This window comes from Haematobia irritans, chromosome 3 (genome assembly GCF_050003625.1).
Source record: "Haematobia irritans isolate KBUSLIRL chromosome 3, ASM5000362v1, whole genome shotgun sequence".
NCBI lineage: Eukaryota > Metazoa > Arthropoda > Insecta > Diptera > Muscidae > Haematobia > Haematobia irritans.
The window spans coordinates 16,692,787-16,814,682 of record NC_134399.1 but is presented as its reverse complement, the minus strand read 5'-3'; the positions used below and the strand labels follow the sequence as shown (position 1 = coordinate 16,814,682).

The 121,896-nt window shown below is 30.1% G+C and overlaps 7 protein-coding genes across 11 annotated transcripts in view; 3 read left to right on the top strand and 4 right to left on the bottom strand.

Annotated features, from left to right (window-relative positions):
• Positions 1-3,244: 3,244 nt before the first annotated feature.
• On the bottom strand, positions 3,245-10,805 carry LOC142232311 (uncharacterized). The gene is made up of 2 exons (XM_075303062.1): positions 9,919-10,805; positions 3,245-4,076 (listed from the first exon to the last, which is right to left on the bottom strand). Exons 1-2 carry the CDS (start codon positions 10,655-10,657, stop codon positions 3,391-3,393), a joined length of 1,425 nt encoding a protein of 474 aa, XP_075159177.1. The 5' UTR covers positions 10,658-10,805; the 3' UTR covers positions 3,245-3,390.
• A 1,678-nt stretch (positions 10,806-12,483) lies between these two features.
• On the top strand, positions 12,484-13,531 carry Rrp4 (exosome complex component Rrp4). The gene has a single exon (XM_075300513.1). The coding sequence runs from the start codon at positions 12,560-12,562 to the stop codon at positions 13,454-13,456; it is 897 nt and encodes a 298-aa protein (XP_075156628.1). The 5' UTR covers positions 12,484-12,559; the 3' UTR covers positions 13,457-13,531.
• A 3,105-nt stretch (positions 13,532-16,636) lies between these two features.
• Rph (Rabphilin) lies at positions 16,637-61,441 on the top strand. The gene is made up of 4 exons (XM_075302142.1): positions 16,637-17,175; positions 59,093-60,494; positions 60,557-60,771; positions 60,838-61,441. The coding sequence occupies exons 1-4, from the start codon at positions 17,093-17,095 to the stop codon at positions 61,139-61,141; spliced, it is 2,004 nt and encodes a 667-aa protein (XP_075158257.1). The 5' UTR covers positions 16,637-17,092; the 3' UTR covers positions 61,142-61,441.
• Positions 61,442-65,917: 4,476 nt separating this feature from the next.
• On the bottom strand, positions 65,918-91,878 carry Tango5 (Transport and Golgi organization 5). Of its 4 annotated transcripts, none has more exons than XM_075298764.1 (5): positions 91,718-91,878; positions 71,789-72,597; positions 71,434-71,715; positions 67,365-67,671; positions 65,918-67,288 (listed from the first exon to the last, which is right to left on the bottom strand). In XM_075298764.1, the coding sequence occupies exons 2-5, from the start codon at positions 72,166-72,168 to the stop codon at positions 66,794-66,796; spliced, it is 1,464 nt and encodes a 487-aa protein (XP_075154879.1). In that variant the 5' UTR covers positions 72,169-72,597; positions 91,718-91,878; the 3' UTR covers positions 65,918-66,793. The 4 variants fall into 4 exon arrangements, with proteins under 4 accessions (XP_075154879.1, XP_075154880.1, XP_075154881.1 ...); XM_075298765.1 differs by having other exon boundaries at positions 71,789-72,593; positions 91,718-91,867; XM_075298766.1 differs by lacking the exon at positions 91,718-91,878 and adding an exon at positions 91,565-91,682.
• Positions 91,879-92,929: 1,051 nt separating this feature from the next.
• LOC142229114 (histone deacetylase 8-like) lies at positions 92,930-95,677 on the top strand. 2 transcript variants are annotated; one of them, XM_075299653.1, is made up of 5 exons: positions 92,930-93,111; positions 94,048-94,540; positions 94,597-94,789; positions 95,095-95,474; positions 95,543-95,677. In XM_075299653.1, the coding sequence occupies exons 1-5, from the start codon at positions 93,034-93,036 to the stop codon at positions 95,575-95,577; spliced, it is 1,179 nt and encodes a 392-aa protein (XP_075155768.1). In that variant the 5' UTR covers positions 92,930-93,033; the 3' UTR covers positions 95,578-95,677. The 2 variants fall into 2 exon arrangements, with proteins under 2 accessions (XP_075155768.1, XP_075155767.1); XM_075299652.1 differs by lacking the exon at positions 92,930-93,111 and adding an exon at positions 93,360-93,782.
• Positions 95,600-97,368, bottom strand: LOC142229115 (host cell factor-like). Its single transcript, XM_075299654.1, has 3 exons — positions 97,229-97,368; positions 97,090-97,157; positions 95,600-97,031 (listed from the first exon to the last, which is right to left on the bottom strand). The coding sequence occupies exons 2-3, from the start codon at positions 97,154-97,156 to the stop codon at positions 95,935-95,937; spliced, it is 1,164 nt and encodes a 387-aa protein (XP_075155769.1). The 5' UTR covers position 97,157; positions 97,229-97,368; the 3' UTR covers positions 95,600-95,934.
• Positions 97,369-104,698: 7,330 nt separating this feature from the next.
• Positions 104,699-121,896, bottom strand: part of LOC142230234 (uncharacterized) — a 487,637-nt gene continuing 470,439 nt past the window's right edge. The window contains exons 9-10 of the mRNA XM_075300874.1: positions 108,815-109,651; positions 104,699-104,837 (exon numbers count right to left, since the gene is read on the bottom strand). Of these exons, the coding sequence (XP_075156989.1) occupies positions 108,879-109,651 (773 nt within the window). The 3' untranslated portion in view covers positions 104,699-104,837; positions 108,815-108,878. The remainder of the gene's footprint in view (positions 104,838-108,814; positions 109,652-121,896) is intronic.

The window sequence follows — 121,896 nt, the reverse complement described above, 5'->3', positions numbered from 1 at the left end:
AAAATACATTTCGACATAATTTTCTATTGAAATAAAATTTTGACAAAATTTTCCAACAAAATAAAATATTGATAAAATTTTCTATCGAAATAAAATTTTGAAAAAATTTTCTGTCGAAATAAAATGTTCACAAAATTTTCTCTAGGAAAAAAATTTTGACAAAATTTTCTATAGAAATAAAATTTAGAGAAAAATTTCTCTAGGATTAAATTTTGACAAAATTTTCTATAGAAAGAATATAAAAAAATAAATTTTGACATAATTTTCTATCGAAATAAAATTTTGACAAAATTTTGATAAAATTTTCTGTCGAAATAAAATTTTGAAAAAATTTTCTGTCGAAATAAATTTTCACAAAATTTTCTCTAGGAATAAAATTTTGACAAAATTTTCTCTAGGAATAAAATTTTGACAAAATTTTCTATAGAAATAAAATTTAGAGAAAATTTTCTGTCGAAATAAATTTTCACAAAATTTTCTATAGAAATAAAATTTAGAGAAAATTTTCTCTAGGAATAAAATTTTGACAAAATTTTCTATAGAAATAAAATTTTGACATTTTCTATAGAAAGAATATAGAAAAAATAAATGTTGACATAATTTTCTATCGAAATAAAATTTTGACAAAATTTTCCAACAAAATAAAATATTGATAAAATTTTCTATCGAAATAAAATTTTGAAAAAATTTTCTGTCGAAATAAAATTTTCACAAAATTTTCTCTAGGAATAAATTTTTAACAAAATTTTCTATAGAAATAAATTTTTTACAAAATTTTCTATAGAAATAAAATTTTGACAAAATTTTCTATAGAAATAGAATTTTGACAAAATTTTCTATAGAAATAAAATTTTGACAAAATTTTCTATAGAAATAAAATTTTGACAAAATTTTCTATGGAAATAAAATTTTGACAAAATTTTCTATAGAAATAAAATTTTGACAAAATTTTCTATAGAAACAAAATTTAGACATAATTTTCTATAGAAATAAAATTTTGACAAAATTTTCCAACGTAATAAAAAGAAAATTTTGAAAAAATTTTCTATCGAAATAAATTTTCACAAAATTTTCTCTATGAATAAAATGTTAACAAAATAAAATGTTGATAAAACTTTCTATCGAAATAAAATTTTGACAAAATTTTCTATAGGAATAAAATTTTGACAAAATTTTCTCTAGGAATAAAATTTTGACAAAATTTTCTCTAGGAATAAAATTGACAAAATTTTCTCTAGGAATAGAATTTTGCCAAAATTTTCTATAGAAACAAAATTTAGAGAACATTTTCTAAGAAAAAACTGCTAATTATGATTTTTTTATTTGGTAAAATTTTCTTCAAATTTTGGTAACTTTTTTTTTGGATTGTGTGGCCATGCATTTCTTATGGGTAGCGGAAATTTTGGCCTTTAAAATAAATGTGGTGGTTTGAGGTGGTAACACTTTTTGACAAATACCCTTTTCATTTGCAACGAATATTTACACCATTTTCCATATGGTAGACTTACGATGCGGTCATACTGGGATTTTTTTTACAGAAATCAAAAGAGAATTTCTCCCCGCAGTCGAATCAGCAAACATTTGAAGCTCCGATGGGATATTCAACATAACACCAGGACTATGTTCCACCAATTTTATTGGGATTTTTCGAAAATGTTCCTGGAACAAATGTTTGAAGCCTATTATGATCAAATATTTGTCTAGTCAGACCGTAAACAGAAAAAATTTTCACCAATTGAATTTTTAAAAAATATTGAAATAAAAATTTAATTGATTCAACAATTTTGTTTACTTAAAGCAAAAATCAATCACAAAAATTAATAGTATCAATTAATTTTTTAATTGGATCAATTAATGTTGTTGTTGTAACAGTTTTTAATGTAGTTTCATCCATTTTGTTCTATGCCTATGTAGTTCAATTAGTAGCCAGATCAAGGAACTGCGACAAGGATGGGGTATGCCCAGAGTGATCTGGTGGTGAGACGGGTAGGCTTAGCTGGGCAAGCGAAAAGGTGACTAGTGTCATGTGGCCCTTGATTACAGATGGGATACACGTCAGGTACGCTGCTATCATTCACTGATAAGTAGGAATTGAGGCGGCTGCACTTCCCTCATCTTAGTTTGTACAAAAAAGTTGGGTCTGCCTAGGGAGGTCTCTCTCGCCGGTGCTATGGGCGCTGGTCGGACTCCGAGAATAGGATTAACCTTGTAGCTTAGTTGTCTTCGGTGGCTGTTACTATCATTTGTGTGATTGAAGACATTTCAATTAAAAATTAATTGGATCAATTAATTTTGTCATTGAATTCAAAAATTATTTTTTTGTATGTACCCCTTACTTATATAAAAAACGAACACCACTATTATCATTAAAGTGTTATTAAGAATGAAAAATTTTTATTTTGAAAAAATATCGAGTTTAAAAATTCAACAATAATTTAAGGAACAAAAATATATATAAAAATAAATGTAGGCTGCCAATAAAATATATTAGTAGTTCATGTAACAATACACACATGGGTGATGTTTGAACGAATAAAATCTCAAACAGAGGACGGCTTGAAAAAAAATCCCTAATAAATGTTTCATGTTAAAGGCCATATCTTTGTTATAAATTGGGTGTAAAGTGTTTATTTTAGTACAGCGTATTTCCAACAAAAAGAAATTTATATAGTATGAATTTTGTATGTAAAAAGTGAGCAATAGTCAATGCTTCGAATAGCACGTGTTTAAGGGTTAACTAGAGGTCATAACAACAAAAAGTGTCTAAGGGTTTAGAGGGAATGGAGTCATTGGAGTTCTTCGAATATTAGAGAACAATTTTAAAAATAAGTTTATCACTTGGAAAACAAATTATGGGAATGGTAATTACTAACTAAATACTGGCGGAGGAGGATTCGAATCTTGGGGGGGTGTTTATTTGTATGTTTTGTGGTTTAGTAATACATTAAGAGAAACAGGTAGATTGATAACATTTAAAGCTTCATATTGAGGTATATTTAATTCTTTGTTTTTAATTTATGTCACTTTCTATTTTGCTATGAATTATTCAAGGTTACCAAGTACGCGATGAGACATTTAATGTCTGCTATGAATACTAATATGCGATAGTAGTTAGTGCAAATAGCAAAGAGTGAGAGAGTAAGTTCAAATAGTACTCATAAATGGTTTAATTTCAATTCTTTTGTCCAATCAAAAAAGAGTATGTACTTGAATTAATTTTTCTTTACATTAATAGAATATCAAGTTTGTTTTAACTACTTCCAATATATGGAATTTTGTATTTCCTTTTGGTCTACAACTAACTATATTTGTTCGAGATTCTTGAAATATCATTATTATATTATGAATTCGAATAAGGAAGTATTTATCGAAAATCGTTTAGATCTACTTCTAATATGTCATCAAATAGCTAACCATAAAACACAACATTATACCCATAAATCCTCCCTTTTGTGAGTCGCCCGCTGATCCAGCATCTTTAATACTTCCATCACCTACTAATGTCGATTGTTGTGATTGTTGCAATTGTTGTGAACCTTCGGGCATATTTTGTATAGGGGCCATTGGAGGAGATGAACCTGGAGCTGCATTTGGATTATTAGGATCCATGGCTGCTGGTGCTGCTGCTGGTGGCGCCGGAGCACATGCATATTGTACTACTTGTGTTACTTTTGTTGGATCATTTGGATCGGTAACATTAACGGGTACTTCCCAACAGACTTGTGGTGGAGGTTGTTGTGGATTTTGTTGTTGATCTGGCATTGTTCCTGGCATTGGTGTAGTAGTATTCATATCGCTTGGCATAGGGGCCAAAGGAGCCATTGGGGCCATTGGTGCTGCTGCATTATCATTGTTTGTTCCTGGAGCTGGAGTTGCTCCTCCAGCAGTAATAATTGTAGCGCCATTAGCATCGGTAGCATTTATTGGTTGTCCAGTATTGTTGATGATAATAACACGATCGCCTCCACCAGCAGCATTACCAGCAGCTGGAGCCTGTTCCACAACTCTGGTATGAGTGGGTGTCAGAGCATGACCCAAAATAGCACCGCCTAAACCACCTGCGAGAAGACCGGTACCTGGAAGTAACAGATTGCATTAATAGTCATTTAGTCACACAGGAAAAAAATGTAATAAAAATATTTACAATTAAACAGTTGATTGAAGTTAAAAACGTAAAACTTACAATAAAATTTTTAATCAAATTCCATTGAGAAAATTATTGAAAATTTTTATTTTTTAATTAAAATATTAATTATACCAAATAACATTAAATAAAAAATTAATTTGCAATTAAATATATAATTGAAAATTTTAATCGGTAGTTATTAGTTCCCTAATTCATTAGAAATTAAAAACTTTAAATTACAATGTATAAATTCTTGTAAAATTACAAGAAAGGAAAAGGCAAAATAATTATACATATATATGTTAAATAAATTTTATTGAGTTTTTCGACCAAAATCAATTACATTTCTAAATTTAATTGAAAGTGGCGAAGAGATCAATTAAAATTTTAATCAATATATTTTTTATTTCCAATTAATTCTGTGATTTATACTATCATTTATTGAAAAAAATTCAATTAAATAATTAATTGGATCAGTAAATTTCGAAATTGAATCAGAAACAAAAAATTTTCTGTATATATCTATTTTTGACAAAAAAAATGCTAAGTGATGACTTTTGAATCTTGATTAAAAGACTAAACTAATCTGTATAATATTCGTATTCTGAAGAGAAAATATGGAAACTAAAGATAATAAGTGAACATTCCACTCCGAGTTCATAAACTCGTTTCTTGGCCACTTTCAGATAAATCAACCCCATTTTCTTGATTGTAATGAAATATGAATAAACAGCAGATATTCATTATTCATTAACACTTATATCTTAATTATATTAATATCAATCTGAAATAAACAAAAACAGCTACTTGAAGCTTCGTACATGATGACAAGAAATCAAAAAAAAAAAACTTCTCCCAGATAATATGTCTCTATTTCATTGGCAATTATTGATATTATTCAAAATCTGAATGATTTGGAAAGCTTTTTCGAATCTTTAAAATACTTGCTTGAATATTTCACAACTTAAATCATCTTCGCTTGGATGTATTTCTGATAGATGAAAATCTCTCTCAAAAGTGGACAACTTTCATGAAACATTTGCTACATTACATATTTGCGAGCAACCGTGGTGCAATGGTTAGCATGCCCGCCTTGCATACACAAGGTCGTGGGTTCGATTCCTGCTTCGATCGAACACCAAAAAAGTTTTTCAGCGGTGGATTATCCCACCTCAGTAATGCTGGTGACATTTCTGAGGGTTTCAAAGCTTCTCTAAGTGGTTTCACTGTAATGTGGAACGCTGCTCGGACTCGGCTATAAAAAGGAGGTCCCTTGTCATTGAGCTTAACATAGAATCGGGGAGCACTCAGTGATAAGAGAGAAGTTCACCACTGTGGTATCACAATGAACTAAATAGTCTAAGTGAGCCTGAATTATTAATCTGCCACTGCCACCACCGAGTACTATTTTGAAGCCCTTGAGGCACGTTTTTCAGATGAATGAAAAAGTTGGAGCTTCCCTGCGAAACTTTTCAAAAACCGGTTATTTGGACACTTTACGAAGTACATAATCGGTTGCCACAATTGCCAAAAATTATCTAAAATATCACTTGGATTGTAAATGTGTCGAACTTTCAATGTATTAACTATTTTAGCAACGGGACTACATCTACAAAAACGGAGATTTAACACGAAAATTAAATAGAAAATTTTGTCAAAATTTTATTTCTGTAGAAAATTTTATTTCTATAGAAAATTTTATTTCTATAGAAAATTTTGTCAAAATTTTATTTCTATAGACAATTATGTCAAAATTTTCTTTCTATAGAAAATTTTGTCAAAATTTTATTTCTATAGAAAATTTTGTCAAAATTTTATTTCTATAGAAAATTTTGTCAAAATTTTATTTCTATAGAAAATTTTGTCAAAATTTTATTTCTATAGAAAATTTTGTCAAAATTTTATTTCTATAGAAAATTTTGTCAATAGTTTATTTCTATGGAAAATTTTGTCAAAATTTTATTTCTACAGAAAATTTTGTCAAAATTTTATTTCTATAGAAAATTATGTCAAAATTTCATTTATATAGAATTTTGTCAAAATTTTATTTCTATGAAAATTTTGTCAACATTTTATTTCTAAAGAAATTTTTGTCAAAATTTTATTTCTATAGAAAATGTTGTCAAATCTCTCTCAAAAGTGGACAACTTTCATGAAACATTTGCTACATTACATATTTGCGAGCAACCGTGGTGCAATGGTTAGCATGCCCGCCTTGCATACACAAGGTCGTGGGTTCGATTCCTGCTTCGATCGAACACCAAAAAAGTTTTTCAGCGGTGGATTACCCCACCTCAGCAATGCTGGTGACATTGTTGAGTGTTTCAAAGCTTCTCTAAGTGGTTTCACTGTAATGTGGAACGCCGCTCGGACTCGGCTATAAAAAGGAGGTCCCTTGTCATTGAGCTTAACATAGAATCGGGCAGCACTCAGTGATAAGAGAGAAATTCACCACTGTGGTATCACAATGAACTAAATAGTCTAAGTGAGCCTGAATTATTAATCTGCCACTTACCTATCCTAACCTAATAGAACTGGTCACGGGGAAAGCGGACCTAGTTGGGAAAAACGAGCCAATTTATTGAAGATATGAGCGGATTTTCACGATGATATCGAACTGACTGACAACTCCTGTAAGATAATTATCAGTCGAAAGTCTTGTCCACCACCGAGTACTATTTTGAAGCCCTTGAGACACGTTTTTCAGATGAATGAAAAATTTGCAGCTTCCCTGCGATGAGGTACCCGAAACTTTTCAAAAACCGGTTGCCACAATTGCCAGAAATTATCTACCAAAATTTGAAGAAAATTTTACCACGAATCTACCAATTTTAAAAAATCTTTTTTTCGAATGAATGAATAGTCTTTTGGGTGTAAAAATATCACTTGGATTGTAAATGTATCGAACTTTAAATGTACTTACGATTTTAGCAACGGGACTACATCTACAAAAAGGGAGATTTAACACGAAAATTAAATAGAAAATGTTGTCAAAATTGTATTTCTATAGAAAATTTTGACAAAATTTTGTTTCTATAGAAAATTTTGTCAAAATTTTATTTCTGTAGAAAACTTTGTCAAAATTTTACTTCTAAAGAAAATTTTGTCAAAATTTTAGTTCTATAGAGTTTTGTCAAAATTGTATTTCTATAGAAAATTTTGTCAAAATTTTATTTCTATAGAAAATTTTGTCAAAATTTTATCTCTATAGAAAATTTTGTCAAAATTTTATATCTATAGAAAACTTTGTCAAAATGTTATTTCTATAGAAAATTTTGTCAAAATTTCATTTCTATAGAAAATTTGTCAAAATTTTATTTCTATAGAAAATTTGTCAAAATTTCATTTGTATAGAAAATTTTGTCAAAATTTCATTTGTATAGAAAATTTTGTCAAAATTTTACTTGTATAGAAAATTTTGTCAAAATTGTATTTCTATAGAAATGTTTGTAAAAATTTTATTTCTTAGAAATTTTTGTCAAAATTTTATTTCTATAGAAAATTTTGTCAAAATTTTATTTCTATAGAAAATTTTGTCAAAATTTTATTTCTATGGAAAACTTTGTCAAAATTTTATTTCTATAGAAAATTTTGTCAAAATTTCACTTCTATACAAAATTTTGTCAAAATTTTATTTCTATAGAAAATTTTGTCAAAATTTTATTTCTATAGAAAATTTTGTCAATATTTTCTTTCTATAGAAAATTTTGTCAAAATTTTATTTCTATAGAAGATTTTGTCAACATTTTATTTCTATAGAAAATTTTGTCAAAATTTTATTTCTATAGAAAATTTTGTCAATATTTTATTTCTATAGAAAATTTTGTCAAAATTTTATTCCTATAGGAAATTTTGGCAAAATTTTAGTTCTATAGAAAATTTTATCAAAATTTTAGTACTATAGAAAATTTTGTCAAAATTTTATTTCTATAGAAAATTTTTGTAAAATTTTATTTCTATAGAAAATTTTGTCAAAATGTAATTTGTATAAAATTGTATAAAGTACAATTTTTGATAGAATTCTACCAATTGTGGAAACCTTGAGTACATATCGAACTACCCGTGTAAGTATTCTTTGTTCAATTTTTAGCTCCAGATATCTTAAATTGATCTACTTTTAAAGTTTGGAGTTTATAAGTGCATAAAGAAAAAATCACTTTTTTTCGAAATATTATAATTATCAATTCAGGAAATAGGTGTTACACAGTAACATTCTTACATTACCCAAATTGTATTTCGTGTTGAAGAAAGCTTTGGATTCGTGGGTGGTATTTTTCCCATCAACTGTCTCAAATGAACATGAATAATGGAGACGATTTTTTTTTAGAGGTTTGTCACTGTATGTATTTACAAATATCCAAGCCAAGACAAATTTATTTTAGTATTTTCGTAATTTTCCTCAACTGACCGTAGTAAAAACAAAAAACAAAATATGAATCATTCCACCTAATATTGATTCGTCCTACCAGAGGTCGTTGTAACTTATTTTAATGAGAATACATTTAAGAATACGTACTTTCTTTATGTTTATTTTTGTATAGTCACCATTTATATGTTAAGTGGATAATTGTCCTTATAATCTACGTTAGATGACCTGCTATATTTAAACTAAAAATCTAATAGAAGAAAGCGTTTTCTTTGGATAAACATTAGTGATATTTTTGTTTGGTCATCAATAACAAAACACTAAATGACAATCATTTATCGCTACAAATTTAGCGGAGTAAAGCACTGGAAGAGTGTAGGTGCTTATTTTTTATTATTGTTTTATTCGTGCATGCAAAGTATGCATGAATTAGTTTTGAAAAGCTTTGTTATTTCAATGAATAGAAAACTGTAATTGCGATCCGATAATTATTGTAAATCCCCTTTTTAAGCCACGTGCAAATGTATGGCCATTGTTGAAGAGCACAGGTAATAATTCAGGGACGTAGTCAGAATTAGATTTTTAGGGCAGAGGCAGTGTGTTTGGGAAGTCAACTCAAAGTTGTCCATGAAATATACACAGAATAGAAAATATTCTTGATTTCAATCACGAAATTCAATCCAATTAAATGCTCCGAGTACAAAATTACCAGCCCCTACTAAAAAATTAATTTATCCAATTAATAAATTAATTTCGGTTTTTGATTTTTGGTTTAATTAACAATTTAATTGTAGCTACTAAAATTTTAGTTGAATGTTAAAATGTTAATTAAAAATTTTTAGTGATATTTTTCTGTGTGTATAAGGAGATTGCAAACTGCTCGGGCATGAGGATTTACTTCCCTCGCTATGGCTACGTCCCTGTTCGTATATATTCAGTACTACAAAAAGGGAATAACATGGCCGTACATAATTGGCAAATATACAAACATTACTTAGAAAAAATATTCAGGGCATAGCTCAATTTTATGAAATTCCAACTATGAGACTAATGACACGGTCAGTGCTGAAAAAAATGATTTTGTTCCAACGTATAACCTATTTTTGCATTGAGTTATAGCAGATTTGATTCCAGTCGCTCATTAAAATAGTAAAATAGCATAACTCGTGCATAAAATACCTTTAACTCAACGTATCTTCCGTTTCATTTCAAATTATTTGGCTTATTATTATTTTTTTTCATCTAAATCAATTTCATCACTGTGGTAGTACCATCGTTAATGTTTAGATTATTTTTAATTTTATTTCCTCAGCATTTTTTTAGCTGGCCCATAATAGTCACGCGACTCGGGGAACTTTCACCTCAAATAAATTGAAATCCATAATAATTCTGTGAAAATAATACATTCGCTCCCAATTAAACTTACCGAATCCTAAACCAGATGATGATTGTTGTGGTGGTGATGATAATAGGACAGCTCCTGCAGGTAACGAACCTCCGGCTGGTATATAACTAGTTCCTGCAGGAACACTTCCAGGATAATAACCTCCAGGTTGACCATGATATCCACCCATTGGATAACCTCCTGACATAGGATATCCGCCAGACATGGCATAACCAGGTGGTGGACCATTTACTAAAGTGGAGCCTGCCGGCATTTGTTGTTGCGGATACGAAGCTTGTCCATAATGTGTTCCTGTAGCTTGATTATAGTTTGGAGGAGCAGCTCCATAGTTTGGAGGAGCAGCACCATAATTTGGTTTTTGATATGCTGGCGGTGGTTCATGCATATTAGTATGAGCTCCACCAGCTACATTACTCGACGAATAGGCTGGTGGTGGCCCAGCATGTTGTTGGTTTGTATTCCATCCAATAGGTGGGGCATTTCCAGAGGAAGGCGCACCATTAACGGGTGGGCGATTAGGTTGCGAATTATAATTAGGATAACTTAGTTTTGCTTGGTCAGCGTGAGAATTTCCACTGTTGGTATTATATGTCGGTTTTGTCACACTATGAGTATCTGGCTGTCTACGTGTTGTACCTCCGCCAGATGACGTTTTACGACCTGAACCTCCCAAGGTTCTTTTGCCTTCGCTCAAGGGTGAAAAAACAATGCACAATAATGCACAAACCACCAAAATGGTCACACAAATACGTGGTGCCATTTTTTTTTACTTCACGTTTGTTCGAGAAGTTTTACTATGTATTAACTACTATTTTTGTCTTCTTCACTTGATTATGGTTGAAACGACACTAAGAGGAACTTTTGTTTTCTCACTTCGAATGGACAAGCAAAGCCAAGTGTTTATGGCTTTGTAAATTTAATTTATTTATTAATAATTGAAGAAAACCTGTTTGTATTCACCCCCTTACTTCTACCCTCTTAAACAATCAAGGGTTAACAAGTTGTTTTTGCTTCCACTACTTTGAATTTCGTGTGTTTTCCTCGGACACAAACAATACAAATGACGCATATTGCAATTTGGCATTCACAAATGATTGAGGCCTGGCAATGAAAACAAAAAAGCTAAACAGCTGATTTAATGCCAGGTGGTTATCTCGTGACAAAATTACTGAGGTAGTGTAATTATTTCAGCTGATCGTAATGTTGGGCGCCCCAATAAACACAAGGGTGAATCCATCCATCAAAGGTGAAATTCTTTCACAAAATAACAACTCAACTTCGCTTATGCGCTTTACAGACTATCAGTTATTCCGGACGGAATGTCGGTGTTTGTAAAGAATCTTACAGTGTGTCGGATCGATACGACTTGTAGGCGATGACTAAATAATCGGTAAATGTGTTATCGATCCCATAAACATGCAGCAGTATCGATTATGCCTTCGGACTTAACGTGTAATGTGCACAATATATGGGATATGTTCGACACGAGCACTGTCGTCCGGAATAACTGATAGTCTGTAAAGCGCATTACCAATTGTTTGGAATTATCTCAGTATTGGGATTCTGTATTCAATTTTAACGATGAATCGCATCTTTAAGAAGGTATAACAAGAAAAATAACATCCAAGCTATTCGGTAAACGTTTTAAACTACATTTAAAATCGTTTAAAATCAGCTGTGGGGTTCTCTATGCAGATAACAATAAATACATCGTTAAGTAAACAACGAAGATTTTCTGGTGGTTTAGAATATCGCCCATATCTCTATTCCGGCTTTGTGTATTTCTTTTAAATTTGCAAACAAATTCCAATTTGCTAACTGTTTTTGTCATTACACCGTTTTTTTTAGCAGGGTTGCCAAACGCAACGCAGCTTAAAAAACAGTTAGGCAAACACGTTTTTTTGTAGACGACGTAAACGATGCGATTATCGTGAAGAAATACAGAATCCCACTACAGGGCTTAAATCTATTGGTCGGTCCAATCTTGGCCAGCGTGTAGACTTTTCGATTCTAAACAAAAAATGTTTATATTCGTTAAAATGGGTTATTAAAGAACAGTAATCGTGAAAAATGGCGATTTTAGCGGTTAAACTCGAACGGAATGTCGGTGTTTGTAAAGAATCTTACAGTTTGTCGAATCGATACGACTTGTTTGCGATGACTAAATAATCGGTAAATGTGTTATCGATCCCATAAACATGCAGCAGTATCGATGTTGCCTTCGGACTAAACTTATTATGTGCACAATATATGGGATATGTTCGACACGAGCACTGTCGTCCGGAATAACTGATAGTTTGTAAATAACTGTAGATTTGTTCCACAAAAATGCTAAATGTGATGAATATATTTTTTGTATCAGATTATAGAAGGCTTTGATTGTGATACATTTCAGATTTCTATATTCGTTGATTCAAAAAAGTAAACTTGCTTTTCGTAGCGAAAATTAAACATTGTACCCATAGTTTATCGATTTTTCATTTTAGCTGTTTTCTATACATTACCTGTTAATTTTCCTACGATTGGGCACGATACGCAATTTAAACAATGTGGCATCTCTATCGGCATAAAGATTCGATAGATGCTTAAAGGCGTCAATTTTTGTTTAACCGGCTTTTAAAACACGTGTATTTGTTTACATTTTTATTTTCTAATTTTTAAAATGACTACAAATGTTAACATTCGTCTGGCATTAGATCGCGTTAATATGGGTCTTTTGGCCCAAAATCAGGCTAATGCACCACGGCTATATACACCAGGAGAAGTTGTAACAGCACAACAGGGATTCATGAAAGGCCATGGAACTTATGTGGAGGGCGATGATATAAAAGCCTCTGTGGCTGGTGTTATGGAACAGGTCAATAAATTGGTCTCTATTAAACCTCTGAAAAGTCGCTATGTGGGTGAAATTGGTGATGTAGTGGTAGCCCGTATAACCGAGGTTCAACAAAAAAGATGGAAAGTCGACACAAATTCAAGATTGGATTCCATACTCTTACTTTCGTCGGTGAATTTGCCAGGTGGTGAGTTGAGAAGACGTCAAGCTGAAGATGAACAAGCTATGAGAAAGTATTTACAAGAAGGTGATCTTATATCAGCCGAAGTTCAAAATATTTATGATGAGGGCACCTTGTCCTTGTATACGCGATCACTAAAATATGGAAAGCTTTCACAAGGAGTATTGGTTAAAGTTTTTCCCTCTCTGGTGAAAAGACGTAAAACCCATTTTCATAATTTACCTTGTGGTGCCAGTATTATTTTGGGCAACAATGGTTTTATTTGGATATCGCCGTCAGCTGGAGCCAATGCAGAAGGTGGGGACGGAGGTTTCTCCCAAAATTTGTCCGAAGTGATACCACGTTCCGATCGGGAAGTTATAGCACGTCTAAGGAATTGTATCTTGGCCCTGGCTCATTGTAAAATGATGCTATACGATACTAGTATATCATATGCCTACGAAGAATCTATGAAATATGATGTCCATGAGCTACTGCAGCAAGAAGCTATATTTGATGTGGCATTTTTAACACAACACCGTTTGCGGTTGCAGGAGGAATAGGGAGATAGAGATGATCAGTTTTTATTATTAGATATTAAGTTTTTGTAAATAAATTATTTACATGAAATTAAAAAAGCGATTATGTAAAAAAGAATGAGAACAATTGGCGGCGCCATATGTACCTCAAAATTTTGCGTTGGAAAAAAAGCGCAGTTAATTTGAAAGTCTGGTATCATAGGCTCACAAAGGACATTTCCTTCTCGACAATTTCTCTTAGCATAAAGAGGTGCATGTCATTTATTATAGACAAGACGGCCCAAGTAATTATTGTAGCGATTATTTTCTGTCATAATTACCGGAGTACAAGGGGACTATGGGAAATGTTTACTTTAATGTTCATGCGGACCAATTTTGAGCACTTTGCAGTGAACAAATATTCTGCACAATGTTTGGGGTATTCATCTTTAGTGGTAGGGTTTATAGGTTCCCTATTAAATACTTAGCTAAGATAGTTCCGTTCAGATCACTCTTAGCCGTCGCCTGTCATATTTGCTAACACTTGGGGTTCTACAACACTGTGCTGGTAGGAAGATATGGCATTCTGAACCGCTTTTCATAAGGCCGCCTTAGTTATCTCACCTCAGCTGATTCCAATCAAGTAAACGCCGTCGCTCGAACCAGGTGGATGTAATGATCCAAAGGTATATCTACACACATTCCGCGGAATAATATCTTTCTAACATTCGAATTTTGCACTCATAATGCGGATGTTGTTTCAGCACCTTCAAAGTACAGCCGATGGTAATCAACAGCGCAATATTTGCTAATTTTGCTTTGTTCTGGCTGCTAATGCCTTCATGGTGTGTTTTTCTGCGCCTTACGTTTTTGACCTTCAATTCCGCTTGTGTATTAAAGTGGGAGCTTGAAATACTTGGGTGCCTTGATGTCAAGCGCCTGCTTCACCTCTTTAGTACAAAACATGAATATGTCGACTTCGGGGCGGAAAAGTGCAGATGATTCCCCAGTGCAAAGGGTATACGGCGATCTTCACCTCAAGGTCACAGATAATCAGGGAGGGAGTTTCCATTATATTTCCTAGAGGGAGACATATCTTTCCACATTGAAGGGTTTGGAATAGTCAAGTGTTTCGAAAAAGAAGCGTGTTTTGGTCTCATTCTATTCCATCCCTCTGCACTGTTGGTTCTTAATTTCAAAGGAGTAGTGGTGGTCTTCCTGATGGAGGAAACCATGCTGACGTTCAGCCAACGTTAGCTGTTCTGTGAAGTGGTAATGATAAATAGCTTCAAGAATATCCGCTACAGTGGACAGAAGAGCAATTGACGATATGACCATATATATAGTCTGATTGGGTTTCAATATTGGATCAACCTTTGATCAGTTGGATTACAATTTGGATACGATAAAGAGCAGGAAGAAATACACCTTGAGCCTTTACCCTTTCATTTGTGAAATTTCTGGTTTTCTAATGAGCTTTTCTAACTCATATTTTGTTCCCTATATCCAACTATAGATTTTTCTCTGGGTGTAGCTTATGGTGGTTATGTATGCAATACCTTCAACCCCACATGGAAACCATGCACTTTATGCTTTAACAGAATGCCCTATTTCACTATGAATTTATTCACATAGCTTTGGTATATGCTTCTAATAACTCGTCATAATTAATTTTGTGTTCCAACCCTTAAAGTATGCTTTACTATACGCTATCACAGAAATATGCAACAAAAATGTTTTTTTTGTTCTATACTAAGTTTTGCTACATGTTGAAACCCCCACCTTTTGCTGTTGTTCCATTTAACGGGATGAAGACCACAATGAACACATCATTAATATGCTAAGCCACAAAAGACAACAAATACCGAAACGTTTCAAAGAAATTTACTGGCCCTAAAATGCATTGGAGGAACGATAAAATGAACGAATATTGGATACAATTTTGGTAGAGGGATGGGAGGGGAGGCAATGAACAAGCATACGAAACAATGAGACCCTTAAGCAAACCAATCAAGCTGAGCTGAGAAAAAATATTGAGTAAGCAAAAAAAAAAAAAAAAAAAAAACAAACAAAAACTCCCTAGCCAAAAGCACCACCCCCATTAAATTCCTGACCAACGCATCCTACCCTCTGGAATGACAACAATTTAACATGCACGTGGAGAGAAGAATATAAGAAAAAAAAACCACAGTAGGAAAGCAGATGGGGAGAATATGAAAGAATAAACAAATGCGAAAACAAATAGAAAAGCAAACTCGAATGAATGTCTGGAATGTCACAATGTTTTTTAAGCGTTGGTCCAAGTGTGAGTATGTGGGGTAATACCGTGTTGCCATTTTGCTTAAAGGCATATTAAAATTTTCCAATTGATGCACTAAATCTTGAAGAGAACGTTAGGATCTAAAAAAGTGAATGTTCATACTTTGAAGAAAACGATATTTTTATTTCCAAAGTTTTGTCTTTATATTGGGCCAGTAATATCACTCCTTTCCTTATAGACGCCTACGAGAGTGATTTCTCGCTTCTATATCCTACATCCGTAAATCGGGAACGTTTGATGTTGCCCGAAGGTTCCAATGTTTAGAAATTAATGTTAAAATTTTTGAACTAGTCTAAGGGTTATTTTTTGAACTAGTCTAAGGGTTATTTTTCAGCTCCATATACACCATACTTTGCACTTCTGTATGTATGTATATTTGTAGCAATTCAAAAAGTTCAGTATTCGGTAGGTAAAGTAAGAATTGTAAGTGCCCAACAACATCTTACCAAGTTTTCTTATTTTTTCTGAATTTTACGCCATTTTTTATTAAATGCTAAATGGCAACTCTGTTATAGACCTAGGAAGAAAATACGTTTATCAACTTTGTGAAACAAAAACACAAACATAAAGGGAATAACGGCATATGGAGACATGCTGTTAGAGAATTGCCGTAGAGAGTAATAGAGAGAGCGAGAGAAAGTTTGTATTGCATGATTCATAGGGAGAATATGCAATGGTTATGATAAGAGGAAAATGCTGATGAAACTGTTAGTAGAATGCTACGAGAGAGCAAGCCGAGAGCCTCTAAAGAGGAGTTTTCCACCCATAAGTTGGGAGCTGTGGGGAAAATTGTGGAGACAAAAACTTTTTTTTTCTTTTGTGGCAGCCGGACTGTTAACTACCAAGCAACAGGCATAAATTTGTGATTTTCAGTCTGAAATCAACCATTAAACAGGGCGTAACAAAAAATGTAGATAGGCGGTGATATTGCAAATAACGCAAAATTATTTCTTGATTTAAAAGAAAGAGTTTGTCAAGCGAAAATTTTCAAATATAAATCAATTGGTGGAAAATTTAAGTGGTTTAATGAATCAAATCGAAACCAAGGCGTATTAGTCTAATGGTATAGCCTAAAAGTAGGCTTTACTTTACAAATGCAAAAATTATAATAGCAAAAATATGTTAATCTCAAATTGTGTTTAGAAAACAAAGTATACATATATAACCCTTGATAAAAATTAATTCGTTTACCATAAATCATAATATCAATATCATAATTATTGCAATAATAAATTTATATTAAACTTCAAATTATCTTCCACTGATAATTAAACGGTTTGTTTGTATTCGCGCGCGTGTGTTTGTGTGTGCGAGTGGAGTATATCTTTTTGCCTTTGTTAAGTGGCTACTGCATTTTGGCCATGGATTTTCGAAGCCTTAACAATGGCGGCAGTGGAAACAGATTTGTCTGTCCCAGCGATAGACAATTGGCATTGAGAGCAAAGTAAATATGAGTAAAAAAATATGAACAGTATCTTCATCTACGTATGTGTGGCCATACGAACACACTTTAGCTTACAATGTTTGCATATGCTACACTGACAATCAAAAGTGTACATTATTTTAGTTTGTTAATCTAAATATGGGAAAATATTTACATTTTATAATGGTTAATTAATTTGAAGCTATTTTTTGGTTTTTATTAAATGCGACATAAATTTTTTTAGCTAAAACATCCAAAATTTTCTACATATTCCAAAATTACAAAAATGTACCTTATCTGCCTAATGTTTTCCAAATTTCGACTGGGCTCTCTGAGCCAAAGGTGAAATTTTCGACTTTTTCTTAGGAAATTGATTTTTAACTTTTACAAAAAAAAAAAAAAGTTTTCGAAATTCATGAGTAAACTAATGACCCTCCAACTTTTGAAAGAACCCTTCCAATAAATTGACTTCTATCAACCAAACTATTAAGCAATTATCAGAATAAATTCGGGTAATTCACTCAACCCAAAGTGAACTATTCTAGAACCTTCCGAAAAAAGGTTTGATAGTCGGCTACTTATTATGGAATTATAGATATTCTCACAAAAAATAAAACATTTGGAAAACAGTTATCGCAAACGACCTTTTGTTATATTTTTTTAATTTCTTCGTAAACTTCAATGTTTTATCACCAAAAATAAACTTTTGTTACAAAATTTTTATTTATTTAAATTAAAAAATACATTTTATTAAAAAATCGATTACTTTTAAATTAACCCTTTCGAAACTTATTTTTTGTTTTTGATTTGAAAAATTGTTTGTTTTAATTTTATATAGACTTAAACTCGTTTTATGAATAATGGAAAATCGAATTAATCAGCTATGTAGATTGGTATCTGGTATTTTGTTTTCAATAACTTAATATTCATATCCAATAAACTCGTATGAAAATTATAATAATAATATGAAAGTCCATTTCCTTATGAAATATCTTCTTTGAGAGAAATTAAGCCCGAATTAATTGCAAGCAAGGTAACGATTGTCTCAATTTTTTCACTTGCTTTTAAATAAAAATGTTTAGCAACAGAAGAACATTTCTTCTTTTTTTTGTCAAAATTGTCGTTACTCACAAAAGATAACTCTTCTTTCACAATTTTCAATTATGTTTTCTCCAGTCCTACAACTCTGCCAACATTTTTTGAATTTGGGGGCGCTTCTGAGAATCCTCACTACGTCGAAAACAGTCGTATACGATATCCAAAACTCCTCGGAAAAGCGCCGTCACTATTGAGAAGTTGTACCACGCCAAGTTACTACAAAAAAGTATCGCATGAGTGCAATTATTAGGTGCCCTTCTGGATACATTTAGAAGGATGACAATAAGGGCCCCTTCAAACAATCAGAGAAAGTGCATTTTAAGATTGTTGTAAAAGAATCATTGTGGTCATGTGGTCAAGTAAAACACAATGTTTATTAATTTTATTATACATTTATAAATTCTCATAAATACCACATTTATACGACTATCACATCACATTTAACATATTTTTATGCATTAATAAAATATTGATGTTGAGTTACAAGTTGCAAGTTACATGATGTCTATCAGCTATTTCTTTTATTCCCAATGGAGGCAGCGTGTCTGCAAAAATATTTGAAAAACTATTACTTTATTCCATTTGGAAATTCAAAAATTGTTCACCAATATACCTTTCACAATTTTAAGCGAAATAACTATGTTTTCAGCACTTCATTATCGTTTTTATTTAAATAACTTATAAGAAGCTAGTTGTGTTTGGTGTTTCACAAAATATAAAATGGCTCTTGTAACAATAGTGATGGCAAAATACTTTCAGGCGAATAGTGATGGTAAAATACTATCACAGTTGGCGATTGTTGCAGTGTCACTTACGAGTCTGCGGTAGCGATGAGGATGAAATGGAACTTTGAAATGCTGGCAGGGAAAGGCCTTTGTGGCTGTGATGGCGACCTCATTCGATTGGTGTGTGCGATAAGTGCATTTACATCGTGAAATGGGAAGTTTTTGTTTGTCAAGGGAGATAGTTTTTAAATTCAACTTTAAAGAGAATGATTTATAAGAGAAGAGAATTTCATTTCAATAAAACCTTGTTTCGGAGAAAAGTATTTCTTCTTTGGGACCACCCTCATATGGTCCAATAAAAAGTTTTTCTGCATAGTTTCAAATCAATATCTTATTTTATTTGGACTGACATCGTCAAAACTACGTAGAATTTCAGAACAGTCAAGAATATGTAAATTGTATGGGGGTGTCTGGACAGTATATCGATAAAGTTGTTGAAAAATGTCACTAACTTGCACATCTCTAATACATTGCCCTCGAATATATAGTGTTAATGTTATATATAAAGGCCGGTATGCACCTCTAGCGAAAAATTTCATTCCCATAAGAAATGCATTGCTATTTATGCTAACGAAATTTTCGGTAGCGTTCAATTTCGTAAGCTGGTACGCACCTCTAATGAAAATAACAGGGTTGTCAAAAGCATATTATGGCAGCAAACATTTAATTTATTACAATCATTGTGTGCGTAAAAGTTTTAAAAGGTCTGTAAATAATAAACAATTTATTTGAGGAATGTTTGGAACATATATTAACAATTTTTAAAAGCGATTAGCTGGTTTAAAATTTGTGTACACAGCCCTGTTTTTTTGTTGTAGACTTAAATAAATTTTTGCTACCGAAAATTTCGCTAGATGTGCATACCGGCCTTAATGTTAACAAATATTGAGCAATGTGATATTACTCGATGACTGTGACAGTCCAAAGCAAAATATTGCAATAACATACCCTCACCTAGGATCAATTCTCGTATTCGTTCCTTGGAGCAACAGACGCAAAATTTGACTCTGCCAAACTGCTACAATGTATTGTTGTCAATTACTATATACAAACATAACATTCTACCGTTACATTACAATTCCTAATCAAATTCCTATACACATATTGAAATATTCACCCTTACCCACATAGGTCTGTTAATTCTGGCTATCCCCCCACAAAAAGTCAACAGAAATCCCACAATATCGTAACAAGCAATCATGTCACAATCACAAAAATATTTACATATTCATGAAGTGTAGCCGATGACGACTCTCTCGTATTTACTTATATGTAACATAAACATGTAAGTAAATACATGTGTAAGTAAGTATGTATATAGGAATGTCGATGAGAGTGCCTTTTGGAATATGCATATGTGTGTGTGGAAAATACTTGAACTTCAACTTCAATATTGAATGCAATTACAAGCGAATAACGAACGATGATAACAACCAACTGAAATAACCACAAATTATTATTAAGTTTATTTTCAAATGTTTGCTTTGGATAAGAACCGCACGCATATATGTACATACATACAAATGTCCTGCACTCACATAACTGTACACAACAAATAAACGGAAAGACCATGTTGTTTTCATTGTATGTTAAGGTGGTTCATGTTGTCTACATTTATAGTTTGAAGTTTTATGTGAGGGGTGTGTTGGTATCGTTCAACATTGCATGTTAAGTTGGTTTTATGAATGCGAATGAATTTTTTAATTTTAATTGTTAGCAATTGCAATGATACAAATGCCTATAGAAGGTGTGGAAAATCTCACTAACTTTTCTATGCCACCCACAGCCATATAAACCCAGCCCTGCTTAATATCTAATAAACACACATTTGCTTTTATGATTGTTACATTACGTTCTTCAATTGGATGTATGAATAAACAAACGAACACATGTGTTTGTTTTTGTTTTTTGCTATGATGATGTATGCATATATTTTTCGTTGTTTTCGCCAAAAACACACAACTGGATTATTACATTAACATTTCATTGGAATTTCTAATGGAATAATAATAACATTGGAAATTCACTAGACGCAATGTAAACACAAGTGGAGTGTTACAGTATTGCGAAGTTTAACGGTCATGGAGCAAAAAATTCATCCCAATGAAATTTTCTACAAAAATACATGAACCATATACATACTATATATGTATGTACATATTTTTTTATGCAATTTAATTTAATACATTGAAAAAAATTTTGTAATGAGGCCAAAGATTTTATGTCCTTAAAATACGAATGTGAATTTTGCTTTGAATAGAAGACGTATTTCTCTGATATAAAGTTTTTTTTCCTTGTCCAAAAGATGATACACTTTTCAAAGAAGTCATTTTGTCCTTATCCGACTTAAAAACTGGTATCTTAACATAAAAGAAAAATTTGGTTGCCTAAGGTGTGGCATGGCTTTAATAATTCTGACAAATTTTCTTCAAAATTAATGAAATTGTCTTTAAAATTGTTGACTTTTTGTATCTCTACTACAAAGCAAAAATGCGTTCAAAAATAGGATATGTTTTTCAATACTTTATTTAAAGACTATTTTACTTGAAACATAGCATGATTTCTACGTAAAATCGAGTCTGAATTTGAAAATTTAAGTAGTTAACACATTTTTAAAGCACATGAAGAAAAAGGCTGAAAAAATCATATATCATAGAATCAAGTATGCAAAACTAAAATATAAAAGAGAATTATGTCTTAAATATATCCTTACTTCAATTCTCCGCTTCTTTGGCTCGGAATCAATATCAAAAAAATTATTAGTGCAAAGACAAAATCTTTGGAACAGGGTATTTTTCAGGGTAAATATAACAGACAATTAGTACTGAATTTTGCTTTCTGGGCCTACTATAACAGGTTGGCTGATAAGTCCCCGGTCTAACAAAGAAAACCACTTTTTTGGTCAAAATTCGTGTTTTTATTCAACATAGTTCCCTTCAAGAGCGATATAACGATTATAACGACCTTCCAATTTTTTGATACCATTTTGGTAGTACTCCTTCGGTTTTGCCTCAAAATAGGCCTCAGTTTCGGCGATCACCTCTTCATTGCAGCCAAATTTTTTCCCTGCGAGCATCCTTTTGAGGTCTGGGAACAAGAAAAAGTCGCTGGTGGCCAGATCTGGAGAATACTGTGGGTGGGTAAGCAATTCGAAGCCCAATTCATGAATTTTTGCCATCGTTCTCAATGACTTGTGGCACGGTGCGTTGTCGTGGTGGAACAACACTTTTTTCTTCTTCATATGGGGCCGTTTTGCCGCGATTTCGACCTTCAAACGCTCCAATAACGCCATATAATAGTCACTGTTGATGGTTTTCCCCTTCTCAAGATAATCGATAAAAATTATTCCATACGCATCCCAAAAAACAGAGGCCATTACTTTGCCAGCGGACTTTTGAGTCTTTCCGTGCTTCGGAGATGGTTTACCGGTCGCTGTCCACTCAGCCGACTGTCGATTGGACTGAGGAGTGTAGTGATGGAGCCATGTTTCATCCATTGTCACATATCGACGGAAAAACTCGGGTGTATTACGAGTTAACAGCTGCAAACACCGCTCAGAATCATCAACACGTTGTTGTTTTTGGTCAAATGTGAGCTCGCGCGGCACCCATTTTGCACAGAGCTTCCGCATATCCAAATATTGATGAATGATATGACCAACACGTTCCTTTGATATCTTTAAGGCCTCTGCTATCTCGATCAACTTCATTTTACGGTCATTCAAAATCATTTTGTGGATTTTTTTGATGTTTTCGTCGGTAACCACCTCTTTCGGGCGTCCACTGCGTTTACCGTCCTTCGTGCTCATTTCACCACGCTTGAATTTTGCATACCAATCAATTATTGTTGATTTCCCTGGGGCAGAGTCCGGAAACTCATTATCAAGCCAAGTTTTTGCTTCCACCGTATTTTTCTCCTTCAGAAAACAGTATTTTATCAAAACACGAAATTCCTTTTTTCCCATTTATTTCACAATAACAAAAGTTGCTTCACAAAAGACGCTCTATCTCACAAACTAATTGACTTACAGACGTCAAATTTTGACACGAATCATTCGAAGGTTGGTACTATATAAAAATAATATGCATTTAATACTAGCGACGCCATCTATGTGTCAGACCGGGGATTTATCAGCCAATCTGTTATCATATGGGATCACAGGCTCGTCCTCTCATCCCTCTGATACTTTTTATTTTCTTTGTATCAATCCATTCTCTTGTCATGATCAGTTTGATAGACAGACCACCAAAAAAGGAGTGTGAGATAGCCTGAAACTTATTTTTGCTATAGGTTGTCGGATATTATGAATATTTTCATCATGGGTATAAAGCCAATACCGATGCTAACTTTAGTTTTCATTCCCTAAGTCCATATCGGTCTTTAATTAGTTATATCTTACATATAGACCGTTCCAATTCACCTGAAATTCGGTATGTGATATCACAGCTGATAACAATTGTTTGGAATTTCCGATGTATGAGATTGAATCTTAGACCCTTTGTGCGTAAAGGTGTGTTCGGTTTTCGAGCTGAAAACCACTTTATTTACGCTATTACTTTTCATGAAATAATCAAAATTATAAATGAAAACAAAACCTATTCCCATTATGTCTTGCCGAAATACCTATTCCCATAATGTCTTGTCGAAATTTAGTGGAACAAGAAAATGCGCATCAATTGAGTTAATTTATCTGCTTTATATTGTACTGTTTTAATAAAGTAAACGCGACAATTTCAACTCGAAAAGCGAACATAGTACTTACCTTAAGCCGTGGTATGCTCACCAGCCAACTCTCAATTTTGTTTCTTACCGAAAATATACGATTAACAATTCCAACCATTTTAAGTCAATTTACATTGCTCACTACATCTCACATGCTTAAGTTTTTAAAGAGCAATAGAAATACAGCAAATATATGGAGGGCAAGGCAAAGCAACAAATGGGGTCACTAATTAAGACAAGGATTCGCATTTGCACTTACCCATACCAACAACAATAAAACCATTACTCTACCATTCTCATCGCTCTTTAGCATAGCATACTCTCTTCCCACACTATGTCGAAGAATGTGGGAGAGATGTGGAGCGATATAGACGACGCCGTTATTGTCGTCAATTATAAGGATGCTGCGGATGCGGTCACTGACGCTGTTAAAGACTGTTGTTATTATTATTTTTGTCGCCGTTACCCATGGTGTAATGGCGAGTTATCGTTGTCTAATGTTAGTTGTTGTTGTTGTTGTTGTAACTGTTGATTTTAGCTTACTTAATGCCTGTTAAGTATATCCAAGTGCTGATTCGTTTTGTCTTTGTATGTGGCATGAGTATTCACATCTCTAAGAATAAGTGTATGTGTTCTAATATTTTTGCTATTTGTACATCCTTGAGTTTTGTTTTTCACATTCAATAACTTTAATTACATAGATGTTTTATTTCGTTTTTCTAGTTTTCGTATAAAAGGAAAGAAAAATACGAGTATTTCTTTGTTTATCTTCTTCTCCTTTTAAGACATAAACTGTTTATAAACGTAATTAACTTCGTTATCAATTAATGCGAATTTAATTAGCCACAATTTTGAATGGTAAACCACTGAGTAGGGGCGGGATAGGGCAGGGACGTTTTAAATAAAACTTAAATGAGAACAATAGGAAGGCAACATAATACTTTACATGTGGAAAATCTTTATTAACTATTTTAGGATAAATTGAAATCCCCAAAAAATATATATTTTTTTTTATTATTATAGCAAGTATCATTTAAAAACTAATAACAATAAATCCTGCTGTAGCTGACTTTATGATATCCGAAAATGAACCCTAATGTATTCTAAATATCTTAACTCAAAACAAGTATAAACGGCCGTAAGATCGGCCAGGCCGAATCTTATGTACCCTCCACCATGGATTGCGTAGAAACTTGTACGAAAGACTGTCATCCACAATCGAATTACTTGGGTTGTGGTATCTTAAATCGTTTTCTAAATTGTGAGTTAGTCCATACGTTGTATATACTAGACAAAAAATGTATGTGTAGGTAAGTCTACAATTACGAATCGATATGGACTTTTGCACTTACGAATCGATATGGACTTTTGCACGGCACGTAGGGAGCCAGAATTGAAATATGGGGGTCGCTTATATGGGGGCTATATAAAATTATTGATATGGACTAATTTTTGTGTGATTGGGGATCGATTTATCTGAGGGCTATATATAACTATGGACCTAGTTAGGCATGGTTGTTAACGGCCATATACTAGCACAATGTACAAAATTTAAACTGACTCGGATGAAATTTGCTCCTCCAAGAGGCTCCAAAACCAAATCTAGGGATCGGTTTATATGAGGGCTATATATGATTATGGACTGATATGGACCACTTTTGGCATGGTTGTTAAATATTATAACCACCACCACGTACAAAATTTCAACCAGATCGGATGAATTTTGCTTCTCCAAAAGGCACCGGAGGTCAAATCTGGGGATCGGTTTATATGGGTGCTATATATAATTATGGACTGATATGAACCAATTCCTGCATGGTTGTTAGATACCATATACTAACATCACGTACCATATTTCAACCGAAAAATCTGTGGATCGGTTTATATGGGGACTATATATAATTATGAACCGATTTCGCATGGCCATTTTTTGCATGGCCATTAGAGACCGTATACTTACACCATGTACCAAATTTCAGCCGGATCGGATGAAATTTGCTTCTCTTAGAGGCTCCGCAATCCAAATCGGGGATCGGTTTATATGGGGGCTATGTATAATTATAGACCTATGTGGACCAATTTTTACATAGTTGTTAGAGACCATGTACTAACACCATGTACCAAATTTCAGCCGGATCGGATGAAATTTGCTTGTCTTAGTGGCTCCGAAAGCCAAATCGGGGGATCGGTTTATATGGGGGCTATATATAATTATGGACCGATGCGGACCAATTTTTGCATAGTTGTTAGAGACCATATACTAACACCATGTACCAAATTTCAGCCGAATCGGATGAAATTTGCTTGTCTTAGTGGCTCCGAAAGCCAAATCGGGGGATCGGTTTATATGGGGGCTATATATAATTATGGACCGATGCGGACCAATTTTTGCATGGTTGTTAGAGACCTTATACTAACACCATGTACCAAATTTCAGCAGGATCGGATGAAATGTGCTCCTCTTAGAGGGCCTGCAAGCCAAATTTGGGGGTCCGTTTATATGGAGGCTATACGTAAAAGTGGACCGATATGGCCCATTTTCAATACCATCCGACCTACATCAATAACAACTACTTGTGCCAAGTTTCAAGTGGATAGCTTGTTTCGTTCGGAAGTTAGCGTGATTTCAACAGACGGACGGACGGACGGACATGCTCAGATCGACTCAGAATTTCACCACGACCCAGAATATATATACTTTATGGGGTCTTAGAGCAATATTACGATGTGTTACAAACGGAATGACAAAGTTAATATACCCCCATCCTATGGTGGAGGGTATAAAAAGAACAATTGTTTTGGAAATGTGAAAATCAATCAATCCATCTAGTCTGATTTCAACCAGAAGTCATGGCTCAATTTAATTAAAAAGAAAATTCAGAATCAAAGGTGGATATATTCTACATGGTTTCATTTGAATATGAAAAAGGTTTCATTTGATCTGAAAAAAAGTTGCATTTGAAATTTAAAAGCAATCATTGGAAGTATATATGTGGTGTAGGGTCCGGCATCAATTTATGGTTACATTTTCATTTAGGTTCATGTTGCTATTCCTGGCCACATAGTGATGTATGGTTTAAATACAATATTACCACAATTTCCTCAATTGTCTCTATTAAATATTGGCGGTTCTCATTTTTTGTGGATTTTTTTAGGCTGGGAAAGCTGTTTGTTTAGTCTGTGTGTGTTTCTTTGAATTTATTTATTTTTTTTCTGGCACCTGGGATACTACTTGCATAAATGTTAAGGGATTTGGTTTTTATTTGTTTTTCAATGTAAGAAACTCAGGGTTCATTTGCATATTATTCTCTCGCTAAATATACGCTGTTTATTTTTAGTAGGCTTTTATGGAAAATCTGAAAGTGTTGTGAGTTATCATTGCAGAATATTTGAATAAATATTATGTAAAACATTTCAATTCTTAGGAACTTCTAGGGAATATGCTTTATTTATACACCTAAGTAAACTGGTTAAAGCAAATATTTGCAATCTGTGATTTATGTAATCAGAAAGAAAATCTAAAATTATTTAACAACTCAAAAACTTTTGAGTTAAGGCCATCATGAATGATATTAACTCATATTTATTTATGATAATTGCTTAAATTTATGAATTTATGACCACTGTATTCTTAATGCTTAAGTTTTTATGATCTATACCATAAGATGTGGGTATAATATTTCAGAGGAGGATAACCATACTAACATCACGTACCAAATTTCAACCGGATCGGATGCAATTTGCTCCTCCAAGAGGCTCTGGAATTCAAATCTAGGAATCGGTTTAATGCAGGGCTATATATAATTGTGGCCCTATACGGAGCAATTTTGACAAAGGTTATTAAAGGGCATATAACATATTGATATCACCAAATTTCAACCGGATCGCATGAAATTTTCTCCTCCAAGAGGTTCCGGAATCAAATCTGGCGATCGGTTTATATAGGGATTATATATAATCATGGACCAGTGTGTACAAATTTTTGCAAAATTTCTCATCTAAGAGGTACCGAAATTTATGGCCAACTTGCAATACCATCCAACCTACATCAATAACAGCTACACCCTCAAAAAAAAAAATCGCTTCTGTAACATATGCCCCAAACACATTTTGCTTCAAGCATAGATATTTTCAGGATTGGTCCAAACAAAATATTGTTTGTATTGTTAAAACATATTATGTTTCACCTCAGGCATACACTGGTAGGAAAAAATTTTAATGAAATTTTCTTTGTGTATATATATATTTTTAAGTTGCCAATTGGTTAATTCCTTTATTTTACTTGCGGCATACTCTCTAGGTCCTCTTTTACTTGCGACATACTCTCTAGGTTCCTCACCAACTAAATTTGGAAAAATTTTCTATATAAATAAAATTTTGACAAAATTTTCTACAGAAATAACATTTTGAGAATATTTTCCATAGAAAAAAAATTTTAAAAAAATTTTCTATAGAAATAAAATTTGGACAAATATCTCTATAGAAATAAAATTTTGACAGAATCTTCTATAGAAATAAAATTTTGAGAAAATTTTCTATATAAATACAATTTTGAGAAAATTTTCTATGGGAATAAAATTTTGACAAAATTTTCTATAGAAATAAAATTTTGAGAAAATTTTCTATAGAAATAAAATTTTAACAAAATTTTCTATAGAAATAAAATTTTGAAAAATTTTTCTATAGAAATAAAATTTTGACAAAATTTTCTATAGAAATAAAATTTTGACAAATTTTTCTATAGAAATAAAATTTTGACAAAATTTTCTATAGAAATAAAATTTTTACAAAATTTTCTATAGAAATAATAATTACAAAATTTCCTATAGAAATACAATTTTGACAACATTTTCTATAGAAATAAAATTTTGTGTTTCGTTTTTTATTGTGTGTTGACTAAACTACAAGAGTAGCTTAACCAACAGAGGAAAAGAATGTTTGTCAAATTTATTTGGGTTATTTCGGCTATCATAAACCTTTTTTCGGAAGGTTCAAGAGTGGTTCACCATGGGTTTAGTGAACTGCCTGAATTTATTCTGATAATTGGTTGATAGTTTTGCTGCAAATAGAGGATGCTGATGAGGAATGTGGTAATTCCGAAACGTGCGTCCATCCAACCATCTTGCAGTCTATAGGGCTTTGCCCAAATAAATTTGACAAACATTCTTTTCCTCTGTTGGTTAAGCTACTCTTGTAGTTTAGTCAACACAATGGTTTTAAAGCTGAGATCAAAACAACAAATATGAAATAAAATGTTGACAAAATTTTTTATAGAAATACAATTTTGACAGAATCTTCTATAGAAATAAAATTTTGAGAAAATTTTCTATATAAATACAATTTTGAGAAAATTTTCTATAGGAATAAAATTTTGACAAAATTTTCTATAGAAATAAAATTTTGAGAAAATTTTCTATAGAAATACAATTTTGAGAAAATTTTCTATAGAAATAAAATTTTAACTAAATTTTCTGTAGAAATAAAATTTTGACAAAATTTTCTATAGAAATAAAATTTTGACAAAATTTTCTATAGAAATAATAATTACAAAATTTCCTATAGAAATACAATTTTGACAACATTTTCTATAGAAATAAAATTTTGTGTTTCGTTTTTTATTGTGTGTTGACTAAACTACAAGAGTAGCTTAACCAACAGAGGAAAAGAATGTTTGTCAACTTTATTTGGGTTATTTCGGCTATCATAAACCTTTTTTCGGAAGGTTCAAGAGTGGTTCACCATGGGTTTAGTGAACTGCCTGAATTTATTCTGATAATTGGTTGATAGTTTTGCTGCAAATAGAGGATGCTGATGAGGAATGTGGTAATTCCGAAACGTGCGTCCATCCAACCATCTTGCAGTCTATAGGGCTTTGTCCAAATAAATTTGACAAACATTCTTTTCCTCTGTTGGTTAAGCTACTCTTGTAGTTTAGTCAACACAATGGTTTTAAAGCTGAGATCAAAACAACAAATATGAAATAAAATGTTGACAAAATTTTTTATAGAAATACAATTTTGACAGAATCTTCTATAGAAATAAAATTTTGAGAAAATTTTCTATATAAATAAAATTTTGACAAAATTTTCTATGGAAATAAAATTTTGACAAAATTTTCTATAGAAATAAAATTTTGACAAAATTTTCTATAGAAATAAAATTTTGACAAAATTTTCTATAGAAATAAAATTTTGACAAAATTTTCTATAGAAATAAAATTTTGACAAAATTTTCTATATAAATTAAATTTTGAGAAAATTTTCTATGTAAATAAAATTTTGAGAAAATTTTCTATATAAATAAAATTTTGACAGAATTTTCTATAGATATAAAATTTCATTTCTAAAATTTTGACAAAATTTTCAATAGAAATACAATTTTTGACATAATTTCCTATAGAAATAAAATTTTGACAAAATTTTCTATAGAAATAAAATTTTGACCAAATTTTCTATAGAAATGAAATTTTGACGAAATTTTCTATAGAAATAAAATTTTGACAAAATTCTCTATAGAAATAAAATTTTGAGAAAATTGTTTATAGAAATCAAATTTTGACAGAATCTTCTATAGATATAAAATTTTGTGAAAAATTTCTGCGGAAATAAAATTTTGACAAAATTTTCAATAGAAATAAAAAAAAATTTCTATAGAAATAAATTGTTGTAAAAATTTTCTATAGAAATAAAAATTTGTGAAAATTTTGAATGGAAATAAAATTTTGACATAATTTTCTATAAAAATAAAATTTTGATAAATTAAATTGTAAGGCAACTTTAGGTTTTTATACCAATTAATTGATATGCTAGCTTTTTATACCGATCTCTATCTCCACCATAACTAATTTTGTAATGATTCAAGTTCATGGAGAAAAGTATATGCGATATGGTCGTAACATTGACCTTTTCCTGTTGATTTTGTTTAGATTTCAAAAACAAAATTAAAAATTATTGTGATACACATTTAATTTGGTTTTGTACAGCTGAATTTTGTGCATCACAAAACAAATTGAACAAATATATAAAAAGTAAAAAAAAGACTGAAAACAATTTCGTTTAAAAATATCCGCAGGGAAAATAATAAGGCTATGGATGTCTTCAATTTAATCATTTTACCCAAACATATTTAATATTTAAAGGTTTCTATAACAATTTATGAACAAAAGGAGAAAGGAAATTCGAAACGCTTAATCAAAACATATATATAGCCTGGCTAATGTTTCAATATTAACCCCCGCATATTTCTATTATCGTTTTTTGCCTTGAGCTAACCATACACAATGGTAGAGGATAGTATAACTTTGTGCATACATTTTGTAACTTTCCGAAGGAGATGAAATAAATTCATAATGTTTCATAAACTCATATATATCAAATTGTCAAAAATATTTTTCTAATTTAATTTATTCCTCTATATGTTTTTAAGTGTACAGGTTGATATTACAGTGACTTTAGCGCTATAGATTGTTTTTAGAAATTGAAATTCAATTAATGAAGCTCATAGGAATATAATAATTCCAATATTTAAGTTTGATAGTGAAATGGAACAAGAAGGGTAAAAAATATTTATGTTGTATTTTCCTACAAAAATTCATATGAATTTTAAATACTTGTAATATGCACAAGTCTACTGGCAATTAATATCAATCATACGCATCTGTTACTTTATTCTATTGTAGCAGCGAATTACTACTAAATAATCGTACACGCCTACAATTATAATTTATGGAAGCTATTATCAATTAATGGGAAATTTAATTAACTCTCCTAACTTCCTATAAAAACAAGCAGAACAGTTATCAATTTGTTATTATTTCAAAGAAATGCTGTACCATACCTAGCATCAACACAAAACCTTAACATATTATATTTTCGGAGAATTCAAGATACAGGGGATATTTAAAGGCAATTTCAATTTAGAAAATTAATAAATGTTTGTATTTGATTTGATATAATTGCCAAAGTCGCAAAATCGATTTTTTGTCAAAAAAGACGACATATTTTTGAATTTCGTATTTCATAAAATTTTGTACTTATTGTATTTTAGACTCACTTAAACTATTCAGTCCATTGTGATACCACATTGGTGAACTCAAAAAAACTCACTCACTCAAACAAAAGTTTACTTGGATCCACAGATTTTGACCTTCCTTTAAGGATTTTGGTATTGATTCCGAGCTAAAGATGCGGCTTCTTTAAAATAAAGACATTCTGTAGGGACCTCCCTGGCTTTAAATCTACGATCGATAAAATTGAAATTGGATACAGATCTCATTCATCGAATTTTTATTCTCTGTTTGCGATGTATTAATAAAGGTATTCATGTACAAACAAATTCGAGTTTCAAAATCCAAATTATGCCAAGTACTTCAAAGTAAAAACTGTTTTTGTAATGCTAAAAAAACTTTAAACCAAAGATGCAAATCCTTAAAATAAATCTTAGCCTATATTTGAAGCATTTTTATCTTAAATTTAAAAACTCAATATGTCAGTTGAGTTAAAGACGATTTCTTTTTTCTTTATTTTAAGGAACATTTGCCTTACTTCAAAGATCTACACAGGGATGCAAAATTTCAAGATTTGTGTCCTAAATTTAATGAAAAAAAAATTATGAAACAAGGATTATAAACTTTCTTTTAATTAAAATGTCATTATTTTAAAGAATTTTGTTCTTAGCATTGCGTAAATTTCGAGTCCTAAAATTTAAGTTGCATAATCTTCAATATTAGATCAATATTTTTTTCAGTGCAGGGACTTCCTTTTTATAGCCGAGTCCGAACGGCGTTTCACACGTAGAGAAGCTTTGAAACACTCAGAAATGTTACCAGCATTAAATCGTAGTAAATCTTTGGTCTCTGTGGTCATATGAGTATTAATGGGAGCTATATCTAAATCAGATTTCTATAGAAACTTTTGTCATTATTTCTATAGAAAATTGTGTCAAAATTATTTTCGCATAGAAAATTTTGTCAACACTTTATTCCCAGAAAAAATGTCAAAATTTTATTTCTATAGAAAATTTTGTCAAAATTGTATTCCTATAAAAAGTTTGTCAAATTTTGATTGCTATAGAAAATATTGTCAAAATTTTGATTTCTATAGAAAATATTGTAAAAATTGTATTCCTATAGAAAATTTTGTCAAAATTTTTTTCCTATAGAAAATTTTGTCAAATTTTTTCCTATAGATAATTTTCTCAAATGTTTATCCTACAGAAAAAATTTAATTCTATAGAAAATTTTCCCTAAATTTTATTTCTATAGAAATTTTTCTCAAAATTGTATTTCTGTAGAAAATGTTCTCAAAATTTTATTTCTATAGAAAAATTTCTCAAAATTTTATTTTTATAGAAAATCTTCTCAAAATGGTATTTCTAATTTTATTTCTATGAAAAATTTTCTCAAAATTTTCTCAAAATTTTTTCTCTAAATTTTTGTTTATAGAAAATTTTTTCTCTAAATTTTATTTCTATAGAAAATTTTCTCAAAATTGTATTCCTATAAAAAATTTTGTCAAAATTTTTTCCTATAGAAAATTTTGCCAAAATTTTATTTCTATGGAAAATTTTGTCAAAATTTTATTCCTATAGAAAATTGTGTCAAAATTGTATTCCTATAAAAAGTTTGTCAAATTTTGATTTCTATAGAAAATATTGTCAAAATTGTATTCCTATAGAAAATTTTGTCAAAATTTTATTCCTATAGAAAATTTTGTCAAATTTTTTTCTATAGAAAATGTTGTCAATTTTTTCCTATAGATAAAGTTGTCAAATTTTTATCCTACAGAAAAATTTTATTTCTATAGAAAATTTTCTCAAAATTGTATTTCTGTAGAAAATGTTCTCAAAATTTTATTTCTATAGAAAATTTTCTCAAAATTTTATTTTTATAGAAAATCTTCTCTAAATGGTATTTCTAATTTTATTTCTATGAAAAATTTTCTCAAAATTTTCTCAAAAATTTTTTCTCTAAATTTTTGTTTATAGAAAATTTTTTCTCTAAATTTTATTTCTATAGAAAATTTTCTCAAAATTGTATTCCTATAGAAAATTTTGTCAAATTTTTTTCTATAGAAAATGTTGTCAATTTTTTCCTATAGATAAAGTTGTCAAATTTTTATCCTACAGAAAAATTTTATTTCTATAGAAAATTTTCTCAAAATTGTATTTCTGTAGAAAATGTTCTCAAAATTTTATTTCTATAGAAAAATTTCTCAAAATTTTATTTTTATAGAAAATCTTCTCAAAATGGTATTTCTAATTTTATTTCTATGAAAAATTTTCTCAAAATTTTCTCAAAAATTTTTTCTCTAAATTTTTGTTTATAGAAAATTTTTTCTCTAAATTTTATTTCTATAGAAAATTTTCTCAAAATTGTATTCCTATAAAAAATTTTGTCAAAATTGTATTCCTATAAAAAATTTTGTCAAAATTTTTTCCTATAGAAAATTTTGCCAAAATTTTATTTCTATGGAAAATTTTGTCAAAATTTTATTCCTATAGAAAATTGTGTCAAAATTGTATTCCTATAAAAAGTTTGTCAAATTTTGATTTCTATAGAAAATATTGTCAAAATTGTATTCCTATAGAAAATTTTGTCAAAATTTTATTCCTATAGAAAATTTTGTCAAATTTTTTTCTATAGAAAATGTTGTCAATTTTTTCCTATAGATAAAGTTGTCAAATTTTTATCCTACAGAAAAATTTTATTTCTATAGAAAATTTTCTCAAAATTGTATTTCTGTAGAAAATGTTCTCAAAATTTTATTTCTATAGAAAATTTTCTCAAAATTTTATTTTTATAGAAAATCTTCTCAAAATGGTATTTCTAATTTTATTTCTATGAAAAATTTTCTCAAAAAAATTTTTTATAGAAAATTTTTTCTCTAAATTTTATTTCTATAGAAAATGTTCTCAAAATTGTATTCCTATAAAAAATTTTGTCAAAATTGTATTCCTATAAAAAATTTTGTCAAAATTGTATTCCTATAAACAATTTTGTCAAAATTGTATTCCTATAAAAAATTTTGTCAAAATTTTTTCCTATAGAAAATTTTGCCAAAATTTTATTCCTAGAAAAAATTTTGTCAAAATTGTATTCCTATAAAAATTTTGTCAAATTTTGATTTCTATAGAAAATATTGTCAAAATTTTATTCCTATAGAAAATTTTGTCAAATTTTTTCCTATAGATAATTTTGTCAAATCTTTATCCTACAGAAAAATTTTATTTCTATAGAAAATTTTCTCTAAATTTTATTTCTATAGAAAATTTTCTCAAAATTGTATTTCTGTAGAAAATGTTCTCAAAATTTAGTTCTATAGAAAATTTTCTCAAAATTTTATTTTTATAGAAAACCTTTTCAAAATGGTATTTCTAGAGAAAATTTTCTCAAAAAAACATATGCACTAACTTATAATACCCAAATTCACATGGTGCAATTAACTAATTTCCATGAACTAAACTAAAGTTAAACCGGCTATTTAAATTGTATACCTTTCTACAGGCATCATATCTCATAGCATGAGGACTTCTTATACCAACTTAAGATGATTTCGTAATAGGTACCTATTAAAGGCAAATTCAATGACTTTTTCTAGCAATCAGCTTGACGTTTAAAAGTGATTTTGTCCAGTCCGAGAGTACTGTCTAGAAATTACCCTGAGAGTCCTTTGGATTTAATTATGTATGACCTAGAGTAATTATCATTGATTTCAACATTCTCGTGAGCTGATAACGTTAACGCATCGCCAAGGTTCAATTGCAACATATACTATGAAATGGCTAACGTCGTCCCATGATGGATGTTATTAAACCTTGAAAATCGTTGATTTATAATGAAATTTGATATACAAAAACATAACAGAAACAGATATGGAAGGACAATAACAAGGATTTTTAAATTCATCTAAAGTGTATGTATGACTCCACTGGAATTTTCCAATGTCCTTTTAATAACTAGATTAAAAGAAAACAATGGCCAATATAAAATATGAATCAAGAGCTGGACTGTTTGCCTTGAATTGTCTGTCTATTGGGAGAAATTTTATGAAATGGAAGATTTTTGAATTATGGCCATCAAGTGTTTGGTTTCATATTGGAAAACAAAGATAAATTGTACAAAAACTCCCCAAAGCTATTTTGCAATTTGAAAACTGTCACAATAGATGGCATGATTGTTGGTGAAGGATTGCAGTAATAATCAGTGTTACCAATATTTTTTCTGGTTCTTGACGTTTTCGTCCCACGGCTGCCATTCGTGCCAAAAATAATCTAAAATAATCTAATTTTAAAGAAAATTTTACAACTAATTTACCAAATTTAAAAAATCTTATTTTGAAGTTTTAGATCAAATTTTTGTGGTTAGTATGATAAAAAAGTTTTTTTTTTCTTGGAATAATTGAAGGACCCCTCCATCAGCGACATTTTTCTGGGTATGAGAAAACACGGAAATTAAAATGTTTAATGATATTAAATTTATAGAAGATTTTGTCAAATTTTTATTTCTATAGCAAATGTTCTCAAAATGTTATTTCTATAGAAAATTTATCTCAAAATTGTATTTCTATAGAAAATTTTCTCAAAATTTTATTTCTACAGAAAATGTTGTCAAAATTTTATTTCTATAGAAAATTTTGTTAAAATTTTATTTCTATAGAAGATTTTCTCAAAATTTTATTTCTATAAAAATTTTTCTCATTTTGTTTCAATAGAAAAATTTCTTAAAATTTTATTTACATAGAAAATTTTGTCAAAATTTTATTTCTATAGAAAATTTTGACACAATTTTATTTCTATCGAAAATTTTGTCAAAATTTTATTTCTATCGAAAATTTTGTCAAAATTTTATTTCTATAGAAAATGTTGTCTTTATTTTATTTCAATAGAAAATTTTGTCAAAATTTTATTTCTATAGGAAATTTTGTCAAAATTTTATTTCTATAAGTAATATTGTCAAAATTTTATTTCTATAGGAGATTTTGTCACAATTTTATTTCTATCGAAAATTTTGTCAAAATTTTATTTCTATAGAAATTTCTGTCAAATAAAATTTTGACAAAATTTTTATTTCTATAGCAAATGTTCTCAAAATTTTATTTCTACAGAAAATTTTCTCAAAATTCTATTTCTATAGAAAAATTTCTCAAAATTTTATTTCTACAGAAAATGTTGTCAAAATTTTATTTCTATAGAAAATTTGGTTAAAATTTTATTTCTATAGAAAATTTTCTCAAAATTTTATTTCTATAAAAATTTTTTGTCAAAATTTTATTTCTAGAAAAAATTTTCTCATTTTGTTTCTATAGAAAAATTTCTTAAAATTTTATTTCCATAGAAAATTTTCTCAAAATTTTACTTATATAGAAAATTTTGTCAAAATTTTATTTCTATAGAAAATTTTGTCAAAATTTTATTTACATAGAAAATTTTGTCAAAATTTTATTACAATAGAAAATTTTCTCAAAATTTAATTTATATAGAAAACTTTGTCAACATTTTATTTATATAGAAAATTTTGTCAAAATTTTATTTCTATAGAAATTTTTCAAAATTTTATTTCTATAAAATTTTTTTTCAAAATTTTATTTCTACAAAAATTTTTGTCAAAATTTTATTTCTACAAACATTTTTGTCAACATTTTATATAGAAAAATTTCTTAAAATTTTATTTCCTCAGAAAATTTTACTTATATAGAAAATTTTGTCAAAATTTTATTTATATAGAAAATTTTGTCAAAATTTAATTTATATAGAAAACTTTGTCAACATTTAATTTATATAGAAAATTTTGTCAAAATTTTATTTCTATAGAAAATTGTGTCAAAAATTTATTTATATAGAAAATTGAAGTATCTCTTAGTTGGAGTGGAATGTTTTGCATAACATCAAGAATTCTACCAATCTACCAAACAGGAAAAAATCTATCAATTTTGGTAGAATTCTACTATGTCTTGCAAACGTGTTTCATCCCCAAAAATCCCCGAAGGTGATTAAATTTTTTTTTTGGAAAAAAATTAATAAATAGAATGTACTGTAGAAAATTAGTATTAATTAAAAAATTTAAAAAAATGTTAAATTTTTGTCATACAACTGGTATGTGAGCAACAATAAGTTCAAGATTTCGAAACACAGGAGAGTGCTGATCGTCTTCCATATGCTCAATAAATGAAAATGGGACTTGTAAATCAGTGATGGACACTGATGTGGGAGCAATATTTAGATATGAGTCCTCACAAATTTGATTTGAAGCGAAATTTCAAAAATATTCACTTAAACATTTAATTGATTCAACAATTTTTTTAATTAAAACAAAAATCAATCACAATAATTAATAGTATTAATTAAGTTTTTAATTGGATCAAATAATTTTTTAATTGACTATGATAAATGATACTATCATTTGGATCAATTAATTTAGTGATTGAATCCAAAAATTATTTTTTTGTATGTGGCAACACTGTTTGTGATAAGACTTTTTTATTTTTTCTATGTTTTTACCCTCCTTCTTTCTTGATTATAGTCCTCACATCTTCGCTTCTTCACTATTTCGGAATTTCTAATTTTTGTTTTTGATTCCTATCTCCCACATTCAATATCCATGAATGCTAACAACAAGAGAATATTGACGTAAACAAGTATTGACTTCTTTATCTGGTCAACATAAGCTTTATACCTCCTAGCCCGATTGTCGTCAAGTTCCAGATGCTCAATAATCTCTGCGGCTATAACATTTCCATACAGATTTGTTCTTTCTGTTCTCACTTCTTCTATTCTACATTTCCATTTCCGACCATTCCTACTTCTGTTTGATGGTAAACACGTGAGTCCAAAGACATATTCTCAACTGTAAAGTGTCATTAAATTGTCAGGAATATTCATTTGTGTTCATTGTGGTAGCTCTGGGCTGTCGTTTAATGTCCTTTCATAGCTTCCGTTGTCAGATGAGGGTAGAGGAGAGTGGTGGCATTGTAAGACCAGTGCGTCAGAAACTTTTTAATATAGTCATGAGACAGATAAAAAGGAGTATGACTCTTTAATAATAACTAGAATTTCAGATTTTTATAATAATCAACGTGATTCGTTATTGTTTCTTAGAAAGGTCAATAAAAATAAATTTGCATCTTATGCGATTTGGTAGATTGGTAGAATTCTTGATGCTTTCTTAGATTTTGCAAAGTATTCCTCTCAAACTAAGAGATACTTCACAAACTTTTATAGAAATAAACTTTTGACAAAATATTCTATAGAAATAAAATTTTTGACAAAATTTTCTACAGAAATAAAATTTTGACAAAATTTTCTATAGAAATAAAGGGCTTTTCTTAAATAAATTTGACAAATATTATTTTCCTCTGTTGGTTAAGCTACTCTTGTAGTTTAGTCAACTCAATGGTTTTTAAGCTGAGATCAAAACAACAAATATGAAATAAAATTTGAACAAAATTTTCTATAGATATAAAATTTTGACAAAATTTTCAAAAGAAATAAAATTTTGATAAAATTTTCAAAAGAAATAAAATTTTGATAAAATTTTCTATAAAATTAAAAGTTTGACAAAATCTTTTAACGAAATAAAATTTTGGCAAAATTTTTTATAGAAATAAAATTTCCAAAAAAAAAATCTTTTAACGAAATAAAATTTTGACAAAATTTGCATTATAAATAAAATGTTGACAACATATTTTATAGAAATAAAAGTTTGACAAAATTTTCTATAGAAATAAAATTTTGACAACATTTTCTATTGAAATAAAATAAAGTCAAAATTTTCTACAGAAATAAAATTTTTACAAAATTTTCTATATAAATAAAAATTTGACAAAATTTTCTATAGAAATAAAATTTTGACAAAATTTTCGATAGAAATAAAATTGTGACAAAATTTCCTATAGAAATAAAATTTTGACAATATTACTTATAGAAATAAAATTTTGACAAAATTTTCTATAGAAATAAAATTTTGACAAAATTTTCTATAAAAATAAAATCTTTACAAAAATTTCTATATAAATAAAAATTTGACAAAATTTTCTATAGAAATAAAAATTTGACAGAATTTTCTATAGAAATAAAATTTTGAAAAAATTTTCGATAGAAATAAAATTTTGACAAAATTTCCTATAGAAATAAAATTTTGACAAAATTTTCTATAGAAATAAAATTTTGACAAAATTTTCTATAGAAATAAAATTGTGACAAAATTTTCTATTGAAATAAACTAAAGACAAAATTTTCTATAGAAATAAAATGTTTACAAAACAAAAAAATAAAAATTTGATAGAATTTTCTATAGAAATAAAATTGTGACAAAATTTCATATAGATATAAAATTTTGACAAAATTACTTATAGAAATAAAATTTTGACAAAATTTTCTATAGAAAATTAAAAATAAAATTTTGAAAAAATTTTCGATAGAAATAAAATTGTGACAAAATTTCCTATAGAAATAAAATTTTGACAAAATTACTTATAGAAATAAAATTTTGACAATATTTTCGATAGAAATAAAATTGTGACAAAATTTCCTATAGAAATAAAATTTTGACAAAATTACTTATAGAAATAAAATTTTGACAAAATTTTCTATAGAAATAAAATTTTGACAAAATTTTCTATTGAAATAAAATTTTGACAAAATTTTCTATAGAAATAAAATTTTTACAAAATTTTATATAGAAATAAAAATTTGACAAAATTTTGTATAGAAATAAAAATTTGACAGAATTTTCTATAGAAATAAAATTTTGACAAAATTTTCTATAGAAATAAAACTGGGACAGGGAGCCACCGTGGTGCAATGGTTAGCATGCCCGCCTTGCATACACAAGGTCGTGGGTTCGATTCCTGCTTCGACCGAACACCAAAAAGTTTTTCAGCGGTGGATTATCCCACCTTAGTAATGCTGGTGACTTTTCTGAGGGTTTCAAAGCTTCTCTAAGTGGTTTCACTGCAATGTGGAACGCCTTTCGGACACGGCTATAAAAAGGAGGTCCCTTGTCTTTGAGCTTAACATGGAATCGGGCAGCACTCAGTGATAAGAGAGAAGTTCACCAATGTGGTATCACAATGGACAATGTGGTATCACAATGGACTGAATAGTCTAAGTGAGCCTGATACATCGGGCTGCCACCTAACCTAACCTAAAACTGGGACAAAATTTTCTATAAAAATAAGTGAGCTTGATACATCGGGCTGCCACCTAACCTAACCTAACCTAAAACTGGGACAAAATTTTCTATAGAAATAAAATTTTGAGAAAATTTTTTATAGTATTAAAATTTTGGCAAAATTTTCTATAAAAATAAAATTTTGACAACATTTTCTATAGAAATAAAATTTTAACAAAATTTTCTATATAAATAATAAAACTGGGACAAAATTTTCTATAGAAATAAATTTTTTACAAAATTTTCTATAGAAATAAAATTTTTACAAAATTTTCTGTAGAAATTAAATTTTGACAAATTTTCCTATAGAAATAAAATTTTGACAGAATTTTCTATAGAAATAAAATTTTGACAAAATTTTCTATAGAAATAAAATTTTGACAAAATTTTCTATATAAATAAAATTTTGACAAAATTTTCTATAGAAATAAAAGTTTGACAGAATTTTCTATAGAAATAAAATTTTGACAGAATTTTCTATAGAAATAAAATTTTGACAAAATTTTCGATAGAAATAAAATTGTGACAAAATTTCCTATAGAAATAAAATTTTGACAAAATTACTTATAGAAATAAAATTTTGACAAAATTTTCTATAGAAATACAATTTTGACAAAATTTTCTATTGAAATAAAATTTTGACAAAATTTTCTATAGAAATAAAGTTTTTACAAAATTTTCTATATAAATAAAAATTTGACAAAATTTTCTATAGAAATAAAATTTTGACAAAATTTCTTATAGAAATAAAATTTTGACAAATTTTTCTATAGAAATAAAACTGGGACAAAATTTTCTATAAAAATAAAATTTTGACAAAATTTTCTATAGAAATACATAGTTAGTGGGGGTTTCGCATCGCTTGGTTGCTCTCTCATTAATTACCTCTGCGGGTATGCCGTCAGAACCGGGTGCCTTATTCTCCTTGGGGCTTTTGGCGATTCTCCCATAATGACGCTACAACAGAATATTGCTTCTATCATCTATCTTTGCTACAATACAGAGAACCTAGAATTGTGTACATATGTCTTTTATATTCATGTAAATCGTGCAATGTGTTAATGGTTTATAAGTTAAGCGAATTTCAGGATTGTTTTTGTTTTTTCCTGTAATCATTGAAACTTGAATACTAGCTTCCACACCTACTGCTACACTTAGTACCATTTAACCATGGATAATAAAAAATACCAGACTTTTTGCCACTTCTGGGGTTAATGGCTTTGTGCTGTTGCTTTCCACTTGCATGTATAGCTTTCCTCAAACATGGTAGGATGTAATGTGGGGGAAGTTCTGGAGTAGTGTTTAACAAAGGCAAGCTTAGAATTTCTAAAAGATGATGCAGACAGTTGAGATGCCTGATAAGATACCCATTCCTATGCAAACTCATGCGCAAAGACATAAATACATATGGATTAGTTAATTGAGAAGTGGTACAACTCGGAAATACAAAATTTTTGAAAAAAAAAACTAAATTTGATCAATCAAATTTTTAAAAATTGAATTAAAATCAATTCAAAAACTTAATTGAATTAATTAATCTTTTAAATGAATATTTTTCAAATTTAATTAAGACGGCAAGACCTAACCTATCCATAATCTTTTCGTGTAACTTCAATCCCTTAATTTCATTTTTTGATTTCGGTTTGTTTTTGATCCCGAAATATAAAAGGCAACTCTCGTATAAATTTAAAATCGCTATTTTTATTTTTTCATTTTAAATAAATTTTTTGTTTTTGCTGAGATAGGCTACTTTTAAATTAAGTTAGTTAATATAAACACCTATCCTTCATAATATCCTTAGGCTTTTACTGGCTTCTCGTTGTGCTTGACATAAAAGTCAGTTACAGGGCATCAAGAAGAAAGAATGGCATTTTATCTTCATGTTCTCTTAAGTCTATGGTGTCTTGGTCTTGCAGTGAAATATAACATAGTTAGATTTTATAAGGCTGGACAGACATATGGTGTAAGGCCTAAGCAAAGAAAGTAGAATGGAAATGGCATATAAAGGAAATAAATTTCCATCCAGACAAGGAAATGAGCAAAGTTTTTCCTTAGTAGCAGGACTTCATTTGTAAATGCTCTCTGCAATGAAAAACTCACAGTATGAGTGAAGTCTGAAAGATGTTTCGCCAAACCTAATATTTCTGGTTGCAAAATGAGCAAAACTTTTCCACTCTTAAATAATGGAGAATCTGTGTAAAGATATTCTTTGCACACGAGGAATAGGAAGTTTGAAGTTATGCAAAACAAAAAAGGTAAAATGACAATTTCATTTGGAATTTCAATGTCTGCGGACGCCTAACGATCAACAGATGCTCAGGTTTTCATCTTCTTTCAACTGGGATTCTTTGCAGAACTTTTGATTGCTTGGCTTATTTAAATTTAAAATATTCTATGAAGTTGAAAACTTTACTTCAATGCAATTATGATGAATCTTATAGACAGAAGCTGTGCTAGTTCTATAGAAAGTTTTATCAAAATTTTATTTCTATAGAAAATGTTATCCAAAATTTTATTTCTATAGAAAATTTTGTCAAAATTTTATTTCTATAGACAATTTTATCAAAATTTTATTTCAATAGAAAATTTTGTCAAAATTTTATTTCAATAGAAAATTTTGTCAAAATTTTATTTCCATAGAAAATTTTTACAAAATTTTATTTCCATAGAAAATTTCTACAAAATTTTATTTCTATAGAAAATTTTTACAAAATTTTATTTCTATAGAAAATTTTGTCAAAATTTTATATCTATAGAAAATTATGTCAAAATTTTATTTCTATAGAAAATTTTGTCAACATTTTAGTTCTATAGAAAATTTTTTAAAAATTTTATTTCTATAGAAAATTTTATTTCTATAGCAAAGTTTTTCAAAATTGTATTTCTATAGAACATTTTGTCAAAATTTTATTTTTTATAGAAAATTTTGCAAACATTTTATTTCTATAGAAAGTTTTTTTCAAAATTTTTTTTCTATAGAAAATTTTTTCATAATATTATTTCAATAGAAAATTTTGTCAAAATTTTATTTCTATAGAAAATTTTATTTCTATAGAAAATTTTGTCAAAATTTTATTTTTATAGAAGATTTTATCAAATTTTGTAAAAATTTTATTTCTATAGATTATTTTTGGTGGGGAAAAAATATTATTTCTATAGAAAATTTTGTCCAAATTTTATTTTTTCTGGAAATTTTGTCAAAATTTTATTTCCTTAGCAAATTTGGTAAAAATTTTATTTCTATACAAAATTTTGTCAAAACTTTATTTCTATACAAAATTTTGTCAAAATTTTATTTCTATAGAACATTTGGTCAAAATTTTATTTCTATAGAAAATTTTGTCAACATGTTATTTCTAAAGAAGATTTTGTCAATATCTTATGTCTATAGAAAATTTTGTCAACATTTTATTTCTATAGAAAATTTTGTCAAAGATTTATTTCTATAAAAGATTTTGTCAAATTTTGTCAAAATTTTATTTCTATAGATTTTTTGGTGGGGAAAAAATATTATTTCTATAGAAAATTTTATTACTTTAGAAAATTTTGTCCAAATTTTATTTTTTTCTGGAAATTTTGTCAAAATTTTATCTCTTTAGCAAATTTGGCAAATATTTTATTTCTATAAAAAATTTTGTCAAAATTTTATTTCTATAGAAAATTTTTACAAAAGTTTATTTCTATAGAGAATTTTGTCAAAATTTTATTTCTAAAGAAGGTTTTGTCGATATTTTATGTCTATAGAAAATTTGGTTTAATTTTATTTCTATAGAAAATTTTGTAAAAGTTTTATTTACATAGAAGATTTTATCAAATTTTCTCAAAATTTTATTTCTATAGATTATTTTTGGTGGGGAAAAAATATTATTTCTATAGAAAATTTTATTACTTTAGAAAATTTTGTCAAAATTTTATTTTTTCTGGAAATTTTGTCAAAATTTTATTTCTATAGCAAATTTTGTCAAAATTCTATTTCTATAGAAAATTTTGACAAAAGTTTATTTCTATAAAAAATTTGGTTTACATTTTATTTCTGGTTTACATTTTATTGTCGACATTTTTTTTCCTCTGTTGGTTAAGCTACACTTGTAGTTTAGTCAATGCATGGTTTTAAGCTGAAATAAAAAAACAACAACAATGCTTAAAGAACAAAACCAACAATAACAAAACAAAAACGAATGACATTTTATTTCTATAGAAAAATTTGTCAAAATTTTATATCTATAGAAAATTTTGTAATAATTTTATTTCTACAGAAAATTTTGTCAACATTTAATTTCTATAAAAAATTTGAAAATTGAAAGAAAATTGCTTCCAAAATTTTATTTCTATAGAAAATTTTGACAAAATTTTATTTCTATAGAAAATTTTGTTAAAATTGTATTTCTATAGAAAATGTTGTCAAAATTTTAGTTCTATAAAAATGTTGTCAAAATTTTATTTCCATAGAAAAATTGTGATGTACCTCTCAATTGGAGAAGACTATTTTGCAAAATCAATTGAAGAGGACTATTTTGCAAAATCTTTGCAACTGTGGCAACCGCGGGCCGCGTTGGATGAATGGGTACTGGCGATACATAAAACGATGTGGACCTCTGCAAAGCTCGGAAGAGCGACGAAAATACAATGGATCGACCAAAATAAAAAAAAGACTGGGGAACTACTTAAGGAGAATAGGATGACCGTGAAAATAACATATTGGAAAATGAGCTTGGTCGTTGCCATTGAAGTTCCAAACAGTGCAAGTGTTCATCAATGCACAAAAAGATAGACTGGAAAGAGCTAATGAGATGCTTCGCTTGCAATGAGAAGCCATTCCAAATTGCTTTATATATTTTTTAATTTTATTTTTTTATTGGTTTATATGAGAGTTATACCAAAGAACCTCTGTTGATGTTTTCCATTTTCGAAGTTCACTTATCAGTTAACTTCATAATGGTCAATATTTTGTGGGTCGAATTCATGCAACCATAACGTAGCTAGGTGACGTATGAGTTATGGGCAAAATAATCATAACCATCATACGCCACATTGACCCTTGGAAATCAGATAAATTACATCCCTATAGAAGTAATAAATTACTTTGGATTAATCTTGCCAAACTGTTATTTCTCAATTTGCTATTTAATTAAATTTATTGATTGCCTAGTTTCAATTTCTCTCTTATTGCTCAAGGACTAAAAATCTTTCATTACTTTGGATATTGTATTAAAGACAATTAATTTGTTCATATGATCCTTACCTAAGGGTTTATGTAGAGGAAAAAAATCCATTAATGCTACCACCTACTTCAGAAAGAAGATAAACAAAAATCATTTTGTCTTTCAAAAAAGGACTTACCCCTCTCATACTCTAGCCCTGCTTCAATTTAGTTTGCTTTTCTTTTTACAACTTGGTCTAAGCTTTCAAAATGACATACATCAGTCATACAATTGCACAATGGGATTATATTAGAAACAAAAATCCAATAATATTAGAGATTCAACCAACTTCAGGTTCCTATAATTTCTAAACCACTTAGAGAATCCTTGGACTAAAATTCGAAAAAATGCAAAAGTTCACCTATGCACAAAAGAGCTGAGGGGTTGCTCCGCTTGCACGAAAGTGGCGAGTTACTGAATATGGGTTTCTCCGATAAGAAGATATTCCAAATTGAGCAGTTTGTGAAATAACAAAATGCCAAAGAGGTCAGATGAAAATGGACACCTTCGAGTGGACCAGAACTCAAGCGCTGCCGATAATAACAGTGTGTGCTGGAGTAACGACAAATAGTGGATTCACGCTCATATTCATCGACCGTGGGCTCAAACTAAATGCGGAATATGGTCGGATATGTCTTAAATACAGTATTGAAGACCAGGGTAGCCAAACATTTCTGCCTCAGACCATGGAAATTTCAAATTATGGGTGATCACAAATTAAGCTCCATTTCACGAGTTAATGTCCTTTTTGCTCTAGAACTCAGCAAAAGAAGTTTTTCATATACAAATTTTGATTTTTTTTAGGATTTGGATGGAATTTTCAATTTTTTTGTGGTGATCGCAAATTAAGCTCCCTTACGCTCTAGGACTCATTGTTTAGGAGACATTATCAAAAGAAGTTTTGCATATAAAAATTTCGAATTTTAAGTTTAGGAGACAAGAGCAAAAGTTTTTCATAAAAAAATTATTTTTTTAATTTGGCTACTTTTGTTATATTTTTTGATTGTGATCACGAATTAACGTCATTTTTGCTCTAGAACGCTTAGTGTAGGAGATCTGAGCAAAAGACATTTTTCATATAAAAATTTTGATTTTTTTTAGGATTTGGATGGAATTTTCAATTTTTTTGTGGTGATGGCGAATTAAGCTCCCTTACGCTCTAGGACTCATTGTTTAAAAGACATGATGAAAAGAAATTTTTCATATAAAAATTTCGAATTTTAACGTCATTTTCGCTCTAGGACGCTTAGTTTAGATGACATAAGTCTTTTTATAAAAAATTCAATTTTTTTTTTGGATTTGGGTCCATTTTTCCAATGTTTTGGGGTTGATCACGAATTAACTTTCTTTTCCCCATGGCGCTTAGTTTAGGAGATATGAACAAAAGAAGTCTTTCATAAACAAAATTTCGAATTTTTCGGATTTTGTAGGGGTGATCATGAATTAAGCTTCTTTTCGCTCTAGGACGCATAGTTTAGGAGATATGAGCAAAATAAGTTTTTCATATGAAAATTTCTAAGTTTTTCAGAATTTGGGTGGAATTTAGGATTTTCTAGAGATGATCACGAATTAAGCTCCATTTCGCTCTAGGACGCATAGTTTAGGAGATATGAGTAAAAGCTAAATCTCCGGATCTCAATCACGGTTACCGAAGTTGGTAGAATTTTTGACACAATTTCCCATAGAAATAAAATAGAAATAAATTTTTTGCAAAATTTTCTATAGAAATAAAATTTTGACAAAATTTTCTATAGAAATAAAATTTTGACAAAATTTTCTATAGAAATAAAATTTTGACAAAATTTTCTATAGAAATAAAATTTTGACAAATTTTCTATAGAAATAAAATTTTGACAAATTTTCTATAGAAATAAAATTTATTATTGTTGTTTTTTTGATCTCAGCTTAAAGCCATGCATTGACTAAACTACAAGTGTAGCTTAACCAACAGAGGAAAAGTATGCTTGTCAAATTTATTTGGGCAAAGCCCTATAGACTGCAAGATGGTTGGATGTACAGCTGTTTCGGAATTACCACATTCCTCATCAGCATCCTCTACTTGCAGCAAAACTATCAACCAATTATCAGAATAAATTCGGGTAATTCACTCAACCCAAAGTGAACTACACTTGAACCTCCCGAAAAAGGGTTTGATAGTCGGCTACTGCCTAAACATAAAATTTAGACACAAATATCTATAAATTCAATATCTTTAAAAATTTTAATTTTTTAAATTTCGGACATTATTGGTAAAGTTTTCTTCAAATTTTGGTAGATTATTTTTGGCACGAGTGGCAACCGTGATTTCCGTGTGCGGGGTTAAATGATTATGGACTGAAATGGACCACTCTTGGCATGGTTGTTAAATATCATATACTACCACCACGTACCAAATTTCAACCAGATCGGATGAATTTTGATTCTCCAAAAGTCGCCGGAGGTCAAATCTGGCGATCGGTAATTATGGACTGATAGGAACCAATTCCTGCATGGTTGTTGGATACCATATACTACCACCACGTACCATATTTCAACCAGATCGGATGAATTTTGCTTCTCCAAAAGGCGCCGGAGGTCAAATCTGGCGATCGGTTTATATGGGGCCTATATAATTATGGACCGATATCGACCAATTTTTGCATGGGTGTTTGAGGCCATATATTAATATCACGTACCAAATTTCAACCAAATGGGAAGAATTTTTCTCTTCCAAGGTGCTGCGGAGGTCAAATCCGGGGAACGGTTTATATGGGGCCTATATATAATTATGGACCGATATCGACCAATTTTTGCATGGATGTTTGAGGCCATATATTAATATCACGTACCAAATTTCAACTGAATCAGATGAATTTTGGTCTTCCAAGAGGCTCCGGAGGTTAAATCTGGTGATCGGTTTATATGGGGGCTATATATAATTATGGACCGATTTGGACCAATTTTTACATGGTCATTAGAGACCATATACTAACATCATGTACAAAATTTCAGCCTGATCGGATAAAATTTGTTTCTCTTAGTGGCTCTGCAAGCCAAATGGGGGGATCGGTTTATATGGGGGCAATATATAATTATGGACCGATATGGACAAATTTTTGCATGGTCATTAGAGACCATATACTAACATCATGTACCAAATTTCAGCCGGATCGGATGAAATTTGCTTCTCTTAGAGGATCCGCAAGCCAAATCGGGGGATCGGTTTATATGGGGGCTATATATAATTATGGACGGATGTGAACCAATTTTTGCATGGTTGTTAGAGACCATAAACTAACACCATGTACCTCTTAGAGGCCTCGCAAGCCAAATTTGGGCGTCCGTTTATATGGGGGCTATACGTAAAAGTGGACCGATGTGGCCCACTTGCAATACCATTCGACCTACATCAATAACAACTACTTGTGCCAAGTTTCAAGTCGATAGCTTGTTTCGTTCGGAAGTTAGAGTGATTTCAACAGACGGACGGACGGACATGCTCAGATCGACTCAGAATTTCACCACGACCCAGAATATATATACTTTATGGGGTCTTAGATCAATATTTCGATGTGTTACAAACGGAATGACAAAGTCCTATGGTGGAGGGTATAAAAACATATATAATTATAGTGCTTTACTTTGTGACATTACATATCAAGCACCCTCTATATTACAAACATAATATTTTCTTAGCTTAAAAGAAATCAGACTACAAAATGTCACTAAATCCCCTAAAATTTCTTCTCAAGAATGAGAACATATTTTTTCTCTAAAAAGCATAACCAATACCATTGTGCATCATTGTATTTTCGCCTACAGGTGATTATCTTGCATGTTTTTTTGTTTTTGCCATGGCATCTATGTGTATATGTTGAAATACTTCTATTATGCATACCAGAGATTTGAAAACCAGGATATATGCGAGATTTTTTTTTTCTCTCGGCAAGAGAATATTATTTTTTATGATGACTACTCAGCAATAATGGCCACGTTTTGCTATTTGTTGAAGGACCATTGAAGTGTTGGAAGTTTATGTTCATCAGCATAAGTTTTATGACTGACAGACGACAGTTTGGTTATATGCTTAGACAAACATACACGCACACACACACGCAAACATACTCCCACCCACTCACTCATGTATGCTCTCTGTTGCGTTTAAAGGTGAAAAGTTGTTATACTGCCTCTTGGTTTAAGGTCGGTCGTTGATAGCAAGCAACGAATGAATGAATAATGTAGGCTTAGGCATATGAGAGTGCGACGTGTGTGAATTTTTTTTTGGTATTATCGGTGAATGTACATACATACATTCAAACACATACACCTGTATATATATAAAGGTGTATCTAATGATGGCTTACAACTGTTGCTGTTGTTCATCATCATCATCATCTAACCTTTATTTTCCGTTATCATCAATTTAAATTTTCAAAACAAAGAAACTTTTGTGAAAACAAAACACAACAACATTGCTAAAGCGAATTAATTAAATTTGAACTTCACATAAAATGTTGGCAAAAAAAGACCGTGTGAATATCTATCGCACGCGTTGTGTTATTGATGGGAAAATTTGTTCTTGTGTCCGTCCTTCATCGGTAAATGTTTTTATTGTTGCAAATTCCCCCAGGTTAAAATGTAATTAACTTGATTGTTTTATTTCCTTAAATTCTTGGAATTTCAAATTAGCGGAGTCTTTTGGGGAAGGTTTAAATTCAGCCGTCTATTTAATACGCAGGATACCAGGAAGTATCTATGAGACAATAAAATATCGAATTTGCAAAACGCAAAATTATTAACTGTCATTAACTTCTGAACCATTCCATAATTTGCCAAGAAATTTGTTATCCATAGGAAGAGTATGTACAAATTTCGTGTGAAATATCTTTGTCGTTCGGATTACTATAGATTAAGGAAAAAAAGTCGAAAAGTCAAAGACGACTTTTTGTAGTTTTCAAATTCTATGTCAAAAGTCGACTTTTCCACAATCACAAACTTCGACTTTTTCAAAATTTTAAAAAATTCTACTATAGGGTGATACGGTCAAAATTTGGTCAAGGGAAAACGCGTGTAAATCGGTGAAATCGTTTATTTAAAAAATCAAATTAAATTTCTTTTTCAAGTTCAATTAGTATAAAATTCAGGAAAAATATTCAGTTAGGCTTTCGCTTTCCCAAATCCGAATTGCCGGGCCTCACGCTTGACATCTGTCATCAGATTTTGTACAACCACCTTGTCCACCTTCTTCGCCGCAGAAAGCCAGTTTGCCTTGCACTGCTGCTCGTCCTTAGCAGTTTTTTTGGTCTTCTTTAGGTTCCGCTTGACAATAGCCCAGTATTTATCAATTGGGCGGAGCTCTGGCGTGTTGGGAGGGTTCTTGTCCTTGGGAACCACCTGCACGTTGTTGGCGGCGTACCACTCCATGGCGTTTTTACCGTACACAGAAAAAAATTTCACGAAAGTTTTTCCAATTAAAATCTTAATTGAGTTTTTAAAAAATATTCAATTAAAAATTTAATTGATTCAAAAATTTTTTTAATTGAAATAAAAATCAATCACACAAATTAATAGTATCAATTAAATATTTAATTGGATCAATTAATTTTTTAATTGACTGTCAATTAATTTTTTAATTGATACTATCATTTCTGTGATTGAAGACATTTCAATTAACAAATTAATTGGATCAATTAATTTCGTGATTGAATCAGAAAAATTTTTTTTGTGTGTAATGGCAAGATGCCAAATCCGGCCAAAACAGTATGGAACAACCGTGTTTCTTCAGGAAAGGCAGCAGACGTTTATGCAAACACTCTTTCACGTAAATTTCTTGGTTGACAGTCCCGGAAGCTATGAAAATTCTGCTTTTCAAGCCGCAGGTACAGATGGCTTGCCAAACCAGATATTTCTTTGCGAACTTTGACAGTTTTATGTGCTTGAAAATATCTGCTACCTTTCCCCTTCCTTTTGCCGTATAAAACTCCTGTCCCGGAAGCTGCTTGTAGTCGGCTTTGACGTAGGTTTCGTCGTCTATTACCACGCAGTCAAACTTCGTCAGCATCGTCGTGTACAGCCTCCGGAATCGCGCTTTGGCCGTCGTATTTTGTTTATCATCGCGATTTGGAGTCACTACCTTCTTGTAAGTCGATAGTCCGGCTCGTTTTTTGGCTCGATGCACGGTTGTAGACGATACACCCAGCTTATTTGCGGCATCTCGGAGAGAAAGGTTAGGGTTTCGCTTGAAACTACAGGCAACTCTCTTTGTCGTCTCAGCGGCTTCCGGTTTTCGATTTCCCCCCGATCCAGACTTCCTGACTGTCGACAAACGTTCCCCAAACACTTTAATTACATTTGTAACGGTTGATTTAGCAACTTTTAGCGATTTTGCCAACTTTGCGTGCGAGTAGCTCGGATTTTCGCGATGCGCGAGAAAAATTTTGATACGCTGCTCTTCTTGCTTGGACGGCATTTTGACAACTGAAGAGTGAATTCCAAAATCAAAATAGGAGCAACATACTACACACACACACCTTCAAAATGAGGGGTGTTCAGGTTTTTTAAATGCAAAATTGAAAGAAATACGTCAAGTTTATATTGACAAAATTTTGACCGTATCACCCTTTATGCCCTTCAAACGGCCGACGAAGCCATGACACGCTGAACGAAAGTGGCTCTGTGGTATTTTGGCCTCTTCCCGGCGAAGCGCTGTCTTGAGATGATAGAAACTTTCGTATTTTTAGTGCCAATCTTACTCCCCAAAATGTCACAGGCAAAGAAGTCTACAGAATTGAGATTTTGCAGGCCATTTTGCGGTAAAAATCAAGCGACGAACCTCCTTTAAGCCATTCTTGGTTGACGCGTACTGAGTGCGATGATGCTGAGTCCTGTTGGAATGTTCATGATCTGAGCACGAAATGTTTATCTGCCAGGACTTCAATATCGTCTTTAGGATATTTTCTCGATAAAATGAAGCATTTAGTTTGACCCAATGGTCGATCTATACTAGCAGGGAGCGACCATCGTATCATTAAGATAGGCCAAATCATTGCGATCGGCGTCGCTTGAGTTCTGGTGGCAATTTGAAGTTGTAAATTTTCAGGTGACATCTTTGGCACGAAACCCCCTTTTTCTGTTCAAAAACTACTTAATTTGGAATAGCTTCTCATCAGAGAAAACCTTATTTGGTAACTAGCCACTTTAGTGAAAGCGAAGCAACTCCTTGGCCCTTTCCAGTCTAAAGATTTTTTAGTTCATCGTAGAGCTAAGTTCTCAAAATTGCAATAGGTCTCGCAATATGTTCAACTCACGAACTGGCCTTCACTTTTCGGATCATTTCTGTTGTTGTTACCCACTTTTTGAACGTGACACTAAGCAAAGCAACAACATGAGCAAAGGTATGAGAAACAAAAGATTTATTCACATTTAAATGCTGAAAGACTCTAACGATAGCCACTTGTGGTTTTCCTGCCGAATGTAAACCAACCACACTATCTATCTTGTATTCCATCACGTATAACTTTATTTCTGAATGCAATAGATCAAAATGATTTTGTAAGCTTTTAAACAATAAAATGAAGTATCACTGGAACAAATATGTCAGCTGTCAGACGACCGGTTCAGAAATGGTAGCAATCTTAAGTGTAGTTGTAATAATTATCAGCCACACTGTATGTTGGAAAATAAATCGTCATTTTTCAAAACTACTGCTTTTGAAAGCTAACCACTTATCGGACTACCATCCTTATCTGAACTATAATGGAACACATACAAAATATAGTTTTGGAGATTTCTCTCTCTCTCTCTCTTAATTTTTATAGAATAATTTATCTTCAAAATATTTTGAAAAGAACCTGCCAACTATGGACTTCGTAGTTGTGGGCTTTGGTCTTGCGAATTGTCTTTAAGATTCCATAATCGTCTATAATTTTTTGTTTTATAATAAAATCGAAAATGTTCCTTAAATACTATAGCCTAAAAAGTTAATTACTTGTTTGTGTTTAAAACATGCCAGAGCATACAATGATGTATCCTCGGATAATAGTACCCAATGTAACCATAAGACCAAAACATTGAGACTACGGCACTTTAGTGCCTTACTAAATTTATTTATCTTCAACTCACCCACAATGTGATATCTTCTTTATATTTTTGTTGTTGGACATACATCCGTTTTTGCCGAAAATTACAACCAATACATGTTGAGTAGGCCTTCCTCCTTAGGGCACAATTTAATTTGATACATATTTCCTCATCGTTGTTTGTTCTTTGTTTATCCATGACTTTCGAAGCTTTGGTGCAAGTTAGTGGTTAGTGGTTGTAGGCGCGCAATGTGGTTATTGGAAAACTTATGTTATTTAGTAAGCAATTTAGTTTTGCCAAAGGGAAAGAAGGGAGTATACTTACTTTTTGGATTGTTTGTTCTTTTATGCTGCTTAAAAGAAGAAGCTGTATCCGCCGATGGAGTTTTTTATACCCTCCAACATAGGTATACTAACTTTGTCATTCCGTTTGTAACATAGCGAAATTTTAATCTCAGACCCCAAAAGGGTGAGAAGTTAAAGAAGTTTTCTAAAGTTGTTTTACCGAAGAGTTCGGAGTTAGGGTATCTCCCAGGCAATGAAGACAAAGGCGTAGGTCATCTAGTTAATGAGGTAAATTCTAAGAATTACTAACCCTGTGTCCCAGCATTAAGGGTATAGAATCCTTCAGCTGAATCGTAGCTGGGTTTAATTCTGGGGAACGGTCAGAGTATATTTAGACCCAATTTGTGGGTCGATTTTCGGGCATTTCTAAAAAATGTTTAAAGTGGGTATAATATATTAGCCTCAAGGAGATTTCCCTCTTCAAAATGCCGGGGGGGGGGCATTATTTTCTAAAAACTAAATAACATTGTAGGGCATGGTTTTTGAAGATTTTAAAGCTTCACGGTGTAGATCTATTCTGAAAATTTCATGAGCGTGGCTGGTTTTAAGTCTGGTGGTTTAGTTATATTTGACCCAACTTTTTGGGTCGATTTTCGGGCATTTCTAAGAAGAGTTAAAAGGCAAAAGTGGATATCAGCCTCAAGTTAGGAGAATTCCCTCATCAAAACGCCAGAGACGTAGGTCATTCAGTTAATGAGATAAAGGGAGGGGAGCATTAATGTACTTTCTAACAACTAAAACACGTAGCTGAGGCATAGACGAAACGTAAACCCGTTTTCAAAGGCAAACGTGGGTATAGCATATTAGCCTCAAGCTAATATAGAAAATTTTGTCAAAATTTTATTTCTATAGAATTTTATTTCTATAGAAATTTTGTAATTTTTTTCTATAGAAAATTTTGTCAAAATTTTATTTCTATAGAAAATTTCGTCAACATTTTATTTCTATAGAAAATTTTGTCAAAATTTTATTTCTATAGAAAATTTTGTGAAAATTTTATTGACCCGTTTTCAAAGGCAAAAGTAGGTATAGCCTCAAGCTAATATGCTATAATATAATATAAAAAAATTTTGTCAAAATTTTATTTCTATAGAACAATTTTAAATTTTTTTTCTATAGAAAATTTTGTCAAAATTTTATTTCTATAGAAAATTATGTCAACATTTTATTTCTATAGAAAATTTTGTCAAAATTTTATTTCTATAGAAAATTTTGTGAAAATTTTATTGACCCGTTTTCAAAGGCAAAAGTAGGTATAGCCTCAAGCTAATATGCTATAATATAATATAAAAAAATTTTGTCAAAATTTTATTTCTATAGAAAAATTTTAAATTTTTTTTCTATAGAAAATTTTGTCAAAATTTTATTTCTATAGAAAATTATGTCAACATTTTATTTCTATAGAAAATTTTGTCAAAATTTTATTTCTATAGAAAATTTTGTGAAAATTTTATTGCTATAGAAAATTTTGTCAAAATTTTATTTCTATAGAAAATTTTGTCAAAATTTTATTTCTATAGAAAATTTTCTGAAAATATTATTTCTATAGAAAATTTTGTCAAAATATAGAAAATGTTGTCAAAATTTTATTTCTATAGAAAATTTTGTCAAAATTTTATTTTTATTGAAAATTTTGGTAAGATTTTATTTCTATAGAAAATTTTGTCAAAATTTTATTTCTATAGAAAATTTTGTCAAAATTTTATTTCTATAGAAAATTTTGTCAAAATTTTATTTCCATACAAAGTTTTGTCAAAATTGTATTTCTAAAGAAAACTATGTCAAAATTTTATTTCCATACAAAATTTTGTCAAAATTTTATTTCTATAGAAAATTTTGCCAAAATTCTATTGCTATAGAAAATTTTGTCAAAATTCTATAGCAATAGAAAATTTTGTCAAAATACTACTGCTATAGAAAATTTTGTCAAAATTTTATTTCTATAGAAAATTTTGACAAAATTTTATTTCTATAGAAATTTTCTCAAAATTTTATTTCTATATAAAATTTTGTCAAAATTTTATTTCTATAGAAAATTTTGTCAAAATTTTATTTGTATAGAAAATTTTCTGAAAATTTTATTCCTATAGAAAATTTTGTCAACATTCTATCTCTATAGAAAATTTTGTCAAAATTTTATTTCTATAGAAAATTTTATTTCTATAGAAAATTTTGTCAAAATTTTATTTCTATAGAAAATTTTCTGAAAATTTTATTTCTATAGAAAATTTTCTGAAAATTTTATTTCTATAGAAAATTTTGTAAACATCCTATCTCTATAGAAAATTTTGTTAAAATTTTATTTCTATAGAAAATTTTGTCAAAATTTTATCTCTATAGAAAATTTTGTCAAAATTTTATCTCTATAGAAAATTTTGTCAAAATTTTATTTCTATAGAAAATTTTGTTAAAATTTTATTTCTATAGAAAATTATGTCAAAATTTTATTTCTATAGAAAATTTTGTCATAATTTTGTTTCTATAGAAAATTTTACGTTAGGTTAGGTTAGGTGGCAGCCCGATGTATCAGGCTCACTTAGACTATTCAGTCCATTGTGATACCACATTGGTGAACTTCTCTCTTATCACTGAGTGCTGCCCGATTCCATGTTAAGCTCAATGACAAGGGACCTCCTTTTTATAGCCGAGTCCGAACGGCGTTCCACATTGCAGTGGAACCACTTAGAGAAGCTTTGAAACCCTCAGAAATGTCACCAGCATTACTGAGGTGGGATAATCCACAGCTGAAAAACTTTTTGGTGTTCGGTCGAAGCAGGAATCGAACCCACGACCGTGTGTATGCAAGGCGGGCATGCTAACCATTGCACCACGGTGGCTCCCATAGAAAATTTTGTCAACATTTTATTTCTATAGAAAATTTTGTCCAAATTTTATTTCTGTAGAAAATTTTGTCAAAATTTTATTTCTATAGAAGATTTTATCAAAATTTTATTTCTATTGAAAATTTTGTCAAAATTTTATTTCTATAGAAAATTTTCACAAAATTTTATTTCTATAGAAAATTTTCACAAAATTTTATTTCTATAGAAAATTTTCACAAAATTTTATTTCTATAGAAAATTTTGTCAAAATTTTATTTCTATAAGAAATTTTGTCAAAATTTTATTTCTATAGGAAATTTTCTCTAAATTTTATTTCTATAGAAAATTTTGTCAAAAATTTATTTCTATAGAAAATGTTCTCAAAATTTTATTTCTATAAAAAATTTTGTCAAAATTTTATTGCTATAGAAAATTTTGTCAAAATTTTATCTCTATACAAAATTTTCTGAAAATATTATTTCTATCGAAAATTTTCTGAAAATATTATTTTTATCGAAAATTTTGTCAAATTTTTATTTCTATTGAAAATTTTGTCAAAATTTTATTTCTATAGAAAATTTTGTCAAAAATTTATTTCTATAGAAAAATTTGTCAAAATTTTATTTCTATAGAAAATTTTCTCAAAATTTTATTTCTATAGAAAATTTTGTCAAAATTTTATTTTTATCTTAGTTGGACAGGACTAACTTGCAAAATCTACCAAAACATCAAGAATTCTACCAAAAAGTAAAAAATCTACCATTTTTGGTCGAATCCTACCAACTATGCCCACGGCCCTCTGCATGCAAGGCGGCCATGTTAACCATTGCACTACGGTGGCTCCCTAAATGGGGCAAAGTATTTTTTGTTAGAATTCCAACACCGATTTTCGCCTATTTACACTCTACAGTAACCAACATATGTAGCCCCAGCCGTGGAGAGTCCCCAAGAGAAAGTTCCATCATTGCTCGATACCGTAAAAGACACCTGAATTAATGAACGGTAAAAAACACTTGAAAGTAATGAACGAAAAGCGAATGCCAGATTTGATCGAAATCCAAGCCTTATTGGTGGAGCTGAACATATAGCGAAAACGGATGCATCACATATTGAAAATATGAGCTTGGACTAAAGCGATTAAAGTTCCAAAAGGCGCAAAAAGTGCCGATTGTTGTTCCCCGGTCATATTCATCGACCTTGTGGTTAAAATAAATGCCGAATATTATCGGGATGTTGGACTTTTGTATCTGGGTTTTTGGAGAGTAAGGTTGTCACTAAAAATATCGATCATCTCAAGACGACGCTTCGGCGGGAATAGGCCAAAACACCGCAGAGTCACTTTCGTGTGTCTAGGATTTTGATATTTTGAAGAGTAAGGTTGTCACTAAAAAATCGACCATCTCAAGACGACGCTTCGCCGGGAATGGACCAAAAAACCGCGGAGCCACTTTCGCGTGTGTCGGCTATTTCGGTCATTTTGAGAAATCCTTCCAAACGTGAAAACATTTAAATATTGGCAACATAGAGGACCATCTAGCCAAAAATTTTAATTTCGAAGGTTCAATAGAGATTATGGAGGAAATGCTAAAATTGTCGGAGGAAGGTTTAGCCAACCACAACCTCCTTGCTACACCAATATGTTATTCTGTAATCATTCTAGAGCAGACCCTAAAAGTTTTCCTTGCCTTTTCTCATTCCCCTGAAATTTAATCATCGTTTCCCTTCGCTTCTATCTTTTTAGATTACGAGCAGGCTGGAACAGTTCCCAAGTTCATGAACCTCTACGACCCGAAGAACAGGCTGCCATTATTTCGGTCATCCAACGCAATGAAGAAATTGAAACGGCTGAACGTCAGCGTGTGGGACGCTTAGTGGATCGCGTAGAGAAAATTAAATCGAGGGCTGTTGAAAAGGGACCCAATTGCTGTCGCTTGTGTGGTGATGCCTTCGGTATACTGCGAGCCCAACGAATTATCTGTGAAGATTGCAAGAAATCGGTTTGTCCCAAATGCAGTCTGGACATTAGTATACGCTATCATACAGTGGAGAAATCCAAAGAAATCTGGCTATGCCGTATCTGCTCGGAGACCAGAGAAATGTGGAAGAAATCTGGGGCATGGTTTTTCAAAGGTCTTCCGAAATATGAAATACCCAGCTCAACCACATCAACACCCACACGTAATACAGCCTCATCAATGGCCACTGAGGCTCTAATGGCTCAACGTAAGGCACTAAGTTGTCAGACTACCCCAACACGTAATGTACGTGTGAAAAAACTCACCATACGAGTAGCCGATTCCAGTAGCTCCGAAGAAGAGGAGGAAGGCCAGAAAGATGCCATCGATGGGGCCAGCAATGCTATGAATCAATTGGCCATAGGCTCGAAAGGTTCGAACACTATTAGTCCCACAGCCAGCAGCGATATCAGTCCCAGCAAATTACAACGTGAAGATAGTTTTCGTGTGCGCACATTTGGTTCCATACGCAGTTTTATAGATGGCTCTGGAGGAGAAAGAAGACTTTCCAATGCCTTCTTCTTCAACACTCAACGCTCACATTCCAAATCAGAGGGTACTGGACAACCCGACTATGATACCATATCGACAGCTTCCACAGTATTAACATCGGCTTCCAATTCGAATAATCGCAGAGAGAGTAATGTGAATTATAGCTCAAATCATCGACGCAGTTCAGTGTCTTCCTCGTGGTCCATAAGTGATAGTTCTTCAGGGACATCGGCCACGACGGCTTCAATGTCGGGTGGAATGGCAAATCAAGTGAATGCCCATTGCCGGGATCCTTTGCTGGGTTGGCTAGAGGTATCCATTTGTTACAGGGAAAACGATCATGCCTTGGATGCTTGTGTGGTAAGGGCAAGGGATTTGCCACCTATGGATCCGGCTGGTCTAACCGATCCCTATTGTAAGTTGAATATCATAACGGCTGAGGGATCGGCAAAATATCTACGTTGGCAAAAGACGAAATGTGTCCATAAGACCAGAAATCCCGAATTTAATGATACCCTGCAATTTGTCGGCGTGGAACCCGAAGAACTAGGCAATGCTTTGTTATATGTGGCCATATTTGATGAGGATAAATATGGTCATGATTTTTTGGGAGCCGCTAAAATTTGTCTATCAACGGTATGTACACGGAGGAATACTCCAAACCAAAACATTGCTTGATATGGTTACATCTATTGCAGGTTCATAATACCAATTTATACAGGATTTCGGTACCCTTAGGCCCTGAGGATCAATATAGTAATGCGGCCGAAATGTCCCAGGAATGGCCACATGGCAAAATGTTAATTTCATTATGCTACAATACCAAGAAACGAGCATTAACGGTAAATGTCAAGCAATGCATAGAGCTAATACCCATGGACAATAATGGATCCTCTGATCCATTTGTAAAAATGTAAGTTTTATGGAGAATATTTTGACCACAATCATCAATTGATTTTTGTTTTGTCTTCTTCCCTAGCCAAATGAAACCCGATTCCCATCGCAATAAGAAATATAAGACCAGTGTCAAATGGAGAACCCTTAATCCCATTTACAATGAAGAATTCAACTTTGAAGCTGGACCCCATGATCTTAACAAACAATCTTTGGTCTTAACTGTATGGGATAAGGATTTGGGTAAAAGTAATGATTTTCTTGGCAGTTTGGTAATCGGCCATAATAGCAAAGGTGAAAGATTGCAACAGTGGTTGGATTGTATACGTTTGCCTGATCACTATCATGAGAAATGGCATTGCTTGGCTGGAGACAATCCCTTGCATTAGATGGAGTTGGGTGGAGACAAGAAAGAAAATTTAACTAGAATGGAAATTCTCTGAAAGCAACAAGGAATCTTTTGTGGGATTTCATAGCATTTAGGATTTGGACATTCAAAACATATACACCCACAGAAAAATTATTAACATTCGGGCTCAAATCGATACCGAACGTTATTGCCAGTTAGCCAATCCAAATTCAATACCAATTCAATTTTTTTTAATTTCTATAGAATTTTTATTTTCAAAATTTTATTTCAATAGGAAATTTTGTCAAAATTTTATTTCTATAGAATATTTGCGTAAAATTTTATTTCTACCACAAAATTTTGGTAAAAAAATTTGTTTCTATAGAAAATGTTGTCAAAATTTTATTTCTATAGAAAATTTTGTCAAAATTTTATTTCTATAGAAAATTTTGTCAAAATTTTATTTCTATAGAAAATTTTGGCAAAATTTTATTTCTATAGAAAATTTTGTCAAAATTTTATTTCTATGGAAAATTTTACAAAAATTTTATTTCTATTTTATTTTCTATTTTATTTCATATCTATAGAAAATTTTGGCAAAATTTTATTTCTATAGAAAATTTTGTCAACAATTTTATTTTATAAAAAATTTTAAAATATTTTATTTCTATTGAAAATTTTCACAAAATTTTATTTATTTTATTAATTTATTGTCAAAATTTTGTTTCTATAGAAGATTTTATGAAAATTTCATATATAAAAAATTTTGTCAAAATTTTATTTCTATGGAAAATTTTATAAAATTTTTTTTTCTATAGAAAATTTTGTCAAAATTTTATTTCTATAGAAAATTTTGGCAAAATTTTATTTCTATGGAAAATTTTATTTCTATAGAAAATTTTGTCAAAAATTTTATTTCTATAAAAAATTTGAAAATATTTTATTTCTATAGAAAAATTTCACAAAATTTTAATTCCATAGAAAATATTGTCAAAAAATTTATTTCTATAGAAAATTTTGGCAAAATTTTATTTCTATAGAAAATTTTGTCAACAATTTTATTTCTATAGAAAATTTTGTCAAAATTTTATGTCTATAGAAAATTTTATCTCTATAGAAAATGTTGTCAAACTTTTATCTCTATAGAACATATTGTCAAAATTTCATATTTATAGAAAATTTTGGCAAAATTTCATATCTATAGAAAATTTTGTCAAAATTTTATTTCTATAGAAAATTTTGTCAAAATTTTATGTCTTTAGAAAATTTTGTCAAAATTTTTATCTATGGAAAATTTTATAAAAATTTTATTTCTATAGAAAATTTTGTCAAAATTTTGTTTCTATAGAAGATTTTATCAAAATTTCATATCTATAGAAAATTTTGGCAAAATTTCATATCTATAAAAAATTTTGTCAAAATTTTATTTCTATAGAACATTTTGTCAAAATTTTATGTCTATAGAAAATTTTCTCAAAATTTTATTTCTATAGAAAATGTTGTCAAAATTTTATACCTATAGAAAATTTTGTCAAAATTTTATTTCTATAGAACATTTTGTCAAAATCTTATTTCTATAGAAAACTTTGTCAAAATTTTATTTCCATAGAAAATTGTCAAATTTTCAAAATTTCATATCAATAGAACATTTTATCATAATTGTATTTCTATAGAAAACTTTGTCAAAATTTTATTTCTACAGAACATTTTGTCAAAATTGAATTTTTATAAAAAAAATTGTCTGAATTTTATTTCTATAGAAAATTTTCTCAAAATTTTATTTTTATAGAAAATGTTGTCAAAAATTTATTTCTATAGAAAATTTGCTCAACATTTTATTTTTATAGAAAATGTTGTCAAAAATTTATTTCTATAGAAAATTTGTCAAAATTTTATTTCTATAGAAAATTTTTGTGAAAATTTTATTTCTATAGAAAATTATGTAAACTTTTATTTCTATAGAAAATTATGTCAAATTTTATTTGTATAGAAAATTTTATCAAAATTTTATTTGTATAGAAAATTTTGTCAAAATTTTATCTCTATAGAAAATTTTGTCAAAATTTTATCTCTATAGAAAATTTCGTCAAAATTTTATCTCTATAGAAAATTTTTTCAAAATTATATTTCTATAGAAAAATTTCTCAAAATTATATTTCTATAGAAAAATTTCTCAAAATTATATTTCTATAGAAAATTTTCTCAAAATTTTATTTCTATAGAAAATTTTCTCAAATTTTTATTTCTATAGAAAATTTCCTCAAAGTTTTATAAAGAAAATTTTGTAAAAATGTTCTAAATCTGTACTTCTATAAAATTCGTTAGTGTTATCCTTAGTATTTATTGAATCCTAAAAGAGAGAATTTCCTATCTATTTATTTACTTCTAAGATATAGAGATATAAACTAAAAAAGCCAATTTTACTAAAGAATTAGCAATTTTGATCAGCAAGAAGGAGTATGTTTTCCATTTTTTTTACTTACATACATTCTTACATATACTATATACATGCATACATATTTAATATTTATTCATATATTTCTTGATACAACTTTTTAAGTGTCCTTAAAAGGCTTTAGTTAAAAAAAAAGAATAAGAAGAAGGCAAAAATCAGAACTAATCATATTGAACTATTTGAAAAATATAAAAAAAAACTTCCAAAGATACTAATAAAATTAAGATAATTTACAAAAACCACAACTGTAGCTTGGCGTTATTTTTGTCTTACCCTGGGATTTTAGCAAAACACTATTATATAATTTAGATTTTGCTCTTTGAAGCAAAAAAGGAAAGGAACTAAACTATGGAAAATGAAAGCAAGAACTAGATATAAGATCTGACAAAAAAAACAGTAGAGAGGACACTCGTGAGACTTAAAAGCTTAGATAAACTCGAAACAATGTATGCAGGCATACGGAACTTCTTGCCTAGCAGTGTAGAAAGACGGACTATATAGCGGCCGGTAAAATTACAGTATAATGGAATAAAAAGTAAAAACAATACATAAAAATATGCACCAGTCAGAAATTTTGTCAAATTTTTTACTTCTATAGAAAATTTTGTCCAAATTTTATTCTTATAGAATTTTTTTTTGTTGAAATTTTATTTCTATAGAAATGTTTGTCAAAATTGTATTTCTATAGGAACATTTACTCAAAATTTTATTTCTATAGTTTTTTTTTTTTTAAATATTGTTTCTATATAATTTTTTTTAAAAATATTATTTCTATAGAAAATTTTTTCCAAAATTTTATTTCTATAGAAAATTTCGTCAAAATTTTAATTCTATAGAAAATTTGGTCAAAATTTTAATTCTATAGAAAAATTTGTCAATATTTTATTTCTATAGAAAATTTCGTCAAAATTTTATTTCTATAGAAAATTTTGTCAAAATTTTATTTCTATAGAAAATGTTGTCAATATTTTATTTCTATACAAAATTTCGTCAAAATTTTATTTCTATAGAAAATTTTGTCAAAATTTTATTGATATAGAAAATATCTAAAAGCTTAGATAAACTCGAAGCAATGTAACATATGCAGGCATACTAGCATTGTAAAGGGTGATTTGTTAAGAGCTTGATAACTTTTTTTTAAAAAAAAAACGCATAAAATTTGCAAAATCTCATCGGTTCTTTATTTGAAACGTTAGATTGGTCCATGACATTTACTTTTTGAAGATAATTTCATTTAAATGTTGACCGCGGCTGCGTCTTAGGTGGTCCATTCGGAAAGTCCAATTTTGGGCAACTTTTTCGAACATTTCGGCCGGAATAGCCCGAATTTCTTCGGAAATGTTGTCTTCCAAAGCTGGAATAGTTGCTGGCTTATTTCTGTAGACTTTAGACTTGACGTAGCCCCACAAAAAATAGTCTAAAGGCGTCAAATCGCATGATCTTGATGGCCAACTTACCGGTCCATTTCTTGAGATGAATTGTTCTCCGAAGTTTTCCCTCAAAATGGCCATAGAATCGCGAGCTGTGTGGCATGTAGCGCCATCTTGTTGAAACCACATGTCAACCAAGTTCAGTTCTTCCATTTTTGGCAACAAAAAGTTTGTTAGCATCGAACGATAGCGATCGCCATTCACCGTAACGTTGCGTCCAACAGCATCTTTGAAAAAATACGGTCCAATGATTCCACCAGCGTACAAACCACACCAAACAGTGCATTTTTCGGGATGCATGGGCAGTTCTTGAACGGCTTCAGGTTGCTCTTCACTCCAAATGCGGCAATTTTGCTTATTTACGTAGCCATTCAACCAGAAATGAGCCTCATCGCTGAACAAAATTTGTCGATAAACACATTTCGAACCGAACACTGATTTTGGTAATAAAATTCAATGATTTGCAAGCGTTGCTCGTTAGTAAGTCTATTCATGATGAAATGTCAAAGCATACTGAGCATCTTTCTCTTTGACACCATGTCTGAAATCTCACGTGATCTGTCAAATACTAATGCATGAAAATCCTAACCTCAAAAGAATCACCCTTTAAAAAGACTGACTATATGGCGGCCGGTAAAATTATAGTATAATGGAATAAAAAGTAAAAACAATACATAAAAATATGCACCAGTCAGAAATTTTGTCAAATTTTTTACTTCTATAGAAAATTTTGTCCAAATTTTATTCTTATAGAATTTTTTTGTTGAAATTTTATTTTTATAGAAATTTTTTCAAAATTTTATTTCTAAAGAAAATTTTGTCAAAATTTTATTTCCGTAGAAAAATTTTGTTAAAATTTTATTTCTTATTCTACCATTTTTGGTAGAATTCTATGAATTGTGTATTAAACTATGAATTAAAATTAAACAAATTTAGTTTTGTGTTTTTTTTTTCATTTCGTTATTAATGATTTTATTTATTTCTTAATTCGTATTTTATCTTCTTTTTCATGTAGTATTTCAATTTTATTATTAATTTTTTGTGTAAACTTTGTCTTTTTCAATTTCTTCCTATTATAAATGATCGCCCCCATTTTCAGAAAACACCGATACAACAAAATTAACTAACAAATAGTTTTTAAACTATAAATGTTAGCGTGAAAATTTTCTCTTACTCGCCAGTGAAGGATTTAACTACCAATAGTACTAGGATTAAAGCTAACTTGGAGCAAAGATATTTGGAATATTTTTGTTTTTCACTTAAAGGTCTTTAAATGCCTATCGGCACAAACTGAAAATGGGGCTTATTTTCTTATATTTGCGTTATTGTTTTCACGATTCTTTTTTAATTTTCGTATTTATTTTTTAGATATATATATTACTTATTAATGTGTAAATATTAAGACTAGCCTTCTTTTATAAATTATTCCATTTTTTTTTCAACGCAATAAATCATCTACTACACTTAATTGGTTTTCCCGTTTTCATTCACTCAAATCAGTCTGATGTGACTCAATTCTCTTTCGTCCATTTGTTTGTTTTGTTTGTTTGTATATAGCCCATTATAAATTACATAGGAATAAATTTGCTAAAGGATATTAAATATTTTTTTACAAAAAATCTGCTGCAGTTTCTTCACTCTAACTGTAACGGTGTCATGAAAGAAAGAAATTAGTTTTCCGTTATGGACATAGAAGGGAAACGGAAATTATCATTAAACACTTACAGAGATATTACCGGTGGAAACAAACATTAAAAAAAAAACTCTCGTAAAATTAAATAAAAACAACAATAAAAAACCCTTGAAATTATTCCCTCAATGCGGCCTTTTTGGATTTCTTTGTAGTGCTATGTGTGGTTGTGGGGCTAGTGGTTGATGGTGTGCTGCTATTGCTGTTGGTTTTATGTTTGTGTAGACGTTTATGATAGCTTTGGGCCAAGGAATTTACAATGGAGAGCACAAAGTAACACACCATACAAATGACAAATGTTTCAAAGATTTTCGAAAGTAAATTGCCTGCTTCCGCGGGTGTGGCATTACGTTGACGATGTAGACGTTGTTTTTGGTTGTTAAGGAATCCCTTAAAGGGTTCTTGCAGTTTTTTACCAATCACAGGAATGGCCGATAAAGTGTCAACGGCTTTTTCAATGAGCGTCTCGTTAAAGGCAATAATAACAAAAACTTTCTGTATATGCATTTTAACAATGGCTTTACCAATTAAAGTGGCACCAAAGAAAGTCCAAAATGGCACTAGGAAATGACCGCATGTAATACCAGCCAAATCGAATAAAGGATTTGGTATCTGAAAGAAGAAAAAAATAGATTTCCATAAAAAAATTAATTTTCAAAACAAAAAAAGAAAAACAACTCAAACTTACGCTAGCACAAGCCAAAATGCCAAAGAAACCAATGCGTTCCACTACCCGTTCCATAAACAATTTTCCCCTATCCATTAGACTTAAATCTTTTTGATTGCGTTTGGCCTTCAGTGCTTCAAATTCAGCCAATTCTTCAGCATCGTCAGGATCATAGCCGGACAAACGAGCCGCTTTAGCCATAAAATATGGAGGTAATTCCCCTAGAGCTGTACCAGCTCCCCAAAGGAAAGCTTCAAGTCGTACTTTGGACATAATACTCCATATGTTTGGCACTTGTTTCTCATAGGGTTCATCGGGACAAATGATGCTGCAAGAGAAAGATGAAAATATGTAAGCACAAGAGTATAGACGTAGGGCATTAAAAAAACTAAGAAAGGACCACAGGACCATAGAAATCTGTTTTTAGCAACTCCTATACACACTTTTGGTAATATTGGCGGTTGAAGAGCAAAATTTTATCTGTATTAAAAATTTTACCAAAATTTTATCTTTTGTCCAAATTTTATTTCTATAGAAAATTTTATACAAATTTTACCTCTATAGAAAATTTTATCAAAATTGTATTTCTATAGAAAATTTTGTCAAAATTTTATTTCTATAGAAAATTTTATCAAAATTGTATTTCTATAGAAAATTTTATCTCTATAGAAAATTTTGTAAAAATGTTATCTCTATAGAACATTTTGTCAAAATTTTATCTCTATAGAAAATTTTGTCAAAATTTTATTCTATAGAAAATTTTGTCAAAATTTTATTTCTATAGAAAATTTTGTCAAAATTTTATTTCTATAGAAAATTTTATACAAATTGTACCTCTATAGAAAATGTTATCAAAATTGTATTTCTATAGAAAATTTTGTCAAAATTGTATTTCTATAGAAAATTTTGTAAAAATTTTATTTCTATAGAAAATTATATCAAAATTGTATTTCTATAGAAAATTTTGTCAAAATTTTATTTCTATAGAAAATTATATCAAAATTGTATTTCTATAGAAAATTTTATCAAAATTTTATCTCTATAGAAAATTTTGTCAAAATTTTATCTCTATAGAAAATTTTGTCAAAATTTTATTTATCTCAATAAAAAATTTTGCCAAAATTTATCTCTATAGAAAATTTTGTCAAAATTTTATTTCCATAGAAAAGTTTGTCAATGTTTTATCTTTATAGAAAAATTTGTACAAATTTTACTTCCATAGAAAATTGTGCCAAAATTTTGTTTCTATAGAAAATTTTGTCGAAAATTTTATTTCTAAAGAAAATGTTATCAAAATTTTATCTCCATAGAATATTTTGTCAAAATCTTATCTCTATAGAAAATGTTGTTAAAATTTTATCTCTATAGAAAATTTTTTTCAAAATTTTATTTCTATAGAAAATTTTGTCAAAATTTTATCTCTATAGAAAATTTTGTCAAAATTTTATCTCTATAGAAAATTGTGTCAAAATTTTATCTCTATAGAACATTTTGTCAAAATTTTATCTCTATAGAAAATTTTGTCAAAATTTTATCTCTATAGAAAATGTTGTCAAACTTTTATCTCTATAGAAAATTTTGTCAAAATTTTATCTCTATAGAAAATTTTGTCAAAATTTTATTTCTATAGAAAATGTTATCTAAATTTTATCTCTATAACAATTTTTGTCAAAATTTTATCTCTATAGAAAATTTTGTCAAAATTTTATCTTTAGAGAAAATTTTTTGTCGAAAATTTTATTTCTAAAGAAAATGTTATCAAAATTTTATCTCCATAGAATATTTTGTCAAAATCTTATCTCCATAGAAAATGTTGTTAAAATTTTATCTCTATAGAAAATTTTTTTCAAAATTTTATTTCTATAGAAAATTTTGTCAAAATTTTATCTCTATAGAAAATTTTGTCAAAATTTTATCTCTATAGAAAATTGTGTCAAAATTTTATCTCTATAGAACATTTTGTCAAAATTTTATCTCTATAGAAAATTTTGTCAAAATTTTATCTCTATAGAAAATGTTGTCAAACTTTTATCTCTATAGAAAATTTTGTCAAAATTTTATCTCTATAGAAAATTTTGTCAAAATTTTATTTCTATAGAAAATGTTATCTAAATTTTATCTCTATAACAATTTTTGTCAAAATTTTATCTCTATAGAAAATTTTGTCAAAATTTTATCTTTAGAGAAAATTTTGTCAAAATTTTATCTCTATGGAAAATTTTATCTAAATTTTATCTCTATAACAATTTTTGTCAAAATTTTATCTCTATAGATAATTTTGTCAAAATTTTATCTCTATAGAAAATTTTGTCAAAATTTTATCTCTATAGAAAATTTTGTCAAAATTTTATCTCTATAGAAAATTTTGTCATAATTTTATCTCTATAGAAAATTTTGTCAAAATTTTATCTCTATAGAACATTTTGTCAAAATTTTATCTCTATAGAAAATTTTGTCAAAATTTTATCTCTATAGAAAATGTTGTCAAACTTTTATCTCTATAGAAAATTTTGTCAAAATTTTATCTCTATAGAAAATTTTGTCAAAATTTTATTTCTATAGAAAATGTTATCTAAATTTTATCTCTATAACAATTTTTGTCAAAATTTTATCTCTATAGAAAATTTTGTCAAAATTTTATCTTTAGAGAAAATTTTGTCAAAATTTTATCTCTATGGAAAATTTTATCTAAATTTTATCTCTATAACAATTTTTGTCAAAATTTTATCTCTATAGAAAATGTTGTCAAAATTTTATCTCTATAGAAAATTTTGTCAAAATTTTATCTCTATAGAAAATTTTGTCAAAATTTTATCTCTATAGAAAATGTTGTCAAACTTTTATCTCTATAGAACATTTTGTCAAAATTTTATCTCTATAGAAAATTTTGTCAAAATTTTATCTCTATAGAAAATTTTGTCAAAATTTTGTCTCTATAGAAAAATTTGTCAAAATTTTATTTTAATTGAAAATTTTGTCAAAATTTTATTTCTATTGAAAATTTTGTCAAAATTTTATCTCTATAGAAAAGTTTTTCAAAATTTTATTTCCATAGAAAATTTTGTCAAAAATATTTGTCAAAATTTTATCTCTATAGCAAATGTTGTCAAACTTTTATCTCTATAGAAAATTTTGTCAAAATTTTATCTCTATAGAAAATTTTGTCAAAATTTTATTTCTATAGAAAATTTTATCTAAATTTTATCTCTATAACAATTTTTGTCAAAATTTTATCTCTATAGAAAATTTTGTCAAAATTTTATCTCTATAGAAAATTTTGTCAAAATTTTATCTCTATAGAAAATGTTGTCAAACTTTTATCTCTATAGAAAATTTTGTCAAAATTTTATCTCTATAGAAAATTTTGTCAAAATTTTATTTCTATTAAAAATTTTGTCAAAATTTTATCTCTATAGAAAAGTTTTTCAAAATTTTATTTCCATAGAAAATTTTGTCAAAATTTTATTTCTATAGAAGATTTTGTCAAAATTTTATCGCTATAGAAAATTTTGTCAAAATTTTATTTCTATAGCAAATTTTGTCAAAATTTATTTCTATAGAAAATTTTGTCAAAATTTTATTTCTATAGAAAATTTTGTCAAAATTTTATTTTTATAGAAAATTTTTTCAAAATTTTATCTCTATAGAAAATTTTGTTAAAATTTTATCTCTATAGAAAATGTTGTCAAAATTTTATCTCTATAGAAAATGTTGTCAAAATTTTATCTCTATAGAAAATTTTTTGTCAAATTTTTCTATATATAGAAAATTTTATCAAAAATGTATTTCAATAGAAAATTTTATTTCTATAGAAAAAAATTTCAAAATTTTATCTATATAGAAAATTTTGTCAAAATTTTATCTATATAGAAAATTTTGTCAAAATTTTATCGCTATAGAAAATTGTGTCAACATTTTATCGTGTATAATTGGGAGGGTTCAACTATGAAAACTATTTCTATTGTTCAACCTAACCTAACCCAATAGTCTAACCTAACTTAAGGTTGTTATTTAAGGCTCGCAAATTGGTTCAAAATTTGCATTACAAATCACAAATCAAATCTCAAACTTTTTTATTTAAATTACTTACTCATCTGGATATGGTGGCTTGGGGAAATTCAATGAATTGCATTCATATGCAGCCAAAGTCACACTGGCTATGTGTGGGCCCAAGTACAGCAAAAATGTATGTAGACCGGTGCCTAAACCCACCGAAGATAATATACCCAAACCAGTCCAATAGACCACAAACCATGTATTTTGCTTAAGAAACTCCACAACCACTTGATGGGGTCCTGGTAATTGATAACATATAGCTATAAAACTAGCTAATATTGCATATACACAAATCCATATTTTTCTTTGTAATAATCTAAAATAAAATTAGAAAAAAACATGAGTAAGTGAATGTTCATGGCTGTTGATTTAATATCATCGATACTTACTTTCTGCCTAAAGTCTTAACAAGTTCAATTATTTCTAAACTACAATATGACAATGTTTTTATTGGATGTCTCCATAATACTAAAGCTTCACGTTCGGCTTTGAGCTTCTCCTTTTGTTGTTTACTCAAGGGCTTTGTTTGTTTCATATTCAATGGTAGATTTCCGTTGTTAACTTTCTTGGTATGTTGGTGTTGAGGAGGTTGTTTCTCCAATGTCTTGGACTTTGTGGGCGATTCCTTTTTTGTGGACGAATTGGGGTAGGTAAGGGAGGAGTTGGAGGACGAGCTTTGATTTGAGGTCTTTTGCTTGTGAGAATTCTCTACATTTTTCCTTTGTCGCGCATTGTTTGTTTCTTTATCCTTCTTCGGATGCTGTGACATTTAAGTAGAATTACTAAAGTTGCCAGTTATTAGAGATTTACTTATTTATTGTTTTTTTTGTCCTTTGGCAAATACCCCAATGTTTTCCTGTCTGCTGCTGCTGTTGCTACTTTTTACAAAATTAAATAAATACTTTTTCTAATGCAGTTGTTGTGTATGGTTTTGGTTTGATGTCTTGGAATTGCTTTAGTTTCCTCTTTGTTTTTGATTTGGCGTTTATAAAAAATCTCTTATAATATGCTTATAATGTAGTATGGGGATGGTAGTAAAGCTACGGCTAATAGTACTGGGTAGTCCTACTAATTGTGGCTGTTGCCGTGGTTTCTTTTATTGGTGGTCGTAGTGGCGGTGTATTAGTTGTGGTTTTTATTCTACTGTTTTATTGGTATCAAGCTGAAATCTTGTTTCAGTTTACCTTTATGATCCTGTCTGGAAGGAAAAAGAAAACAACATGAGTGGTGGAAGAAAATTTTAAATCCCTAAAAGATAAGGAATTATTTATGAACAAAGGGATTCTTTTAAATCATTTATAAGCCGCAATGTAGTCAAGGTATAATATAAAGGAGTTTTTCTACACGTTAGTTGTTCACTTCGTAAACCCATTTAGTCCTGGCTTTGCTTACACCCGTCAAACCGTTTGTCCAACTATGAATGTTTTATCCAACTAATGAAATGTCGTTCAATTTCCTCTAGTATGATCATTTTAACCTCATTTATTAACCGATCTTCTTTAGACAAGTTGGAAAAATATTGCTCATATTGAGTAGGATTTAGAAATGGCTCTAATATATATGCAAAGTTACCGTAGATAATTTCTCGCTCTCAATAAACAAACAGCAATTATATACAGCAGTAAGTTCGGCCGGGCCGAATCTTAAATAACCCCCACACCATGAATCAAATATAAATATATATTCCTTTGAAAACTCTTCGTTGTAGCGGGTTGATAATATATAGAATTTCATGGGGGGTTTGATGACAGACCCTCACTGCAGTCGGCGACCCTCACTGCAGTCGGTCCTACATACCGGGGTCGACACAAGGAACTCCACCTTGTCCAAGGACTGCAACCCCCCCACGGGAATACAAGCACGTATGAAAATCCAAAGACAAATTTAAAGATTCTACCTATGAAGACTCGATCAGATTCTGGATTTATAACAAGCATTTTTATTTGAGTTTTAGAGAAATAACGAACATCTTCTCTAGGTCTACATGAAAATGATGAACTAACGCCATGATTTGAAATCAAAAATCTCTAGATTTTTTTCCCTCATTATTGAAATGCTTAGAAGAAATAAAATCTGGAAATTTTGCTTTCAGTTTCGTGCAATTTTCAAGATCAGTGCTCCTGCTATACCCTCCAGAAGTGGCATCGGTCTATATGGAGGCCTCACCAAATGGCCCGCTAAAAATTAAATCCGTTAAAATTTCAGGTAAATTTGATAACAACAACGGTTTATATAAGCCCAAGGAGTTAAATGGGGAAATCAGCCTATTCGATGCTATGCCAAAAACATGCACCGATGAAAAACCTACAGAACCAAGACCCAAAATTTTTTATCACAATGGACTGAATAGTCTAAGTGAGCCTGAATCTTAATCGGGCTGCCACTTTAACCTTTTAACCTAAGACCCAAAATCGGAGGGCGGATTTATAAGGGGGCTATATTAAAATCTCTACCGATACACAATATATTCGGGAAGCCTATTTATGGCCCTAAAAACCTCTAGATTTCAAATTTCCGGCAAATCGGATTGATAATACGGTTTCTAGAAGCCCATGAAGTAAAATTGGGAGATTGGTCTATGTGGGGGCTATAGCAAAACATGGATCGATAAACGCTATTTTCGGCAAATCTATCTGTAGTCATAAAATACCTTCTAGATTTCCAATCTCTAGCAAATCGGATCGAAAATACATTGTCTAGAAGCCCAAGAAGTAAAATCGGGAGAACGGTCTATATGAGGGCTATAGCAAAACATGGATCGATAGACCCTATTTTCGGTAAACCTATTTATGGCCCTAAAAAACCTCTAGATTTCATATTTCCGGCAAATCGGATTGATAATACGGTTTCTAGAAGCCCAAGAAGTAAAATCGGGAGATCGGTCTATATGGGGACTATAGCAAAACATAGACCGATACGCCCCATTTTCGCTACACCTATTTGTGATACTAAAATACCTCTAGGTTTCAAATTTCAAGTAAATCGGATTGATAATATGGTTTCTAGAAGGCCAAAGAAGTAAAACCGGGAGATCGGTCTATATGGAGGCTATACCAAAACATGGACCGCTAGGCTCCATTTTCTGCACAACTGTTTGTGGTTCTAGAATACCTCTAGATTTCAAATTTCCGGCAAATCGGATTGATAATACGGTTTCTAGAAGCCCAAGAAGTAAAATCGGGAGATCGGTCAATATGGGGGCTACACCAAAACATGGACCGCTAGGCTCCATTTTCTGTTCAACTATTTGTGGTTCTAGAATACCTCTAGATTTCAAATTTCCGGCAAATCGGATTGATAATACGGTTTCTAGATGCCCAAGAAGTAAAATCGGGATATTGGTCTATATGGGGGCTATACCAAAACATGGACCGCTAGGCTCCAATTACTGCACAACTATTTGTGGTCATAAAATACCTGTAGATTTTAAATTTCAGGCAAATCGGGTTGAAAATACGGTTTCTAGAAGCTCAAGAAGTAAAATCGGGAGATCGGTCTATATGGGGGCTATAGCAAAACATGGATCGATACGCCCTATTTTCGCTACACCTATTTGTAGTACTAAAATAACTCTAGATTTCATATTTCTAAAATAACTCTAGATTTCATATTTATTTGTGATACTAAAATACCTCTAGATTTAAAAATTCAAGTAAATCGGATTGATTACGGTTTCTAGAAGCCCAAGAAGTAAAACCGGGAGATCGGTCTATATGGAGGCTATACCAAAACATGGACCGCTAGGCTCCATTTTCTGCACAACTGTTTGTGGTTCTAGAATACCTCTAGATTTCAAATTTCCGGCAAATCGGATTGATAATACGGTTTCTAGAAGCCCAAGAAGTAAAATCGGGAGATCGGTCAATATGGGGGCTACACCAAAACATGGACCGCTAGGCTCCATTTTCTGTTCAACTATTTGTGGTTCTAGAATACCTCTAGATTTCAAATTTCCGGCAAATCGGATTGATAATACGGTTTCTAGATGCCCAAGAAGTAAAATCGGGATATTGGTCTATATGGGGGCTATACCAAAACATGGACCGCTAGGCTCCAATTACTGCACAACTATTTGTGGTCATAAAATACCTGTAGATTTCATATTTCTGGCAAATCGGATTGATTATAAGGTTTCTAGAAGCCCAAGAAGTAAAATCGGGAGATCGGTCTATATGGGGACTATAGATACACCTATTTGTGATACTAAAATACCTCTAGGTTTCAAATTTCAAGTAAATCGGATTGATAATATGGTTTCTAGAAGGCCAAGAAGTAAAATCGGGAGATCGGCCTATATGGGGGCTATACCAAAACATTGACCGCTAGGCACCATTTTCTGCACAACTATTTGTAGTTCTAGAATACATTTAGATTTCAACTATCAGGCAAATCGGATTGATAATACAGTTTTTAGAAGCCCAAAATCCCAAATCGGGGGTTCGGTTTATATGGAGCCTATATCAAAACCTGGACCAATATAGCTCATCTTCGACCTACCTGCCAAAAAAAAAAAACGAATCTGTGCCGAATTGCAGGACGATATCTCCATTATTGAAAGCTGTAACGTGATTACAACAGACGGACATGGTTATATCGTCTTAGAATTTATCCCTCATCAAGAATATATATACTTTATATAGTCGGAAATCGATAATTCGATGTGTTACAAACGGAATGACAAACTTATTATACCCCCATCACAATTCTATGTTGGTGGGTATAAAAAGTAGGAGGTATTAAATTCTTTTCCCTTCCCTTCTTGGACTAAAATAATTGTTTAAAATTATTTAATAACATGCCACCATTACCTGATATTCTACTTAACCATGTTTGACAAAAATCGTCTATAAAATATTTAATAAAGTTCATTGATAAAGGTCCATTTTAAACGGTAAAATCCCCCATGAAAGAATGTCTGACAATTTTGTCACTTCCCCACAACAAAAAGCAATCATCTAGCTATGACTTAATGTAAAATTGACAACAAACAACCAGTTTATGTCCAGAAAAGAGGAAACAAGAAACGACCCAAATAAGACAAAAACTTTACCCAATTTCATAAAAACCTGTTCTTTTTTATATTTAACCTTTTACAACCATTTCATATTTTGTTTTTAATTAAAAACTCAAACGTTACTTTTATGACCTTTAAATTGTTAGGGTAAAATCTTGGAAAACTTTAAATACCGTATTAGACATACACACACACTTTTACACAGATAATAAATGTATTTTTATTGGCAAATGGTTCATAAGGAGAAAAGCAGGTAAGATGACATTTAAAATAAAATTTTGACAAAATTTTCTATAGAAATAAAATTTTAACAAAATTTTCTATAGAAATAACATTTTAACAAAATTTTCTATAGAAATAAAATTTTAACAAAATTTTCTATACAAATAAAATTTTAACAAAATTTTCTATAGACAAAAAATTTTGACATAATTTTTTATAGAAATAAAATTTTGACAACATTTTCTATAGAAATAAAATTTTGACAAAAGCTTCTATAGAAATAAAGTTTTGACAAATTTTTCTATAGAAATAAAATTTTGACAAAATGTTCTAAAGAAATAAAGTTTTGACAAAATTTTCTATAGAAATAAAGTTTTGACAAAATTTTCTATAGAAATAAAATTTTGACAAAATTTTCTATAGAAATAAAATTTTGACAAAATTTTCTATAGAAATAAAATTTTGACAAAATTTTCTATAGAAATAAAATTTTGACAAAATTTTCTATAGAAATAAAATTTTGGCAAAATTTTCTATAGAAATAAAATTTTGACAAAATTCTCTATAGAAATGAAATTTTGACAAAATTCTCTATAGAAATAAATTTTTGACAAAATTTTCTATAGAAATAAAATTATCAATGTAAAACCTTTTTTCGGAGGGTTCAAGTGTGGTTTTTGTTGGGTTTAATAAACTGCCTGAATTTATTCTGATAATTGGTTGATAGTTTTGCTGCAAGTAGAGGATGCTGATGAGGAATGTGGTAATTCCGAAACGTGCGTCCATCCAACCATCTTGCAGTCTATAGGGCTTTGCCCAAATAAATTTGACAAACATTCTTTTCCTCTGTTGGTTAAGCTACTCTTGTAGTTTAGTCAATGTATGGTTTTAAGCTGAAATAAAAAAACGACAACAATGCTTAAAGAACAAAACCAACAATAACAAAACAAAACAAATGGAAAAAGAAGAGGAGGCACGCTCAAAATAAACCCAGCCATGTGAATTCAAATCGATGATTTGACAGTGGCATAGGAAAAGAGATATGTTTGTTTCGAATTTATTTGGCATAAGCCGGCTATCAATGTAAAACCTTTTTTCGGAGGGTTCAAGTGTGGTTTTTGTTGGGTTTAATAAACTGCCTGAATTTATTCTGATAATTGGTTGATAGTTTTGCTGCAAGTAGAGGATGCTGATGAGGAATGTGGTAATTCCGAAACGTGCGTCCATCCAACCATCTTGCAGTCTATAGGGCTTTGCCCAAATAAATTTGACAAACATTCTTTTCCTCTGTTGGTTAAGCTACTCTTGTAGTTTAGTCAATGTATGGTTTTAAGCTGAAATAAAAAAACGACAACAATGCTTAAAGAACAAAACCAACAATAACAAAACAAAACAAATGGAAAAAGAAGAGGAGGCACGCTCAAAATAAACCCAGCCATGTGAATTCAAATCGATGATTTGACAGTGGCATAGGAAAAGAGATATGTTTGTTTCGAATTTATTTGGCATAAGCCGGCTATCAATGTAAAACCTTTTTTCGGAGGGTTCAAGTGTGGTTTTTGTTGGGTTTAATAAACTGCCTGAATTTATTCTGATAATTGGTTGATAGTTTTGCTGCAAGTAGAGGATGCTGATGAGGAATGTGGTAATTCCGAAACGTGCGTCCATCCAACCATCTTGCAGTCTATAGGGCTTTGCCCAAATAAATTTGACAAACATTCTATTCCTCTGTTGGTTAAGCTACTCTTGTAGTTTAGTCAATGTATGGTTTTAAGCTGAAATAAAAAAACGACAACAATGCTTAAAGAACAAAACCAACAATAACAAAACAAAACAAATGGAAAAAGAAGAGGAGGCACGCTCAAAATAAACCCAGCCATGTGAATTCAAATCGATGATTTGACAGTGGCATAGGAAAAGAGATATGTTTGTTTCGAATTTATTTGGCATAAGCCGGCTATCAATGTAAAACCTTTTTTCGGAGGGTTCAAGTGTGGTTTTTGTTGGGTTTAATAAACTGCCTGAATTTATTCTGATAATTGGTTGATAGTTTTGCTGCAAGTAGAGGATGCTGATGAGGAATGTGGTAATTCCGAAACGTGCGTCCATCCAACCATCTTGCAGTCTATAGGGCTTTGCCCAAATAAATTTGACAAACATTCTTTTCCTCTGTTGGTTAAGCTACTCTTGTAGTTTAGTCAATGTATGGTTTTAAGCTGAAATAAAAAAACGACAACAATGCTTAAAGAACAAAACCAACAATAACAAAACAAAACAAATGGAAATAAAATTTTGACAAAATTTTCTATAGAAATAAAAAATGTTGATAAAATTTTTTATAGAAATAAAATTTTGACAAAATTTCCTATAGAAATAAAATTTTGACAAAATTTTCTATAGAAATAAAATTTTGACAAAATGAAATATCTTCAGCATCCTGCATGTAAGACAGACAAATTGAATTGCCAAAGCAAAGGCCATATCGGAAAAATATTTTGAAATTTTCTAAACAAAAATTACCAAACCTTTTGTCGTCATCGAAAAATGTTTTCAATTGATCATCATCATCATTTTGATATACATATTTACACAGGTCTATGTTTCACAATTCCACCTTAAAATTTATTATTAAATTTGTCTATCTCACAACTGCACAATAATATTGTAGCTACATTTGTGTACAATATAGATTTAATTAGCTCGTGTAAAGTTACATAAATAACGCAATTTTTGTTGTAAATTCTTTATTATCGCAAATAATTGTTTACATTATTTGATTTTGTTTTGCGTCTTTATAGTTTGTATTAGACAACAACGCATTAATTAGCTATGGGACCATAAACTGGTTATACGAACACTATCATATATCAATCGATGCATATTGATATCTAAAATTTGGACATTTTGGAACTGGAATACTGATGGTGAAACAAATGGATGGGTTTAGACCCCAACTGCCCTCTCTTAGAATTAATAACTTTTTTTTACAAAATTAAAATTAGTAGAGCCTACACACAAAAAAATTTCACGAAAATTTCACGAAATTAAAATTTTAATTGAGTTTTAAAAAATATTCAATTAAAAATTTAATTGATTCAACAAATTTTTTCATTGAAACAAAAATCAATCACAAAAATAATAGTATCAATTAATTTTTTAATTGGGTCAATGAACTTTTTAATTGACCTTCAATTAATTTTTTAATTGATACTATCATTTCTGTGATTGAAGACATTTCAATTAAAAATTAATTGTATCAACTAATTTCGTGATTGAATCAGAAATTTTTTTTTGTGTATATTAAAGGGTCATAATACTTGATAAGATTTACAGAGTGGCTGATATGTAATACAACAAAGTTTTTGCATTTTTTTCAATTTTATTCAAAAGCAAAAAATGTTGGAAATAAACTCAACAGCCAGGCTGAAAAAAAGTTTTCCCATAGAAAACCTTATTCAGCCAGGCTGAATAAAAGTTTTCCCATAGAAAACCTTACTCAGCCAGGCTGAATAAAAGTTTTCGTATAGAAAACCTTATTCAGCCGGGCTGAATAAAAGTTTTCCTATAGAAAACCATATTCAGCCGGGCTGAATAAAAGTTTTCCTATAGAAAACCATATTCAGCCGGGCTGAATAAAAGTTTTCCTATAGAAAACCATATTCAGCCGGGCTGAATAAAAGTTTTCCTATAGAAAACCTTATTCAGCCGGGCTGAATAAAAGTTTTCCTATAGAAAACCTTATTCAGCCGGGCTGAATAAAAGTTTTCCTATAGAAAACCTTATTCAGCCGGGCTTAATAAAAGTTTTCCTATAGAAAACCTTATTCAGCCGGACTGAATAAAAGTTTTCCTATAAAAAACCTTATTCAGCCGGGCTGAATAAAAGTTTTCCTATAGAAAACCTTATTCAGCCGGGCTGAATAAAAGTTTTCCTATAGAAAACCTTATTCAGCCGGGCTGAATAAAAGTTTTCCTATAGAAAACCTTATTCAGCCGGGCTGAATAAAAGTTTTCCTATAGAAAACCTTATTCATCCCGGCTGAATAAAAGTTTTCCTATAGAAAACCTTATTCAGCCAGGCTGAATAAAAGTTTTCCTATAGAAAACCTTATTCAGCCAGGCTGAATAAAAGTTTTCCTATAGAAACCCTTATTCAGCCAGGCTGAATAAAAGTTTTCCTATAGAAACCCTTATTCAGCCAGGCTGAATAAAAGTTTTCCTATAGAAACCCTTATTCAGCCAGGCTGAATAATAGTTTTCCTATAGAAAACCTTATTCAGCAAGGCTGAATAAAAGTTTTCCTATAGAAAAACTTACTCAGCCAGGCTAATACGTTTCTACGTTCATGGTTTTCTAATGTTATAATTATTTAACTGGAAAATTTTTAGAGATCAATATATAAGCAGAATTCAAAGTAAAGTTATGTGACCCCTTTAATAGCCCATTCACATTAGACTGAAAATCTACAAAAAGTGTGGATTTGAAATCCCTTGTTTTATAGGACTAATGACAGTTGAAATATAGATAAAATGGATTTTGGAAGTATAATGTGAATGAGCTATAACAATAATTGTTTAGACACGCATAGGAAATAAAGAAACTGTGACTTTTTTTAAACGAACCCAATACCCACCTTCCTTCCCCCAATAAAATTAGGTCTGATTTCTCTTTGTATAATCACATGAAAGTGAGCCAATTCATTTGAATTTGTAAGCCAAAAAAACCTACCTTCTTTATACTGTACTTTGCCTCTTATCACCTGTCGTTGGAAGCATTCAATTTGAGACTACATTCAATATAAATAAATACAAGAACATACCCTCAATGTCTATGGCAAATGGTTAATGACCCACATATGGAATTGGAATATATAGATAGATTTCAAAACCAAGCAAAATACAAACAAAGCACAATTTGTATCTACAAAAATTAAAGTAAAATATTTTAACGTCTTTCCATTACGTATTTTTCACATAGTTTCGTCTTTGGGACGTCAACATTACTGATAAGAAAGTATTGCTTAATACGTTGTTTGCTTAGCAAACGCATTCTAAGATTAAAAGAGTAATGCTACCTAATAATACAGCAAACGTCGTCTTTCGATGCAAAGTCCAATACAAAGAAAGAGGCACTAGTTTCTCATAGGGGGCAGGAAGTCTTTTCTTAAAAAACAATAAGTTTAAATAAATTGATTTTCTTGTATATAAATTCCGGCAAAATTGTATCTATATACCGGCAAAATTGTATCTATATATTACCCAATTTTGATATATGGCGGGAAATATTAAATATGGTTTCAGGGGATTTACCTTAAGCGGTTTGCCAACGTTTCATTTCTTTTTTTTATAAATAATTGAGTTTTATATAAATATCAAAAATTAAATATATATATTGGTCATATTGCATGAGAAAAATTAACATGCGATACAGATGAACCAATGACAAGAAACCACACACGTTTTAGGCCATTGTTGTTGTTTTGTTTTATTCGGTGTTTTTGTTTTTAAGTTGTTGTTGAATTTTCCCCCTTCTAGAGAGAACGTGAGGTGGCAGACATTGCCTAACTATACTTACTATACGTGTACGTGGTATTATCTAAAATGAAAATGTAGCTATAATTCAACACACAACAAAGCCCATGTCACGATGATGCCAAATGGTAAAAATTTTTAATGAAAATGGGAATACAATTTTACTGGTACTAAATTTACTGATAATAAAAATGGAAATCGTCTCAGAATAATTAAAATAAAAATAAAATTTTGACAAAATTTTCTATAACAATAAAATTTTTCTATAGAAATAAAATTTTGACAAATTTTCTATAGAAATAAAATTTTAATAAAACTTTCTATAGAAACAAAAATTTTGACACAATTTTCTATAGAAGTCAAATTTGGACAAAATTTGCTATAGAAATAAAATGTTGACAACATTTTCTATAGAAACAAAAATTTTGACATAGAAATAAAATATTGACATAGAAAAAAAATTTTGACAAAATTTTCTACAGAAATAAAATTTTGACAAGATTTTCTATAGAAATAAAGTTTGGCCAAAATTTTCCATAGAAATAAAATTTTGACAAAATTTTCTATAGAAACAAACATTTTGACATAGAAATAAAATATTGACATAGAAAAAAAATTTTGACAAAATTTTCTATAGAAGTAAAATTTTGACAAAATTTTCTATAGAAAAAAAATTTTGACACAATTTTCTATAGAAGTCAAATTTGGACAAAATTTGCTATAGAAATAAAATGTTGACAACATTTTCTATAGAAACAAAAATTTTGACATAGAAATAAAATATTGACATAGAAAAAAAATTTTGACAAAATTTTCTACAGAAATAAAATTTTGACAAGATTTTCTATAGAAATAAAGTTTGGCCAAAATTTTCCATAGAAATAAAATTTTGACAAAATTTTCTATAGAAACAAACATTTTGACGTAGAAATAAAATATTGACATAGAAAAAAAATTGTGACAAAATTTTCTATAGAAGTAAAATTTTGACAAAATTTTCTATAGAAAAAAAATTTTGACACAATTTTCTATAGAAGTCAAATTTGGACAAAATTTGCTATAGAAATAAAATGTTGACAACATTTTCTATAGAAACAAAAATTTTGACATAGAAATAAAATATTGACATAGAAAAAAAATTTTGACAAAATTTTCTACAGAAATAAAATTTTGACAAGATTTTCTATAGAAATAAAGTTTGGCCAAAATTTTCCATAGAAATAAAATTTTGACAAAATTTTCTATAGAAACAAACATTTTGACATAGAAATAAAATATTGACATAGAAAAAAAATTTTGACAAAATTTTCTATAGAAGTAAAATTTTGACAAAATTTTCTATAGAAAAAAAATTTTGACAAAAGTTTCTATAGAAAAAAAATTTTGACAAAATTTTCTATAGAAACAAAAATTTTGACAAAATTTTCTATAGAACAAAAATTTTGAAAAAATTTTCTATAGAAACAAAAATTTTGACAATATTTTCTATAGAAACAAAAATTTTGACAAAATTTTCTATAGAAACAAAAATTTGGCAAAATTTTCTATAGAAATAAAATTTTGACAAAATTTTCTGAAGAAATAAAATTTTGACAAAATTTCCTATAGAAATAAAATTTTGACCAAACTTTCTATTGAAATAAAATTTTGACATTTTCTATAGGAACAAAAATTTTGACATAGAAATAAAATATTGAGATAGAAAAAAAATTTTGACAAAATTTTCTATAAAAATAAAATGTTGACAAAATTTTCTATAGAAACAAAGATTTTGACAAAATTTTCAAAATTTTGTTATAAAATAATTTCAAGGTATTTAAAATTAGTTTTACAATATCTAACATAGCTTCTTTATTACAATACATGTATAATAGGCCTTTAGTGGCTTCCTTTGTATTGATGTTTAATAAATGAAATGAAATGAAATAAAATTTTGACAAAATTTTCAATAGAAATAACAATTTTGACAAAATTTTCTATAGAACAAAAATTTTGACAAAATTTTCTATAGAAACAAAGATTTTGACAAAATTTTCTATAGAAACAAAAATTTTGACAAAATTTTCTATAGAAACAAAAATTTGGCAAAATTTTCTGAAGAAATAAAATTTTGACAAAATTTCCTATAGAAATAAAATTTTGACCAAACTTTCTATTGAAATAAAATTTTGACAAAATTTGCTATAGAAATAAAATTTTGACATTTTCTATAGAAACAAAAATTTTGACATAGAAATAAAATATTGACATAGAAAAAAAATTTTGACAAAATTTTCTATAAAAATAAAATTTTGACAAAATTTTCTATAGAAACAAAGATTTTGACAAAATTTTCAATAGAAATAAAATTTTGACAAAATTATCTATAGAAATAACATTTTGACAACATTTTCTATAGAAACAAAAATTTTGACAAAATTTTCAATAGAAACAAAAATTTTGACAAAATTTTCTATAGAAACAAAAATTTAGCAAAATTTTCTATAGAAATAAAATTTTGACAACATTTTCTCTAGAAATAACAATATTTTCTTTAGAAATAAAATGTTGACATAATATTCTATAGAAATAAAATTTTCGATAGGAATAAAATTTTGACAAAATAAGATTTTTTGTTTGGTAATTTTGGATAAAATTTTCTCCAAATTTTGCTAGGTTAGGATAGGTGGCAGCCCGTTGTATCAGGCTCACTTAGACTATTCAGTCCATTGTGATGCCACAGTGGTGAACTTCTCTCTTATCACTGAGTGCTGCCCGATTCCATGTTAAGCTCAATGACAAAGGTCGTCCGAGTCTGAACGGCGTTCCACATTGCAGTGAAACCACTTAGAGAAGCTTTCTAACACTCAGAAATGTCACCAGCATTACTGAAGTGGGATAATCCACCGCTAAAAAACTTTTTGGTATTCGGTCGAAGCAGGAATCGAACCCATGACCTTGTGTATGCAAGGCGGGCATGCAAACCATTGCACCACGGTGGTTCCCAAAAATGTTGGTAGATTATTTTTGGCTCGAAAAATTGGAAAAGTTAATTTTTGCAAATTAAAATTTAAAAAATGCAAATCTTGATAATGTAATCAATTAATTTTTTAATTGATACTATCATTTCTGTGATTGAAGACATTTCAATTAAAAATTAATTGTATCAACTAATTTCGTGATTGAATCAGAAATTTTTTTTTTGTGTATATTAAAGGGTCATAATACTTGATAAGATTTACAGAGTGGCTGATATGTAATACAACAAAGTTTTTGCATTTTTTTCAATTTTATTCAAAAGCAAAAAATGTTGGAAATAAACTCAACAGCCAGGCTGAAAAAAAGTTTTCCCATAGAAAACCTTATTCAGCCAGGCTGAATAAAAGTTTTCCCATAGAAAACCTTACTCAGCCAGGCTGAATAAAAGTTTTCGTATAGAAAACCTTATTCAGCCGGGCTGAATAAAAGTTTTCCTATAGAAAACCATATTCAGCCGGGCTGAATAAAAGTTTTCCTATAGAAAACCATATTCAGCCGGGCTGAATAAAAGTTTTCCTATAGAAAACCATATTCAGCCGGGCTGAATAAAAGTTTTCCTATAGAAAACCTTATTCAGCCGGGCTGAATAAAAGTTTTCCTATAGAAAACCTTATTCAGCCGGGCTGAATAAAAGTTTTCCTATAGAAAACCTTATTCAGCCGGACTGAATAAAAGTTTTCCTATAAAAAACCTTATTCAGCCGGGCTGAATAAAAGTTTTCCTATAGAAAACCTTATTCAGCCGGGCTGAATAAAAGTTTTCCTATAGAAAACCTTATTCAGCCGGGCTGAATAAAAGTTTTCCTATAGAAAACCTTATTCATCCCGGCTGAATAAAAGTTTTCCTATAGAAAACCTTATTCAGCCAGGCTGAATAAAAGTTTTCCTATAGAAAACCTTATTCAGCCAGGCTGAATAAAAGTTTTCCTATAGAAACCCTTATTCAGCCAGGCTGAATAAAAGTTTTCCTATAGAAACCCTTATTCAGCCAGGCTGAATAAAAGTTTTCCTATAGAAACCCTTATTCAGCCAGGCTGAATAATAGTTTTCCTATAGAAAACCTTATTCAGCAAGGCTGAATAAAAGTTTTCCTATAGAAAAACTTACTCAGCCAGGCTAATACGTTTCTACGTTCATGGTTTTCTAATGTTATAATTATTTAACTGGAAAATTTTTAGAGATCAATATATAAGCAGAATTCAAAGTAAAGTTATGTGACCCCTTTAATAGCCCATTCACATTAGACTGAAAATCTACAAAAAGTGTGGATTTGAAATCCCTTGTTTTATAGGTCTAATGACAGTTGAAATATAGATAAAATGGATTTTGGAAGTATAATGTGAATGAGCTATAACAATATTTGTTTAGACACGCATAGGAAATAAAGAAACTGTGACTTTTTTTAATCGAACCCAATACCCACCTTCCTTCCTCCCAATAAAATTAGGTCTAATTTCTCTTTGTATAATCACATGAAAGTGAGCCAATTCATTTGAATTTGTAAGCCAAAAAAACCTACCTTCTTTATACTGTACTTTGCCTCTTATCACCTGTCGTTGGAAGCATTCAATTTGAGACTACATTCAATATAAATAAATACAAGAATATGCCCTCAATGTCTATGGCAAATGGTTAATGACCCACATATGGAATTGGAATATATAGATAGATTTCAAAACCAAGCAAAATACAAACAAAGCACAATTTGTATCTACAAAAATTAAAGTAAAATATTTTAACGTCTTTCCATTACGTATTTTTCACATAGTTTCGTCTTTGGGACGTCAACATTACTGATAAGAAAGTATTGCTTAATACGTTGTTTGCTTAGCAAACGCATTCTAAGATTAAAAGAGTAATGCTACCTAACAATACAGCAAACGTCGTCTTTCGATGCAAAGTCCAATACAAAGAAAGAGGCACTAGTTTCTCATAGGGGGCAGGAGGTCTTTTCTTAAAAAACAATAAGTTTAAATAAATTGATTTTCTTGTATATAAATTCCGGCAAAATTGTATCTATATACCGGCAAAATTGTATCTATATATTACCCAATTTTGATATATGGCGGGAAATATTAAATATGGTTGAGGTTAACACATTTCAGGGGATTTACCTTAAGCGGTTTGCCAACGTTTCATTTCTTTTTTTTTTATAAATAATTGAGTTTTATATAAATATCAAAAATTAAATATATATATTGGTCATATTGCATGAGAAAAATTAACATGCGATACAGATGAACCAATGACAAGAAACCACACACGTTTTAGGCCATTGTTGTTGTTTTGCTTTATTCAGTGTTTTTGTTTTTAAGTTGTTGTTGAATTTTCCCCCTTCTAGAGAGAACGTGAGGTGGCAGACATTGCCTAACTATACTTACTATAGGTGTACGTGGTATTATCTAAAATGAAAATGTAGCAATAATTCAACACACAACAAAGCCCATGTCACGATGATGCCAAATGGTACAAATTTTTAACGAAAATGGGAATACACTTTTACTGGTACTAAATCTACTGATAATAAAAATGGAAATACGTCTCAGAATAATTAAAATAAAATATTAAAATAAAAATAAAATTTTGACAAAATTTTCTATAGAAATAAAATTTTGACAAAATTTTCTATAACAATAAAATTTTTCTATAGAAATAAAATTTTGACAAATTTGCTATAGAAATAAAATTTTGACAAAATTTTCTATAGAAATAAAATCTTAATAAAACTTTCTATAGAAATAAAATTTTGACAACATTTCCTATAGAAATACAATTTTGACAAAATTTTCTATAAAAATAAAATTTTGACAAAATTTTCTACAGAAACAAAAATTTTGACAACATTTTCTATAGAAACAAGAATTTTGACACAATTTGCTATAGAAATAAAATTTTGACAACATTTTCTATAGAAACAAAAATTTTGACATAGAAATAAAATATTGACATAGAAAAAAAATTTTGACAACATTTTCTATAGAAGAAAATTTACGACAAAATTTTCTGTAGAAATAAAATTTTGACAAAATTTTCTATAGAAATAAAATTTTGACAAAATTTTCTATAGGAACAAAAATTTTGACAAAATTTTGACAAAATTTTGACAAAATTTTCTATAGAAACAAAAATTTTGACACAATTTGCTATAGAAACAAAAATTTGACAACATTTTCTATAGAAACAAAAATGTTGACATAGAAATAAAATATTGACATAGAAAAAAAATTTTGACGTTTTCTATAGATGAAAATTTACGACAAAATTTTCTGTAGAAATAAAATTTTGAAAAAATTTTCTATAGAAATAAAATTTTGACAAAATTTTCTATAGAAACAAAAATTTTGACAAAATTTTCTATAGAAACAAAAATTTTGACAAAATTTTCTATAGAAACAAAAATTTTGACAAAATTTTCTATAAAAACAAAAATTTGGCAAAATTTTCTATAGAATTAAATTTGGACAAAATTTTCTGAAGAATATAATTTTGACAAAATTTTCTATAGAAATAAAATTTGGACCAATCTTACTATTGAAATAAAATTTTGACAAAATTTGCTATAGAAATAAAATTTTGACAACATTTTCTATAGAAACAAAAATTTTGACATAGAAATAAAATATTGACATAGAAAAAAAATTTTGATAAAATTTTCTATAGAAATAAAATTTTGACAAAATTTTCTATAGAAACAAAAATTTTGAAAAAATTTTCTATAGAAACAACAATTTTGACAAAATTTTCTATAGAAACAAAAATTTGGCAAAATTTTCTATAGAAATAAAATTTTGACAAAATTTTCTATAGAAATAAAATTTTGACAAAATTTTCTATAGAAACAAAATTTTGACAACATTTTCTACAGAAACAAAAATTTTGACAACATTTTCTATACAAACAAAAATTTTGACATAGAAATATAATAAAATATTGACAAAATTTTCTATAGAAATAAAATTTTGACATTTTCTCTAGAAATAAAATTTTAACAAAATTTTCTCTAGAAATAAAATGTTGACAAAATTTTCTATAGATATAAAATTTTGATAAAATTTTTGATAGGAATAAAATTTTGACAAAATAAGATTTTCTGTTTGGTAATTTTTGGTAAAATTTTCTCCAAATTTTGCTACGTTAGTCAGCCCGTTGTATCAGGCTCACTTAGACTATTCAGTCCATTGTGATGCCACAGTTGTGAACTTCTCTCTTATCACTGAGTGCTGCCCGATTCCATGTTAAGCTAAATGACAAAGGTCGTCCGAGTCCGAACGGCGTTCCACATTGCATTGAAACCACTTAGAGAAGCTTTCAAACAATCAGAAATGTCACCAGCATTACTGAGGTGTCTCACTTAGACTATTCAGTCCATTGTGATACCACATTGGTGAACTTCTCTCTTATCACTGAGTGCGCCCCATTCCATGTTAAGCTCAATGACAAGGGACCTCCTTTTTATAGCCGAGTCCGAACGGCGTTCCACATTGCAGTGAAACCACTTAGAGAAGCTTTCAAGCACTTAGAAATGTCACCAGCATTACTGAGGTGGGATAATCCACCGCTAAAAAACTTTTTGGTGTTCGGTCGAAGCAGGAATCGAACTCACGACCTAGTGTATGCAAGGCGGGCATGCAAACCATTGCACCATGGTGGTTCCCAAAAATGTTGGTAGACTATTTTTGGCTCGAAAAATTGGAAAAGTTAATTTTTGTAAAATTCGAATTTTAAAAATTTGTCGCTTTGTAACAATCTTTAAAATCGACTAATCGACTGAAGTTGTTTGAAAATACAGCTAAATTCGCTAATCGATATTCTAATTGTCCTTATAAAGAAATTGGACTAATTGCAACTTTAATGAAAAAGTCGAAAAGTCAAATTTGAATTTAAATCGTTATTTAATCCAGCTGTTTTGTTAGAAAGATAAATTTTACAAAAGTCAAAAGTGAACGAAATATTTAAAAAGTTACAAGAAGATCGACTTATTCCAAATTTTGACTAAATGTCGACTTTTTTCAATTAAAAAAATGCAAATCTTGATAATGTAGAAGAGTCGTCTTTTTTATTCTCATTACAACCCATTCTATGTGGAACCCATTTTTATGATTTGACTACCTGTAGATTATTGCACTTTTCTTAATGGATAGGATTCGAATTTTGTATAATTTGAAAAAATGAAAATTAAAGTGCAATTTTTAAAATTTTTTTAAATTCCAAACGTCGGCCCTTTTGATTCTGATTACAACTCCTTGTTTATTTTAGGTGATACCACAGTGGCTAACTTTTATCAATGACGAATTCAAAACTCGAATTCGAATTAAGGCTTCTAAGTTTGGTTTTATTTTATAATTGCAATTTCTCAAAAATGTAGAAACTTAATCAACGACATCTAAAAATTTCTTAAAATCGTTAAAATTCCATCGATATCTATGAAATCCCCTTTCCTTCGAAAGGCTAAGTGAAAATTTTATTAATGAGCCCACATTGACTATGTCGCATGTGAAATAGAGACTAGGCCCTTTCCAAAGACTTTAGCACAGATTTTCAAATCGGGAATATATTCATAAGACTATCCACTATGCGAAAAATAAGGCTCTTTCATAAGACTGTCCACTATGCGAAAAATAAGGCTCTTTCGGAAAGTCTTCAGTTAATCTGTCCATAGTTTTTGTTAGAAAGAATCCTGTGAAACGGGGACCGCAGCCGTAGAATTCGAGACCGTTGTACGAATATTAATCGACTGGAGGTATATAGACAAGGTTCTTTCGAAAGGTCTTCAGCTTATCTTTCCAAGTGTTACAAAAAATCTGTTTACGCGGCACACTGCAGTATGGAATTATGGCATTAATACCTCCATTAGTAAGATCAACGATAGGATTCCCACATAGCAGCAATAAATATGGCAACTACAAAAAAAAATACGACAACCCAAGGGAAAAACTTCAACTTTGTCCCAAAAGCAGGGATGATGAATATGCTTCTTTATTTATTTAAATAGTTTTTGATTATATGTTTCTTTGGAATAAAATATACCGCAGCTATTTGCTTTGAGTAAATATTAGCAAAAACAAATAAAAACTTACGGCCTATTGGCAATGTGATATCTAAGAATATCCTTCACTAAATGAACTCACATTACATAGAGGGTGGTGTGTTGGGGTGTGTCGAAGGGGTGTTTTTTCCTTAAAGTTTTCTCACTCTCTATCACTCTTTTGTTCTTTAATTCTCTCAAATTTATTACATATATCCCCCTCTCGTAATAACAACAACAATGGTATCCAACAAAAAAAAAACTTGCAAAAAAACGAATCAGAATAAAAAATTGTGTTTTTGCTATTGCAGACCATTATATTTTCTCATGCTCGTGCGTTTTCTTTTTTTTAATTACCCATTAATAACAACAATTGCATACTTCCGCGTTTGTTGTTAGTTTATCTTTAAACGTTGTTTTTGTTTGTTTAGAACGACGACAAATGATTTGTCACTTCGTTTCAAGTTTTTTCTTTCTTTCATACACTTCACTTAACATCACGAGATTTACCTTATTTCAACTTATGATTGAGGCGAATATAAAATATGTATTAAAACTTTATTATAATTTAATTAACATTATCTATCCTCTTTCGAACCGCACGCGAATGGGTATTTTTTTAATTAATTAACCAACCTTTGGTGCGGGTGAAGAATAAACTGACGGAACGCTTTTGAATTATGTTGTTATGCAGCAGAAATTCAACTGAATGAAATGGAATTGAAACTATGAACTAATTTATAGCATTCGGCGCAGCGCTGAATTCAAAAGAAGGGCGAAATATTTTCCTATGGTTCGTTCTCACAGATTATAATGTGTAGAAGACAGAGAATCCGTATATGGCCTTCCGGCTTGGATTCGTGAAAAAAATGAATAAATAAATGAAGCCGGCCCATTTTTATCAGCGGCGGCTGAAACTCAATTTTTGCTACCGGCGACGATGGTTCGGCGTTGGTCATTAATCTACTAAAATATCATACCAAAAGTATACAAACCACTACCCCTGGAAGAATTTCGAAGTTCGATTTTATCCCCATCCCCTGTCAGCATTTCAAAGTTCCATTTCATCCTCATCGCTACCGCAGACTCGTAAGTGGCACTACAACAATCGCCAACTGTGATGGGGAAGCGTATCAAAAAGTATGAAATGTACATGAAAGTATTGTCACAAGAGCTATTTTATATTTTGTGAAACACCAAGCGCAACTAGCTTCTTATAATTTATTTAAATAAAATCGATAATGAAGTGCAGAAAACATAGTTATTTCGCTTAAAATTGTAAAAGGTATATTGGTGAACAATTTTTGACTTTCCAAATCCCTGCCAACATTTTTTGAATTTGGGGGCGCTTCTGAGAATCTCCACTACGTCGAAAACAGTCATATACGATATCCAAAACTCCTCGGAAAAGCGCCGTCACTATTGAGAAGTTGTACCACGCCAAGTTACTACAAAAAAGTAAAAAAATTGCTAGTTTTTCGCATTTTTTGGTTTTGTTTGGAGTTTCAACGCGAAAACCGAACGGAGTACCGGCCTTAAACCCCCATTTTTATGCGAACTTTACATTACAATTCCAAAATGCACTTTAATTAGATATCAACGAGGTTTCCAACTTCGAAACATGTGGATTTTGAGCGTAGTGTGAACGTAGTTTGGGCGAATGCGTACATATTTAGGTTAACTCTTACGAGTTTGATAAATGTGTGAATTTAAAGCATTTCCAATTTGTGTTTGAAATGAACTTGAGTTACACATTTTGTTTAAATTTACCTCTTGAAACGTCACTATAAAGCCCGCCGTTTATGAATAAATAAAAATAAAACATAATGGAGAGGAACATAAAATATGTTTACAGTGATTATTTATTGACACAAGCCGACAGAAATCCAGCTGTTAAAGGAAGAGTATGTGAATAGAATCTCGTTATCCCTTTGGACAAATTGTCGTCGATTTTCATGGATTTTAGAGATCCAGAGCTCCAAAGGTCTCCGGAAGCAGCGTAGAAATATGCTTATTGAAATTCAGTCCGAGATCCATCCACATTGGTTATATTTATAAAGCTTTACTATCTCAGCTATTTGACTGGAACTCTTCAGAAGACCCACATTCTGGCTACCCATAGTTTGAATTTATTTCTAGTATTGGAATTTTTCAAACATAATGGAGAGGAACATAAAATATGTTTACAGTGATTATTTATTGACACAAGCCGACAGAAATCCAGATATTAAAGGAAGAGTATGTGAATAGAATCTCGTTATCCCTTTGCACAAATGTCGTCGATTTTCATGGATTTTAGAGGACTAATCCAGAGTTCCAAAGGTCTCCGGAAGCAGCGTAGAAATATGCCTATTGAAATTCATCCGAGATCCATCCACATTGGTTATATTTACAAAGCTTTACTATCTCAGTTATTTGACTGGAACTCTTCAGTAGACCCTCATTCTGGCTACCCATAGTTTGAATTTATTTCTAGTATTGGAATTTTTCAAACATAATGGAGAGGAACATAAAATATGTTTACAGTGATTATTTATTGACACAAACCGACAGAAATCCAGCTGTTAAAGGAAGAGTATGTGAATAGAATCTCGTTATCCCTTTAGACAAATTGTCGTCGATTTTAATGGATTTTAGAGATCCAGAGCTCTAAAGGTCTCCGGAAGCAGCGTAGAAATATGCCTATTGAAATTCAATCCGAAATCCATCCTCATTGCTTATAATTATAAAGCTTTACTATCTCAGTTATTTGGCTGGAACTCTTCAGTAGACCTCATTCTGGCTATCCATAGTTTGCATTTATTTCTAATATCAAATCCTTCTCATTCTCATTCCTCTAGGCTTCCATGACCCACAATCTAATTCAATCTTACGGGCTGTTAACACAAATGGAAAGAATACGTCCCACCATAGCAAACACTGCAGATCTGAAAGCCTATCATTCTGAGGACTATGTCAAGCAGTTGAAAAACTATGAAGACTTTAGTAAGGCTTGTCCAAATAATATTGACGATTCGTTCAGAGATGTAGAGGAAAACGATTCTGAAGATTGTATTTTATCTGATTGTCATGGTTTATCCTATGATTGTCCACCATGGTCGGGTATTAAGGATTATATTTGCACCATTGCAGGGGCAACAATGACAGCATGCGAAACTTTATGTAAAAGTTTAAATAAATCCGATGTAATTATAAATTGGTGTGGTGGTTGGCATCATGCTCAAAAGACAAAAGCAGCGGGGTTTTGCTATGTCAATGATATTGTCTTGGGTATTTTAGTATTGACAACAAATTATCGCAGAATATTATATTTGGATTTGGATAATCATCATGGTGAGTTAAATTATTAAGTAGTAGATAATTTTATTAAATTTAACTTTTTAATTTAGGTGATGGTGTTGAGTCCGCATTTGCTTCTATCAAAAGAGTATTTTGTCTATCATTTCATCAATGGGAATGTGGCTATTATCCAGGCACGGGTCTCTCGCAAGATAAAGGATATGCCACTGGTATGGGATATACAGCGAATTTTCCTTATAAAAGAGGCATCACAGGAGAGAAATATATTAAATATTTCAAAAGGTAAAATATATAATTAATATTAGTTAGCAGGCATTTTGATATATTCCATCATCCATTGCTCAAAAAATTTCCGCCCAAGAGGCTCCTCCTAGAGGTTTTGGAAGTCAAATTTGTTATATTGCATTATGGACCGATATGGACCAATTTAAAAACACTACAATGTTATCTTTTCGACTTACATATATTATGTATAGAGGGTTTTATCTAAACCTAAATCCATTTATCTGATATTTTACAGTTTTCGGGATAGATAATTACTCTTTAACAAATCCTTCAATAAAAATTTATTTTAATTTTTTCCCCAGAATTTTTGCTGCTGTTTTCAAAAGCTATCAACCCAGTGTTTGTGTAATACAATGTGGAGCAGATGTTATAGTGGGAGATCCCTTAGGTGGTACCAACTTAGTGCCTCAAGATTTAATTGAATGCATTAAGTTTGTGTTAAATTATGAGATTCCTTGCCTATTTCTGGGCGGTGGAGGTTATAATATTCCAAATGCCAGTCGATATTGGTGTTTGTTAACAGCTGCAATATGTGGTCAAACTTTAGACGATGATATACCCTCAGATAATTTAAACTTTCTGAGATATGGACCAGATTATAGTTTAACTATAGAGAAAATGGCAACCCTAAGAGATGAAAATAGTGAAGAATATCTTGAGACACAGGCTTGTCTATTGGAAGGTAACCTATGTGACTCGCTTTTTTAGGAAAAATACCCACTAACATTATTTTTTTCCTTTCTATCCCAGATAACCTCAAGTTATACAAAATCCATCCCGTTTAAGAATTGAAAGAATTTTTGCAAATGTGTTTTGTTTGTTGTTTCTAGATTTTATTTTAGCTTAATTTTATTGTAAAATAATTAAATGTTAACATATTACATACATTGTGTTTTTGTTTTTTGCAATTTAATGATGATGTCAAATACAAATTTCAACTTTGTAGTGGAGACAATAGCCGGTCATGTTCAAAGGAAAGAAATGTGAATATTGAATCTGCTGTAGGAGAGTAATTTTCTCGGGGCTATAATCTGTTGTATTATTTATCTTAAGTGTATGAAAAATGTTTCGCTATACAAGATCTTGGAACATTTTGTGTCTAGGTCAAATAGAATTCTTATGTTTTCATCGTTCGCTTTCTTTTAACGCCCAGTGCCTGCCTTAAAACGTTTACTTGGCGAGGCTCCACCTAGCTCGGGTTTAACACGTGTTGGTGATAGCAGACTATTCGGACCTAATCCAGGATTTGCTGATGAATTTTGTACGGGGTCTTGCAGCCACCTAACTTGGGTTGCTGGACCATAACCTTTCTCATTACGTGCGGCTATACGAAATATTATCGCTGGCTTGTTGGAGCAATCAACATGAGCCGCCGATAATGAATTGTGCGAAACTGTACATTGATTTGCAGCTCCCACATAAACTCTTACAAATGCCAATTGGGCTGGAGCTCTTTGTCCGGCTTTGGCCTCTTTTTCCTTGCCCGGTTTTACAGCCAAATAAACTGAATATTCGACAATTTCATTAGAACTAACACAACTTGGTGGGGGTTCCCAGGTGAGATGAGCTCCTTCAGAGGATTTGGATATTTTAATTGCTGATGGGGCCCCGGGAAATCCTGGCAAGCAAGTTTTAAAACTGCTTATTTCACTCCAATCACTGGCTCCCACTGAATTTAAAGCTCTAATGCGAAAACGATAGGCAGTACCTGGTTCCAAATTTATACGCTCAAATTGCGAAAGATCGGGAATTTCATCAGAGTTCAAACTTAGACCAGCAGAAGTCCATACGGTATTGTCTATGTAACTGGTTACCGTAGTGGATAGATTTGGAAAAATGCCTACTGTATGCCATTTAGCATCTTCTTCGTCTATGGGGGGTGCTGGTGGTTGAGCTGGAGCAGGAGGTGCAGAGGTGGGTTTTAGTGGGGTCAAAGTTCCTTCAGTGGGGGTTTGTGGGTTCGCCGTTGATGTAGATGAATCTGAAGTTGCCTGAGAGGTTGGTAAGGAAGAACTAGGGACACTGGGGGCCGACTCTGCCCCCGCCAAATTGGCCAGTGTTGCAAGATTAGCGTCCAATTGGTCAGAATGGGTTTGTAGTGGCAAATGATTAGAAGAGGCGGTGTTGCTGGTAGCATCAGCCATTTGATGGTTATTCAACATTTCACTTCCTGCACTGCTTTGGTGTTGCAGGTTGTCTGAAGGATTATTTTCTGTAGCCATCATTTGATCGTTTGTAGCTAAAATAGTAAATAATGTATATATTCAAAATCACACTGTACTTAACAATCAATATACCTTGCTTGTTCTCATTGTTAGTATGTTCGTCGGTATCCATTGGTTCTCCATTTTTGGTCTCATCCATACTGCAATGTGAGAGATTATAGTAACTTTTTGTAGGTCACAATAAAACTTGAAAATTACTAAAGATAATTACTTTGTCAGAGTTTGCAGTTGGAAAATACCACACTAATATCTTAGTTTAATAAGAATTTTAATTCTGTCTTCAATAATTTTGTTTACAGCCACAAGCCACATAAATTTGTTGCAGAAATGAAACACTCTCAATGGAGCGCTACACAGGGTGACACAGAATAAGAAACAAAAAATTAGTAAACACCCTTTTTCTAACGTTATAAAATTACTGCGTGTTTGTAACGTAAAGCGAAACAAATTGATATTACGTTCCTACAAGGGATGAAATCACAATGTTTAGTACCAAAATTTCGTGTATCATAATGGCAAAAAATGATATTTTATTTATTTGCGAATTTAAAAGCGGTTTGTTGAGAGGTTGATGCTCAAACACTGAAAAACTGCTTATATTCAACACCCTTTGAGCAGGCTCCACGGGAATGTGAGTTTACACACACATACAGGTCAGTTTTACCTTTTATATATACTCACATAATTGTAACGATTTGAAATCGTGCTTATTGGGTTTGTGTGTTCGCACATTTGCAAGGTTTAAAATGAAATGACTTTATTGTTCACCAGAGTGGGAACTTCAATTTTCGAATTATAATTCTTTGTAGTTTAGATTATATTGCTTTTCGCCAAATCTGTAGCTTTGGCAAAATAAATATAACCATAGTAATAGGCGGTAGACGACAGATTTTTTTATGGCAATGAATGCAAATCAATTGATGGGTTTATTTTGCTCCTATATAGTTATTGGGGTTTCCAAACGTTCTACTTTTGTGGATAGAATCAATATTGAAATACAGAGTAAAAAATTTTGCAATTCATTTACTGGAACAGACCTGAAATTGGAAAATTTTACATTCATGGTTTCTAGCCGACCCAAGAAGTAAAATCGAGGGATCGGTCTATATGGAGCCTATACCAAAACATGGACCGATACATGTTTTGGTATAGGCTTTCAACACACGTATTTACGGTCCCAAAATACCTCTAGATTTCCAATTCCAGAAGCGCCCCCAATTCAAAAAATATTGGCAGGGTCACAGAACTCTATTTTGTCAGCAGTGCTCAAAATGCCCGCAATTTGCCTCTATGCGTGGCACTATTTTCACAACAGAATGCGAAACCTTTTCGCACTTTTGCCTGTTTTTGTAGAAAAGAACCTAAAAAGTGCATTTCCGGGCAAAATGCAAACAAGTGCACATTTTTTACAAGAAAAGAAAACACCATTAAAAACGGTACTAAGGTTCCCAATAAACACAAGCATTGGAGAAACGCTTATATTCAATACGATTTCAAACTTTTTTTTCAAAAAATTAGCTTAGAATTCAATTTGAAAAATTGTTGAGAAAATCGCGTTCTCAACAAAAAACAGACATTACCCTCAACAGTAGAATTCAACACGTTAGCAACAATTTCTCAGTATATTAGCAACAACTTTTCAAACTAAATTTCATTTTAATGTATCAAACCTATTGGAAAATTGTTGAAGGCAAGTAATTTGCAAGGCCATTTGAATTAATGTTCAGATTAATGTTGTGTTTGTTGGGTTATATTATTTTGCTTGTTCTACTGCTACTCCCTCTATTGATAATTTACGAAAACAGGGTTGTTTTTTAATGTTCTTGTCGAGTCTTCAAGTAAAGGGTGATTTGTTAAGAGCTTGATAACTTTTTTTTTTAAAAAAACGCATAAAATTTGCAAAATCTCATCGGTTCTTTATTTGAAACGTTAGATTGGTCCATGACATTTACTTTTTGAAGATAATTTCATTTAAATGTTGACCGCGGCTGCGTCTTAGGTGGTCCATTCGGAAAGTCCAATTTTGGGCAACTTTTTCGAGCATTTCGGCCGGAATAGCCCGAATTTCTTCGGAAATGTTGTCTTCCAAAGCTGGAATAGTTGCTGGCTTATTTCTGTAGACTTTAGACTTGACGTAGCCCCACAAAAAATAGTCTAAAGGCGTCAAATCGCATGATCTTGGTGGCCAACTTACCGGTCCATTTCTTGAGATGAATTGTTCTCCGAAGTTTTCCCTCAAAATGGCCATAGAATCGCGAGCTGTGTGGCATGTAGCGCCATCTTGTTGAAACCACATGTCAACCAAGTTCAGTTCTTCCATTTTTGGCAACAAAAAGTTTGTTAGCATCGAACGATAGCGATCGCCATTCACCGTAACGTTGCGTCCAACAGCATCTTTGAAAAAATACGGTCCAATGATTCCACCAGCGTACAAACCACACCAAACAGTGCATTTTTCGGGATGCATGGGCAGTTCTTGAACGGCTTCTGGTTGCTCTTCACTCCAAATGCGGCAATTTTGCTTATTTACGTAGCCATTCAACCAGAAATGAGCCTCATCGCTGAACAAAATTTGTCGATAAAAAAGCGGATTTTCTGCCACTGATTTTGGTAATAAAATTCAATGATTTGCAAGCGTTGCTCGTTAGTAAGTCTATTCATGATGAAATGTCAAAGCATACTGAGCATCTTTCTCTTTGACACCATGTCTGAAATCCCACGTGATCTGTCAAATACTAATGCATGAAAATCCTAACCTCAAAAGAATCACCCTTTAGTTTTGCAATGGAATGTATTTTATCATGATGTCGTTTATGTCGATGTCGACTAGATGGCGGTCACGGTCGTCAGTGTATTGGCACAATGAGTACGTAAATAAGCAGAATTGTTGATTTAGGAGCATGGTTGCCACAGTTGGTAGAATTCCACCAAGAATGGTAGATTTTTTACTGTTTGGTAGATTTTGTACAAATCTTCATGTGTTGGTAGGTTAGGTTAGGTGGCAGCCCGATGTATCAGACTCACTTAAACTATTCAGTCCATTGTGATACCACATTGGTGAACTTCTCTCTTATCACTGAGTGCTGCCCGATTCCATGTTAAGCTCAATGACAAGGGACCTCCTTTTTAAAGCCGAGTCCGAACGGCGTTCCACATTGCAGTGAAACCACTTAGAGAAGCTTTGAAACCCTCAGAAATGTCACCAGCATTACTGAGGTGGGATAATCCACCGCTGAAAAACTTTTTGGTGTTCGGTCGAAGCAGCAATCGAACCGACGACCTTGTGTATGCAAGGCGGGCATGCTAACCATTGCACCACGGTGTGTTGGTAGATTTTGCAATATATTCTATAGAAATAAAATGTTGACAAAATTTTCCATAGAAATTTGACAAAACTTTATCTAAAAACAAGTATATACAGCAATAAGTTCGTCCGGGCCGAATCGTAAATACCCACTACCATGAATCAAATATAATAGTATCCGCTGAAAACTATTAGTCATAGCGGGTTACTTGATAATATACAGGATTTTAGGGGGTTTAATCAGATATTCTCCAAAGCAGATCACTTCAACTAGTTCGCTTCCCGAAGAGAAAGTTAAAGATTCTACCTATGATGACTAGACCACATTCTGGATTTATAAGAACCATTTTGGTTGAGTTTTTGGGGAATCATAAACATCTTGTGTATGTGTGCAAAAATGATTGATTTGAAATTTAAAATCTGAAGATTTTTACCCCAATTATTAACATGATTACGAGAAGTAAAATTGGAAAATTTTACATTCATGGTTTCTAGCCGACCCAAGAAGTAAAATCGAGGGATCGGTCTATATGGAGCCTATACCAAAACATGGACCGATACATGTTTTGGTATAGGCTTTCAACACACGTATTTACGGCCCCAAAATACCTCTAGATTTCCAATTCCAGGCGATTCGGATAGAAAATACAGTTTCTAGAAGACCAAGAAGTAAAATCGGGAGATCGGTCTATATGGGGCTTTACCAAAAGATGGACCGATACGCCCTATTTTCGCCACACCTATTTACGGCCCTAAAATACCTTACCATTTCCAATTTCAGGCAAATCGGATAGGAAATATGGTTTCTACAAGTCCAAGGCCCCAAATCGGGAGGTCTGTTTATATGATGGCTATATCAAAACCTGGCCCGATATAGCCCATCTTCGAACTTGACCAGCCTGCAAACAAACGAATCTGTGCCAAATTGCAGGACGATAGCGCCATTACAGACAGACAGACGGACATGATTATATCGTCTTAGAATTTCTCCCTAATCAAGAATATTATACTTTATATAGTCGGAAATCGATATTTCGATGTGTTACAAATACTCATCAACATTCTATGGTGGTGGGTATAAAAAGTCACAGTTTGATACGGTTTATGGTCTGGTGATGATGATGCGAATCGCAACGTGACTGTGAATGGTGAGCTCTGCCGTGAGCAGAGAATGAAGCCGCCGAATCGCTCCGCTGATTTCAGTCGCCGTCGACCATTTTTTGCCATTCGTCGCCGCCGCCGAATATAGCTACTCATCTCGATTCAAATTTAACCGCCAATTAATCAAAAATATCGATTTAAATCAGAAAAATGTATTAATAATTGTAGTATTTTTGCCATAATGTTGAACCTTCCACCCACAATCAATCAATTTCAAACTGCTGTAACAGTTTTGCAAAAATGTAGTTCAGAAAATTACTAAACTAAATGTAAATTTGATTGTAAGATTGGCCAGTCGACAGTTTTGCAAAAATGTAGCTCAGAAAATTACTAAACTAAATGTAAATTTGATTGTAAGATTGGTTGTACAACTAATCTCATTACCATTCGAATAACTTCAAATTAATTTTATAATGGATGATTGTGCGCCGCCGAATGAACAAATTTATATTGGCTTGGCCGTCAAGCCGTCGCCGCCGGAAGCAAACATTTAGTGTCAGCCGCCGCCGTAACTTTTTACACCCACCGCCACAGAATGATGATGGGGGTATAATAAGTTTGTCATTCCGTTTATAACACATCGAAATATAAATTTCCGACTATAAAAAGAACTAGCGTAGCCCGGCTCACTTCGCTGCGCCTTGCGAAGCATATTTGTAGGAACATTTTACGTTAACTTAGTCAACCTGTTGGGAGCCACCGTGGTGCAATGGTTAGCATGCCCGCCTTGCATACACAAGGTTGTGGGTTCGATTCCTGTTCGACCGAACACCAAAAAGTTTTTCAGCGGTGGATTATCCCACCTTAGTAATGCTGGTGACATTTCTGAGGGTTTCAAAGCTTCTCTAAGTGGTTTCACTGCAATGTGGAACGCTGTTCGGACTCGGCTATAAAAAGGAGGTCCCTTGTCATTGAGCTTAACATGGAATCGGGCAGCACTCAGTGATAAGAGAGAAGTTCACCAATGTGGTATCACAATGGACTGAATAGTCTAAGTGAGCCTGATACATCGGGCTGCCAGGTAATCTAATCTAACCTAACCTAGTCAATCTGTTGAAGCCTGTTCAACCATCTTAACCTTGATTAAAATATCTATATAATGTATATGTATAACTAAAGAACTAGCTTAACCTAGCTCACTTCACTGCGCCTTCCGAAGCATATTTGTAGGAACATTTTGCGTTAACTTAGAACCATATACTTCGAGATGAAAAAAATCAAAAAATATTTGAACTTTTTTAAAGGGAAGGCCCTTATTCCCAACCAAATATTACAAAATCAGGTACCCCATATTAATTGCAAAACTTCCCCCACGTCCTCTGCAAACTTCAAGTAAATTGGAAATGTTTCATTGTTTCACTGTAAGTACTTAAGGAAAAAGAAGGTCTCTCTGTGGCCTTTTATTTTTCCCCGACCAAATATTAAAAAGTAAGGTACACCAAATAAATTTCATAAGCGCGCCCGGGTTCTCCGTAAATTTTCAGTAAGTCGGAGAATTTTAGTTTTTTTCACTGTAAAACAGTCGTACAAATGGGAAGTGCTCCTCCCTGAACAAATATCGAAAAATAAAGTAGCGAATCTATGCCTCTTCAACCTTCCTTAAAATTTTCAACAAAATCGGATAATTTTGGTCCAATTTTCAAAAAGTGAGAAAGAGGGAGGTTAAACCCAAAAAAAAAAATTTAAAATCAGGTACCCCATATGAATTTCATTACCCCACACCATGTTATCTGTAAATCTCAAGTAAATCAGAGAATTTTAGTTTTTTTTTCACTGTATGTACTTAAAAAAAAGTCGGGCAAAAGGGAGGTCCCCTCCCCGACCACATATCGAAAAATAAAATAGCGGATCTTTGTCTAGACATCACCTCTAACCTTCCTTAAAAATTTCACCCAAATTGGAGAACTTCGGTCCAATTTTAAAAAGTCGTATAAGGGGCAGGTCCCCACCCCTACCATATATCAAAAAATGAGGTACCCCATTTTCACCTCATGATCAACTTCTACGTTCTCATGTTGGTGGACCGAACTTAAGTCCGTATATACTTGTTTTTTTTTTTTTATATTTTTTTTATATTAAAATCACAAACTACATTTGTTTTCTGTATTCATTCTTTTATTTTATTCGCTTTTGATTCATTGAAAATGTTTCATTGGTAATTTAATTATTATTATTTTTTTTTTTTTTAATTCGTTTTTTTTGTTATTTTTAAATTAATAATAATTGGTTTTTGCCATTATTTTCTTTTATACATTTACACAATTTTCTTGTTGCTCACTATGAAAATTCTTAGATGGGAATATTTATAATTTATTTGGTTTTTGGAAATTTTTATTTTGTTTTTTTTTTTTTTTCTATAGAGTTTTTAACAACTTTTATTAGTTTTCTTAGATACTATTAAATATTTAATATTTTTAGTTAATGTTTGTTTTGTTCTCTTACAATGTTTTTTTTTATATTATTTTAGAAATAATTTGTTGTATGTTTTGCTATAGTAAAATTAAAAACTACCATGATTTTAGATTTATTTTTTTTTCAGTTAATTTACACAAACTTAACTTTTAGCTAAATTTTATGATGTAGTTGTTTCTTAACAAAATTAAAGTACAAAAAATTGGGTTTGTTGGTATTTTTCCTATTCTTATATTTATTTTATTTTACAATAAAAGTTTTTTGTTTTTTATTTCAAGATTATTTCTTAAGTTTTAATTTTGTTTTATTAATTAATACTATTTAAATATCAATATATGTTAGGTTGCAGTTATCAGTCATATTATTTTTTCACTATTTATTTCCAATATATATTATTTTTTTAATTAAATATTAAACTTATATTAACTTTTTAACACTAACTAAATGTATGAAAACTTTTAATTTTTTCTATTTTTTATATACACAGTTTTTATTATTAAACCTTTTTTTTAAGAAATTGTACATTTATTTTTTTGTTTGTTTTACTACATCTAAATACGATCTATTTGAGTTTCTTGGGCCTCTAATTCCGGTTCCTCGGCCAGTGTATAGACTCCCTTAAGGGCATGATTACCACCATTGGAATCCATCGATGATTGTGTAGTGGGTGTTAGAGTATCCATCAAAGGACTACCCATATTATTGAGCATAGAACATGAAGTGGGTGGTGAGGTGGCTGAACCACAAGGTGGACCTGTTGTTGCCATATTACCTAGGGTTAAATTTACACTTGATTTTAAGAGATTGGTTGATGTGGGGGCCGTTGCATTTGGATCCATTGTTAGTATAGGCACTAGCTCATGATTGACATAGTCCTTCAAATTGTGCATATTACTCAAATCCGTATCGCCATGAGAACCAAAAACCAAAGAGGTGGGAGTGCCTAGAAATAAATGAGCAAAGTTAGAAAAAGTTAAAAAAAAAAAACTAAAATAAATTTAAAATAAAAAACAAGTATATACGGCCGTAAGATTCGGCCTGGCCGAACTTACGGCCTCCACCATGGATTGGCTAGCATTACTTGGATTTTTACACAATTTACTATAGAAATAAAATTTTGACAAAATTTTCTATAGAAATAAAATTTTGACAAAATTTTCTATAGAAATAAAATTTTGACAAAATTTTCTGTAGAAATAAAATTTTGACAAAATTTTCCATAGAAATAAAATTTTGACAAAATTTTCTATAGACATAAAATTTGGACAAAATTTTCTATAGAAATAAAATTTTGACAAAATTTTCTATAGAAATAAAATTTTGACAGAATCTTCTATAGCAATAAAATTTTTACAAAATTTTCTATAGATATAAAATTTTTACAAAATTTTCTATAGAAATAAAATTTGGACAGCATTTTTTTATAGAAATAAAATTTTAACAAAATTTTCTATAGAAATAAAATGTGGACAAAATTTTCTATAGAAATAAAATTTTGACAAAATTTTATATAGAAATAAAATTTTTACAAAATTTTCTATAGAAATAACATTTGGACAAAATTTTCTATAGAAATAAATTTTGGACAAAATTTTCTATATATTTTGACAAAAAATTTCTATAGAAACTAAAATTTCAACAAAATTTTCTATAAAATAAAATTTTGACAGAATTTTCCATAGAAATAAAATTTTGACAACATTTTCTAAAGAAAAAAAATTTGTTTTTTTGTTTTTTGATCTCAGCTTAAAGCCATGCATTGACTAAACTACAAGTGTAGCTTAACCAACAGAGGAAAAGTATGCTTGTCAAATTTATTTGGGCAAAGCCCTATAGACTGCAAGATGGTTGGATGTACAGCTGTTTCGGAATTACCACATTCCTCATCAGCATCCTCTACTTGCAGCAAAACTATCAACCAATTATCAGAATAAATTCGGGTAATTCACTCAACCCAACGTGAACTACACTTGAACCTCCCGAAAAATGTGCTAATGTGGTAATTCCGAAACAGCTGTACATCCAACCATCTTGCAGTCTATAGGGCTTTGCCCAAATAAATTTGACAAGCATACTTTTCCTCTGTTGGTTAAGCTACACTTGTAGTTTAGTCAATGCATGGCTTTAAGCTGAGATCAAAAAAACAACAATAACGATTGAAGAGAAGCCAACAATAACAAACAAAACGAATGAAGATAGAGGAAGCACGCTCAAAAACAAACCCAGCCAAATACATACAAATCGATGATTTGAGTTTGGCAAAGGAAAAGAGATATGCTGGCAAATTTGTTTAGGCAGTAGCCGACTATCAAACCCTTTTTCGGGAGGTTCAAGTGTAGTTCACGTTGGGTTGAGTGAATTACCCGAATTTATTCTGATAATTGGTTGATAGTTTTGCTGCAAGTAGAGGATGCTGATGAGGAATGTGGTAATTCCGAAACAGCTGTACATCCAACCATCTTGCAGTCTATAGGGCTTTGCCCAAATAAATTTGACAAGCATACTTTTCCTCTGTTGGTTAAGCTACACTTGTAGTTTAGTCAATGCATGGCTTTAAGCTGAGATCAAAAAACAAAAAAAAAAACAACAATAACGATTGAAGAGAAGCCAACAATAACAAACAAAACGAAATAAAATTTTGATAAAATTTTCTTTAGAAATACAATTTTGACAAAAAATTTTTACAGAAATAAAATTTTGACAAAATTTTCTATAGAAATAAAATTTTTACAAAATTTTCTATAGAAATAACATTTGAGCAAAATTTTCTATAGAAATAACATTTGGACAAAATTTTGTATAGAAATAAAATTTTGACAAAATTTTCTGTAGAAATAAAATTTTGACAAAATTTTCTATAGAAATAAAATTTTGATAAAATTTTCTACAGAAATAAAATATTGACAAAAATTTTCTATAGAAATAAAATTTTGACAAAGCTTTTTAAAACAATAAAATTTTGACAAATTTTCTATAGAAATAAAATTTGGACAAAATTTTCTATAGACATAAAATTTGGACAAAATTTTCTACAGAAATAAAATATTGAAAAAATTTTCTATAGAAATAACATTTTGACAAAATTTTCTATAGAAACAAAATTTTAACAAAATGTTCTATAGAAATAAAATTTTAACAAAATTTTCTATAGAAATATAATTTTGACAAAGTTTTTAAAGAAATAAAATTTTGACAAAATTTTCTATAGAAATAAAATTTGGACAAAATTTTCTGTAGAAATAAAATTTTGACAAAATTTTCTACAGAAATAAAATATTGACAAAATTTTCTTTGAAATAAAATTTTGACAAAATTTTCTATAGAAATAAAATTTTAACAAAATTTTCTAAAGAAATAAAATTTTGACAAAAATATCTATAGAAATAAAATGTTGACAAAAATTTTTTATAGAAATAAAATTTTGACATAATATTCTATAGAAATAAAATTTTGACAAAATTTTCTATAGAAATAAAATTTTAACAAAATTTTCTATAGAAATATAATTTTGACAAAGTTTTTAAAGAAATAAAATTTTGACAAAATTTTCTATAGAAATAAAATTTGGACAAAATTTTCTGTAGAAATAAAATTTTTACAAAATTTTCTAAAGAAATAAAATTTTGACAAAAATATCTATAGAAATAAAATGTTGACAAAAATTTTTTATAGAAATAAAATTTTGACAAAATATTCTATAGAAATAAAATTTTAACAAAATTTTCTATAGAAATAAAATGTTGACAAAAATTTTTTATAGAAATAAAATTTTAACAAAATTTTCTTTATAAATAAAATTTTGACAAAATTTTCTATAGAAATAAAATTTTGACAAAATTTTCTATAGAAATAAAATTTTGACAAAATTTTCTATAGAAATAAAATTTTTACAAAATTTTCTATAGAAATAAAATTTTGATAAAATTTTCAATAGAAATAGAATTTTGACAAAATTTTCTATAGAAATAAAATTTTGACAAAATTTTCTATAGAAATAAAATTTTTACAAAATTTTCTATAGAAATAAAATTTTGATAAAATTTTCAATAGAAGTAGAATTTTGATAAAATTTTCTATAGAAATAAAATTTTGACAAAATTTTCTATAGAAATAAAGTTTTGACAAAATTTTTTATAGAAATAAATTTTGGGTAGATTAGTTTTGGCTCGAGTGGCAACCATGATTATGAACCGATATGTACCAATTTTTGTGTGATTGGGGATCGGCTATATATAACTGTGCACCGGTATGGACCAATTTTTGCATGGTTGTTAGAGACCATATACTTACATCACGTACCAAATTTCAAATCGATGAATGAATTGTGCTCCTCCAAGAGGCTCCGGAGGTCGAGCCTCTTGGACCTACATCAATGACAACTACTTGTGCCAAGTTTTATGGGGGTTATATATAATTATGGACCGATTTGGACCAATTTTTGCATGGATGTTAGAGGCCATATATCAGCACCAGGTACCGGTTCGGATGACATTTGCTTCTCCAAGAGGCTCCGGAGTTCATATCATATGGGGGCTATACGTAAACATGGTTCGATATGGCCCATTTGTAATACCATCCGACCTACATTAATAACAACTACTTGTGCCAAGTTTCAAGTCGATAGCATTTTTTTTGTTCGGAAGTTAACGTGATTTCAACAGACGGACGGACATAGCTAGATCGACTCAGCATTTCACCACGACCCAGAATATATATACATTATGGGGTCTTAGAGCAATAGTTCGATGTTGTACAAACGGAATGACAAACTTAATATACCCCCCATCCTATGGTGATCGGTATAAAAATAATAAATTTTCCAAAAATTGTCCAATTAATTCCACACGTGTTTATTGATTATTATTGGTAGTTTTTTCTTAAAATTGCACCCTTCCCCCACTTAAATATTTTCCAACTTACCCGTTACCAAAGTCTCTTCAGTGGGATTTCGTTGATAGAGATTCTGCTTCTTCTCATAGGGTTGTCAAGGTGGCATATAATAGCTTCCACCATCATCATTCGTTGTATCCAAATTTGATGATTTCTTAAATTCCACCACAAATTTTATGCGATTCACAATTTCCTCATGTATGACATTAAAACACATCGCCGTCAAAGCCATTCCCGACATTATATAGATGGAACAAAACCATATTGTGGTATTTGAATCTCGACGAAATCCGGGCATCATATCACCAAAACCTATGGTCGATAGGCTCATAAAACAAAAATATATACCATCCAATAAAGGCCATTCTTCAAGGCGATATAAGACCACAGCTCCAAATAAAATATAGATGATCATCATACAAAAGCAGAGAAGGATAGGAGCCAATATAGCCAGACCATGCATACTGCCACGTGATTCACTAGCACTTAGGGAATCCAAATCGGGCATTTGTATACTATTATTACCCAAAGATTGTTTTTCGGGCGTCTGAAAGTTATCCGGCATTGAGCCTGATCGTACGTAATATGGTTCCTGTAGAGCCTGTTGTTGTTTCCTTAATTCCTCTTGTTGCCGTTTACGTTTCATACGTCTCTCTTTTTCGGCCATACGTTTTTCATCGTAACAACAATAACCACAGTTGGAACAAAGACAACAACATAAAGCTTTGGAGAAGACTTCTCTAGCCACTTTGGCTAATATGCCCCCAGTGCTGGAGAGGTACACCAATGTCAGCGGGATGCCAAAGAAGGCATAAGCCAATGTCACTAATCGTCCAAGGGTGGTACGGGGAGCAATGTTACCATAACCTATGAGGAAGAAACAATGAAAATATTTTTTTTAGTTATAGAAGTAACACTTTTAAGACATTTTAACATAAAAAATATAATTGTTTTATTAGTGCTTGACACTACCAAAAACAAAACAAAACAAAACGTTATTTTGCAAAATTTTATTTCTACAGAAATTTTTTCAAAATTTAATTTCTGTGGAAAATTTGGCCAAAATTTTATTTCTATAGAAAATTTTGCCAAATTTTTATTTCTATAGAAAATTTTGTCAAAATTTTATTTCTATGGAAAATTTTGTCAAAATTTTATTTCTATAGAAAATTTTGTTGAAATTTTATTTCTATACAAATTTCGTAAAAAAAAAAATTTCTAACGAAAATTTTGTCAACATTTTATTTCTATAGAAAATTTTGCAAAATTTTTTTATTCAATGGAAAATTTTGTCAAAATGTTATTTCTATAGAAAATTTTGTCAAAATTTTATTTCTATAGAAAATTCTGTCAAAATTTTATTTTATAAAAAATTTTTTCAAAATTTTATTTTTATAGAAAATTTTTGTCAAAATTTTATTTCTATAGGAAATTTTATCAAAATTTTATTTCTTTAAAATATTTTGTTAAAATTTTTTTCTATAGAAAGTTTTGTCAACATTTGATTTCTTTAGAAATATTTGTCAAAATTTTATTTGTCGAGAGAAATGTTGCCAAAATTTTATTTCTTAAAATTTTTTTTATTTCTAAATTTTGTCAAAATTTTATTTCTATAGAAAATTTTGTCAAAATTTTATTTCTGTAGAAGGTTTTGTCAAAATTTTATTACTATAGAAAATTTTGTTAAAATTTTATTTCTATAGAAAGTTTTGTCAAAATTTTATTTGTCGAGAGAAATGTTGCCAAAATATTATTTCTTTAGAAAATTTTATCAAAATTTAATTTCTATAGACAATTTTGTCAAGATTTTATTTCTATAGAAAATTTTGTCAAAATTTTATTTCTATAGAAAATTTTGTCAAAATTTTATTTCTATAGAAAATTTTGTCAAAATTTTATTTCTATAGAAAATTCTGTCAAAATTTTATTTTATAGAAAATTTTTTCAAAATTTTATTTTTATAGAAAATTTTTGTCAAAATTTTATTTCTATAGGAAATTTTATCAAAATTTTATTTCTTTAAAATATTTTGTTAAAATTTTTTTTCTATAGAAAGTTTTGTCAACATTTGATTTCTTTAGAAATATTTGTCAAAATTTTATTTGTCGAGAGAAATGTTGCCAAAATTTTATTTCTTAAAATTTTTTTTTATTTCTAAATTTTGTCAAAATTTTATTTCTATAGAAAATTTTGTCAAAATTTTATTTCTGTAGAAGGTTTTGTCAAAATTTTATTACTATAGAAAATTTTGTTAAAATTTTATTTCTATAGAAAGTTTTGTCAAAATTTTATTTGTCGAGAGAAATGTTGCCAAAATATTATTTCTTTAGAAAATTTTATCAAAATTTAATTTCTATAGACAATTTTGTCAAGATTTTATTTCTATAGAAAATTTTGTCAAAATTTTATTTCTATAGAAAATTTTGTCAAAATTTTATTTCTATAGAAAATTTTGTCAAAATTTTATTTCTATAGAAAATTCTGTCAAAATTTTATTTTATAGAAAATTTTTTCAAAATTTTATTTTTATAGAAAATTTTTGTCAAAATTTTATTTCTATAGGAAATTTTATCAAAATTTTATTTCTTTAAAATATTTTGTTAAAATTTTTTTTCTATAGAAAGTTTTGTCAACATTTGATTTCTTTAGAAATATTTGTCAAAATTTTATTTGTCGAGAGAAATGTTGCCAAAATTTTATTTCTTAAAATTTTTTTTATTTCTAAATTTTGTCAAAATTTTATTTCTATAGAAAATTTTGTCAAAATTTTATTTCTGTAGAAGGTTTTGTCAAAATTTTATTACTATAGAAAATTTTGTTAAAATTTTATTTCTATAGAAAGTTTTGTCAAAATTTTATTTGTCGAGAGAAATGTTGGCAAAATATTATTTCTTTAGAAAATTTTATCAAAATTTAATTTCTATAGACAATTTTGTCAAGATTTTATTTCTATCGAAAATTTTGTCAAAATTTCATTTGTCGAGAGAAATGTTGCCAAAATTTTATTTCTTTAGAAAATTTTATGACAATTTTATTTCTATAGAAACTTTTGTCAAAATTTTATTCTTTAGAAATTTTTGTCAAAATTTTATTTCTATAAAAGATTTTGTCAAAATTTTATTTCTATAGAAAATTTTGTCAAAATTTTATTTCTATGGAAAATTTTGTCAAAATGTTATTTCTTTAGAAAATTTTATCAAAATTTTAATTCTATAGAAAATTTTGTCAAAATTTTATTTCTTTAGAAATTTTTGTCAAAATTTTATTTGTCGAGAGAAATGTAGCCAAAATTTTATTTCTTTAGAAAATTTTATCAAAATTTTATTTGTACAGAAATTTTTTCAAAAATTAATGTCTGTAGAAAATTTTTTCCATAGAAAATTTTCTCCAAATTTTATTTTTATAGAAAACTTTGTTAGAATTTTATTTCTATAGAAAATTTTGTCAACATTTTATTTCTATAGACAATTTTGTCAAAATTTTATTTTTATAAGAAATTTTGTCAAAATTTTATTTCTATAGATAATTTTCCCAAAATTTTATTTCTGTAAAAAATTTTTGTCAACATTTTATATCTATAGAAAATTTTGTCAAAATTTTATTTCTATGGAAAATTTTATCAAAATTTTATTTCTATAAAAAATTTTGTTGAAATTTTATTTCTATACAAATTTCATCAAAGTTTTTTATTCTAAAGAAAATTTTGTCAAAATTTTATTTCTATAGAAAATTTTCTCAAATTTTTATTTCTATAGAAAATTTTGTAAAATTTTTTTATTTCTATGGAAAATTCTGTCAAAATTTTATTTTATAGAAAATTTTGTCAAAATTTTATTTCTGTAGAAAATTTTCCCAAAATTTTATTTCTGTAAAAAATTTTTGTCAAAATTTTATTTCTATAGAAAATTTTGTCAAAATTTTATTTCTATGGAAAATTTTGTCAAAATTTTATTTCTATAGAAAATTTTGTTGAAATTTTATTTCTGTACAAATTTCGTAAAAAAAAAAAAATTTCTAACGAAAATTTTCTCAAATTTTTATTTATATAAAAAATTTTGTAAAATTTTTTTACTCAATGGAAAATTTTGTCAAAATGTTATTTCTATAGGAAATTTTGTCAAAATTTTATTTCATTAAAAAATTTTGTCAAAATTTAATTTCTATAGAAGATTTTGTCAAAATTTTATTAGAAAATTTTGTCAACATTTGATTTCCATAGAAAATTTTGTCAAAATATTATTTGTCGAGAGAAATGTTGCCAAAATTTTATTTAATTAGAAAATTTTGTCAAAACTTTATTTCTATAGAAAATTTTGTCAAAATTTTATTTCTTTAGAAATTTTTGTCAAAATTTTATTCCTATGGAAGATTTTGTCAAAATTTTATTACTATAGAAAATTTTGTCAAAATTTTATTTCTATAGATAATTTTGTCAAAATTTTAGTTGTTAAGCGAAATGTTGCCAAAATTTTATTTCTTTAGAAAATTGTTTCAAAATAGAAAATTTTGTCAAAATTTTATTTGCCGAGAGAAATGTTGCCAAAATTTTTTTCTTTAGAAAATCAAAATTTTATTACTATAGAAAATTTTGTTAAAATTTTATTTCTATAGAAAATATTGACAAAATTTTATTTCTATAAAAAAATTTTTGTCAAAATTTTATTTCTATAGGAAATTTTGTGAACATTTTATTTTTATAGAAAATGTTCTAAAAATTTTATTTTTACAAAAATTTTTCTCAAATTTTTCTATTCAATGGAAAATTTTGTCAAAATTTTATTTTATGGAAATTTTGTCAAAATTTTATTTCTATAGAAAATTTTCTCAAAATTTTATTTCTACAAAAAATTTTCTCATAATTTATTTCTACAGAACATTTTCTCAAAATTTTATTTGTCGAGAGAAATGTTGCCAAAGTTTTATTTCTACGGAAAATTTTGTCAAAATTTTATTTCTATAGAAAATTTTGTCAACATTTTATTTCTATAGAAAATTTTATCAAAATTTTATTTCTTAGAAAATTTTGTCAAAATTTTATTTTTGTTGAAAATTTTGTCAAAAATTTCATTTCTATAGAAAATTTTGTCAACATGTTGTTTGTTGAAAATTTTTTTATTCAATGGAAAATTTTGTCAAAATGTTATTTCAATAGAAAATTTTGTCAAAATTTTATTTCTATAGAAAATTCTGTCAACATTTTATTTTATAGAAAATTTTGACAAAGTGTTATTTCTATAGAAAATTTTTGTCAAAATTTTATTTCTATAGGAAATTTTGTCAACATTATATTTCTATAGAAAATGTTCTCATAATTTTTTTTCAGATTTTTGTCAAAATTTTATTTGTCGAGAGAAATGTTGCCAAAATTTTATTTCTACGGAAAATTTTGTCAAAATTTTTTTCTATAGAAAATTTTGTCAACATTTTATTTCTATAGAAAATTTTATACAAATTTTATTTCTATAGAAAATTTTGTCAAAATTTTATTTTTTTTTTTTGAAATTTTGTCAAAAATTTCATTTCAATTTTGTAAAATTTTTTTATTCAATGGAAATTTTGTCAAAATTTTATTTATCGAGAGAAATGTTGCCAAAATTTTATTTATTTAGAAAATTGTATCAAAATTTTATTTCTATAGGAAATTTTGTCAAAATTTTATTTCTATAGAAATTTTTGTCAAAATTTTATTTCTATAGAAAGTTTTGTCAAAATTGTATTTCTAGTGAAAATTTTTGTCAAAATTTTATTTGTCGAGAGAAATGTTGCCAAAATTTTATTTCAACGGAAAATTTTGTCTAAATTTTATTTCTATAGAAAATTTTGTCAAAATTTTGTCAAAATTTTATTTCTATAGAAAAATTTTGTCAAAATTTTATTTTTGTTGAAAATTTTGTTAAAATTTTCATTTCTATAGAAAATTTTGTCAACATTTTTTTTTTATTGAAAATTTTGTCAAAAATTTCATTGCTATAGAAAATTTTGTAAAGGCCCCCTCTTGGGGTCTTATAAAAATTTGGTAGGATTATTTTTTTTTGTCGAAATTCATTGATGTTTACAATCTTATTTCGCTTTATGTGAAAGCCTTATAAATCACAATATCTTCTTGATATATTGGTATGTTCTTTGCTTGTTGGCTAACACGTATGCATGAGAGTTCATGTACATGACAATAATAAAAATTTACTTCTTTGACAATAACGGTCAATAATGGCAAAGCACATAAAGGAAAGGCATTCAAAGATTTGATATAACCAAATAGCTAGCTAGCTAGGCAGCAACTAAAGTAGGTGGACAAACAATAGACTAAGTAGAAGAAGAAGAGGAAGAAAAAAGAGGAACTAAAACCATATCAAGTATCTTTTCACATTTCTACATTCAAATTTCAAAAAATGGGAAAGGGCTAGTATTAGCATAGGAATCCCCAAATGAAATTTTGCACAATGGGGTATTTTTTAATAAGACTTTTTTTCGACTTCGTTTATTGACATCGAGTCAATATTACCCAAACACACACCCACACCCACACAAATAAAATCTCCTACACATACTTAAAGCTTAAGCTCACAGCTACACCCAAACAATAAAAAAATTTGTCTCAATAAAAAACCATCTCTTTATATAGGCCCAATACATTTGCCTATAACTACCACAACCTAATCAATAGATATCAACTTCCGTTTCCTGTACATGAAATCAAAACTGACTTTGGTCATACAATAGGCCCTTACATTGAATAAAGTCTCAAAGTCAACACATCTAGGCATTGTTCAGGGCTTTGGAGAGATGAACAAATGTTAGACTATGTGTGTGTGTGTATGAATGTGTGCTTATAAGGTTCCAGTTGTAAAGCCCTATAAAATTTTGAAATACTCTTCCATCTCCATGAAAGAAAAGGGAAATTTCTGCCTTTCGCTTTTTTTTTCAATCACATGAATGAAAGCATTTCTTGGTTTCATTTGGAGATATCATTGAAAATGAAAATGTTTTCTATGCAACCATATTAAGAGGAGTATATCTTGGTTTATTATAGTACTACCCTCATTTTCCCCCTTTATGCGGGAACGAACCAGAGTGGATTTTTTTATCTTTTGGAGTGTTGTTTTTTTTCTTGTATCACATTGTTGGGACCATTTCAATTTCTGCCAAGATCAGCAATTTAAAAAAGAAAGAAAATTTACATTTTAGGGACAAATGCTAAAGCTGGTTCTTAAGTGTATATGGCTGTGTGGAAAGCAAGCAATTTAAACAGGCTGTACACGATGATGGTGATGGTGATGACGATGACATGTCTCCCGTATGTTGGCACACAGTTTCAAAAGCAAATAACGACTTGAATAAGCAACAACGACAATAAAGCCATGATAGCAATAATGATGGGTTGTTTCATTTCTATTCTATTCTGTTTTTTTTTTGTCAGGATTTAAGCATAGAAAGTTAGGAATGTAAGGTTATAGAGTGTTTTATTATCGGCAATAGCAAGGGAGTAATTCTATGGTCTTGGGAAACCTACTAACTAAAAAAAGGGAAAATCTTAAATGTAAAGAATAAAATGGGGGAAAATCTTTTCCATTCAATCATTTCAAATGCTAATTTCTTGGTATCCCAAAATTTATACAATAATAAAATATGCGAGGCATATGAATATTAATTCATTGCAAAGGGAGCATATATATAGTATAATTGATTTCGTAATTTTATGTTTAAAAAAATGAAATTTTAAAATATGTGTACATAATATTTTATATTCTATACCCTATAATATTAGAAAGTGTTAGGGATATGTAATTAAATTTAGTTAAAATAAAATAAAATTAATACTGATATAATTAGTAATTAAAAAAATATTAAAATATTAAAAAATATATTAAAAATAAAATAAAATTAGTAATTAAAATTCATCTTACAAATACAATTAAAAAAATTAAATTAAAATCTAAGTTCCCATTAAAGTTGAAATTAAAATATAATTAATAATTAAAATAGATAATACAACTAAAATTAAATATAAAACAAGTATATACGGCCGTAAGTTCGGTCAAGCCGAATCTTATGCACCCTCCACCATGGATTGCGTAGAAACTTCTACGAAAGAGTGTCATCCACAATCGAATTAATTAGGTTGTGGTATCTTAAAACTTCTTAACATCGTTTTCTAAATTGTGAGTTAGTCCATACGTGGTATATATTAGACAAAAAAGGTATGTATAGGTAAGTCTACAAATAATTACGAATCGATATGGACTTTTGCACGGTACGTAGAGAGCCAGAATTGAAATATGGGGGTTATGTTATATACAATTATGAACTTGCTATGGACCAATTTTTGTGTGATTGGGGATCGATTTATCTGAGGGCTATATATAACTATAGACCGATATGGACCTAGTTAGGTATGGTTGCTAACGGCCATATACTAGCACAATGTACCAAATTTCAACTGTCTCGGATGAAATTTGCTCCTCTCGGGATCGGTTTATATGGGGCAAGGTTAGGTTAGGTTATGTGGCAGCCCAATGTATCAGGCTCACTTAGACTATTCAGTCCATTGTGATACCACAGTGGTGAACTTCTCTCTTATCACTGAGTGCTGCCCGATTCCATGTTAAGCTCAATGACAAGGGACCTCCTTTTTACAGCCGAGTCCGAACGGCGTTCCACATTCCAGTGAAACCACTTCGAGAAGCTTTGAAACCCTCAGAAATGTCACCAGCATTACTGAGGTGGGATAATCCACCGCTGAAAAACTTTTTGGTGTTCGGTCGTAGCAGGAATCGAACCCACGACTTTGTGTATGCAAGGCGGGCATGCTAACCATTGCACCACGGTGGCTCCCTATATGGGACAATATATGATTATAGACTGATATGGACCACTTTTGGCATGGTTGTTAAATATCATATACGATCACCACGTACCAAATTTCAAGCAGATCGGATGAATTTTGCTTCTCCTAAAGGCACCGGAGGTCAAATCTGGGGATCGGTTTATATGGGAGCTATATATAATTATGGGCTGATAGGAACCAATTCCTGCATGGTTGTTGGATACGACATACTAACATCACGTACCAAATTTCAACCGAATGGGAACAATTTTGCTCTTCCAAGGGGCTCTGGAGGTCAAATCTGGGGATTGGTTTATATGGGGGCTATATATAATTATGGACCGATGTGGACCAATTTTTGCGTGGTTGTTAGAGACCATATACTAACACTATGTACCAAATTTCAGCCGGATCGGATGAAATTTGCTTCTCTTAGAGGCCTTGCAAGCCAAATCGGGGGATCGGTTTATATGGGGGCTATATATAATTATGGACCGATGTCAACCAATTTTTGCATGGTTGTTAGAGACCATATACTAACACCATGTACCAAATTTCAGCCGGATCGGATGAAATTTGCTTCTCTTAGAGGCTCGGCAAGCCAAATCGGGGGATCGGTTTATATGGGGGCTATATATAAGTATTGACCGATGTCGACCAATTTTTGCATGGTTGCAAATTTGGCTTTCAGACCCTCTAAGACCCAAATTTGGCTTTCAGACCCTCTAAGATAAGCAAATTTCATCCGATCCTGTTGAAATTTGGTATGTGGTGTTCGTATAGGGTATCTAACAACCATACAAAAATTAGTCCATATCGGTTCATAATTATATATAGCCCCCATATAAACCGATCCCCAGATTTGGCTTGAGGAGCCTCTAAGAGAAGAACATTTCATCTGATCCGGTTGAAATTTGGTAAATGGTGTTAGTATATGATTTCTATCAACCATGCAAAAATTTGTTTACATCGGTCCATAATTATATATAGACTCCATATAAACCAATTCCCCTGATTTGAACTCAGGAGTCTCTTGGAGGAGCAAATTGCATCCGATCCTGTTGAAATTTGGTGCATGGTGTTAGTATATGGTCTTTAACAACCATGCCAAAACTGGTCCATATCGGTCCATAATCATATATAGCCGCCATATAAACCGATCCCCAGATTTGGGTTTGAAGCCTCTTGTAGGAACAAATTTCATCCGATTCAGTCAAAAGTCCATATCGGTTCGTAATTATTTGTAGACTTACTTATGTATACCTTTTGTGTCCAATATTTACCACGTGTGGACTTACTTACCATTTAGAAGATGATGGTAAGAAGTTTTAAGATACCCTGCCAACTGATACCTTGTCAACTGAAATGATAATTTTTTCCTGACAAAAATTTGAAATTTTTCTTAAGTCATAGCTTTTATATCGGTGGCTTAAAAGAATGACTTCCAGCCCATGAAAAGCCCGTGTAAAATTCATTGGTTCTAATCCGAATTTGCACAACGTCCGGATTAAAAAAAATATTTTCATTGCGTTTTTGATGGCGCTTCTTAAGCTGTTGTAAAGAAATAAAAATTAAAAAAGTTTACTGAAAATAAATTCAAACCATCCCTGGAAATGTGTAGATTTTATTATGCTGGAACAAAATAAGGAAATGCTTGCAAATTTCTATTCCCAAAAAACGCCAAATGGTAATCACAAAACCAATACATTACTGACTATTCATAATCAAGGGAAAAGCAAACAAAACGAAATGGAAATGCATCTTGAAATGGACCCATATTTAGCAAACATACCATTTGGGTCTACAAAAACAATGATAACAAGACCCAGTGAATAGCTACCATTGGCACTTAGGCCAAGAAATTTAGCAAACAAACTGTAAATAGGGGGGGGGGGGTAAATAAGCGATAGCTGAGTATCAGCTTTGTGAAATGCCAAATTGTTGGAGGAGGGCTATAATGATGTTTAAGAATTTGCTGACAAATCAATTGCCAAGGCGAATTGTCACCATCTGGCTGGGCCCTATACCTCTTGAAATTTGCGTGCAAAGTGCTGTGGTAAGATTTCGATTGACTTAAAGTATGCTAATCATTATCATTCCCATCCCGTTTAATAGCAATGACAATGGCTGCGAACTGAAGCAATGACATTGACGACGCCTTTCATTGGAATTCACGTCACAGTGTCATCCGGATTTCTTTGTGTAGCAAAATAACGCAGTTTTGTCATTTGAGCTTGATAGCATTTTAAATATAAAAATTCCTTCACAATCCACGAAATGGTCTTAGCTTAATTCTAAGACGATACAGTTAGGGGAAAAAGTTTTTGACCTTAAAAAAAAAAATAAAATAAAAATACGTAAATAAAAAAAAAGAAATGAAATATTAGAAAATTAAAATAAAACAAGTATATACGGCCGTAAGTTCGGCCAGGCCGTAGCCCCCCACCATGGATTGCGTAGAACTACAATCGAATTATTTGGGTTGCGGTAATACTTGCCAATGACACGGTATCTCAAAACTTCCTAACACCGTCTTCTAAATTGTAAGTTAGTCCATACGTGGTATATATTAGACAAAAAAGGTATATATAGGTAAATCTACAAATAATTACGAACCGATATGGACTTTTGCACGGTAATTAGACAGCCAGAATCGAAATATGGGGGTCGCTTTATATGGGGGCTTTGTACAATTATAAACCGATATGGATCAATTTTTGTGTGATTGGGGATTGGTTTATCTGAGGGCTATATATATATATATATATAACTATAGACCGATATGGACCTAGTTTGGCATGGTTGTTAGCGGCTATATACAAGCACAATGTGCCAAATTTCAACCAAATCGGATGAATTTTGCATCTCCAAAAGGCACCGGAGATCAAATCTGGGGATCGGTTTATATGGGGGCTATATATAATTATGGACCGATGTGGACCAATTTTTGCATCTCCAAAAGGCACCGGAGGTCAAATCTGGGGATCGGTTTATATGGGGGCTATATATAATTATACACCGATGTGGGGATCGGTTTATATGGGGGCTATATATAATTATGGAGCGATGTGGACCAATTTTTGCATGGTTGTTAGATACCATATAGTAATACCATGTACCAAATTTCAGCCGGATCCGATAAAATTTGCTTCTCTTAGAGGATCCGTAAGCCAAATATGGGGATCGGTTTATATGGGGCTATATATAATTATACACCGATGTGGACCAATTTTTGGATGGATATTAGATACCATATACTAATACCACGTCCCAAGTTTCAACCGAATCGCATGAATCTTGCTCTTCCAAGAGGCACTGAAGCTCAAATCTGGGGATCGGTTTATAGGGGGGCTATATATAATTATGGACCGATGTAGACCAATTTTTGCATGGTTGTTAGATACCATATAGTAACACCATGTACCAAATTTCAGCCGGATCCGATAAAATTTGCTTCTCTTAGAGCATCCGTAAGCCAAATCTGGGGATCGGTTTATATGGGGGCTATATATAATTGTAGACCGATATGGACCTAGTTTGGCATGGTTGTTAGCGGCTATATACTAGCACAATGTGCCAAATTTCAACCAAATTGGATGAATTTTGCATCTCCAAAAGGCACCGGAGGTCAAATCTGGGGATCGGTTTATATGGGGGCTATATATAATTATGGACCGATGTGGACCAGTTCCTGCATGGATGTTAGATACCATATACTAACACCACGTACCAAATTTCAACCGAATCGGATGGATTTTGCTCGTCCAAGAGGTTCCGGAGTTCAAATCTGGGGATCGGTTTATATGGGGGCTATATAAAATTATGGACCGATGTGGACCAATTTTTGCATGGTTGTTAGATACCATATAGTAACACCATGTACCAAATTTCAGCCGGATCCGATGAAATTTGCTTCTCTTAGAGAATCCGCAAGCCAAATCTGGGGATCGATTTATATGGGTGCTATACGTAGAAGTGGACCGATATGGCCCATTTGCAATACCATCCGACCTACATCAATAACAAGTACTTGTGCCAAGTTTCAAGTCGATAGCTTGTTTCGTTCGGAAGTTTCAACAGACGGACTCGGCTTTAAAAAGGAGGTCCCTTGTCCTTGCCCTTGTTTTAGAAATTTTTGTAATTTATAATTATGATAAAATTTTTAAATAAATTAAATTAAAAACTATCTATAAATATTTAATTAAATCTATTAGGTTAGGTGACAGTCTGCTGTATAGGCACTTTTAATCTTTCAAGCCTATTATGGTACTATAATTTTCATTGAATT

Excerpts from the sequence above, each read along its gene's own strand:
- LOC142232311 (XM_075303062.1), bottom strand. The coding sequence starts at position 10,657 with ATGGCACCACGTATTTGTGTGACCATTTTGGTGGTTTGTGCATTATTG. Across the intron at positions 4,077-9,918 it reads ATCATCTGGTTTAGGATTCG|GTACCGGTCTTCTCGCAGGT; the intron begins GTAAGTTTAATT and ends TGTTACTTCCAG.
- Rrp4 (XM_075300513.1), top strand. The coding sequence starts at position 12,560 with ATGACTACAAATGTTAACATTCGTCTGGCATTAGATCGCGTTAATATG.
- Rph (XM_075302142.1), top strand. The coding sequence starts at position 17,093 with ATGGATTTTCGAAGCCTTAACAATGGCGGCAGTGGAAACAGATTTGTC. Across the intron at positions 17,176-59,092 it reads CAATTGGCATTGAGAGCAAA|ATTACGAGCAGGCTGGAACA; the intron begins GTAAATATGAGT and ends CTATCTTTTTAG. Across the intron at positions 60,495-60,556 it reads CTAAAATTTGTCTATCAACG|GTTCATAATACCAATTTATA; the intron begins GTATGTACACGG and ends CATCTATTGCAG.
- Tango5 (XM_075298764.1), bottom strand. The coding sequence starts at position 72,168 with ATGTCACAGCATCCGAAGAAGGATAAAGAAACAAACAATGCGCGACAA. Across the intron at positions 71,716-71,788 it reads GTTAAGACTTTAGGCAGAAA|ATTATTACAAAGAAAAATAT; the intron begins GTAAGTATCGAT and ends ATTTTATTTTAG. Across the intron at positions 67,289-67,364 it reads GCATTTTGGCTTGTGCTAGC|ATACCAAATCCTTTATTCGA; the intron begins GTAAGTTTGAGT and ends TTCTTCTTTCAG.
- LOC142229114 (XM_075299653.1), top strand. The coding sequence starts at position 93,034 with ATGGAGAGGAACATAAAATATGTTTACAGTGATTATTTATTGACACAA. Across the intron at positions 93,112-94,047 it reads ATCCAGCTGTTAAAGGAAGA|GCTTCCATGACCCACAATCT; the intron begins GTATGTGAATAG and ends TCATTCCTCTAG. Across the intron at positions 94,790-95,094 it reads TATATTAAATATTTCAAAAG|AATTTTTGCTGCTGTTTTCA; the intron begins GTAAAATATATA and ends TTTTTTCCCCAG.
- LOC142229115 (XM_075299654.1), bottom strand. The coding sequence starts at position 97,156 with ATGGATGAGACCAAAAATGGAGAACCAATGGATACCGACGAACATACT. Across the intron at positions 97,032-97,089 it reads TAACAATGAGAACAAGCAAG|CTACAAACGATCAAATGATG; the intron begins GTATATTGATTG and ends TTACTATTTTAG.